General features: G+C 37.0%; 10 protein-coding genes and 1 long non-coding RNA gene across 38 annotated transcripts; 8 read left to right on the forward strand and 3 right to left on the reverse strand.

Moving 5' to 3' along the window:
* Positions 1-340: 340 nt before the first annotated feature.
* Positions 341-27,598, forward strand: arhgap22a (Rho GTPase activating protein 22a). Of its 2 annotated transcripts, XM_079636078.1 has the most exons (10): positions 341-487; positions 5,858-6,045; positions 9,446-9,533; positions 20,064-20,192; positions 21,613-21,820; positions 22,614-22,746; positions 23,794-23,867; positions 23,993-24,114; positions 24,187-25,078; positions 26,193-27,598. In XM_079636078.1, exons 1-10 carry the CDS (start codon positions 451-453, stop codon positions 26,413-26,415), a joined length of 2,094 nt encoding a protein of 697 aa, XP_079492204.1. In that variant the 5' UTR covers positions 341-450; the 3' UTR covers positions 26,416-27,598. The 2 variants fall into 2 exon arrangements, with proteins under 2 accessions (XP_079492204.1, XP_079492205.1); XM_079636079.1 differs by lacking the exons at positions 341-487; positions 5,858-6,045; positions 9,446-9,533 and adding exons at positions 13,864-13,981; positions 14,137-14,255.
* A 1,042-nt stretch (positions 27,599-28,640) lies between these two features.
* mapk8a (mitogen-activated protein kinase 8a) lies at positions 28,641-43,099 on the reverse strand. Of its 14 annotated transcripts, none has more exons than XM_079636093.1 (12): positions 42,999-43,091; positions 41,090-41,258; positions 40,867-40,996; positions 40,704-40,762; positions 40,400-40,538; positions 38,807-38,972; positions 36,800-36,871; positions 36,391-36,573; positions 35,931-36,055; positions 33,953-34,016; positions 33,049-33,126; positions 28,641-32,302 (listed from the first exon to the last, which is right to left on the reverse strand). In XM_079636093.1, exons 2-12 carry the CDS (start codon positions 41,209-41,211, stop codon positions 32,232-32,234), a joined length of 1,209 nt encoding a protein of 402 aa, XP_079492219.1. In that variant the 5' UTR covers positions 41,212-41,258; positions 42,999-43,091; the 3' UTR covers positions 28,641-32,231. The 14 variants fall into 14 exon arrangements, with proteins under 14 accessions (XP_079492219.1, XP_079492208.1, XP_079492218.1 ...); XM_079636082.1 differs by lacking the exon at positions 36,800-36,871 and adding an exon at positions 38,347-38,418; XM_079636092.1 differs by having other exon boundaries at positions 42,860-43,091.
* Positions 43,100-44,314: 1,215 nt separating this feature from the next.
* ptpn20 (protein tyrosine phosphatase non-receptor type 20) lies at positions 44,315-79,434 on the forward strand. Of its 4 annotated transcripts, none has more exons than XR_013800348.1 (48): positions 44,315-44,366; positions 44,889-45,026; positions 47,814-47,961; positions 48,058-48,218; positions 49,556-49,621; positions 49,804-49,983; positions 50,090-50,165; positions 51,946-52,035; positions 52,615-52,690; positions 52,772-52,916; positions 53,031-53,102; positions 53,256-53,430; positions 53,541-53,676; positions 54,142-54,280; positions 54,367-54,519; positions 54,683-54,868; positions 55,026-55,185; positions 55,500-55,743; positions 55,839-55,939; positions 56,108-56,185; positions 56,278-56,385; positions 56,466-56,582; positions 57,435-57,634; positions 57,740-57,841; positions 57,927-58,020; positions 58,711-58,796; positions 59,717-59,906; positions 60,766-60,971; positions 62,610-62,705; positions 62,790-63,232; positions 64,146-64,461; positions 65,270-65,440; positions 65,593-65,767; positions 65,908-66,118; positions 66,380-66,417; positions 67,165-67,251; positions 67,791-67,855; positions 68,793-68,954; positions 69,046-69,220; positions 70,240-70,325; positions 70,645-70,718; positions 71,143-71,392; positions 71,575-71,720; positions 71,982-72,072; positions 76,306-76,640; positions 76,904-77,119; positions 77,656-77,718; positions 78,009-79,434. XR_013800348.1 is itself a non-coding variant. In XM_079636390.1 (48 exons), exons 3-48 carry the CDS (start codon positions 47,838-47,840, stop codon positions 78,123-78,125), a joined length of 6,681 nt encoding a protein of 2,226 aa, XP_079492516.1. In that variant the 5' UTR covers positions 44,315-44,366; positions 44,889-45,026; positions 47,814-47,837; the 3' UTR covers positions 78,126-79,434. The 4 variants fall into 4 exon arrangements, 3 of the variants coding, with proteins under 3 accessions (XP_079492516.1, XP_079492518.1, XP_079492517.1); XM_079636390.1 differs by having other exon boundaries at positions 71,244-71,392; XM_079636392.1 differs by lacking the exon at positions 44,889-45,026 and having other exon boundaries at positions 44,337-44,366; positions 71,244-71,392.
* Positions 60,828-68,737, reverse strand: LOC307011075. The gene is made up of 3 exons (XR_013800349.1): positions 68,602-68,737; positions 67,142-67,549; positions 60,828-60,964 (listed from the first exon to the last, which is right to left on the reverse strand). It is a non-coding gene; the product is annotated as an uncharacterized lncRNA (long non-coding RNA).
* A 4,963-nt stretch (positions 79,435-84,397) lies between the features above and the next one.
* Positions 84,398-87,122, reverse strand: LOC307010680 (ladderlectin-like). 2 transcript variants are annotated; one of them, XM_079635565.1, is made up of 6 exons: positions 86,943-87,122; positions 86,733-86,800; positions 86,436-86,530; positions 84,990-85,115; positions 84,759-84,870; positions 84,398-84,619 (listed from the first exon to the last, which is right to left on the reverse strand). In XM_079635565.1, the coding sequence occupies exons 2-6, from the start codon at positions 86,791-86,793 to the stop codon at positions 84,525-84,527; spliced, it is 489 nt and encodes a 162-aa protein (XP_079491691.1). In that variant the 5' UTR covers positions 86,794-86,800; positions 86,943-87,122; the 3' UTR covers positions 84,398-84,524. The 2 variants fall into 2 exon arrangements, with proteins under 2 accessions (XP_079491691.1, XP_079491690.1); XM_079635564.1 differs by lacking the exons at positions 86,733-86,800; positions 86,943-87,122 and having other exon boundaries at positions 84,402-84,619; positions 86,436-86,689.
* Positions 87,123-87,222: 100 nt separating this feature from the next.
* Positions 87,223-93,775, forward strand: LOC307010578 (uncharacterized protein; the record flags this gene model as incomplete). The annotated part of the gene is made up of 18 exons (XM_079635366.1): positions 87,223-87,439; positions 87,714-87,885; positions 88,306-89,895; positions 89,967-90,106; positions 90,199-90,403; positions 90,586-90,690; positions 90,775-90,968; positions 91,049-91,190; positions 91,500-91,937; positions 92,084-92,176; positions 92,329-92,418; positions 92,524-92,603; positions 92,692-92,808; positions 92,926-92,973; positions 93,062-93,145; positions 93,233-93,298; positions 93,388-93,448; positions 93,768-93,775. The coding sequence occupies exons 1-18, from the start codon at positions 87,398-87,400 to the stop codon at positions 93,773-93,775; spliced, it is 3,675 nt and encodes a 1,224-aa protein (XP_079491492.1). The 5' UTR covers positions 87,223-87,397.
* Positions 93,381-95,065, forward strand: LOC307010655 (structural maintenance of chromosomes protein 5-like). 2 transcript variants are annotated; one of them, XM_079635531.1, is made up of 6 exons: positions 93,381-93,819; positions 93,930-93,983; positions 94,091-94,135; positions 94,224-94,288; positions 94,360-94,423; positions 94,614-95,065. In XM_079635531.1, the coding sequence occupies exons 2-6, from the start codon at positions 93,975-93,977 to the stop codon at positions 94,893-94,895; spliced, it is 465 nt and encodes a 154-aa protein (XP_079491657.1). In that variant the 5' UTR covers positions 93,381-93,819; positions 93,930-93,974; the 3' UTR covers positions 94,896-95,065. The 2 variants fall into 2 exon arrangements, with proteins under 2 accessions (XP_079491657.1, XP_079491658.1); XM_079635532.1 differs by lacking the exon at positions 94,224-94,288.
* Positions 95,066-105,344: 10,279 nt separating this feature from the next.
* Positions 105,345-110,292, forward strand: LOC307010853 (serine/threonine-protein kinase pim-2-like). Of its 3 annotated transcripts, XM_079635918.1 has the most exons (11): positions 105,345-105,936; positions 106,190-106,414; positions 106,614-106,691; positions 106,831-107,133; positions 107,396-107,581; positions 107,767-107,861; positions 108,007-108,057; positions 108,276-108,657; positions 108,759-108,938; positions 109,701-109,846; positions 110,139-110,292. In XM_079635918.1, the coding sequence occupies exons 1-10, from the start codon at positions 105,906-105,908 to the stop codon at positions 109,838-109,840; spliced, it is 1,671 nt and encodes a 556-aa protein (XP_079492044.1). In that variant the 5' UTR covers positions 105,345-105,905; the 3' UTR covers positions 109,841-109,846; positions 110,139-110,292. The 3 variants fall into 3 exon arrangements, with proteins under 3 accessions (XP_079492044.1, XP_079492046.1, XP_079492045.1); XM_079635920.1 differs by lacking the exon at positions 109,701-109,846; XM_079635919.1 differs by lacking the exon at positions 106,614-106,691 and having other exon boundaries at positions 105,346-105,936.
* A 4,780-nt stretch (positions 110,293-115,072) lies between these two features.
* Positions 115,073-122,469, forward strand: LOC307010422 (uncharacterized protein). 3 transcript variants are annotated; one of them, XM_079635067.1, is made up of 11 exons: positions 115,078-115,668; positions 115,922-116,152; positions 116,352-116,429; positions 116,569-116,871; positions 117,134-117,319; positions 117,505-117,599; positions 117,745-117,795; positions 118,014-118,395; positions 118,497-118,676; positions 119,444-119,589; positions 119,882-122,469. In XM_079635067.1, exons 1-10 carry the CDS (start codon positions 115,638-115,640, stop codon positions 119,581-119,583), a joined length of 1,677 nt encoding a protein of 558 aa, XP_079491193.1. In that variant the 5' UTR covers positions 115,078-115,637; the 3' UTR covers positions 119,584-119,589; positions 119,882-122,469. The 3 variants fall into 3 exon arrangements, with proteins under 3 accessions (XP_079491195.1, XP_079491194.1, XP_079491193.1); XM_079635069.1 differs by lacking the exons at positions 119,444-119,589; positions 119,882-122,469 and adding an exon at positions 119,366-119,429 and having other exon boundaries at positions 115,073-115,668; XM_079635068.1 differs by lacking the exon at positions 119,444-119,589 and having other exon boundaries at positions 115,075-115,668.
* A 1,397-nt stretch (positions 122,470-123,866) lies between these two features.
* On the forward strand, positions 123,867-132,520 carry LOC307010019 (uncharacterized protein). Of its 2 annotated transcripts, XM_079634338.1 has the most exons (11): positions 123,867-125,262; positions 125,515-125,739; positions 125,939-126,016; positions 126,156-126,458; positions 126,721-126,906; positions 127,092-127,186; positions 127,332-127,382; positions 127,601-127,982; positions 128,084-128,263; positions 129,493-129,638; positions 129,932-132,520. In XM_079634338.1, exons 1-10 carry the CDS (start codon positions 125,232-125,234, stop codon positions 129,630-129,632), a joined length of 1,671 nt encoding a protein of 556 aa, XP_079490464.1. In that variant the 5' UTR covers positions 123,867-125,231; the 3' UTR covers positions 129,633-129,638; positions 129,932-132,520. The 2 variants fall into 2 exon arrangements, with proteins under 2 accessions (XP_079490464.1, XP_079490465.1); XM_079634339.1 differs by lacking the exon at positions 129,493-129,638 and having other exon boundaries at positions 123,871-125,262.
* Positions 132,521-134,268: 1,748 nt separating this feature from the next.
* LOC307011023 (uncharacterized protein) lies at positions 134,269-139,706 on the forward strand. 4 transcript variants are annotated; one of them, XM_079636264.1, is made up of 11 exons: positions 134,286-135,346; positions 135,600-135,824; positions 136,024-136,101; positions 136,240-136,542; positions 136,805-136,990; positions 137,176-137,270; positions 137,416-137,466; positions 137,685-138,066; positions 138,168-138,347; positions 139,115-139,260; positions 139,553-139,706. In XM_079636264.1, the coding sequence occupies exons 1-10, from the start codon at positions 135,316-135,318 to the stop codon at positions 139,252-139,254; spliced, it is 1,671 nt and encodes a 556-aa protein (XP_079492390.1). In that variant the 5' UTR covers positions 134,286-135,315; the 3' UTR covers positions 139,255-139,260; positions 139,553-139,706. The 4 variants fall into 4 exon arrangements, with proteins under 4 accessions (XP_079492393.1, XP_079492392.1, XP_079492391.1 ...); XM_079636267.1 differs by lacking the exons at positions 139,115-139,260; positions 139,553-139,706 and adding an exon at positions 139,037-139,100 and having other exon boundaries at positions 134,269-135,346; XM_079636266.1 differs by lacking the exon at positions 139,115-139,260 and having other exon boundaries at positions 134,273-135,346.
* Positions 139,707-141,444: the final 1,738 nt, after the last annotated feature.

Genomic DNA, 141,444 nt, shown 5'->3' on the forward strand with positions numbered 1-141,444 from the left:
GCATTAGCAGTCGTCATTTCCTTAGATGTGTCTGCCGATCTACCAACTTTCTTGTGATTTTACACTTCTCAGCTTATGGAAATTTCCCCTTTAGAATGCAGCTAAGCACAGACTACTCTAGAGTCCATTGGATGGCAAATGTGAAAATACTGACCTCATAGTGTTTGTGTTAGAGAGACGGATAACTGAGTAATTTTCTCCTGAGAAGCACTCTTTTTGATAATGTGAAGACATTGTTCTATAAGTTGTGGATTTATTCGATTTGCATTTAGTTCTGACTTGGCAAAATCATTCTCCTCCCCTCAGTTCCTTTAAGGGAACTGTGAGTCTCTTGGTAGACATCACATTGGTGAACTTTAAACTTGCAAATAACTGCAATTCTCCTTTTACTTGCTCAGATGTTTGAGGCGGTTAGTTTCAATACATGAAGATGCTAAATTGTAAGCCCTGATGTACAATTCACCAAGGAGACGATGGAGATTTTTGGGTAATTAGTCGTCTTTAATATTATTGTTTGACTGAAAGTGATTTGTGTAGTAATTTTCATTTGATTGCAACATCTCTTATAAGTTATGACTAACAGTATGAATGTCAAACTATTTGATAAAGGCTTGAGAGCTGAAACATTTGAGTAAAATAAAATGACAAAAGATTTAAAATTGAGTGCGAATCACAGACCTCGTTTAACTAAATTATTTGTAACAGTCATAACATTTATATGACCAAGGACTATGTATGTAGTATATTGTGCTTAATTTAATGCTTTATTGTTAATAAGTAATTAGAAGCTTTATCTATTACTATGAGCCTTTTAGCAAAAACTTTTTAAATGATTCTCAGATCTTCTGGCATATGGTCACCATAGTTTTGCAGTCAAAACATTGTTGCTGTTGCAATTGTTGTGAAATGTTAAATATGTATAAAGGGATGTTGTACTGTTACTGAGAATTAAAAAAAATCTGTTTTATAGATTCATTATCAATGCAACTACTATATGTTAATAATACTGTTCAGGCAAAATGAAGGATGAATACCAATTTAAAGAACAAGCTAAAAATGACTTACTCACCCAATCCTATAAGCTATTATTTTTTTGTAATCTTTCAAATTAACACATTTTAAAGAATATTTATATGCAGCTCCAATGCCGGTTCACAATGACCTCATCCAAAAATGTAAATAGCTCGTATGAATTCTGCAGTATATGCCAAGTCATATTTTATTTTGTTTGTTTTGTACCAAAATTTCATTCTGTCCCTCACAATAATCTATTATATCACTTCAGAAGACTTGGAATATAGCACACGCATCATAACAGGTAGACTACTTTTATTGTATACTTTTAGGTTGTTTTTGTCCTTTTTGGAGGCTTGTTGTGTATAAATATCTGTGTGAAACTTCAAAAATCAATTTTTGTGCTCCACAGAAGAAAAAAGCAACAACAACAACATCATATGGGTCGTAACTAGAGTATATGACAGAATTTCTGGCAGAAATATCCCTATTACACTTTTTTGTTGTTGTTGTTTGGAAGTCATTTGAAATGAGGAAAAGCTAGAAAATCAAAAGGCGAATGTAAAGTGAAGGAGAGAAATCGAGTACATACAGTAATACTCACAAGCACATGCACATACATTCACCGGATTAAAGAGCCAATTAGGAGGGAGGGAGGGGGGAGATGGCAGAAGCCCTTCTGTTTCTGCTTCACTGAATTATTGAGTGTAATCATCCAGGCCTTTAATGGCTGGTCCGGAGTGGAATTAATTTGGGTGGTGTGGGATAAATAATGCATTATGGGTAAGGGTGGATCTGAGCGTGTGCAAGAGGTCTCTCTCCTCCAGCTGCCTCTGCATGATTAGGGTGGGAGGGGCCGGGAAGCGTGCCGCTCAGTGCAGTGGGCCAGTGGGACATGAGAGAGAGAGAGAGGAAGGGAGGAGGGAGGAAGACAGATGCTGTCCAGAGCAGGCGGATGAGGTGCAACAGGGCGAGGCTCAGGAGGAGAGAGTAGAGTGCGGATCCCAACATGTGGATGGAGGACAGTGTTGCTCCGCTATGAACACCATGTTAAGCCCCAAGATTAGACAGTCCAGGAGAGGTAAGACTGATATGATCTGCCTTTAATTCTCAGCATCACTGTCATGCGTTCCCACCCTCTTAAAGCTGCGCTCACTACCGGCTCGTAGTCCGCTGATCTCACAGTGATGTGCTGTTGAGGATAGTATATCTCTGAGGCTCCATGGCAGTGATCCAACACTCTGGGCGGTTGCTTGGTAACATCTTTCAGCTTGATTAGTGGTTAATGAATGTAAGTGGTCTCTGGCTTTGTGTCACACTCCTTAACCAGGAAGTCATGATTCGGATCTTGACATATGCTAATGCTGATGTTTTATATTGTGATTTTGTTTGACTTTTTCGTACATGATGGTGCAGAAAACTCAAGAGGGAGTGTGATCATTATATTTCCATGTCATTTTCTATACATGATGAACTCATGTTCTATTCTTGGTCTATGATGAATTGTAGTCTCAACACTCAAGGGACTTAGGTGCAATAAATCATAACGGCTGAATGTCAAACTGTTTCACCTGCATGAGAAAAAAGCTTGCTGACAATAGCCTGTAGCCTGCTGTACTGTTAGGGGATACTTAAACTAAATGTCATATACCGTGTAAACAGTAGCTTGTAGGTTTATTGATCAGATGGCACTTCACAAAGTTCAATATATTAACATTGTTAGTTCATGAGACCTAATGCATTAACCAATGAACTGTACTTTTTGCTGTTTTTTTATGATCTAGGTTCAATTTTATTTCCACATCTATTAATGCATTTTAACATTTCCTGTATACATTAACAATAGTATTATGAGCATGAAATAACAATTGACAAGTATATTTACAAATTAAACTACATTGTTAAATAACTTTGATATTTTATTATACTAAATTGAGCCTTATAGTGCAGTATTGAACAGTTATATGCACAAAACAGGTGTGACATCATTTTTAAAAGTTGAATGTATAATAATTGCCTTTTTTTTTCCTGATTATTTCTCCTCCTGAATGGAGAATAGTCTTGTCTGCTTCAGCAGTTGTGCAGGAGGCTATTTGTAGATTGATTTCTGCCCTGCTGTGCAACATAAAGCAAACAGGAGCATTTGAAGCGCGCTGTCTGTCTGCTGGGCTCTGCATTTGTCATCTTGCATATGGATTGTGTCACTTTTGATGAGGGTGTTGGGTTTGCCGTGTTTTAAGCAGCGACAGCATATATCCCAGCGCAGGGACTCCGCCAGGTTTCATTTCCCGACTGGTGTGTCATTCTGAGTGTCAGAAAATTAAGTGGAACAATTGCCTTTTAATTGTGTGTGCGTGTGGGTGTGTGTGTAATATTTACACAATATAGTAACGTTCAGACTCTTTAAGACATTACAAATGCAAAGGTGAAGTCATACAGTGCATCTTTTTTTAGGAACTTGTATTAGGCATATTTTTATAAGTCCTGCTATAATCCTCAAAACAATTATAACAGAGCTGGATTCAAGTCCGTGGTGGAACTAAGGTATAATCCAAACCATAAGAGCTACACAAGATTCATTATTATTCTGTTCCTCATGCCATACTCAAGGTGTCCTCATAAAACATGTCTTGTACCAAACTCTTTATTACGAGGCTATTTTAAGCAGCCTGATCATTTCAGGCATAGATTAATCGTTGATATTAATTCTTAATCATTCTCAAAGTCTTCATATTTAGTACCAGAGCCCTGAAAGGATATTTAAAGAACAGGCACACAAAAGAAAGGCTCTTTTGTCATTCCAAAAAAAAAAAAAAAATTAAATATGCATGGGACTGGTCAGACATCCAGTATTTTTAGACTTTGAACATGTCACAGGAGCAGAAAATCCGACAAATGGAGGAAAACTCTGATGCTGACCCCTCTTCCCGGTCGGCAGCCTGCATATTATTGAGAGTTGGCCACTGGGTTTATGGGTAATAAGGAGAAACATCATTCTGTGTCCCTAGAGAATGTTGTTTAAAAGGTTGGATCATTTTGGGGGCATTTCTCCCACCCTCTTCCTTCCATTTGTGCTCTCTCACTCTTTCACTCTCCATGAGGCTATGAGGTGTACATTTACACTGATGAGGCTTCCATTACTTACAGTGATTGAATCAGACTGGCAGCGTTTGCAGCTCTTCATTCAGATGGGGAGGCAGAGGAGCAGAATGTGCTGGTCATTCCTGTTGTACAGTACCTTCTTTACACTCTGTAAAGAAAGAAAGAAAGAACGTGTTGTAGTTTAAGGAAGTAAAATTATAACGTGATTATTTACATCATGGCAAGAAAATAGTATTTAACAGGAGGAAAAAAGTAATTGCTGTTAACGTTTATATTAAAATATAATTGTTATCAATTTGTATATATTTTTTTTCCATATTGTTTTTTATACATTTAAAAAAAATCACAGAATTCATGATATCCATTGCTAATACTAAACATGTCTGGCTGCGTCTGAAATCACATACTCTCTTGAGTAGGTACTTATTTTGAATAAGTTATTAGTTCACGACTAGTATGTTCTATAGTATGAATGTAATCTGGACCTATTACATTCGCCATGTCATTATCATGTGACCTATAGCATCAGTTATGTCACTTCACTGTCATTCACAAATCCTCTCCCGTGGCCTCATGGGATAGTAAAGTGTTCATCATATGCACACTTCAGAATCTCGTCGGAAGTAGTATGTCCTTTTTGCCTACTCTTTTATGAGTACTGTGAATCTGGACATTCTTCTTTTGTCACATACTGTTTTTTGCCTACTATCTAGTAGGGAAGTATGTGATTTTTCGGATGCAGTCTTTGTGTTGATGTTTGTCCACCAAAAATAACATCACTTCCTAGATGATGTCATTGAAAAATTGGCTTGTGTTAGTTAAAGGGAGGTTCCAAAGGGACTAACATGATGAAAAATTGATTGCCAATTATATAATATTTATTTGTATAATATAATATTTCCAATGCAATCATTTTTTTAATTCAGTTGACAAAAGGACTAAATATAATTTAAATATATTTTTTCTTAATATAATTCCAGTTTTTTTTTTTTATAATTTGCATTAAAATGACAATAAATTGGCATTAAAATCAAAGAAATTACATTATTCACACAGATATATAATTACAATTCAAACGTTTAACTGCGAAAATGTGATTTAAATAAATATATTTTTTTAATGTTATCCAATAAATGATTAAATACTCTGAGCACATGAAAATGCACTGCATAATAGGAATGACCCAACCACTGTGGGCCACTGATAAAGGCTAGAAAAAAATCAATCATGACTTAGCAAATAAGAGCAGTGGGACAAGACAGAAAGAGGGAGATCCAGAGTGATCCTGAGCACGGCTGTACAAAGGAAGCTTGGGAGTGCGCTCTCATGTTTACTGCTATCCTGCTGCTCTCAGCACACCGGAAAGAAAGGATTGATTTTTCCCTTCCGGCCCACTAGCTGCTTGTGTCACTGGGCATGCCTCTCAAAAAAAAAAAACCATCTGATCTGCTTTGCTGTGGTTTGTAGTTGTCTCTGGTCAACATAAGAGGAATTTAAATTCATGAATAAGCCCAAAATCGTTTTTGCATCACTGAGGAACCTGTCATAAAGCATACATGATACATCTTGTTTCCAGCTGTGGTGGGAAATTTCTGGCATTGCCGAACACATCTAAGCATTTTTATGAGCATTCTGTGCATATGCTTGTCCAAACTAGTGGAGGCAAATTCACTTGGCTTAGATTGAGCAGAATGGGAATGTAATTGTGACCTATAATCTATGTATGTGTTTGCGTTTCCAGCTAGGTCTAAGAGCATGGTCATGGGGGAGCTCTCCAGGCCGTCGTCCCCCAGCCTCCAAGAGAGGGCGCTGAAGGCAGGCTGGCTGAAGAAACAGCGCAGCATCATGAAGAACTGGCAGCTGCGCTGGTTTGTGCTCCGGACTGATCAGCTCTACTTCTACAAGGATGAGGAGGAAACCAAACCACAGGTACAGTGGGAGGAGGACAGGCCAACCTGAGAACTGAGAATAAGGAGAAATGTTTTGTTATTATATCATTTATCTGAAATAAAAGGTTGTCTTTTCCCCCCCAGCCAAATTAATCAAAATAAAACCTGACCCTGTTGTGTCTAAACAGTGTGAAAGTTAATGTTCCAAAAATAGATTTAAAAAAAAAAGAAGAGACCTTGAACTCTTATTTCATATCTGATCAATAACCCTACCTCTAAAAAATCAATATGTTATTCCTCTTACTGATTTAAGCATTGATTGTGAGATAAATAATGACTTCACTATTTTCAAGTTCAACCCCTCGACCCGCAATACACACCATCTACGGGATATTGGACTGTATTTTTTCAGAAAGTGATCCTAAAAATTTTACACTCTTAAAATGTATGCAATTCAATGCATTAGATATGTGAAGTGCTTTAATATACAGTGGCTCAAAAATTATTGGTTTATGAATTATATATACTATTAGTCCAGGCGTTTTAGGAAAAAAGGGTGAACAAATTGCAACAGAATCAAACTCAACTGATTTTGTATCCTCCATATGTCCTGAGTAAGGAAAAAAAAGCCCCGAAGAATCCCATTAGGGGAAAGTTCTGAAAAAGACCCAAATATATCCTATTCATACGCCTATTCATTATTTTTCTCACATGAATAGGGTAAAAAATGTAACCTTTAGATATCACCATGAAAATTACTGAGTTGATTACTTATATCAAGACACAAAAAAATGTATTACAAGTTTTTTTTAATTGTTTGTTAACATGGACAAACGGTGCATAATCTAATTACAGATGTGCTAATTTGCATAAATACCACAACAGATCTAAACATTGGGTACAGCGTTTTTAAAACATTCGGAGATTCAGTCAGTCATTAATTCAAGGTCCACTCAACTGTCAACTCTCAACTGTCACTAAGCTGTCCCTCAGGTAAGAAACATTTCCTTTTGTTTTTCCTACATGGATTATTCATTAATATACATTAATAAAACATACCTGGTGATCAACTACAATTTATTGGGAACATCTGGATGTGTGTTGAGCTGTTGTACGACTATTTTTGGTGAAACGATGTCAAGTTTAGGATTAGCGAATAGTTTCATTAGATAGCTAACACGGCTAGCAGCAACAGTCCCACGGACCCAGCCCCAAACCCCATCTCTGCAATAATAATTAATAAAGGCTGTTTTAAACTTCTTCCTGCCTCTATGTATTTATGCTCATGGGTAGCCTAAATGGGTTCCATTCAGACCTTAACATTTAGTCTTTTATTGTTATATGTCAACAAGATTCAACAAGACATTTTCTCCTGACTATACCCAATGTTTAGATCTGTTGTGGTATTTATGCAAATTAGCACATCTGTAATTAGATTATGCACCGTTTGTCCATGTTAACAAACAATTAAAAAAAACTTGTAATACATTTTTTGTTTGTCTTGATATAAGTAATCAACTCGGTAATTTTTATGGTGATATCTAAAGGTTACATTTTTTACCCTATTCATGTGAGAAAAATAATGAATAGGCATATGAATAGGATATATTTGGGTCTTTTTCGGAACTTTCCCCTAATGGGATTCTTCTGGGCTTTTTTTTCCTTACTCAGGACATATTGAGGATACAAAATCAGTTGAGTTTGATTCTGTTGCAATTTGTTTACGGTTGACCCCCATTTTGGCTTAAAACGCTGGCTTAATTTTTTTTTGAAAATTGTATGAAAGAATTGTATAGGCCCACTATACAATACATTAAACTAATCAAAGGTGATAGTAAAAGCATTTTTAAATATCTATTAAAAATACTGTTCTTTTTGAACTTTCTGTTCATCAAAAGTCAGATTCCACAAAAATATAAATATTTAAACTGTGATGGTAATAAGAAATGTTTCTTGAGCACCATGATTTCTGAAGGATCGTGTGACACTGGAGTAATGATGCTTGAAATTCAGCTTTGCCATCACAGGAATCAATTACATTATAAAATATATTAGAATGGCAAACATTTTTTTTTACATTGTAATAATATTTCACAATATTACCGTATTTTTTGATCCAATAAATTCAGACTTGATTCTGAATTTATTGGAATTTGAAAGAGACGTCTTTCAAAAACATTACAAAACTTTTGAACCTTGTAATGTAGGCCTATACATTATATGTTTTTTATTAAATATGCAAGACACTATGCAAGAATTTGCACAAAATATAAATATTTTGTAACCGAAAAGGATATTTTAAACAACAGCTAAATAAATGTGTCCTTTTCAACTCCCCTAAAATCCCCTTTTTTCCTCGTTGCTGCTTGTGTATTTTTTGTTTAAAATTATGAAAGAGTTAATGCAAAATAGTTGATATATATTTTGTTTATGAGTTGTACGAATGATATTTGATTTTAGTTTTATTCCGAAAAATAATCACAAAAAAATAAGTAAAAACGAAAAACTTAGAAAAATACGAAACTAAATATCACATATACACTAGGGATTCATTCTCCCTGTCAGCGAGGCTTTAGAAACAAAGCTCTGTCCTCCACTGTCTCCATTACAGCCAGATGACATCAGCATGCTGTTAGCCTGACAACCTCATTTGAAAACAGCATGCCCTCCTGCTTGGCTGTAGTGTAAGTCAAAGCATTTAGCGGATACAGAGCAGCTGACCTATGACCCCTAATGCAGCATGACTTTACTCTGGCTCGTCCATCCTTCGATTCGTGTTATTCTCCTCTGGAGCCCATAAACTCCCTGTAATGCTCCTGCTCTCTTTCTCTACCCCCCCTCCCCCCGACCCCACCCCATCTCCATCAGCTAAATTCAATCTCCGCTGCAGAAATGTGCGCAGCTTGCATTTGAGCGTGTAACCCTATAAGCATTTACCCTTATAAATGAATGCATACCCTCTGAAATTTCATTTAACTGTATCTGAATGGCAGAGAGGAATTTCAGAGCGATGTGAGCTTATGTTAATGCAGTGAAGGATGGAGGATGAGCCAAAGGAGGCTGGTGCATAATTTATTATTTGACTGTCGTTGTGTCTAATTATGCATGACTCAGCATCACTGATTATTACGGTGTAAAATTGGGCCATGCACACAACAGAGAACTCAAATCACACAATGCCTTATCTGCCCTGAAGTTTAACCCCCCATAGGTTCTTATTAGCACCACAAATCAATAATCAAATTACAATAGACTAATGGAACACTGATCCCCAGTTATCAGCGCAGAGAAATTGTTCATTATGCTAATGCTTTAAAAGATAAAACCGCTTAAAATGTTGAACAGTTAAACCGGGTGACTTGGACACACACTGTGCTAAAGACGTGCCTTTCGGCGCTCTTTTCACTGTATAGTCATCTTTTCGGTCTCTTTCCCTCCAGGGATGTATCCCGTTGCAGGGCAGTCAAGTCAACGAGCTGACAGCCAATCCTGACGAACCTGGCCGGCATCTTTTTGAAATAGTTCCAGGTAAGAGATCATGAAATATTCCTGAATCTTCTGTGGTCTGATTTAAAAACCATTGAAATGGTTTGTGGCATCAGGGCATAGTCTATACTCGCTTGCAGTTTACTCTCGGTCCTACTTGTCACTCAAGGAGGAATATAATGGCACAGCAAGAAAACAAACAAGGCACTGTGCTCACAGGCTTGCATATTGTTACTGATGAGATACAGCTTCCTCATTACCAGAGGTAATCACTAGAGGGCATGAGGTGTCCTCTGAGGATTCATGAAGGACATTTGTGAAGACAAATCCATTCATTTGCAAAAATGCTGACCACCTACTGTGTGGTTCAAAAGTCTGAGGCCGCTTTGAAAATCTGTTTTGTTTTCTTTACACCTTAAAATAAAAAATAAAATTGAAAAATGTATGACGCTGAAAAGGAAAAAAAAAATCTAAATCTTAAAAAAATGTACGATTATTTCTGGGTCATACATTTAGGACATTGCAGCCTGAGTGTTAGGTGGACATAAGGTGGACATACTGAATATTGTAAAATTATGAAATCTGAATGATTTTTTTTTATTCAACTTTTGACTCAAGTTTTTATGCTAATAATGTAATGTATTAACACATTTTCTAGTAGATTAGAAAATAATAATAAAAATGAAACCTTTTAGATAACACTTTACGATAAGGTTACATTTGTTAACATTAGTTATACTACATTAGTCCCTCCATTGACAGTCTATGCAACTACCACTTTGACGATCTCTTTAGGAACTTTTTGAAGTGTCAAATTGGTAGTTGCATAGACTGTCAATGGAGGGACAAAAATATCTCAGAATTTATTAAAAAAATCTTCATTTGTGTTCTGAAGATGAACGAAAGTCTTACGTGTTTGGAACGACATGAGGGTGAGTAATTAAAAAGTCTTACTGGTTTGTCTGTTTAGTTGTCATTTAACTTGTTTGCCACACATTATCCAACAGTTATTCACTTTTGGAATGTCACATATGAGCAATAATATATGATAAGCCTGAATTCCTAATTCAAAGCAAACAATCTGTTGTGTCACATGGGTCACGACTCGCGCTACAGATGCAGCAGGATGTTCCCGTGGGACAGACTCTGCTGAAGTGTCTATTGTTTACGTGTACTCTGGGAACTTCTGCATATCATATCATTCTGCACACCCTGACCCAGCATCTCATAAGCAAAGGACGTGACCTTAGTAAACCTTGAATTCGGTATGGAGTGTCATAGGCTAACTTGAGCTGTTGCAGGCAGTCCCCTCAAATGGGGGGCATTCCTTGATTTAAAATAAAGAAATTTGCATGTGTGGTCCACAGTGGAGATTCATGCTTTTACTGCATTCACTGACACATGCGTGACACAGCTGCTTGTTGTCATGGGGCTCCACTTATCCGTGGCCCTAACAGTCGCCTTATTCATACCCTTCTGTAGACACTTCTTTTTTTAACGTGATGTTAGGTAACTTTTGATGCTAATTTTAATGATATTTTTGCAGAAATCCTGAATGAAAAATCTGTTTGCATTATGCAACTCATCTGCTAGGGTCAAGTTTATATAGCTTTGGAGATGGTAATGTTGTTGTATTTTTGCCTCTTATTGGGATATTTTATTTAGGTGCCTAGCAACAGGCGGACTGTCTCTCGTCTTTGTCGTAAAATGACCGATGAGAGAATTCTTTCATTTACAAGAAGTAAATATCACAAGCTGTTGCTACAGCAATCAAACCTGAACGTAAAAGTTCAACCTATACCAACATGTGACTTGGCATTCAGGACCAAGGTGTCTGTGTTCATTTCTGAGACTCTAAGCGCTTAGTCATAATTAACTTTAATACTTTAATGTGATGCTGAAGCAAAATCTAAGCATGAACAAGTACATGATGGAATGAAAGCAGGTAAAAAGGTAAAACAAATTTTTTAAAGAATAAAACATATTATACACCACCGTTCAAAAGCTTTGAAGTCAGTTTTTCATTAAAGGGCACCTATTATGACATTTAAAATGTTCCTAATGTTGTTGTGGGAGTCCCCAACAACAGTTTTACATGCATGCAATGACAAAAAACACTTTTGTTTTCGTATAATATGCATTTATTTTTACCTGATTTGCTCACCGACTCCCAAATGAATCGTTCAACGACTCGTTTTTCAAACCCCTCCTCTGCGCGACGCTAATCTGCGTTGATTGGTCAGATGACCCAGCAGTGTTTACAGAGATAATACTTATTTTTAACACGGAGTGCAATGATGCTTTTATCAATTAAATTGTATTATAATAATGATTATAGTCCACTGCTTTATAGTTTGTAGTAAAAAACGAAAAATAAGATAAAGAATTTAATGTTATGTTAGCGAGCATAGCCCAGAGTTCATATTGTAAAAGCACAATCAGTCTTTGTTTGCGTTAGCCCGATGGATGCATAAACATAACGTTTTTACAAAAAAAAAAAAAATGCAGTTACGTTACTACGAGGTATTATTCTATTCTTTAGACAACTCCGAAAACAACGACAAACACTTCACATATCTCAATACAATTGTCATTGAAGACCTAGAAGCTAAACGGTGCTTACACAACAAACAAAATAATTATTAAGCATGCTACATAAAATATAAAAGCAAAAATTATTAATAACACTTACAGGTTGTGATACGGAGGAGGAAGCTGATGCAAATACACTTGGAACTGAACCTTCCTTCAATATCAGCCGGCTCGCGAATCCAAGTTTGATTGCATATTTAAAAAGCAATCTCTTCAAAATGACGCGAACAAAGCACAAGGCTCGGACTATATTTCTGTGGTATAGTGAATTGTAGCCACTTAGTCTTCAAATGCTCCTCCTTGGGCAGATGAAAAAAGTTTGCTTTTGAGCTGCACTTCAGAACACAGCGTCTCGTCGCCATGATATTTTCCCCTGGCCTTGGAGCGCAATAAGTGGGCGTATCGTATTCAAATAACTTGACAAGTTGACGTCATCTAGTCAGAGAAAAAGCTTCGGTCTTCTAACGATTCATAAAAATGACTCAGAGTCGACTCTCACTTTTGAAAGACAATAACTTTATATACGGTGCACTTTCATATTTCAAACTTTGCAGGATGTTTTTGTTCACTTAGATCTATGTTACACACTACATGAAAGGTAAATTTCAAAATTCCATAATAGGTGCCCTTTAAGGATTCATTAAATTGACAGTAATTCAATAGTGACAGTGAAGACATTTATAATGTTACAAAAGGTAGTAATGATGCTGAAAATTCAGCTTTGCCATCACAGGAATAAATTGCATTTTAAAATATAATAAATATAAACAGTTATGTTTTTACTGTTAACTGATTAACTGTTTTTATAGGTTTTCACAATACTTAAGTGAAACATAAACTCTCATGCTTAATCACACTTTCGGTGTAAAAATAAATCTGATTAGTCATTGATTATTTGGCATGAAGAGACACAAAAACCCTGTGTCTTGGTGGTCTTGCATTTCAGATAATTGAAATTGAGATTAAAAGTGAATAAAGGCTAAAATCCCCTGAGAGTCTATGCACACGTCTTAGGAGTTCGAGAAAGAATAGCTCTTAAAAAGGCCAAACAAAAGGCAAGTCTTAGCGTCTTCTGCTGAGAATGAAGCATGCATTAGTTGTTGAGATTCAACATGGCCTCCATTTTATATCTTTTATTGCATTCTGTAGTTCATTTCTTACATCTTGACTATTATTGTCACCCCTATAATCCTTTTGCTAGGTGGACACTGAGCTTCTCCGTATAATGGTGTTTTGTTATGTACAGCAAACTAAACCCGCTTTCCATAAGTCCTGGTCTTTTTAAATCAGTCACTCAAACAATGGCTCTATTTATGCCTGCTCTCGACACAAAAGCACGACTGCAGACTGGAGTAGGAAGGTCTGATCCGAGCATGTCCTTACAGCTGACAGAAGCATCACGCTCTGTCTGTGAAGATTGCAGTTTGGTACATTAAAAGCTCAGATCTAAAGCCTTCTGGCAATGTGCAATAAAAGCATCTGTGTAACACACAAAGCCCCTTGTGGTCTCTGAAATGTCTTCAAAGAGGGGAAGTTTTAATTAATAAGCCGTTAGATTTAATAGGGGAAAAGATCCAGGCAACATGCAGAGATATGTGCGTCAGGCTTACAGAAATGTTCAACCGCCCCCCTATGTGAAGTCATATCAACCCCCAACCACACACACACACACACACACACAGATTGATTAGCCAGGTCTGTTTGTGTTTGGGGGGGATGTTTGGCAAAGATGAGCACTGTGGTGGCTCTGCTTATGAGGGTGAGCGAGGGCGAGTCTGACAGACCGGGGGGGCGGGGAAGAAAAAGGTTGGGAAAAAGAAGAGAGAGCACAACTTATTTTTTTGAATGAATGAATGAAGCAGACGAAGGACTTGTTTTTCGGGTTTCTGGTGGTGATGGTACTGTGGGGTTCTTTGCGCTCTCTCTTTCACTCCTATTCTCTCTATCTAACTCTGTCCCATGCACAGTTTTCCGCTCTCCTCTCTCTCTCTCTCTCTCTCTCTCTCAATCGCATGCACCCGGCACACACCTATGTTGCGTATTTACCTTCCAGGAAGGCCAGAGATGTAACTAACATGGCACAGCTGTAGCGCTGCCCTCTTTGGCACCCGTGTGCCAACATGGGACTCGGTTGCCGCAAGCTGCAGGAGCACCGATCTGTTCACGCTAAGGGTAAGGACACACTTTCCTCATAAAGAAGGCAACTCATATGGATCGATTTGTGAGATTTACCGTGGTGGAAGGACAGTACGGCGTTTATAGCAGGAAAGGAATTTATGGGCGATGTGAGTTTTGTTCTTGAACCTGTAAATCATCTATGTTGGATCCAGCTGCGGCTTGTAAGGACTGTAACATCTGGAGTGTCATATGCATGAAAAAGATCCAGGAAGCTGTGGCTTTGTGAGTTGTGTATTTTTGGAACCGGCTGTGAGGAGTGGAGCGGCTGCTGGTGAGGTAGTCTTGCATGAATGTGAGGGCCTGTAATTTTGCCCGAGCAATGCTGAAAGGTGTTCGTCTGCTCTCTGAGCTGAAACTGACACTTTAACCCTTTCCTTGCTCATTTCGATTCACATTTCATATGAAGTTAGTTCAATGATTGTGATGTACCAATACGGCGGTTTCTATTTGTACTATTTGCAGGTGTTTAAGTTTTACAGATGGGTTCCAGGAGGCACTAGTAAATGCTTTGATTTTGCTTTGTTAAACCAAATGAGAAAATATGACTTTAAAAGTAGCCTAAATATTGGGGCTTTCAGAAGATTAACATTATTTTAGCATTAAATGTAATTTATTCATGTGTTGGCAAAGCTGAATTTTCAGCATAATTTCTCCAGTCTTCAGTGTCACATGATCCATCAGACATCATTCTAATAGGCTGATTTGCTGCTCAAGAAACATATCTTATTATTATCCATGTTGAAAACGCAAACACTTTAGTTTAGGGTCCAATTCTCACTATTAACTAGTTGCTTATTAGCATGCAAATTACTAGGATATTGGCTGTTTATTAGTACTTATAAAGTGCATATCAACGCCATATTCTACATCTACATTCCTTAATACTCAATACCTAAACTAAACTACCTCACTAACTATTAATAAGCAGTAATTAGGAGTTTGTTGTGGCAAAAGTGTGAATGTGAAAATAGTTGTGCTGCTTAATATTTCTGTGGGAACCATGATAAATGTTTTTTTTTTTTTTTCAGGATTCTTTAATTAATAGAAAGTTCAAAAGAACAGCATGTAATTGAAATAGAAATCAAATGAATGCTGTAGAATCACATTAATAATGTCTTTACAGTCACATTTGACCAATTTAATCAATGCATCCCTGCTGAATAGTAATAAGTATTCAAATCGTATTAATTGTGTACAGTTTATGAACGTGCTCTGTACTTGTTTCACTCTTATCTCGCACATATTATTTCACTCTATTTACTGTCATTGTCCAATTTTAATATCTCAGCCATTCAAACCAATATCTAACTATGTGCAGTTATAAAACGTAACAGATTCTATATTTCTCACAGTGCTGTGAATCTGTCATGTAGACATAACCATCCCTCTTCTTAAGTTCATAATAAACCTACAAAGTAAAAACACACAGGAAGAACTAATGGCTGTCAGAATGTAAGGAAGCCATTGTGGGTCAACTGATTTTATGACATGGGGGCCCATCAGGAAAGCAGAGACTTCACTAATCAGAACCAGAAACAACGGCCCCACAGAGAGAGCTAAACCAACAACACTGATAAGAGCTTCCAAATGGCAGATGTTTGGAGTGTGTTGGTTTTGCTGGTTTCTCTACATAAAGAATTCAAACACAATTGTGTTAGCGATATGCTAGGTTGTTCAAATAAAGTATTACTGAGAAAATATTTCTGTCTGAACTTAATTGCATATCTGCCCTGAATGTTACAGATTCTCTCTCTCTATATCTCTCTGTGTGTGTGCGCGCGCGTTTGTTTGTGTGTGTGTGGAAAGAACTTCAGGTAACACTAGAAAATGAACGTTTGTCAAGACAGACTTTAAATGTTGGCTTGAAAAATTCTTGGTTGGAGGTGTAAAACAGTTTGAAGGTTAAATCTTGTGTAGTTTGAATTAGGTTTGAAAAAAAAATGTTTTAAAGGGATGTAACCTTGTGCTTGCAAAGGTGTTTTGAATGGTTGCTAGACTGGGGTGCGTTTCCTAAAAGCAACGATTTTCGCAAGTTCCGTCGTTACCAACAGAGACCAATGGAACTTGTGACCAGTTGGCTAAGAATGGTAGATAGATGGATAGATGGAAAGATAGATAGATGGATGGTTGGGGATAGATCTTCAAGATCTTCAAGATCTCAAAGATCTTCATCTGACAGCCTCAGGCCTGTCGTGCTGGATGTTGTCCCAGTCGACTGCTGGCCAAACCACACACTGCGCCTCGGGCTTCTCTCTGCCTGATTCATCCCTCTCTGATACATGAGAGAGGAAGACACACTGCAGCCACCTAGAAGCTTACTGAGCTTTTATAGCGGGATTTCATGGGTGTTTTTAGATGATACTCCAAAGCATTTGTTACAATAATAAAAATAAAAAACAATGCATTTTTTGTGCTCAAAGACCACTAAAACTAATTAATATTATATGTAGGAAATATTTTAAAGGGGTATTTTAAACACTAACCACATCCATGTAATGCATATCAGATAAACTATTACATACAAAAGTTTGTAAATAAACAATACAATTATACAGAAGGCATCAAGGCTATTCAAGATTTATATAAATTCCAGATTTGTGTGTGTGTATTAATATATAAATATATTGTATATATTAATTATATAACTTTTAATCAGTATTATAGCATTGAAATGTTTTTGAAATTGCTGGGACTGAATGAATTTGAGTGAATTATAAGTGAACTGCATCAGGCTCACTCACTTTGCAAGGCCGAAGTCAAGGTCAGAAATAATCAGTCTGCATTCACAACATAATTCTGAATTCCCAGGATTTTGGATGGCCTTGCTGTCCCTTATCTGCTACCCAAAGCTGGGCTAAACTGCTCACATCCATGAGTGTGCATATCCCAAGCAATGATTTCACTATATGACATTTAGCATATTTCTATGGTTAGGTCATGGATATGGACTATTTATAAAATGAAGGACTGAACAGTGATGTGCATTCTACTGGTGAGAACCAAAAAATGTCATGCCTATTTTACATGATGCATTGTTCAAGATAAAACATGTACTTGGGGAATTTCATCACTTGGAGTGTTTTTGTACTGGAGTGAGACACATTTTCTTCATTAATGTCCCATTAGCACTATTACACATATCAGGACATAATAATAAAAACAATAATTCTTGTTTTTTTTATGTGCAACATAAAAGGCAAGACATTGTTTATACATACCAAATTAGTAAAAACAGAACAAAAAAAACACCTCTTAGGTAAATGCTTAAAGGGGTCATATCATACTTTTTCAAAATTGTCCAACATATAATATTCATTATAATGTGTACAGGACACCATAGTTCTTTTTTTTTCTTTCTTTTTTTGTAGTGTATATGTAAATATATATATATATATATATTATATACAGACATGCATACATATACAAAATTAAAATTAAATTAACAGCTAAATAAGGTCATGTACTTATCAGCACAATCTTCCAAAATTATTGTAATTAATTCAAATTAGAAATTCCCATGTTCAAAAAGGAGTAGGAAGAAGTTCATAACAAACTTTTCCGGTCCTACCCCCTTTCTCTATTTTTATCCTTTAGTTAAATACAAAAAAATGTATGCTTCTCTTATACACACATCTTAACATACACCGTATATCTACTGTTCACATAAACCCATGCATTCACATAGATACAGATGCATACATACAAGCATATGCACACATTCACATTTTTTTCACACTTTCTTTTTTCATTTTTCTTTTTTTCTTTCATTTCCATCTATCTTCTTCATTTCCATCTATCTATAGCAAATAAAATAATAACACCTCTATACTAGACTTAATATGTAGAGCAAGGAACCTGTATACAATACTGTCACCTCATATGTGAGGATAGCAAAATAAAGTAAACTGTGACATATTATACCCAAACATTCTTCATTGAACCAGTAAAATGTATAACAATTTGGGACCAAAAATTATTCAGATACTTTGACCTGACCATGGTTTTTCCTTTAGTGTTTTTTCTTTAATTGCTAATGCGACCATTTTACACCACAGAATGAACAAAATTTAAACAAAATTAAGCATTGCTTGGTAATTGTTTTACCTAAATTGGTATTATCTAACTGTGTACTTAAAATTTAACAGCTGACAGTTATTCAACCTAATGGCCAAAACCATGAAATAACTGATTTGGTTAAGTTATTGTCATATTTTATTACCATTTTCTATAGCGTGATTATGTGAGTGAGAAATGTTGAAGGTGTCTGAATACATTTTTGTGCGTGTGTTTTCTGTATCTGTCAAGTTCAGTTTGCAAATTACACATTATCACCAATGCAAATGTGGCAATATTAGAAAAATCAACAAGTCAAAAGACCCATTTCTAAACAGAAGGTCCCAATGGTATTGACCGCTTGTGTTCTCTGAAGAGGTCACTTTTACTTATCCACAAAGTCAGGCCTTTGATTATTGCCATTACATGTGAGATACAGGCAGTGGAACTGCATCTTCCAAGGACACAAACACAGAGGCAATGCATCATCCACTCCCTGTCTTTCAGACATGTAGATCAGAGACAGTCAGCCACTCCTCAGGGAGTCCTACAGTGTGTGTGCTGTCTGACACAGACACTAGCTTATACTGCAGTCTGCAGTCAGGCTCAGACAGATAATGGAACCATCCATCCACAAAAACTAGGTTAGACTAGGAACAGAATTTATGCTGAGGATATTTTGGGAGGTGGAGAGGGAGGGCTGTTTGAGGAAGAAAATGAAAATAAGTCTTAATGCTAAGAATTTAACAAGGCATGATGTGCTTTTGACAAGCATTCAAAAGCAAATCAACTTAATATTGAACTAGTTCATTTGAATAGAACACTAACAGAATGATTAAGAAATCGGTTCAAATGATAGCTTCTCCAAATGTCATGCACGTTTCAGTTCATCGGATGTCCGCTTTTTAAGAATGATATGCCACTTTTCTTCTGTGCTCAGGCTAATGTCTGGTATGAAGGATGATGTCATATAGGGAAATCACTATTTTAGCCATGTGAGATTTCTCCATGACTTTAGTGCCATCTAGTGGTTAGTTAACTTCAAAATATTGTAAAGGGAATGTGTACATATTCCTGTGATGGCAAGACTGAATTTTCAGCATCATTACTCCAGTCTTCAGTGCCACATGATCCTTTAGAAATCATTGTAATATGCTGATTTGATGCCCAAGAAACAATTCTTATTATCAATGTTTAAAACAGTTGCGCTGCCTAATATATTTTGTGGTAACCATGATGCATTTTTTTTTCAGGATTCTTAGATGTAATAATCAGAGGAATAGCATTTATTTGAAAAATAAATCTTTTGTAACATTACAAAAGTCTTACTGTCACGTTTGCATCCTTCCTACTGTCAGACTGTACACTTGCTGAATAAAAGTATTAATTTATGAATTATTAAATTAATATTTTTTCTGCACCATCATTCATCCTAGAACACGGATGTTTGAGTCATAATTATTTTTTAACCAATTACATTTTTAACATAATAGCTGTTCAGTCCACTTCCATGAATTATATTATGCAACAGAATTAGCAATATGTGGTTTTAATGATATCCCCACATATAATTATGAAGAAAACAAAATAATGTACCTACAAATAGCATTTGCAATGACATAAATGAATAGAATTATTCACGTTTTGGAATGTATCTGTCATTTGAAGTGTCAAGGGACTCTGACAGACTGAATGCCATCAGTGTCAATCGAAGGATTTATTTGTTTTTTCCCCTTTCTGTCTCCATAGGCTGTACAGGAGAGAAGGACAGATCGGCTCTCAGCCATGAGGCTTTCCTGCTCATGGCAAACTCCCAGAATGACATGGAGGATTGGGTCAAAGCCATCAGACGTGTCATCTGGGCTCCCTTTGGAGGAGGTAACATATACCTGAACATCATAAATGCATAAGACCAATCACTAAGCATTCGTTTCTCTCTTATGAGGCAACATAATCTGCTGATTTCAAGAAAACGATAAAACTAAACTAGCAAGCTGATCTATATCTGGCACGGCTGATACACAAGCTCACTAAAATAACAACAGCATTAGCAGTCTCTGAATCTTTAGGTATTGTATTACAGGTCTTTAATACCATGGATTATTTAGGGGTGTTTGAATAATGGCAAGCATTTTAATATTATTTTAATGGTATTACATGTCCCCCACAGACAGCCTTTGTTATCACAGGACCCAGACAGATTGTAGTTCTAAATATTGCAGACAATATTTGAGGCAAGACAGCGTGGAGTAAACGACCTTGTTTTTAAAATAAACATAACAGCTTCAAAATTTGTGTTTTAGATATGGGTGTGTAATTTATGTTTTATAGAACAAAGCGTCAAAGTATTGACAAGTTATGTTTATCGCAGACCTTATTTTACTCATAAATTGAAAAACCCCATTATAAAATCCCATTGTAAAATCCAGAGGGAACCACTGGCGTCTTCTGGGCTTTGACGTCACGGCTGCAGAACTAAAAATCATTTTCATAAATTAAAATAAATCCCAAATCAAATCAAATATAAATATTAGATCAAAAACTTAAACTTAAAAACGTAAAAAGAAAATATTTCCTTCGCAACTGAAACAAAATAAGTGTAAATTGAAGTACTACAATTATTGAAACATAAATAAATTATAAAGCTAAAAAGATATAAAAAAACGAATAAAATTGACAAAAGCATTATAAAACTAATCATATAAAATACCTAGGCTAGTAATATTGCAACATGAAATAAGGTGGCGTGATACCAAAAGAAAAGTCCCAGTGCTGTTGGACTATTTATCAGCACTTGTGGAACATTGTGATCACAACAACTGTCATATTTAAACCGTCCTAAACAGTATGTTTATAAAACACATTGTGTGAATCTGGGCATAAATGGGTTAAGCAATATGATCCCTCTCTGTGTAATCTCTCACGCTCACCCCACATTCTCTCCACGCTCTGTGAGGCTGGATTATCATTACAATGAAAGGGGACAAAAACAGGTGTGACGGCTACACACACACACACACACACACGCACACACATTCACATGCATCACTGTTCACTTGTGCCTGAAGTGGGGACATGCAATGTGTCTCATGCCTGAAGTTAAAACCTTGTCATGTCTGTTCGATCATCATGGCTTGTGTGTGCGTGCAGAAGATTGTAATATACGTGGCAGAACTTTACTGCAAGGTAGGATAGGATACTGTATAGATTTTGGAGATTTACTGGGATTTTGATTTCTTACATTTTGATAATGTCATGGTTGCAATGTCCAAATTTTTTACTGTTTGTATTACTGTAGGTATCTTTGGCCAGCGACTGGAGGACACGGTACAATATGAGAGGAAGTTTGGACCCCGGCTAGCCCCTCTCCTGGTGGAGCAGTGTGTGGATTTCATACGGGAACAGGGTCTGAAAGAGGAGGGTCTCTTTAGGATGCCAGGACAAGCCAACCTGGTCAAAGAACTCCAGGATGCTTTTGACTGTGGTGATAAGCCTCTGTTTGACAGGCAAGATGAGCTCAAAACATCTCTACAACAAATAAAACACTTATATTTCCATTTAGGCATATAGCAGAGAATTTTATTAAAACGACTTAATGAAGAAAAGCACAAGCAATTTATGAAACGGGGCAACAATATTTGCAGTACATAATGCCAAGTTTTAAATATGAGCTATAAGTAGTACACAAGCTGTATAATTCAAATGCAGAAAAGTAGCTTTCTTTACAATAAACTGCTTTTTAGAATGCATTTGGACTGACTTGGATATCAGAAACATCCCACAGTGTCATAAGAGCATTAAGAATGGAAGTTGTGATCAGCTTTCCTTCCCTATTGTGGCATATATCTGCAAAAAAGGGCTTCTCGGACAAGAGAAAATGACGGCGGGACTTGATTTTGTCCATTGGGAATTTATTGGATCTTTGGATTGCTGTGATCTCATTTGAGTGACAGGTTGCCTCACGCCAGTAAAAACAACCTCATCAGACAAGAAAACAGATGTCGATGCAAGTTATTTTGATTAAAATTACGAGGGCACATGAATAAAAAAAAAATTAGTATGTGCTCTGATGAATCATTTATAATAATAAATCACTTCTATAATGTCATGGCAACTTTAAAAGATTATGCTTCCCTCTACCAGTTTAAACCAGCATTAGTTTCTACAGTATATAGGCTGGCTTGTGCTGGTTATAGGTGCTTTTCAGGGTGCTGGACCAGTTTAACCATACTTGCCTAGTCAAGAAAACTAAACTGATGTATCTGTGTATCCCGCTGACCTGTGTGTGACCTCTTGCAGTAACACTGACGTTCACACCGTGGCGTCCCTCCTGAAGCTCTACCTCAGGGAGTTGCCCGAGCCTGTGATCCCCTTTAACAAATATGAGGACTTTCTCACCTGTGCACAGCTTCTGCTAAAAGATGATGAAGTGGTGAGTCTGATATACATCAGTATTTCAGTTGGATGAAGTTGAATTAAATAATGATTGCCCTTGTAAAAACTAAAAATTAGTAAACTTTTAAAAGAGTACTTGTTATGGAAATAATATAATTTAGTATGAACTGAATATGATGTGTCCGGACACTTAATTGCATGTTATTTACCATTTTTTGAAACTGTATCATATTTTAAATTTATGTTAAATCAATTAGTTGAACTTGAGCCTTTTTTTGACCCACTTAAGTAGGACTTAAGGACATCTTTATCCACTGGTTTTCACAGATAAAATGCATATTTGAGCTGTTTTAGCTGAAAGCAAATTGCACTGACATATCTTTAAATATGCCAGTGCCATTGTTTTGCTACTTAAATGTCCTCATAATTAAACTAATACTGGCTTAATATATAAACCCTGTCTGTGATATCAGGCCTATATGTAATTTCACAATTCTGTTGTCTTTGAAAATAGGGTTTAAGTGCACTGCCGAATGTTCTGACAAGCATTTATGGTAAACTAAAATATACTTTAATGTAATTTCTATTCAAACTTGTATGTCATGTATTTTTAAATATATTTGGAATTACACGTTTGTAATGATGAATTAGCATTTTAGTATGTTTAAAATATATTAACTTTCAATGTAATATTAACACACTACAGTAAATACTCTAAGCAAGTACTTTACATGAGTTTTAGTATGTTAGTCATCACATCAAAATAAGTTTACCTCTTTAAATTATGACAAAAGATTATCAAAATATGTTCAACTTTTAATTATGATTACATAGTGCATTTTTTAAAAGTGTACTTAAGTGTGTTAAGAAAATAGTCATTAAAGTGTACTCTATGCACACTTAAGTGGCCTCTTATCTCATTCATATTATATTGTCTTTAAAATACACTTTTACGATTTGAAGTGCACATTCAAAACTATTTCACATCTTTTTAAAATGGGTGATTTCATCGAAAAGCTCACTGCATGTTGTTCTTGTTTCCTGGATTTCTAATGTATCATGTTCCCATGTGTGTCTCCTAAAGGGACTAGATGAGCTTGTGAAGCAGGTGTACACTCTTCCTCAGGCCAATTATAATCTGTTAAAGTACATTTGCAAGTAAGTGAATACATAGCATTCCATCAGCTTTCTTGTACACGTCAATGTTTTTGAAATGATTGCTTTACTCATTTGAATAGATGATGAATGAATATCTGTTGTCTATACTGCATGTCTTCACGTAGATTCTTAGATGAGGTGCAGTCACACTCAATTGAGAACAAGATGAGCGTCCAGAACCTTGCAACAGTATTTGGACCAAATATCCTTCGGCCTAAAGTAGAGGACGCCGTTTCAATGATGGAAGGTAAGTATTTGCAGACATTGTAATATTGACAGCTAGAAACCGATATCTGAGTCATTTTAAATCATTTTTTAGGAACCTCCCAGGTTCAGCACCTGATGACTGTGTTGATCAGTGAACATGAGCGTCTTTATGTGGGGACTGAGGGAGATATGTCTTCTGAGCAGACCGGAAGTTGTCTTCGGGGTCAGCGCAGCATGGCGGAGTGGATCTCCGATGAGGAGATGCTGAACTGCTCATCACTGAGCGAGGCGTCCAGAGTTGCAGAGAGTGCGTGCGACAGTGCCACGTCTTTAGACATCAGTACAGGTGCCCCTAACACTGCCAAAATGACACCTCAGGGAAAAGCTGGTGTGACGGTCAGCCCTAGCAAGCAGATGAAATCCCTCCCCTCCTGGAAATACTCCTTCAAGAGTGGAGGGGTACGCGCTCAGCCCGCGAAAATAGGGGGCTCGTCCGTTGACGTGTCCACCTTGCCCAGTACTGGCAACTGGTTGATGAACGGGCTTTCTTCTCTCCGCAGCCATCGGCGCACTTCTTCAGGAGAGCGCATGGGAAAGGATTCAGCCCTGTCGCACCGTCTGTCCACTTACGACAACGTGACCTCATCCAGTCTCAGCGTACCCAGTGTCGCGAGCACGCCCTGGTCCACGTCCTCTTGCGAGATTTTAGTGGCCGACTCCGTAGCGAGTGACCCTTCTGGGCTGAACTCTGTGAAGGTGGAGTGGTCAGTTGGAGGGTCTGTCCAAGGGCAAAGTGAGGACAGGAGTTCAGAGGTCACGGAGAGCAGCGAAGCACTGGAAATGTGCGTGAGCAGTGCAGGCTGCAGTGAGAATGGAAATGTTGGAGATGTGGTGAACGCCACGGGATATTCAGACACTTGCACGACAGCATTTAACAGCCTGGTAACAGAGCTCAAAGATGAGTTGAAGAAACAGAAGGTCAACTATGAATCACGAATACGAAGGTATGTTCCACATCACACTGATGATTAATGTTTACTTCAACTAATTAAATGAAGCTCAATAAGTGAGCAGTATGAACTCTCTCATCGTTCCTTTAATGTTAGAATCTTTTCAAAGCTGAAGTGTGTAAGTTGAGATGTTGTTTGCGAGGGGGAGGGGAAAGTCAATGGTTTTGATTAATAATGACAAGGGCACATACATTTTTAAAAACTAAGGATGTCATTGAATTGTCATAAAGAATTGCCAATTTTGATTTCATGGTGGCTTTAAAATTCTTTCTCCTAGCCCAGTTTTAGAGGCAGATTTACGAAACGGGGCAAATTAGCGTGAGAGCGCAATTCCAAAACAGCGGCGTTGGGAGTGGAAAGTGTGATCGACTGAGGACGTGCAAATTAAAGAACACAGACGCAGGCAGATCATTTCCGTAATGACCAATGCAATCTACCAGGTAGCATCTGGTTTAAGACGTGCTTTTTCTATAGAAAATTTCCTATAGGCAAAAAATATTGGCGCAAACGCTAGTACATTGACGAGCGCAAACCTTATAAATCACCCTGCGTGATTAATTTAAATACTCTCCTCCCATAAATTTTGCACCTGAAAGGGAAACTCCTACAAATGCATATGCAATAAGGTCAACCGCAAAAATAACTGTCCACGCCTTTTCAGCGTTCATTTTTCAGTGCGTGTCTTTAGTAAATCCTGACAGTAGTTTTTTAACGGCAAAAGAGGGTTTGCGCTGGTGCAAGCTGTTAGTAAATCTGTCCCTATTATGAGAAAGCCATTTTGTTCGTTGATTTCCCCCGAGAAAGAGTAAATAATTTGGATTTTTTTGAGAAATCCTACCAGCCCAACACAGCAACAATGGCTCAACCAATGGTGTAAGTTTGGGGCTGGGTTTCAGAAACCTGCTTGACAACAATTATAATTTTTGCATTTTCATGTGCAGAAAGTACACACTTCACCTTTATGTTTAAATTAATTCTTTTGACAATAAATAGTAATTTATTAAGTGAATTATAATACATTTTGTGTTTCCTTTGAATTTTCTACAATATCACATGGTGTATTTGGCATTACTTTTAAAATGTAATTGATGTAATTCATTCTTCTAAGGCTAGAGGAATCAAGCATCATGCTCCGTAGCCAAATGGAGAGACTAGAGGAGGAGTTTGACCAGGAGAAGAAAAAGTATCGCATGTTGGAAATCAAACTCCGCAACTCTGAACGGGCCCGCGAGGACGCAGAGATCCGCAACCGTTTGCTCCAGAACGAAATGGAGGAGTTCTTCTCCACCTTGGGAGATCTTACGTTGGGAACACGGACAAGCAAAATTTGACTTGCGTTTTGACAGTCCTCCTGATTTATCACTGAGAGACTGTGTGTTTGTTGTAGATAGAATTTTGAAATCTCTCTGCTCATGCATCATGAGTATTCAGAGGTCATTTTGTGCTGTTTTGTAACGGCGACTTGATCGTGTAGCAGTTTTACTTTTATCTCTGCTCTTCAGTCTTACATTTTAAAGGGATAGTTCACACAAACATACAAATTCTCTGATTTATTTCCCCTCATGTTGTTCTAAATGCATATGCTGTTTTTTCTTTTCTTCTGCCGAGCACAAAAATAATTTTTGAGAAATCTTAAAAAATGTTGCTCTATTTTGTGTGGTGAACAAACCAAATTGTGCATCTTGTTCTTAACGTCAAACTTGCCATCTGCTGTTTGTAAATAAAATAAAAATTTTGGGTGAACTATTCCTTTAAGGTGAAGCTCAATTGTTAGCAGTCATCACTAGCATAACCTGCACAGATTATACCAAAGCATGACTTTTCAGACCAGACTGTTCCCTCACAAAGGCAGGTCATGTTAATGCATGGTGTGAAAGAAGTCCTGATAAACCTTGATGTTTTGATGAAATTATCACACAATCATTTTTCATACAAAGTCTACTTAGTTTAAAACCAGTAAAACCATTAACAGGTTGCTTCCTATCACACTTTGCCTCACACTACCAGACATGAACAAGTCTTTGCTCATTTAGATCAACTGTCAGACTTCAAACACAAACTCTTTTCAGCAAATCCCTTTATTGTAAGTAAAATGCACTATAGAATAAAAGATTAGATGAGGTGACACCATCCAAACTGTACAAGTGTTGAATTGTACAACTTGTCAAAAGTTATTAAAATCTTTTAAATCAACTATATCAAAAGATTGCTGCAGGATTGCCAAGGCTAGTATTTATTTAAGCTTATTAATGTACCTAGAGCTGTTTCTCAGGTGTTGTTTTTCAAAACACTCAAAGAATGAGTGTCTTTATGTAAAATAGATGATGGAACTAAGGCTGACATATACTTGAATGTGTTAGTTTTTTTTTTTTTTTTAAGTATGAACATGTTCTTGTGGTTGTTTTTCTGTTTATTGATTCTTGAATGCAGAATGTGCCAAAGTAGAGGTCTTCAAAAAAATGGGTATTTCATTTCAAATGAAGACTGGCTAGTCTTCGTAATAAATTGCCGTTGTCATTAAAACTGTGCAATGTTGTGACTTTATAATGCATCAAGGAAGATCAGAAGTTGGATAATGATGAGTAATATAACAACTCATTATCAAATCCTATAATGATAACAGTGCTATGCAAAAAAATATTTTTGTTTTCTATCAAATGCTTTAAAGAATTCAGACCATCAAGGACAACTTGAAGGGATAGTTTGCACAAAAATTAACATTTTGTCAGCATCTACTCACCCTCAAGTTGTTCCAAACCTGTATTAGTTTCTTTCTTCTGCTGAACCCAAAATCATTTATTTTAAAGAAGGTCGGAAACCAAACAGTTGATGGACCCCATTGACCTCCATAATATGGAAAAAAAATAGCAGTCAATGGTCTATCAACTCAACTGTTTGGTTTCTGACCTTCTTTTCAGCAGAAGAAAGAAATGAATACAGGTTTGGAACAACTTGAGGGTAAGTAAATGATGACAGAATAAAAACATTTGGGTGAATTATCCCTTCAAAGGGGATAGTTTGTTCAAAAATGTAAATTCTATTATTAACCCTCATGCCTTTCCAAACCCAGAAGTCATTCAGCTTCACAAATGAAGTTTCTTTTTGCAACCAGAGAGGTTTCTGCCCTCCACTGAAAGTCCATTCCAACAAAAAATATTTATGCTTTAAAAAGTTTTATCTTACCATAGTTGATGTGCTATATCATATGTTGATCAATGTTTATATATGAGAATAAAAGCCTAAACAAATCTGTTCATCAAAGCGATAGCAATCTCTTCAGAAGACATGGATTAAAGCACTTGAATTATATGAAAATTTCCTTTACAATGTATGGAATGAACTTTCAGTAGAGGGACAGAAATATCTTGGGACTCTTAAAAATATCTTTGTGTTTTGAAGATGAACAAAATCGTCTGGAACGCCATGAGGGTACATAAATGATGACCAAATTTACCTTTTTGGGTTAACTAACCCTTTAAAGTGTTTGGCCCTTACAAGATTTAAGTATAACTTCTTAGACATCAATGAGGACACACAAAAAAAGACGCAAGCAAACTCATTTTTCAATGGTTTATTTCCATTTTTCCAGTTGTTATGATGTTAACAGTTGAAGTTCAGTGCATTCAAATGAGGTGGTAATCTGCTAACCCTAATATAAAACAACTGCATCAGTTTGTGAAGTCTAATAAACCCAGCACCATGATCTTATGGTTCTTCTACAGTGTTCTGGACTTAAAATCAAATGCTAAGCAGGTCATGCAAGATACCGTCCACTGTTGAGATTGGGGATGAGAAACATTTCCTCTCCATTTTAATCATTCTCTTTTATTTTTCTCGAAACAGCAAAATATGGACAGAACCCTTCTAAACATCTTCTGAAATAAATAGAGTCTGAAATAAGATGGTTCGTTGTTCAGCTTTGAGTTACTGCACATAAGCTGAATAAAACAAACAAACAAAAAAAGTCTACAGGTAACAAGGACACACACTCAGTGAATTGTATACACATACATACAATACATTCTCAGATTCACACTTACAAACTATAGACACTTGTACACTCATACTCTTCTGAATAAATAAATAAAATGAAATTAAGTTTACAGTAATACTTGTCAAATGTGAGCTGTATGGTGTCAGTGTGAGGTAGTTCAGACTCGACCTTCAAACGGCTCTTGTGTTTTCATGCCTAAAACATCACATGTTGAGAAGCTTTTGCTTTTTGCAGTTACAGTAGATTCAGGCTTCCCAGGCAAGTATGTAGGGCTAAATATCATTGACACTATTAAGAGCACTTAAAACAAAAACAATAATATAAAGTAATAGCAAAATATTTAGTTTAGTTTTCTTTTCTTTTTACCCTGTGCACAGGTAAATAAATCCAATGGGCTAAACCCCAGGTCAACAACATTCAGATTCCCACATTTCACTCCAAAACTTCAGGTCTGTTCAACGTTCTCTCTCACGTTCACATTCAAAAGCAAATGTAAAAGAAACCCACTTCCCTGATATATCTTAATCTTATCAAATAATACATGGCACTCCACAGTATTCAATGTCACGAGTTACAATTCATATACGTACAGTAGGTCAATTCAGTATGTCCCGTTCATTTACAGCACATAATGTGCCATTACAGACCTTCCAACATGACGGGGGAAATAAAAAATAATAAAAACAATCTAGAGATAAATTATTTCCAAATTTGCTTCATTTCACTGTTGTACAAAAATAAGTAGCTTAATAACTCTAATGGAATATGCTAGAAATTAACTAGTGTAGACGTTTTTGTAGGTCTTCCAAAATAATAATAAAAATTAAATAATTGGACAACATTTGCTCTACCAACTAAAAAGTCACAAAACAAACCTTGTTAAGGGTTGGAAAAATATTAGAGAAAACCTGCAAAATCTAATATTGATATAATCCCAGCTACAGTCGTGGTCAGAATTATTGGCACCCTCTGTAAATATGATCAAAGATGGCTGTAAAAATAAATCTGCATTGTTAATACTTTTGATCTTTCATTTAAAAAAAAAAAAAAAATCACAAAAATCTAACCTTTCATTGAAGTAAAATTAATACAATTAATAAATGTGGAGGGAAAAATCACATTATGAAATAAATATTTTTCTCCAACACACATTGGCCACAATTATCAGTACCATTAGAAATTCTTATGAGTAATATATATCTTAAGTATATTCCTTCATATTTACAATTTTGTAGCACACCATGGTGACTAGGAACATGCCTTCCTGTTCCACAGGATTATAAATATGAGGAAACACCAGCCAAATTCCCTTAATCATCCACCACAATGAGTAAAACCAAAGAATATAGCTTCACAAAATAGAAAGTGGCTGTAAGAAAATAGCTAAAGAGTTAAATATTCCCATTTCCACCATCAAAAATTAAAACGTTTCAATCAACAGGAAATGTTACGAATCTGCCTGGAAGAGGACTATGTTGTCTATATATTGTCTTAATGCGCAGTGAGGATAGTTTGAGGATAGTGGCCAAAAATTCTCCAAGAATCACAGCTGGAGAAAATAGTTAAGTCTAGGGGTCAGCATATTGTTGTCAGACACTGTTTGAACTTCAAAGGGGACAGGCGTCTATGGTCAGATGAAACTAAAAAAAGAACTTCATGGCAGCAAACCCACCAGATGGGTTTGGTGCAACCAGGGATAAAAAGTACCCCATGCCCAAGGTTAAATATACTGCTGGATCTTTGAAATTGTGGGCATATTTTTTGCTGTCCTGGTCCGGGAACATCTTGTTCAGATACATGGCATCATGGATTCTACCAAATTAAAACCGATAAAAAAATCAAAGCCTAACGGCCTCTGCTAGAAATCTTATAATGGGCCGTGGTTGGATCTTCTATCAGGACATTGATCCAAAACAAACGTAAAAATCAACACAAAATTGTGTCACTGAGCACAAAATGAAGCTTCTGCCATGACCATCCCAGTGCCCTGACCTGAACCCTACAGAAAACGAGTGGGCTGAACTGAAGAGCAGCATCAACATGGATCTGGGAATCTGAAGGATCTGGAGAGATTTTGTATGGAGAAATGGTCTGTGATCTCTTGTCATGTGTTCTCCATTATAGGGTAAGGCTCTAGAGCTGTTATCTTGGCAAAATGAGGTTGCAAAAAGTATGGAATAGAAAGGTGCCATTAATTGTGGTCCCACATTTTCAATTGTTTTATTTCAATGAAAGGTTAAATTTTTGTAAATTTTCTGAATAAAAGGTCGAAAGGATTAACAATGCAGATTTATTTTCACAGGCTTCTTATTTTATATTTACCAAGGGTGCCAATAATTCTGACCAGGACGGTATTGAAGTGCATTGCTTGTTCTATATGCAGATTTTGAAGGGGTAAAATGAATTTAAATAATTAAAAAATAAAAAGGTGCTGAAATCCCAGGTAACTAGGACTAGAACAAGAACACCAGAGACATATGGACAAGCACGACACGTATCACAGTCTACCAGGAAATTAACCAGCAGCAAAAGTATTCATGAAAAACAGATCAGCCTGACAAAATAACTCAATGTACATATAAAAATATTTTTTCGATGTTGTGAGTTATTATATCTAAATGAAACTGTACAAAATTTAAATAAAATGTGCTGTGCACAAAGATGGAAAACATGACCCAGAAAAAGCCACCTCAGGCAAGCAGTCAAAAATGTACTTAAATAACTATGTTGATATCAATGTGCAACATTGTTATGTCCATTTTAAAATACTAATATTGACAATCTAAAGATTTTCATATCCCAGGTGACTAAGAAAATTATACATTGACCAGGGAAAAAACAAAAAGACTCAAAATAAATGAATTTGAGAAAATATATTCACAATTCAATCTTTACAGATTACCTTCCAAAATCACTCTACGACAACATGACAAAATACTCTAAATGTAGCTTATAAAAGAAGAGTTTTGTTAAGGAGTTCACTATCATTGGCTAAACCTGTTAGGGCTGTCGCTAAAAAGATAAAATTGTATAGTCATTTACAGCATCTACAGCAGAACTCAAAAAAGCCATACCCGACCCGAAATAATGTATTAGACTGGCCTAAATCTGATACCATGCCACACACAGAGAATCTCCAGGGGAAGGTGATAGTCATCTGCAGCAGCTCAGGGGTCCCGCAGAGGCCTCCAGGCTGCTGTCCGTGTCCGAGGCCACGGTGGGCTCTGTGGACATGGAGGAGACGTCATTAATAGAGGAGGAGGAGGAGGGCTGGGGTGAGCCGTTGATCACTGCTGCACCTGTGCTATGTGAAACATAACAGTCAGTTAGATTACCTGCACATACACCGGAAAATAGAATAATAGTTGTTTCAACTTAAAAAGCAAGTGTTCGGGCTGCCTTAACATTTTTAGGTTTAGTCAACTTGAAATGTGAAGTTGTACTTGTGACAACTTGGATATTTGAGTTGAGTAAACCTAAAATTTGAACACTTACTTTTTTTAAGTTGAAAACTATTTTTTGTACGGTGTAATGTGTGATTATATGCAGATGGGGGCAGATGCAGGGCCAGACAATAAGGACTGCCTGATCTCTGAGGGCAGCGTGAAAGATGTCTGGGACAGTTGACAGAATTGTCTATGTCGTCACAAAAGTTTATCATTTGCACGTTCTTTTTTTTTTGTAAGTCTTGCCAATTTAATCATGCAAGTCATTGTGATTGAAATGTAGATTAGTTAGGCTAGAAATTGGAATCGAGAATTGCACATTGCACATTGTAACTAGCATTTTGGTGTCATGGGTCAAAATCATTGAAACCAATAACAATTTTATTTTATTTATAAAGAATTTGTGGTGGGGCCAGTGAAAATTTAAACCACAGGCTTGACCGGGACATTAGAAAGAATCCTTAGCATTAAGCTCTGAGATCAAAATAAGCAAGTGGTTCTGCATTAGACAAAGAGAAACTAACCTAGAGGGGAGGGCTGACCTCGAATGACACCATTCTTCACCCGTTCTTCCCAATCCATCACTTCTTTATAGATCAGCTCTGATGAAGCACAAAAAACAAAGAAAGAAAAATTAGAAAGAATGAACAAAAGAGTGAGGCTACTCTTTTTGAAGTACTTAATACACACTTTTTTCCAACTTCAGTGAAGCCATTTAAGGGAATGAAACTTTATAAATAAGTTTCTCAAGCATAAGAACCATAAGGATTTCAGTTGGGTTCACTTAAAGAGATACATTAATCAAACTAGAAAATAATCCTAACTAATTAACATTAAATGACATACTTGGAAGGGAAATGCGCAGGGATTGAAATAAAAGTGAATTGTTTGTTTGACTGATGAATCGTTTACTGTATCGTATAACCCTCCAAATGAACTGATTCACTAAACTGCATCAGACTTTGCAACACATTTAGGAACTTGTAAGGGATTTTTGTACTGTCACACTACATAGCTTCACGGTCACGAAAAACTAGCTTCACTTTGAAAATTTGGAATAGTTACGCTGTCTTGAAAAGAGCTGAGCTATTGTCAAGTAGCTAAAAGAAACAATCCAACTAAAAAAATTTTTTTTTCTAGTCCCCAAATCTGGATAGATGAACGAAGTCATGGAAACTGGCAAGGTTTATATTCAACAGCACATGCTCCTCTCCATGAGTTGAAATATGAAATATCAATCTTTCTAATTTAAGCAACTGCCGTCAGACATTTAAACACGCAGAGGAGCTTATTAACACTATTCAATCAGGTGACCGCTACAGACAAGATTTCGACCGCGTGTGCAAATGATGTTTGTTCTAAACCTCTGGCACTTTCCTTTGCATCGGATTTCACTCAGTGAACTTTAAAGTTAGAAAAACAAACCACCTTTCCACTCATCCACTGTGTGTTCCCTCTCATCGAGCTGTTTGTCTATGATCTGAGGAGGTGGCTGAAAAGAGAAAGATAAGCATACATAATTATACTGGTGAGATAAACAATTAATGTGTTAAAAAAATAGGCACAAACTCTATGTTTCTGTTGTGAGAACTATTAGATACACTACTTATTTCATAAGTTTGGGGTCAGTAAGATGTTTTGTTTTTGAAAGAAATTCATATTTTAATGTGCAAGAGTTTCTTGAGCACGAAAGCAACATTTTAGAATGATTTCTGGAGGAACACGTGACACTGAAGACTGGAGTAATGATGACTGCTGAAAATTCATATATAAATATTATTTTGAAATTGTAATAATATTTTTCACAATATTGCTATTTTACTAGGGATGCACCGATGGATTGTTTTGGCCGATTGTTAAACAACTATTAGCAGATTCCGATACCGATATAACTTATTGTTATTAAAATAGATTACTTTTTTGATCATGTTTTAAATTGGCAAAGTTTAAAATCGCAAGCATTAATGTATACTAGCTAGTTTATTGCTGCATCATCAAATCATCTTCATTAAACATGGATTGGATCTATTTAACATTCAACAGGCCAACATAAATACATAAATAAAACAGAACAAAGATACATATGAAATAAACAGTGCTTTTCAGGTAGGTCTGTTTCACAGTGGATGCGTAAACAGGCTAGGGCGTATTTTTTACGGTGACCATGTTCAGTTTATTAGAGCATTCACACTGCACACCGAGGCAGCGCGTAGCAGGAGCAGAGCAGAAGCGGCAGTCCCGTAATCGCTTCGAACAGTCTAATTATATATATATATACAGCATGTTATATGCATATGTGTGTGGGACAGTAGGAGGAGAACACAGTCTCATCGCAGCAGAGTATGCTGTCCATCTTAAATCAAAGCACGTGACAGACAGTGGTTGGAGGAGAACACCTGAAAAACATGCCAGAAATGTACGATACTCTGTATTTGAAGTATTCAAGTACCAATCCGCGGTTCAGCTGCGAGCGACAAACGCTGCCAGTGTGAAAGCACAATGCGTGCTGCTCCCGCTCTGAATTCGCACAGCTTCTGCGTTGCCTCCGCTCTGCTTGCGCATCCAGTGTGAAACAGGAGTGACAGAAGTTTTCAGGTGCAGAAATTAAATAATCAAATGTTAGATAACACTGCTGTATAAATTAAAGGTTATTTAATCCTTATTAAAGTTACAACAGTTATTTAGTCAAGAGCAGTGAGCGATTTTTTTTAGTTTGATTAATATTAAAACAAAGACAAAGGAATATTAGGCTGCGGTCACTTTAAGAGCTGCACAGATCCAATATACTGATTTACACATGTTTTATTTCTCAACTGTTTATGTTCACTTAAGCCATAACCGGCTGCATTTACTAGTATACTTACCAAGATGGGCATTTTGATATAATTTTGTCCGTTCAAGCGCAAAAAGCGAAAGAGAAATCAATTCTGGCGACGGGGCAGTCCGTATTGTTGAGCCCTGCTATATTTTGTAGAGATTTAATTTTGTTCAAAATTAAAACTATTTTACCCAAAGAAAAATGTTGGATACATCGGTGCATCTCTAGTTTATATTAAATGTGCATATTAAATATACACATCTAATTTTTAAAAACACATCAAGTATCTGTAACATTTTTTTTAAATAACAACAAACCTACATTTGGTCCCCAAATTAGACACCGATTTATTCTGACACAGTTGTAATTTCTTTTTTAAATAGCTTTTTTTAAATGTAATTTGTAAAATTACACAAAAAAACAAACACAAAAAACAAAATTACAACCCTTCGTTTGACTATTTGGGGGGTTCAACGCTAATTATGTAGATTATTCAAAAGTGCAAGGACTTGAAATCACAATGAGTTTGCATGTGTACTTAACAGCAATGGATTGGTACTTGGTGTGTGTGAATGCGCATAAGCTCACCGCTTCCACTTCAGCTGGGTCGTACCACACATTAATGTAGGGGTGCTGAAGAGCTTCATCCACAGAAATCCGTTTAGATGCATCTATTACCAGCATTTTAGACAGCAGGTCCCGTGCCTGGCTCGCTGCATAAATCACAACCAGTACAAAGAGAAAGAGTTAATGGTGTTTCTGGGGTTCTCAAGTGGCTTGACATGCCATCTCAAAAACACAGCAGATTATTCAGGCCACTTCACTGTGAATACACTGGAAATTATTAGAATTGCAAAATAGGTTGTTTTTGTTCTGCAAATATATCAGTTGAGAGTGATGGATTTAATATTTAATTTCCGAGGCATTTAAATACTACACTTGCACAATACCAACATTTTGACATTCCCATTTGCAAACAGCAATTGCTCTGCCCGATTTTCTGCCCAAAAGAAAAATGTCACCCATTTAAACCTTTAGGCAGATGTACCTTTCAGTTTGTTGTGTTCTGAATCAGCAGGGAACAGTACGTCGGGAAACAGCTTCTCAAAGCTGTATCCGGTGTACCGTGGCCTGTTCTCCACATAGGTCCGCACAGACTGGTTGAGTTTCATCAGGAACTCCTGGGATGGTGTTCCCAGCTGCTCGATGACTTTGTTCCACTGATCAATATCTTCAGGCATTAGAAGGTTAAGAAAAGATAAATAGGCCAATACAATATCTAAAACGATCTTCTTTCCACAAATCTTTAACTTTGCACCAATTCATTTCGAAGGCTTACGCTAAATCTATTTAGTCCTAAAAGCCATAGTGTACCATGGAAAAACAATGCATTGTGTGTAACAGAGAGAAGGGATGACCATGGAATGGATGACACACGATAAGACATGTAAGGATACGATCTGAACCCGGAAACAACACACTACCTCTGACCATTTCAGCCATGATACAGCCAACAGACCACACATCCACTGAAAAATGAAATGAAAGTGAAATTAGCATGCAACACAGAGCTAAAAAAGACAAATAAAATGAAATCAGATGTCAAGAAAAGTGATGTGCGTCATGCAGGAACTGTCATGTCTAGCAGGGATAGTCAGTGAGGATGGAGCACAGACGTAACACAGAATGATCATCGCAAAACTATAAATAAACTGGAAACAAGCCTTATAAAGCATCACAGGCCTGGCAATTTTCATTCATATTGTGACTCATCAGCTGATTATGATGGAGAAAATAAAACATTGGGCAATATTACAGATTTAGACTTAACATGACCATACACATATTACAGAATATTATTTCCAGAGAACACACCAAAATCCTGACGTAGGCATTTTGGGATGACACTATGTGTTCTCAAAACACCATCATAACTCACTACCATTTAAAAGTTTGGAGTCTGTACGATTTTTTGTTTGTTTGTTGGAAAAGTCTTTTGATTAAATTATTTGATTAAAAAAATACAGTAAAATCAGTAATATTGTTAAATATTATTACAATTTCAAATAACAGTTTTCTATTTTAATATACTTAAAAATATTATTTATTCCTGTAATGACAAAGTTGAATTTTCAGCAGTCATTACTCCAGTCTTCAGTCACATGATCCTTCAGAAATCACTCTAATATGCAGATTTAGTGCTGAAAAAACATTATTACCAGTGGTGATTTCATATTTTTCTGGAAACTGATGCATTTTTCAGGATTTTTTTTGATGAATAGAACATTTGATCGAAAATCTTTTGTAATATTATAAAATGTGTAATGTCTTTTGATCAATTTAAATATTTCTTTTTCTAAATAGAAGTATATTTCTTCTTCTTTTTCAGAAAAAAAAGCAGCTTACTGACCCCAAGCTTGTGAACAGTAGTGAACACCATAGAGTGCAAAACCTTAAAATCTAATAAGCTCATAAATGCAACTGACCCCAGTGTGTTCAGGGGTCATTTATAATATGAAACTAAAACAATGTCAGACCTTTATCACAAGAGCAGAACACAACAGCTAGAATGCCTGAATGTTTATTTTTAAATTTACCATGACACTAAAACCAATAAGAGACAACCAGTAAATTAAAAAGCAGGTGGCAATCTAAAAAAAAAAAACTAATCCTTCAATATAGTGGTGTTCACTAAAGGTAAAGCCAAAATTAGCCAGTAAGCCAACTGAAAAGTCAAAACCGCACTTCATAGAAATAAATATTTAAAATGCAAAAGAAAGAGCTATGACCAACCCAAGTTTGATGAACACAGCATGCATAACAAAGAACACAATATAGAACCTTCATACACATTTATGCCAAATGAGTGGGGGACTATACAGTATATCTAGCTCAATATATACCGCATGACTCTTCTTTGTGAGAATAATACAGATTCTCAAAATGACAACAGACAATCTAAGCGTCAATTATGCATTTTTGTAATTTTGTGGCTCAAGGATACAGTCCCTCCCAGGAAAAAGGATTTTGTGACGGACCATTTCTGCCAAAATGCAGCCCACAGACCAAATGTCCACTAAGCGCGTGCAGCAGAGGAAAAGAGAGAAAACGGTTAAGCAGGAAGTCAGGGGGTGTTAGTATTTTTGTACGTTGCATAAGAGCTTGTTTTATTCATTAGAGTTTGGGTAAGAATTGAATGAGCACACCAAGCCATTGTCTACTCATCACACACTAAACAGGCTTCACATTTGATCAAAGACAGAACAAAAAAGAACGAATTCCCAACTAATTACAGCCTTGTAACACATTTTGGTGCTGAAACCACAAAGCTATTAGTGCAAGGAAAGCATCAGAGAGGCCTATAAAAGCGTGAATTGAAACCTGCAACACGAGGATGATATTGGTAGTTAAGCATGCATAGGATGTGCCAACTAGGCATTCTGTAGCCTGTCAGCAACACTGACCATTGGCTTGATATCCCATTCCCAGGATGACTTCAGGGGCTCTGTAGTAACGCGTCACCACATATGGTGTCATCAGCAGACCCGTAGCTGCTGTCCTGGCCAGACCGAAATCCAGGATCTTCAGAGTACAGTCTGACTTTACCACGATGTTGCTGGGTTTTAGATCCTAAAGAATAACAGGACAGAATATTAGTTGGATATTTTGCCTTCTCATTTATAGCATTTGTTTGCTTAAAAATCTATAAAGTATATTGGGGTTTCAAAAGTCTGAGACGACATAGAAAATCAACAACACCACAAAATCTTAGGATTTTGAAAAATGTAATAATACATTTTTGGGATTGTTAAGATTTTTTTTAAATATATCTCTTATGCTCACCAATGCTGCATTTTTTGAAATAAAAAAATACAGTAAAAACAATGTTGTAAAATATTATGGCAATTTGTAATATATTGTATTTTAATATAGTTCAAAATGTAATTTATTTCTGTGATGGCAAAGCTAAATTTTCAGCATCATTACTCCAGTCTTCAGTGTCACATGATCCTTCAGAAATCATTCTAATACGCTGATTTGGTGCTCAAGAAACATTTCTTATTATTACAATCAATGTTGAAAATAGCTGCTTAATATTTTTCTGGAAATTGTGATGATAAAAAAAATGTCAGGATTCTTTGTTAAATAGAAAGTTTAGAAGTACCATATGTTTCGATATGTTTCTATTCTATGTTCCACTCAAAATGTTATGCTGAGAATATATTGTATTTGTAATATACAAAAAAACAGAAGCAGACTTTTGGATCAGTGACGTTAATAGGTGCATATAAATGTTTAAAATCAAAGAATAATTGTAAATAAAATGCGCTTTGGAAAGGGTTTTATATGTCAGCTACAGTATTGAGTTTTTTTAGAATTCACTTGGTCCTGTCTAACTGAAACTCAACCAGCAATACACATATATTTCCAGGGGCTAAAGTGAATTAAAACTAATGTTCTGTACTCCATTTTCAACAAACAAATCTTTCCACATCATTAACCTTGAAAAAGACTTTCCTTCAATGTTCCTTCGTTTTCTCATCACCTAATCGATGTGTCAGATTGAAACCGTTTTTATTCATTTAATGCTTGATTATCCATGGTTGCAAATGAAATTAGCATCTTTAATGTTCAAAAGTCGCTGTTTATAAGACATGACCTTGTGCAGTGAGACAAGATTTATTGTATTACATCCATATAAACGTCGTCTCCGGTCATATCTGTGCAAAAGCAGTACGGCGTATAAGACAGAGGTAAAGTCAAGGTGAAACAGGACTACAGGACAGCGATGTTTACTGAGGATCACTTGATCGCTTCCCTCCTGTCGCCTCTCAACACGTCCCTGCCTCAACAGCGCAATGCAGTCCACAGCAGCAGCTGCAGTCAGGCAGTCAGGCAGGCAGAGGTCTGGCTTTTTGTAATCAGCCCAGGGGATGAAACCCCTCCCCCTCCCTCACCTTAACTGATTATTAAGCTTTTCGCCGTCACTGCAACCTTGGCTGCGTACGGCAGTCTTTTTGTTTAGGCGGACAGGCTTTAGGCTAAAGAGCACCGACCCTGTGGATGATCCCTGCGGAGTGGAGGTGTTTTATTCCACACAGCGTCTGGTACAGAAGATAGGACAGCCGCTCGTGGTCCAGCTCCATCTGAATGACTTGGCAGAGGTTGGCATCCATCAGCTCCATTACGAGGTAACTGTCGTTGGGGAAGGGGCGGGAAGGGGAGGGACAAAAAAAGAGGGTGTGATGGGGAGAGCAGAGAAGAAGGGGAGGGGTGTGTGTGCGGATGTGAGAGAGCATTAGCGGGGTATCAGCTGGGGTCTGGCGTCTTTAACTGTATGAATGCACAATGTATACTCACACATCTTGGAATTCTTCTAATGTTTTTTGGGGTGTAAAAACATTTAAGAGCCCTATTATCTGGGAACGAAAAAGACAAGCATATCTATTAGCCCTGCTGGATGCTGGATAAATGTTTCTCTTTGCATGCATCACGCATCCATTTTGAAGTATTGATGACTTACATTTTTATGGTTGACACACTTCATGAGCACCAGCTCTCTGTATGCGCGTTTGGCATGAGTCTGATTCTGAAAAGGCCGGCTGAGTTTCTTTATAGCCACGTTTCGCTCAAGGTTGTGGTCATACGCTGAGCTAAAAGAGAAAAGCATGCATAAAACAGATGAAAAGATGTGGCGACTGTGTAACGTCCTTGATTTGAGGAGGAATTTGAGCTCTAGAACGTACCAGACTATTCCCTGAGCACCCGAGCCAATGGGTCTTAGATTCTGATAGCGTTTCAACACCGTGAACGTCGAATCACCCACATCTACGCTGTGGAACTCTTTTTCTCGCTTATTTTTGTTCATGATGAAGTCGATGTCCTAGCATCCGAACGAGGCGGACTTTTACAAACCTAGACCACAAAAACAAAGCAAAATGCACTATAGATTGCAATTGTTGTGATATCCCTAGCATCGTAACATCATTCTGCACTATCTTTTGTCCTGGCATAGCAGAATAAACTGAAAGGACAGCACAGAGTGGTCTCGAGCCTCTTTTTGGCTCTGGGCTTTATCTCTCTGCCATCAAAAAGAAAATAACTAGAGCATACAGCTGTTAGAAATATACACACACACATAAAAAGGGACTCGCACGCCACCACTATCCTAATAGCTCTTAACCTGAGTTTAAATAGCAGGACTAACAGAATGACCCAGATCCACAGAAAAATGCTCCCACATTTTTTGTTTTGTTTCCGCAAGTGGCATAATATCAGGGATATTTTTTGTCTGACATGTCAGACTGAGTACATTAAAAGTGACAGTTCACTGTGATGAAAGGAAGTAGCACTGAATAGATTTGATTCAAGAAAACCCTAGAGTCTGTGGTTGTAACGTTGTATAAACAAGCAAGTAAAAAAGAAAAGAAAAAAAGAAATAATTTTTTTTTAAATATTACAGGCCCATGTTTAATTGTACGTTTAAAAAATAAATTGGTGCTTATGATTGAATATTAACCCATGCTTGCATTGTATAATCTGACATGCACCCAAACAAACCAGTTAACATAATTTCTCATTTTAATCAGATCGTAATAAAGGCTTAGAATTCCAGGCTAATAGCACGCTCACAGCTACTCAACACAACATTCACAAAGAGAATGATTTCAAACCACAAGTATTATTATGCATCACAATAGAAATATCGATAGAAAGAAATAGAAATGGCCTTCAATTCATGGAATTCCTTCAACTCTAATGTGATATCATATCACATTCATTTATTAGAAAACAAATATTCAGGACAGCCTTCCTGGTGAAAAGTAAAAACAAAGCAAGTGACCATTGGCTAGAAAAATAAACACTTTATAGAGATATTATATCAAGTTATCTAGAAATTTCAACAATATGGCAAATTCTGATTAAGATACAAACTTTAATCATGTGGTCCTGCCACCAAACTTTAGGGGTCATTTTTTTGTTTTTGTTTCATTAATAATAATGAAAATTTTACTCATCAAACACGCAGATATAATGGTCCAACTCTGGCAAGAATGAATCAGCCTGTTTCCAATTCATTTAAAATTGACGTCTAAATGTTTATAATTCAGGATACATGTAGTCATGACAGCACAGGCCTGTAAGTTATGTATAAAATAAAATAAGTATATATATTTTTTAACTTGGAGAGTGATCAGTATAAATGCAAAATCATATGTAATTCAATCTACATTCAAATGTTACGTTGTTGATTAAATTATATCTAGAATACACACTATATGGTTACAGTGGGTGGGTGGCAAAGCGAGCAGCTTGACAAATAGCATTGTAAGCGATCTCACGTAACCAGGCTCATTTATTAGTCGCTACGTTTAAAAGCCTCATCATTCAAAACAGCGACATTGTCGTATTACACTTTCAAAGGAAGGAAAATCAGCTGTGATGTGTCCAGGCACCCTCCCCCACTGCGAAACAATACCACGTAGTATTAAAACCACCTTAAAACGCTCACTTACCTGCTACGATTGAAATATAAACACTTCCTGTATCCTAAATGCGACTAAATATTCGGGCTCTTCAGAAATGATGTGGTGAAGTCTCTATTGATTATTAATAGCGCTTATTCGGCTGCTGGTTTCGATAACATGACCTCACCGTATTGAAAGCGCTTTCTTCCACTGGCAGCAGGCCTCGCGTGCACTGCGGACGACATGCGCTCTACGTCACCAAACCCCCACGCGCTTCCGTGCCATCACGCAGGTCTATTCATAGATACATCTTTCTTTCTTTCTTTCTTTCTTTCTTTCTTTCTTTCTTTCTTTCTTTCTTTCTTTCTTTCTTTCTTTCTTTCTTTCTTTCTTAATCTACAGTCAAAGTCTAAAGACAATCTAGTAGCCTATCTAATTCGAATCATCCACAGTTACTAAATAATAATAATAATCTAAATTTTGTTATGCTTTAATTAGTTGTCATAAACTGTCGAGCAATTTTCTATACATTTCTATTAGATTGTTTTTTTTAATTTATGAATTGTGGAGGTGAGTTTTGAATTTTACTAACAAAGGGAAATGTAAAAGGCTATATCATTGATCAACCAGTTCTCTAAAATAGCTCAGAGGTGCATCTCATGAAGCTTTATTTGGCAAGCATAGAGAGAGCACAACAGTGTTACACATTCGACAATGGAAAAACAAAAAGGAAAGAACCAGGGTCAACAGCCAGGAAGAATGACCTTACAATGGCAGTCGAATATAAAAGTATACAGTCGAATATTGGGAGAACAACAGTGTCCTCAATTATTTAAACATTTGTAGGCAGCACAGGTATGTCAGACAATGTTCACTATACTGTAATAGAGTATACTCAATGTAATGCTGTATAGTCCACTTGCATTTTGCAATAGAGTAAATATTCTTTATAGACACATAATGTCACTCAAACACACATACAATGTGTATATAGCCTGCCCTACTACATTATTGTATACTAGAGTAATGTGTAAATTGATACTGAAATATATACATTTTTAATCACTGTCATACTAGTTAATTAGCCATGTTTACACTTGAATATAATGACAGAGTAGCCAACACTCTTATATTGACAACACTAAGCATTCTTGTGTGTAAACAATGACACAAGGACTTGTCATTCTGAGATGGCACTGATATGTTCATTGACATAAATACTTACCTTTGAGAGATGAACAAAGGATTTTGAGCAAGGTACAGGCTTAGCAATACATCGTGTGGTTCGTACGAATTGTTTTGATGCACTTACTGATTAGCAAATCTTAAGGATGATAAAAAAAATAATAATAATAGGCTACCAAAGCGACGGAGAGAAACTGAGTGCAATAATCATACATCTCTTCAATGTTTATTGCGTGAAAATGTATATCTGTTTCACACAAAAAAGGGACTGTCCACAGTTGTGGCGCCTAATAAAGTTTTTTCAAAATGTAGTGAGTTTGTTTATCAAGGAGACAACAGAGGCAGAGGAGCTTGATGAAATATATGACAGGTAAACACCACTTATATGCATTTTTATTGTAAGTTCCAGTCAAGATGTAAATGTAAGCAATAAGTGTGCAAATATTTAATTGTGTGTATTTAGGATACACATGCTAGCGTTAGCAAGATACAATAGTATTTTATTAAAAGCCATTTTATACCAACAATTTTAAAAATGTAATTTGTAGCCTACTACAGAATGTTATTTAAAAAGAATGACGTGGTGAAAAATAATCATTATTATTCTGTGAATTCATTGTAATGGGGGGAATAAAGGACATCAGTGGAAATGCTACATAATCAAATAGGCCTAAAAGGTTGAGTAAAAAAATGCTCCTGCTGACTCCTTCATCCTCTTCTGTCACTGCTCATCTAATCCAATTGAGCTCTTAGCTGTAGTCTAAGAATAGTTGTTCAATTTGCAAAAAGTTTCGAAGACCCACAGACATCCGTTTCTTCTTAGTGATTAGACGTGAGTAGCCTAGTTTATCAGTAGCTAAATGCATTTTTGTATGGTTGTCCAATACTGCAGTATGCTGGAGCAGAGGCTGGGTCACATGTGGTAACAGAAGGTAAAGGAAACATGTAGTGATCCACTGGATTAAAGTGTGTGCACTGGGACTAAAGGCATCAGAGGGAGATCAGGACCTAATACACTGAATGCTAGAAGGTAAAAATCTGTTAATATTCCTAAAATGAAAGATCACACTTAGTAGGTTTAATCAGTGTGATTTAAAAAGTTGTATGTTAGATTAACAACATATTCTGTTTGTAATTGATTAATGCTGCTTCCATGACATGGTTGTGCTGAGCTGTAATGTATAGCCTATCTAAGACTTTTTATTTAGCCAGGGAAGGCCTTGAACCTCTCGATCAGTGAGTAGTGAGTATACACAATGCAAAAAGAAGGATAAAGAAAATTCACTCTTACTTTCCTTATATAACGGTCAAGTTCATTTATTTAACCACTGGTCCCGTCAGTCAGTATGTGGCTCAAAGACTATGTTGTTTATTGGTATATCCTCAAATTTGATATTGCAGTGAAAATTGTGTCTTGTCCATAAGAATTTAAAAATTAAAACCTGCTAAGAGATAATAATGGAACAACGTAAAATGAAAAAACTTTGCGACTCATGCTGATGTAATTATATTATAAACTTGACAGATGATTTTATTATAAAATGTAGTTTGATCATCTTCTCAGTTGTTTAAAATATTAAATTATCAAGAAGTTATCAAAGTTTGATGAAATGTTGTTAAATTTACCCAATAAAAGATGATACATTTTTACATGATTTGTTACATTTAATTAACCCATAGCAGATTTTGACTCATATAATTGCTATGTTTATTTAAGTTTATTTAAGTTTATTTAAGCATGTGTATGCTTAAACTAAGACAAAATTAAGCATTCTATTTCTGAAAGGCCACAAAAAGAAACGCAAGGCTTCCTGTAATGTTCAGACATACACATCTGCAGGTCCTGCTTAACCTTCTTTGGAGTTCAAGCTCATTATAGCAGGGGTAGGCTATGTTTTGTTTGTGTGTGTGTGTCTAACCTAAATTTGTAGTTCTGTCTTATCTGACTTGTTGAGGCAGTGAACAACACCAGGTTAATAATAAATGGGTAAATAGCCAATTTTTCGATTATTGCATGTAGTATGTTTTAGTGAGTTTTTTATTGTTTTATCTTTTTTAACAAAGGTGTTGAGTCAGCCTGTTAACAGAGGTTATGTAATTAAATAGATTGTGTAATGTCTGTATTGGCTCCTAGACCCGATCTAGTTCAACAACAACAACAACAGACTGAACATAAGGTTTTAAAAATATACTACAATCATTAATTTTTGCCTCTTATTTAAATTTATTTTATATATTTAAATGTATTATAGAAATAAAAATTTAAATAGTTTCATTTTTCAAATAGTTCTTCAAATTACTTGCCGTATACACAATACATTGCTAAATATATCTGTGAGACATCTGTGAGAATTCTGCCGCAGTAATTACAGGAATATCATTATTTATTAGAGCTTCCATTAATTTGACAGTGTAACATTTTACCTGGACCTTTACCTGGAGTAAAAGTGGTTGCAAAAAAAAAAAGTCATTATATGCTTACAGCCTTGATGGCTGATGTTGGTGACATTTCTTGGCACATTTACTTTAGCAGTCACCTGGCTAGGCTATTGTCCAGGTCCTGGCATCTTCTTATGGACATCTTCTTATGTCCCACTTCTCGTGCCAGATTACTGTAATCCTTAACTTTTCTTTCTTTTCAGTGCATTGGCTTGTGGTAACCTTAATCACAGTTTTCTATTAACAACATTGAAAATAGTGTGACGTGATTAAGAGTGAAAAAGTATATGCAATGTGAAAATGTGTAGTAGAGGATTAGATTTTGTTCATTTGGGAAGTTAATTGACTATTGCTAGCACTTCTCATGCTTCATAGATGAATTGCTAGTTAAATTCCTTATTTGTAAATGATTCTGGATAATTTGCTAAACTAATAAATGATTGTATCATTGCTTGAAAAAAGTATGGAGACATCAGCTGAGAGACATGATTGCGATTATTATTTTAAATAATGAATTATGCTTAATAACATCAGGACTGTGCTTAGAAAGTCAGTACTGTCTTTTTTTTTCATGATACATCAGCAAAATGAAACACCTAAAGACCAGCTAAATTAATGAAAAAGTCACTATACTATTGGTTTATTAAATTATCTTCCTCATATACCAAAAAGATAGTGAGGTTAATTTCATTGGTGCTCTAGCAAGCTATTTAGATGTTTGTACTTCTGAACACAAAATTAAAAAGTTGTATATACTAACTGGGTCATTCTTTTGAGAAGTGCATATTATTGATTAGTTTTAGGGATGTTGCCATGGCAATGGCATGCACTTGATATGAAATGTCTCCCCCTGCCTTCTGTCTTGTGTAGTTACAGTGAGACACACTGGATCAATGAAAAGACCTCAGGAAACTCTGTATTGTTTAGTATTGTAGCAGGTGAAAAAAAATATAGAAGTAGATGTGAATTATAATTACAGTATATAAACAGGTATTTCATATAGGGGGGAAAATGGCTAAAATCTTTAAGCATAACTTGTGTAAAGGATTTAAAATCTGTATGTTTGTAGCTTGCTGTTCTCCAAAAAGGATCTGAAAAGATGTCCAACCTACAGTGATTATGCAAAACAATTGGCACATTGTCGCCTAAGCTTGTTCTTTTGATAGTTGGAATGAAGTCAGCAAAAGATAAAAATAGATCATTGTTGACAGATTTACACATCACATATTATAAATATGTATATTACACAATATTGTTATGAAACATTGGTGATGAGAGCAGAGTCCCTGCTGATCACTTTGTTTAGGCTCCATCCTCTTCTTTCAACAGATTTCTCCCCTCCTCCATCAGCCATTTAGCTTGTGTCTCTCCTTCTCAGGTATCTGTCTCGCGACTCTGCAGGATGAGCAGCACATTTGTGACCCTCGCAGAGGTGCTGGAAGCCAGAGGAGGACCGCTGGAAGAGGACGAGGTTTGGTCCCTCCTGCTAGGCTCGGCTGAATCACTCGTAGACCTGTCTTACAAAGGTAAAATGTTGACCTTGCAGTTAGTGATTTTTTTTTTCCTGCTGGTAAAGAGTGCAGTCCATGCAAAATTAAATGAATGTGGGTCTGTTTTTCTAGGTCACAATATCTGCAACATTATAACTCCTGCATCACTGCTCTTGTCTGCGACTGGGACACTGGCGTTCAAGAACTGTGCGATGACAGATGAGGTTTGTGCCTTCACAGCCCCAGAGATGCTGCAAGGCCGTGCCATTTCCACCAAACTAGCCATGGAGAAGGTCAGTTTCATTCAGCGACATCAGTAGGTTGTTGAACTGCTAAATCTGATTTCAACCCTCTACGGACACACTGGCAATATAAATTGCATTGGCTTGTACATAACATTTACTAGCTAATATACATTTCAAATCAAATCAGCTTCTCATCACAAAATGACAGATTTTTTACGGATGTATATTAATATACACTGATGCTCTGTTCACGCCTTCTTAAATGAGCTCTTTCCTGTCAGGTCGTGGGAAGGCGCCCTAAAGCCACCATAGGACATGACACGCAGTGAAAATGTATCTGCTAAACTTACTCTTGTATATGAATATGAATGACTTTGGCTTAATTCAATCACTCACAAGTGGAATGTTGCACTTAATTTATTAGCCAATAGGTAACGACAGACATTATTTATTTAGTCACAACTCTCAGTTTCTTTTAGATCTCACTCGTGTGAGGGACACCCATCCTGAAATGCAAAAGGCATCTATCTTTTATAAACACCCAATGTATACACTCGGAAAAGAATTAATATTATAAATCTAAAATTAGTTTATCTTAAATTACATTATTATTATTTTTCCTCACTATAGTAATGTACTGTTAAATGTATTGTTTATCTTTTGTTTATTTTATTTTATCTTATTTATTTACAGTACTGTACAAAAGTCTTAGGCATGTTAGTATTTTCACCCCAAAAAATGGTTTTAAGCCAGTTATTTATAGTGTGTCAGTATGAAATAACAGTTTACATTTCAAACATTCCTTTTGCCATTAACTGTAATAATCCAGTGAGATCTTTGTATGCACAAGGAGTCTAACAACAGCCGGTATGATCCACACGGAGATCTGATCTCACCATCATCAAGTCGGCCTGCGATTACATGAAGAAACAGGAAGAAACCTGGAAATGGAATGTTTGGAAATGGAAACTGATATTTCCTATTTCCTACTGACACGCTACAGTAAAAGATATAAATAACTGGCTTAAAAGCTTTTTCGTATGTGTGAAAATACTAAAGCGCCCCTAGACTTTTGCACAATAATGAATATGAATCAACATTTTTATTTATTTATTTTAATCTATTTGATTTTTTACTTATTTATTTTAATCTTGTTATTTATTTATCGTTACATTTTACAGTTTTTCTTTAGACTTTTCCACAGACCCCCTTGCGATGCCCCTGGGGGTCCCCGGATCCCAGTTTGGAAATCCTGACCTAGCGTGAAATTTAGTCGAAATGTAGAGGGTTGGATTTATTTTACAAAAGTGCTCTTTTTTTATTGTTGTACTTAAGTTTAATGCTCACAGAAGGTATACTGACGATTTGGGTGTCGTTTCTTCCAGATAATCGTGTATTCTCTTGGTATGACTCTGTATTGGTCAGTTGATTATCATCTCCCTCAAAACCAGGTCAGTTTCACAGAAATCCGAGTAAGAAATAAGAAAGTAAAGACTGTATAAGAGATTATAAGTAACCATATAAGAATAAGAATGAACAAATACCATTGAAGAATAAGCTAGCTACATTAAACTTTCATCACCTTTACTTTCCATCTGAAAATATTGTGGAAATGTGTTTTCTTTTTGTTTAGCCCATTCAGCTAAGTGACTCTCTGAATTGCCTTCTCCTGAGCATGTGTGAGGACATGGCCCATCGACGAGCCAACCTGAACTCCATCTTGGAGCTGTGTGAATCGCACCACAAAGCGTCTCTCTTGCCTCCTCCTAACAAAGTCATCAAACAGCTGGTAGAGGATGTCTTCCAAGACTCTGTGAGTAAAAAAATAAAATAAAATAAAAATTGATACCTGAAAACCTTCTCAGTTGATCAATTTATAAAATTGGTAGCCAAGGAGTTCATGAGATCTTCATTTCCAGGTGGATCGAGCTGCTTTAACTGAAAATGTTGTGCAGTTGAGTGGGAAAAGTCAGATGATCAGAGAAAAACTTCATGGTAAGAATAACCTGTTGTCCTCTTATAGTTGTGTAAATACTGTAAAAAATGTAGTCAAATAAGCAGAGGTGGAAAGTCCAGGTTCAGAAAGTAAAAGTCCTCCTCAGTATTTTGTTCCAATCACCTGGATCTGCTAATTAGCACAGTTTTTCAGCCAGGAGATAGAACTAATTAGTGAAATCAGCTGACTGAGTTCATGGGTGGAATAAACATATGGCAGGACTTTTACTTTCTGACCCCTGGACTTTCCACCTCTGCAAATAAGTAATAGTAATTTTAATAATAATAACGGATTGTATTTTGTAATATTTAGGGGCCAAGCACCAAAGGTGCGCAGGCAACTATTGTATCCGTTAGTGTTGTTGTTGTTCTTCTTCTTCTTCAGCTCTTGAAGTCTATAGCAGCCCATAGAACGTATGGTAAAAAGTTGTGAAATTTGGCACACATATAGAAGACAGTCCAAGCATTAACCATATCAATTTTGGAGTCTCTAACTCAATCCCTCTAGTGCCACCAACTGTCCAAATTTTTACTTACATTTATGCTAATAACTTTTGAACCGTAAGGGCTAGAAACACAATTATTTTTGTTACTGAAAAATTTCCGCCATTTTGAATTTTCCACAAAAGTGTCATCGGCACCACCAATTTTGATAAATTTTGCCTATTGTATTGAAACTGTTCTTGATAGATTCCTTGGATCATGCGAAAAACTAGGTTTTAAAAAAAAATCTAAATGGTGGACAGGAAGTTTAGCTGGCTATGACAAAATTGGAATCTATGTTGCTCCGATTTTCACACAAATGTAATCAAGTTATCCTCAGACCTTGCTGACAAACTCTAAAAAATCTCACCAAACACTGACAACACCATATCAATTTGGTGTCAGTGCCACCTACTGGTCAAAAGTAATAATAAGCAATTATGTCACATTACAAGTGATTGTATTGATGGTCTCAACACCATTTTGCTTAAAACCATCTCCAAATGTCTTTACTTATTTTTCAGTTGGTCTGATGCTTGCTCCCTTGATTTATAGCCCATCATTCTGCCTCTGTGGTGATTGGCCCCTTACTTTTGATACATATTCAAATGAGTTTATGTAGCAGGTATTTATAGACTGTGGTGGACGAAGTACACAAATCAAGGACACAAGTAAAAGTACAGATACCCTATTAAAATATTACTCCTGTAAAAGGAATGTAATGAAGTAAAAGTAAAACTTTCCCAAAATAAAAATACTCTAGTAAAGTACAGATACTTGAAAATGTATTTAAGTACAGTAACAAAGTAGAAATACTTTTACACCACTGTTTATAGAAGTTTTATCGTGTCATGTTACAATCTTTGCACGTCAGATCCTTTGCATAACAGGTCTAAGTGGGTGTTGATGCCACACATTTCACTTAAAACCTGTCCTTAACAAACCTTTTCATTGGTTAATCCAGACATAGTTGGATTATAATGTTTATCCTAAAAATTAAACCAGTTAAACCCTGCAGGTTTGACGAACGTGCGTAAGAAAGCACCATTGCACCAATAAAATAGTGTCCACAATTGGATTAACAGTTTAACCTAAACCTGAACATGGGATTACAAAAGGTTGTAATCAGGCTCAAAGCATTGATGCTTCAATGCAAACCTATAAGCATAGTGCTCATATGCTTGGCGGCTTTCCAAAGCTCTTACTTGTGCAACCATGTGCAGTATAAACTGCCGTGTGTATACAATGAGTGCACAGTGTACATTGTGACGGTAGTGATCATGTCTCTGTTGAGCAGGTAAGCGTGGACCATATCCTGGTTATTCAGAGGCGAATGGAGCTACAGGAGAGACTCGCAGACTTTCTCTGGACTCTGAGCTAAAGCAAGGTGAGCTCATACACTACTTTTCAAAAGCTTGTTTTCGGTAAGATTTTTTTATGTTTTTTTATATGTCTTTATACTCACCAGTGCTACATTTATTTGATCAAAAGTATAGCAATATTGTTACAATTTAAAATAACTGTTTTCTACTTTTTATATATTTTAAAATATTTGTATTCCTGTGATGGCAAAGCTGAATTTTCAGCATCATTACTTCAGTCTTCAGTGTCACATGATCCTTCAGAAATCCTTCTAATATGCTGATTTAGTGCTAAAGAAACATTTCTTATTATTTATCTAAAAAAATTGGTAACATTATGAATGTCTTTACTGTCACTTTCAATCAATTTAATGCATTCTTGCTTAAATATATTGATTTCTTACTGACCCCCAATTTTTTAACATCAATTTGTCAGATATTTAGATGTTTATTAAAACTACTGTTGCTGTTGAAAATTGCATGTCAGTTTGTTAAATTGTGTATCTTGTATTTTTATTTTATTTTAATTTTTTTGCCGAGCATTTAGTCATACAGTAGCCTACTTATTTTTAGTATTCAGCCTAGCTGATGTCTTTTTTTTTCAGAAATTTCCCATCAACAGAAAACCTGGTCTCTCAGAAGTAGACCTAGTCAGACCGCATCCAATCAGGGCTCAAACAGGTTGGTAGTCTTGTTTTGCACTTTAAAATGAGCTATTAGTGCTGGTTAATGTCAGTCTTCTTTGATACTTTGGTATCCCAGATCTCCACTGGGGCTTCACCACAGACGAAGCACAAGTTGTTGGCTGTCCCGGAGTACATGCCTCAACAAGAGTGAAGCCCGACCTTCTAGTCCCTGTATTACTTTTAGTGAGTCTGCAGGCAGCCTCTCCCAAAGGAAAGCTAAGGTAATGCACTTAACTATAATATACGTACATGTATGTGCTGTACTATAATATGAATGCTGCATCTTATGCTAATTTAATAGTTGATAATTTTCTGTTTCCATGTTTTAATTGTAGAGTCTTGGACCTGAATTTACCAGGATGATTGATGAACCTCAAATAGTTTTAGAGCTGCCAGGATCTTTAGTGGTAAACTCTGTTTCCGTATTTTTGGATACATGTATAATGAACTTAATTTTTAAGTGTTCAGGACTTTTGTTCAGTTTTACTGCATTCTAAGGTTGCAGAGTTTGTTTCTCTGTATATTTATTGTCTTCTCCCTTTCTCTTTCGATCGATACAGTCAAAGAAAGGCAAGTCAGGCTTGTCTCAAAGGGAAGTTAACGTGATCATGCCAAATGAACAGTGTGTGGCAGTGAAATGTGACATCAAGTCCCGCGGGAGAGATGTATTCGACATGGTTGTGGCACACGCTAATCTTGTGGAACACTTTTACTTTGGCCTTGCTTTCATTGACGGTAATGCTGTCTTGTGTGTGTCGTTAATGACTGAAAGAGAATCATGTCCGTATATTATCCACACTTTGAGCTGTCTTGCAAAAGTGAATAATTAAATTTTTCTCATTTAGATGGTGAATATTTCTTTTTGGACCCTGAGACAAAAATCTCAAAGGTTGCCCCAGATTACTGGAAGAAAGTGGCTTCTGCAACATTTACCCTTTTTCTCCGTGTCAAATTTTTCCCTGATGACATCTCCTACATATTGTATATCTTTTTTTACTGTTTACATATACAGTACATCATATTTAGATGGTCTGTTTAAAGACCCCTTGATAACAGGCTTTTATCTATGTCTGTTAGGTTTGGAGTCACCCGTGTTGTAGTGTACTCCACAAATAAACTTTATACACTACCTTTTAAAAGTTTGGGGTCATTGAGATTTTGTTGTTGTTGAAAGAAATGTATACTTTTTAATTTAGCAAGGATGCATTAAATTGCAATTGAATCAAATGCAGCCTTGGTGAGCAGAAGAGACTTCTTTCAAAATATTTACAAAAATCTTACTGACCTCTAATTTTTTAACACATTTAAAGAAGTCTTTCAGGAAAGAAAACTGCAGTTCTCAAGTCATGGGGCCTTTAATGACCATTATTCCTAATTGTTTGCAATGAAGTCTTCTCCTTTTTATTCTAATGCTCACTGTTTGTTTTTGTCTTTTCATTTTAAAAGGCATAGACTTACACGACACCAATACTATCTCCAGCTGAGGCGGGATGTTCTGGAGGACAGAGTATACTGTAATGAGGAGACTGCATTGTTTCTTGCTGCTCTCGCACTGCAGGCTGAGTTTGGAGATTATATGCCTGAAGTGAGTCAGATCTTAATGAGCATTTTAATTTTCAACTGACCTAACTAGACAGTATTTTGAGAAATCAATCAAATCATCTTTTTCAGGTTTATGGGAAGAACTATTTCCAGACAGAACAGTACATCTCTAAGAGAGTCACAGAGAAAGTGGCCTTGCCCTGTTTAAGAGAGGAGTTGCCAAGGTTACATGCCAATAATGCCCAGATGCTTCCAGAGGAGGCTGAGATGGAGTTCTTAAAGGTTCTTTCTTTTGGCCTTCAGTCTAAAACGACTCTTCTAAAGCTTATAAAACTTAACAATAAAACAAATGAACTCTCAGATCAATATCATTTTACTTTTCTTCCAATATTTGGATGTTGGATTGTAGTTTTCAATACCACATGTGTCTTTCATACCTTTATAGATTGCACAGCAGCTTCCAGAGTACGGTGTGCTGCTTCACAGAGTAGCCCGTGAAAGGAAACCTATTATTGGAGAGCTGGTTTTGGGAATTTGTGCCAAAGGTATTCTGGTATATGAAGTCAAGAACAACTCTCGGATGTTAAGCCGCATATTTCATTGGACAGAGACAGATAGTCTGTCAACAAGTGTGAGTTTACGGCTGTTATTTGTGTGGCTTATATTGCTTGTTTAGCTCTTTTTTTTTTGTAACTTAATTTAGTCCAGTAACATGCTATTTCAAGTTAAAACACCTACACGATGTTTTGTGTGAAGGTTTTAATCACGTTCTGTTATTCCTGCCATAGAGACGAAAATTTACCATTGAGTGCAGCCCGAGTGGGAAGAAGCACTCTTTTGTGACGGAGAGCTCAAAGATCGCACAGTACCTCCTGAACCTCTGCTCAGCCCAGCACAAGTTTCACAGTGAGATGACCTCTCGTCAGCTGACCTACTGTTTAGCCTCAGGTGTGTAGAATCATTTGTGTATACAGTGTCATTTGAAGAGTCTGACACCACTAGCGAAAATGCTGCTATTTTGCATTCTTTTCATACAAATAGAATTTTAATACACTTTTATCATTACAAATTATGTTTATCTTTTCCAAAGAGCATGTTATGCTTCAATGTAATCAGATTTTAGTTTTTTTGTTTAAAGTTGTTTTATCTTTTTGCATAAAGAAATAAAGTTACAACCGTTTGTTAGTTTTTTAGGATCATAAATAACCTGAATTTATTGGACTTGACAGGTAGTTAATTGTTTCTCTTATCTCTCATTCTAGATGACAACGTAGCAAAATATACATCAATATGTCGTGCTCGACACGATCAGATAAAGAGGCTGTCTTGCTCGGAGATCGTGCTCAATAATATTGGTTTGAATGTGTTACCAAATGACTCCATTAGCAAGTCTTGCGATGACCTGTCAGCTAAAATCGGAGTTCGGATTCAACAACAGAACGAAGTAAATTACATTCCTGAACCAAGAGCTCCAAGTGAACTGAAAGACCAGAACCAAAGCAGCAGGTGTGTCCATGGATCTGCTCTGCACATCATTCAAATCCTAATGCAAAACCAAATATGTATTGAAGGCCTATTGTGTTGACCTTTCCTCCTTGCAGCCCACCAGACGCTTTCAGTCCTCCAATCTATCGCATCATGTCCAATGTCTCTTTGCAAAAGCAGGACTCAGAGGTTCATTCCACCACCTCGTCTATAAGAGGTTAACAGTGAAACTCTAAAGTTCTTCATGACTAATATCATCTAATGGGAACTGATTATAAACATTTCGACTTAATAACACCCTAAACATTAAAAACAACAGTTATTCTCAACCTAACATGATATGAGAAATGGGTATTTCAACTAAATATATATATTTTTTTCTCAGTGGACACACCAACAAGAACAACCCCAGAGAGAGAAATGATCTGTGTTACGTTAAAGAAGGATCCCAAACTTGGCTTCGGTGAGTAAAAATGAGCAAGCATCTTTTGTATAACATGAAGCGCTTGCTGTAAACCTGCTCCAAAACACTGATGTATCACTGTTGTTCCAAAGGTTTTGTAATAGTCGGGGAGGACAACACAGGGAAGTTAGATCTTGGAATTTTCATTGCATCCATCGTTCCGGACGGGCCAGCTGATAAGGACGGCAGAATCAGACCAGGTAAAGTCCTGACCCTCTTCCCTTATTTATGCCAAAAGAAACAATGAAAGAAGCTGATAGTCTTTTTCTTTTCTGTTTAGGTGGTCGGCTGATCTCTCTGAATAAAATCAGTCTAGAGGGGGTGACGTTTAATATAGCTGCTGCCATACTGCAGAACAGCCCGGACGAAGTGGAGCTCATAGTGTCCCAACCCAAACGTACGTCTTCATAACATGAGATTCTATATCTATCTTTATACTATTTCACTAAAGGTGAAGTGCGTAATTTTTCAATATGAAAAAATATATTCTCTTATGCCAGCTTAACTCTTTCCCCGCCATTGACGGAATTGTCCGGGTTTCCGTGTTGTCACTGTTATGCGGTAGGGGGCGCTATTACACATCTTCTGAAAGAGTACTGAATCTCCTGATTAAAACACATGCAAAGAAGATGCAGAAACAAGCGATATCATATGTAATTATATGCATATGTAAAATAACGTGATCACCAACATTAAACAGCATATATCCCAAAACTGCCTAATGTTACTGAATAAAATGTCGACCCAGGACAAGGTATAGGACTGTGCAAGCATTAGGGGTGTTGATGGTCCCGATCAACTCCATCTATGTTTTGATCATCTTCCTGAATCCCATCCAGACGTAGTCTTTGACAAAAACACACTTTCAAAATGTTGCTTTTTTTATTAAGCTTACCCACATTCAAGTGTAAATAAAAAAAAAGAATGCATGTAGCTAGAATAAAGCGTTTATTATAATTTTTTTATGTTCTTTCTTTTGATATATTGCATGTTCAGATATTCACACAAATAAATATCCTGGGGGCCAGGAAAATTGTGTAAAAAATTATCAAAAATGCTGACTGTGGCTGACAACTTTTTTAAAAGTAATTAATATGCTGAGACAACTATTAGTAAGCCATTACTGTATATTTTTATTTTTCAATTACATTTGATGAAATACATTTCTCACTTTACCTTTAAAAGGAAGAAAACTGACAAAGTTAACCACTGTCTGGTCAAACGTTTTCATTTTTTTGTTTATGTTTAGAGGATCTTCGAGACAGTAAGTCTTCACTGGCTGCAAGTAATTTAGGGATGATGCTGGAAAAAGGATTTGGCTCCCAAAGCACCCTGAGTGCAGAGTACAGGCCTGTGATGGAGGAGCTGGAAGAGACTCTCTCCAACATCATGGCTCCTAAAATGGGCAAAATGCTGCACATACCTGTGGTGCGGATTCTGGATATTCAGGTGTGATTTATAGTGATGCAGCTTGTCCACTTTATCAAAAAAACATCTGACACGAAACAATACCGATTTTAACCAAATTACTTTTTATTTGTTCATCCTATGCAGGATGGGATGTCTAATAATTCTTCTAGCTTCAGCTTGAAGCCAGGTGAAGAAATCTACATGGAGCTCAGAAAGATCAACGGCAGCTTGGGAATCAGTGTTGCTGTGAGTTTTTACTCTGTGTGGCATTCATTTCAATTCTTGAATCTTAAAACATGGATGATGATACTATTATTTAATGATTTTTTAGGGGGGAATCAACACTAATGTACATCATGGAGGAATTTACATCAAAAGTGTGATGCCAGGAGGAGCGGCAGATCAAGATGGAAGAATACAGATAGGTTAATATCCATCATTACCAAAGATAAAACATTATAAATATCCTGAATGACTCTTTTGTTAAAATAATGTTTTAAATATCTCATTTTTGTAAGATGAAGGTCGGTATGATTATAGAAGTCTCTTGTGCTCCCCAAGGCTGCATTTATTAGATGAAAAATACAGTAAAACAGTAATATTGCAAATATATTTTAATATATGTATGTATAGATATATCCTTTGATGGCAAAGCTGAATTTTCAGCAGCCATTAGTCCAGTCTTCAGTGTCCCATGATCCTTAAGAAATCATTCTAATATGCTGATTTGGTCCTTAAAAAACATTTCTTATTATTATCAATGTTGAAAACAGTTGTGCTGCTTCATATTTTTTAGGGATTTTTTTATGAATAGATATCTAAAAAGAACATCATGCATTTAAACAGAAATCATTTGTAACATTATAAATGTTTTAATTTATAAATATACAGTTTTTAATTAATGCATTTACTGACACTTTTTATCGGTAGTGGTATATGTGTTCCAGTTTTTTAGTGTATTCTATGCATATTTGTCATATTTGTCATCCTTGACGATGTACAAAAATGACTCAGATGTTCCTAACATGCTAATGAGCATGAACATGCAAGTCCTTACTGGTTGTGATGCATGATTGGTGTTGACAGCTCAATGATGTGTTGTGTGTGTGTGACAGGTGACAGGCTGTTAGAGGTGGACGGCTGTAACCTGCGTTCCGTCACACACAGGCAGGCAGTGGAGTGCCTAAAGAGAACGGGAGAGGTACTGACATGTTTGCTTAACTTCTGAGCGGTACAATCACAATCGTTTATGTAGTTAGCTGTTGCATATGATTGAGCCTACAGTATAAGTCTAGTGCTCATGATTCGGAAGTGATGTAAGACCGTTTTTACTGAGAGTATATGATGGTATTTATTATTATTTTGAATTAGCTTTTATTTTGATAATTTTTTTTAAATAATTGTGTGATTTTGTCATTTTAATAGTTTTTGTTTTTTTCTGTAAATTTCTGTTTAGCTTCAATTTATTTGAATTTCAGTGTTAGTAATTTTAGAACTTATTTGTTTTTTTAATTTAAGTTTTTCAATTTAAGTTTTTCATCTAATATTTATTTTATTTTTTCAGCTTTAATTAACATGCCATGTGAGTCAGTTCAGTTTATTGTAGCAAAGCACTTGCATTTTTTCAAACTGTTAAAGAGCAGTCACTTTCGTTTAATCTTAGCCGTTATATTGAGAAGTAACAGCCGTAGATGTGAACTCTAGCACAAGGACGAGACAGAGGTCACAATATGTCTGAAGGGCCTTTGGCCCTTTCTTCAGCATGTCAGTTGCTTTAGGACAATAGCACCAGCAACCCTTGTGTCTTAAGGGTTCTCAGACTGCACAAAAGAGAGATCTAAAGTGACACATGGTTGTGAAAGCATATGTGTTGGTCTTTATTTTTGTCTGGGCTAATATGATTTTCTGGGGTATGACGCTGAGCTGTGTGTCGTCATACTGACCCACTATAACACTTAAGCTGACCACTCTTCAGCCACATGCACTGGTTAGGTAACAGGTCTTGTGCTAAGCAAACTGATGACATGGGCATGTTCACCGTAGGCGTGCAGCTGATGGGTCAACCATTGTCTTTAACTGTAAAATAACAAGACATGTTGCTTTAATGAGTGTTATTTTAAGGTGGTGAGCCTGGTTCTTGAACGAGAGCCTCCGGTGGTGTTGGACACTTTCAGTTCTTCATCCAGGTTGGACAGACAGAAATCTCCTTCACATCTCAGTGTTCAGAGCGCACCCACCCCCCTGAGGAGAGATGTGACCATGGAAACACCCTTGTCTGTCAGGGCCAAGGACTTCAGATTTGTGTCAGATGGTGAGATGGGGATCAGAGAGGGGGAGAGAACACTGCAAAACATTTCAACTGAATCTGACAGCGACCCTGTGCTAGCTGCCAGACCCAAAGACCCAGCCAAATTTAGATCTTGTCCAGGGGAACATTGGTTACTTTTTTTGGACTGGCATATGTTTTTCATCAAGCCTTAATGTTAGAGTCACCTTTATATGGAGAATTTAGTTTCTTTTCAAGGAACAACACCCAAAAAAATAAAAATAATTTTAATTAGGAGTTTACTGAGGCTAAAGTTGTAGCTAATAGTTAATAGTGATAATTGGACTCTAATCTAAAGTGTGATCAAATTTCTTTCTTCTGTGGGACACAAAAGGGGAATTTTTGAAGAGTACCTTGAACACTATTTATAACGAATTTTTATAAAAGTAAATAAGTTCTGGGGCTGTCAAACTTTAAAAAGATGCAAAAGCACCATAAATGTAGTCAGTTTGACTACGTTTTGAATCTTCTGATGTCACATCACAAAATTACTAAAGCTTAAACTAAATTTGAATTGAAACTGAAAATATAAAAATAAAAGCAAATTCTAATTACCGATATTATTATATACTATAATACTGTAAAAATAATACTAAAATAACAATGCATTGTGTGACAGTCCTCATTTATTTTCATTATATTAAAGAGTGGCAAGCATATACTGTAATTCTCACAGAGGAAAGTAAGTCATATGTGTTTGGAACCTCATGAGTGTGTAAAATAATTACAGAAATTTTCATTTTGGATGAACTCTCCCTTAAACTGTTCACTGGTTTTTGTGTGTGTGAGTCTGAACCCAATATTAATGACAAATTGAGAGATTTCCGCTCTTTCTTTGTTGCAGATAACATCCGGGAGGTAACGCTTCGGAAGAGCCTCAGTGGCCTGGGGTTCAGCTTCCTCGTGTCTGAGCTGGGTCCTGATGAGGGCAGCATGGTGCATATTAAGAGCATTTCTTCTGGTCTGCCTGCAGGGGACTGTGGGCTTTTGAAGGAGGGAGACATAATCCTGGCTGTCAATGGAGAACCCGTTAGAGGCTTATCCTATGAGGTAAAGGATGCATTATTTATATCCAGCATTCCAAGACACATCAAAGCACTGTGAGAGACATTTAGCTCTTAAAGATTTCGGATCATATTTATGTATCTATAATGTATAACTGTAGCATAATAAAAGTCGGATTCATGACCAGAGCCGGACAGTAACGGAGTACATTTACTTGAGTACAGTACTTAAGTACAATTTTGAGGGATCTGTACTTTACTCGAGTATAATTTTTGGGGAGTACTCATGACTTTACTCAAGTACATTTGAGAGTCAAATATTGTACTCAGTACTCACGATTATGGATATAAATGTAGTGGAGTAAAGAGTACCCGTTACTTTGATTGGGACAGCCTATCAGCAATCACCTTTCAGGTTCAGGTTCAGAGGTGTGTCAGAACATTGCTATATTGCCTTCTTTGCTGGTTTAGGTTTATTGATTTGATTGATGAAAAAACAGAGAAACTCACATGTACACACATTTGTTAGCTGAATTTTCTTTTCTGATATTACACATTAATGTAAGCTGAGCATTTTCTTTGATGTTCTTGAGTATGCGGTGTGTTTAACACAGTCAGGTTCAAATGTGGGTGCAAAAAATCCATTAAAACTCTAGCAGAGGTTTGCCAGAGCATTGCCATTGTGGGCAAGTGTGAAATGTTAAATAAAGCAACATGGTGAAAATGATGAAAATGACTTGATTTTACTTTCAATTCCTTTTACATTATCCAAAGTATTAACAAAAAATTTTCATAACTCCATGTAGGACGTTTCTGTACAGAAATGTAAGCACTGTGGCAGTAGTAATGCAATATTTAGAAAATGTACTCTTGATACTCAAGTACTTTCAAAAACAAGTACTTCAGTACTTTTACTTGAGTAGACATCTGACTGTAGTACTTTTACTTGTACTTGAGTAAAATTTAGCAGGGGGTATCTGTACTTTTACTCAAGTAATGAAGCTGTGTACTCTGTCCGCCTCTGTTCATGACAACATAATGTGTATGTGTGGCCAAGAAACACAATTAGTTTCTAAAACTTGTCACATGTAACAGTTCAGCCTTTAATCCACCTTTATTCAGCTTTATTCAGTTTAATACAAAATACTGAACAACTGTGATACATTAATGCATCAAGAGGTTAATCAATCCTTTTCTAAATAAATAAAAATGAATAAGGATGGATTAAATTACTTAAAAGTGACATTACAAACATTTCTAATGTTACACAAGATTTATATTTCAATCAAATGCTGTTCTTTTGAACTTTCTAATCATCAAAATATCCTTTAAAAAATAAACAATATTAAGCAACACAATGGTTTTCAACAATGATAATAATAAGAAATGTTTATTGAACAGCAAATCAGCATATTTGAATGATTTCTGAAGGATCATGTGACACTGAAGACTGGAGTAAGGATGCTAAAAATTCAGCTTTGCCATCACAGGAATAAATTACATTTTAGAAAACGGTTATTTTAAAATGTAATAATATTTAACAATATTACTGTTTTTACTGTATTTTCGATCAAAAAAATGCAGCCTTGATGATCATAAGAAACTTCTCTCAAAAAAATAAAAAACATTCTTCCCAACCCCAAACTTTTTATGTCTTTTTATGTATGTCTTTCTATCACCGCAGGAAGTTCAGCATCTCCTCCAAAAATCTCCATCTGAGATCAGACTGTCAATCTACAGACCCTCACAGGAGGAACACAGAGATATTGACACCTCTCTGGTAACATCCTATTTCTACACACATTGTTGTGAACAACTCTAAATTTGACATGTTAATTTTCAAACTCAAATCCTTTTTTGACAGGGTGCTGACACATTTCCAGCCCGTGCACTGAGATCCAGGTCTCTAGACATGCAGGGGAGGTCTTTTACCCCAGACTTCAGTGAACTCCTCAAGAGGCGGGCAATAGAGATGAGTCTAAAGAAAGAAGTTGCCCCTGAGCAAACCCAGGAGATCCCCTTGACCCAACAGAGGCAAGACAGTGAGATGGTGGATAGGACTATATCAACCCCTCCACCCCTACCTTCACGTCCATCCTCAAGTGAAGCTAGAGAATTAAAACCTCATGCCATAGTGAGGGAGGAGCATGAGATCAAAACTCCACCCCCAACACCAAGAACTGTTAAAGTGACAACAGCCAACACAGCACCAACTCCAGCAGCCCCTGAGACTGCATTTACAGCCCATCAGCAAGAGTCAAAAGATGATGTCGTCTTAAAAAGCAACCATGTCTCAGCTTGTACCAGGTAAACGCCTGTTTATTTCTATGTGATACGATGTATAAAATTATCAATATGATGCTAATATTAAATATAAATGTGTTGAATCAAATTTTCTTTTTTAGAATTAAGAGCTTGAGAGCGTTTAAAGAGTACGTTTAAAAAAAGTCTCTTCTGCTCATCAAGTCTGCGTTTATTTGATCAAAAATACAGTCAAAACTGTAATTTTGCTAAATGTTATTACAATTCAAAGTAACCATTGTTTATTTTAATATACATAAAATGTAAATTATTCCTGTGATGGCCAAGCTGATTTTTTTCAGTTTCACATGATCCTTCAGAAATCATTGTAATATGCTAATTTAGTGCTTAAGAAACATTTCTTATTATTATCAATGTTAAAAACTGCTGTGCTGCTTAATATTTTTGTGGAAACAATGAGATATTTTTTGATCAATAGAAAAAGAACAGCATTTATTTGAAATAGATGTAAATTGTAATATTATAAATATCTTTACTGTCACTTTTTGTCAATTAAATGCATCCTTGTTGGATTAAAGTATAAAGTATACAAAATCATAATTCATTCAACTACGCTGGGGATGTGACCAGATGGGACTTGATATGTTTCCAGTGAAATTCTATTTTTTATGTCAACACTGAACACAACAATGCTACACATTGCAACATAATGTTTAATATGCAGCTTTATGGAGTGGGCTTTTTGACCAATGAGGTCAATGGGTGGGGCTACCTAGTACAAATAAATAAAAATCAACAAAATGCTGTGTCAACTGTCACATGTGGTTTACAGTTGCGACAAAACTGGGGATGTTTCTTCATTGCTTAATTCAAGACAATGTTCATGAAAAGCTAAAATATGACCTAAATATTTTGCCACAAACAAACATTAACTTCCTGTTACGGTATCTGTTCACAGTCACACAACTGAAGGTGTGGAAGAGAGCATGACAAGTTTCACAGCTAATGGGCTGACTGTTATAGCTGATGAAGAATATTTGACCATCACCACCATGGCACCCTCTCCCCCAACCAGAAGCACCAGTGCTTTCTCCAGTGAACCGCCCGCTCCACCAGCACTTTCTCTAGCATTGCTAAGCACACCTCCATCCTACCAGCAAGCAACTCAAGCAGCCTCCCCAGCAGAACCTCCTGCCCAGCTCAGCGCCCCCTCAGTCAGCAACAACAACGGCTGGGATGATGATGAAGATGATGATGACGAAGATCCCAGAAGGGTGAAGTCTGATTGCATTTGCCTATTCATAGTTTTCAGTCACATGGCTGGCGCTGAGACTTGGAGGGCAAAACATCAATAGAACTGCAGCACAGGCCTGTCAATTTACCATGAATATTTAGATCACCTCTCAAAAAAGGGAAACATATAAGTATGTCAACAAAATGTAAACAAAGTTTTGGGCACTTGTGACTCATTTGCAGCACTTGCTGCAGTATTTCAATCACTAAAAACAGCGAGACATTCTCAAGTGCTTGATGTGAAAAACACTTAATCTGTCTTAATGTATTTAAACAGTGATATCAAAAGATCAAATTCAGTATACTCCTTATTTATGATACATACTATATACAGATGAACCCAGAATATATGGTAAGGTACCGTATATAAATATATATATATATGTATTTATTGAATATAAGATATATATTGAAATTGGTCTATTAATATCACTGTTGTTTTGCCCTCCAATTTGGCATTCCTATCCGGGTGTCATTGTCACATGAAAACTGTGAATTGACGAACTCCATAGATCGGCAGTGCTGGTTAATGCTCCAAAACTCTGGAATTCTATTTATATTTAATTTATTCAAATCCTCAGACATTTTTGGAATAGTTTTTTCTTTTTTATATTTACTTCCTATATATTTACTTTACTTTTTTATGTTTTTTTATATTTTGTATTTATAAAATAAAGCACTACAGTATATAAAATAAAGTTTTTTATTATCATTATCATCATCATCATTATAATGTAATGCTGGTCTAGCTGGTGGAGTAGCCTTCTCATATGTTCTGTCTTGTTTTAGGACGTGATGAAGGAGTTTGAACTGACTGTCTCTCTGACCAAATCGTGGTGTGGCAGCTTTGGTTTTACAATAACCAGGAGTAAACTGGACAATTGCTATTATGTCCAGGATGTCCTGGATAATCCGGCCAAAGCAGATGGCAGACTGAGGGCAGGAGACAGACTTGTCATGGTACAGCTTTTCTCACAATTAGAAACACAATCACAGTTGTGACTATCTCTTTCTGAAGATTTGATTTGATTGTCAGTGGTGCACAATTGCAACTTACAATGAACCGTTCCAGCTCCTGTGTTAAGACTGAATTGGCATTATCAATTTGTTAGGTGAACGGTCACAATGTGACCAACGTGGCAGATGACGTGGCAATTGGCATCCTCAGGTGCTCATCCAAAAGACTGCACATGGTGCTGGGGAGAGCTGTGCAAAATCTACTGCCTCCACCACCTCCTGACACCCTCCAGGACATTGTCATACCCAAGACTCCATCTGGACAACTGGGTGAGGAAATACTTGATAGTAGGGGAAACTAGGGTAACATCATATCATAAAATCATAAAAGTGATAGTTTTAGTAACAGTAACCTTCTGACTTTTTGTATTCAATTCAAAATGATGATACTTTTGCATTTGTCTGTGCAGGTATTAAGCTAACAGGGGGCATTGGAAGCAAGTGGCAGGGAATTTATGTCCAGGAGGTGGTGCCAAGCTCCCCTGCTAGTGAAGAGGGCAGCATCCAGCCCAATGACAAGATTGTTTACATATGTGGGAAGTGCACCCTGGGAATGACACTGGAGGATGCGGTTAAAGTGTGTGAAAGCGCCCCACGCAAAGTCAGATTCAAAGCCATGAGGTGAGATTGATTAAGTAAAAACATTAATTATATGAAGTGTACACTGTAAAAAAATATATCATCAATAAGTTGACAACATATATGCAACTTTTTTATAAGCTATACAAGATTCAACTAATTTTTTTTAAGTTAGTTTAATGTAATTTAAGTTGAAATGACTTAAACATCCATGTTGATTGTTCTTAAAAATTTAAGGCAGCAACTTTTTTTGTGTACGTTTCTTCATTTTTTTAATTAAATGTTTTTTTCTCTTTGTTTCAGAGATGATCAACCAGTGATACCAATGGATAAATGGAATGGTACATTTGAGCTGATCTTCTTGAATTATAGCAATAATTGTTGGAATCATAATCTATGCAGAATATGAGGATATAATTAAGTTGAATGTTTATTTCTTCACTTTGAGAGTGTGTTTGTTGGTATTATTTAGTCATATATGGAGTTACATAGAGACTTTAACCTTCCCATGGGCGAAGTAACTGCTCTGGCTGTCAGTGGGGTGTGCTTTCTTTCGCTCTGGGCGTGTGAAGGCTCCGGCTGGGCTGCAGAGGGCAGTCATGATCGACGTGTTTCAGTCTAGTCTGAAGTGACAGATATGAGGTGGAGAGCTGCTCCAGTGGAGGTCCAGAGCAGCCCAGGCCTTCACTGCACGCTTCACTGGACACTGCCACATTTTGAGCGAAGTGTCAACTCTTATTAGAGTGCTTTACACTGTGTCAGCCCTGAATAACATTTGATTCACTTAATTTCTATGTCATTTTGAACTTTCACTCTATTATCATTTATTGATATGGGCACCAGAATTAATACAAAAAGTATTAGATTAAAAGCTATTCATACTATGTTATAAACAAAAAAATTAACAAATAACTAGATTTTCTCAAGAAAATGTTATTAGTGCTTAACTGATGCTAGGTTGTTGTTGTAAAATATGATGTAGATTTTCTCACAAATGTAATATGAAGCAAACTCTGATTTCTGGAGTAGCATATTTAAAACAAAAAACATCCGTTTATCCCTTACCTTATCCCTTTTCTCTTCTTCAGGTATGTTTGAATGGAAGAAGGAGAAAAAAGCCAGCCCTCGCCTCGAAGAGTTTGTGTCACCTGACGTGGAGGCAGCTGCTACGGATGGTAAAGCCTTTGGTTTCCCGTGTCTCTGTTGTCTGGGAGTTGTGGCATTAGATCTGTGCTGACAGACATGGCATGTCTTGCTCAGAGGGCAGCGGGGGCAGGATTAATTATTAGCGAGGGACATGGCCTCCTCTGGCCGATCAAAGTGCGCTTTCTTGTGTCTGACGAATAAAGGCCAGCTGATCTGGTGGGCATCCGGGTTGCTAGGAGACCGCTAGCCAGGAGGTCCGAAAGAGCTTGAAAAGGCTAGCACAGTTTACCTACCGTAGCACAGAGCGGGTCATCGACGCATCTCCCCCTGAAATGGCAGCAGAGGAGGGGGACGTTTGTGAGTTTGGGAATTGGTTGAAATCGCTGTGCACTTGGTTTCCTCACTTGGGTTGATTTTGTCTTTATTTCTGATTAACTCTGATTAACTTTGCCATTTGTTTAATGAGTTTGATGTGCCATTCAGTGTGAATTATCCTGCTCAGTTAAAGAAATGTATCTAAAACTTCTTACATTTTTCTGACACAAAATCTCTCTTGTTTCTGGTACAGTTAAACCTGTCGCTGACAGTGGCGTGCAATTCAGGAAGAGGCTGTCCGTCACATCGGAGCAGGAGGTAATTTTCCCTCTGCCTTGTTTTAGGCTGATGACATAGGCTGTAACATGACTCTTGCTTTGTCATCTCTCTATGTCATTCAACTCTAAATATCTTTGTAATCATCATCATCAGGTAGATATATAGTTCATCATTAATAATATTACAATATTCAAGCATCAATCATTTAAACCTTTCCTAGAAAATGGTTGTACATGTAGATGCTTGTTCAGGCAAGACTTGCACGTCTGGACCTGTCTAAGTACTTTACTTCATATAGCAAATGATACAATTCTTCATATAGCATTCTTCATATAGCAAAAGGTGATATTTAATAATTTACTATACACAACACAGTAAATATGTCAGCAATTGTGAACACAGTAAATGCTTCGACACATTAAATGCCTCTATTGCTTATGTGAATACAGCATACAATGTAATAATAGGAATAAATTACATTTTAAAAGGTATTAAAATAGAAAAAATAATATAATCATATGACAATATTACCATTTTTGATCAAATAAATCCAACCCTCTTTCAAAAACATTAAAAATCGTTTTAATTCGACTCCAATCTTTTGATCGAAAGTGTAGATGTACTGAACGTTGATCCATTTGATCTAAGCAAATGGCTCAATTTCATTACTTGAAAAACGACAGTGTGGACAGTAATGATTGGATTTAAAAAGCCAGGTTGGATTTGTGTGCCATGTTGAAGGGATATTTCACCCAAAAATTTAAATTATGCCATCATTTACTCACCCTCAAGTTGTTCCAAAACTGTATGAATTTCTTTATTCTGTTGAAAACAAAAGAAGATATTTTGAAAAATGTTGGTAACCAGACAGTTGACGGTAGCCATTGACTTCCATGGTAGGGGGAAAACAATACTATGGAAGTCAATGGTTACCGTCAACTGTCTGGTTCACCCTTGTTCCTCTCTTTTTCTGTAGAGCTGTATCCTCCAGGTAGAGTTCACCAAGCCTGAGAGAAGTGGGCTGGGCTTTGCTCTGGTGGGCGGGGTCAATGGGAGCACACTGAGAGTGAAGGATATTTGCTGTGGGGGTGCGGCCGAGCAGGATGGTCGTCTAAGAGTGGGTGACATCCTTTTGGAGGTATGAGCAAATCATTCCCTCATTGATTTTTTTATTTTTTTTCATTGATAAACTGTGTAGGAGGTGTACCACATCTGTGTATGTTTTGCAGGTGAATGGTATCATTGTTTCAGGACTGAGCCACGGTAAAGTTGTGGATATTTTGCGGAAGGCAGAGGGCACGGTTCAGTTAACCATATGTAGGGACATCCTGCCAATGATAACCTGCTCTGGTTCATGCTCCCCTGCTGAGGCCTCTCAGGAATTCAGCACATTCAATTCTGCAGGTCAGCAAGCCTGATACACAAGCCCCGCTCTGTCTGTACTGTACTTGGTCATCTATTATGTCTGACTGGCAGTTTGAATTTTGTCACCAGGTCCTTTTTTGACAATTTTAACTAAATGTTGAGTATATAATCATGTAAAATATCAGTACGATTAAAAAAAAGAAAAGAAAATAATACTTTTATTCTCCAAGGATGCATTAAATTGATGAAAAGTGACAGTAAAGACATTTATAATGTTACAAAAGATAACTTATTTATATATCATCTGTTCATTATAGTTCCCTTAAGCATCACAACTGTTTTCAACATAATAATAAGAAATGTTTTCAACATAATAATAAGACATGTTTTGTTGAGCAGCAAATCGTCATACTAAAAAGACTTCTGAAGGATCATGTGACACTAAAGGCTGAAGTAATGATGCTGAAAATTCAGCTTTACCATCACAGGAATAAATTACATTTTAATATATATGAACCTAGAAAACCGTTATGTAAATTGTACTTATATTTCACACGATTACTGTTTACTGTATTTTTGACCAAAACAAATGCAGCTTTAGTGAGCATAAAATACTTATTTCAAAAACATAAAAAAAGAAATCTTAATAGCCACACATTTTGGAATGGTTTTGAATCTCATTTGTCATCATTAAATTATATTATATATATCATAGAGTGTCAATTTAACTTACTTTACAGTGTATTCATTTACTGTGGTTAAATTTGACGTGATACATTAATTCATAATAATTAAAATATTAATTATGATTAATTTGACTACTGGTATCATGTTATTTATTCTGTTAGATTTTTTTTATTACTTTTTAATCACAATTCTGACAGCTTATATATTTTATTGGCCTTATATTTGCCACCCTTTCTAGATATCTGTATATCAACACTGCCTGTTGAACAGATATATTGTTGTTTAACGACTAGCACTGACACTTGTTAGAAACCGAGATATTCTTTCTAATGTTTTAATGGTCTCCTCCTGCTGTAATGCTTCATTTGCAGATATTAGAGCACAAACAGAAGCACATCCAGATCATGTATCTTTCCAGACCTCAGATTGTCCTGGACTTAGAGGGGAATGTGAGCAGGTATAACAACTTTTTTTCCCATTTACTGTCAAGTAAATATAGAAGTGTGTAAGTAAATACTGAGATGATGACTTTTTCCAGTAAACTGAAAGTCCATCCCAGAACAGATTAGAAGACAAAAACCTAATCTAATAAATGACAAGTTCCAGCACCTATCAAGGTTCGCCATAAAATTAATTAGCACCGCCTCCAATTTCTCTCAGAGGAAAACACTGAAACTCAGATGACAGCAAGGGTGGCCCGGACTGAGTTAACTCATCACCTGTCTCCTCTTTCTCTCTTTCTCTTTCTCCTTTTTCTTTCTATCTCTTGCCTGTAGGAAAGTCGAAACTGTACACCTACCTGTCAGAGGTGTTGTCCGTCTCTGGGAGTTACTGACATGCTTCAAGAAAGGTGAGTGTCACTGAATTCCTGTATTTTTTTCTAATTTTCTCATATTTTTGTTGATGCAGCTGCTATATCACATGTGCCACTAAGAGTGCTGAGTTTTGTACAGAATGAGACCTGAAATTTTGAATTATCTGAAACTTCGTAAAAACCATCCGCAAAAACTGTTCGTCTATTTACCCGTAAATGTGCAACGTGTTATGACTCAACATAAACCGGATCACAAGGACTGAATTTCATTGCAGTTTTTGTTTTGTTTGTTTGTTTTTTAACATAGCTCTCAAATGGAATCACCACAGGGAGGCACTAAAGAGTCATTAATAAAATACAGGCCCAATAATCACAGCTTTGGCTTCTAGTTAGGCTGGCCTACAAGCCACACTTGTTATAGTACGCAGCACTTGCAATTAGCAGCTTTTTTACATTTTAGGTGGAAAAATCGCAGGAAAATCAGCCTTGCATGATAACAGGCCCCGGAACGTAGCAATGTGGTCAAGGTCTCTGCTCATTCCTGCCCCGTACCCCCTTCAGGACAGACCCCCAGAAGCAGCATCTAGAAAAATCTGCCATGAAAGCAGAGCATTGCGAGTCAGACGACTGGAGCAGTGATGAGGAAGAGGATGGTGATGATGATGACAATGCTTCTCAGCCATCGCCTGCAGAGGCTATTCCTCAAACGGGTAAATCTTCATATTTATTCACCATCTTAGTAATTCTACTCAATTTTAGTATGACATAATATTTATGTTTTCATAAATAATTTTACGAAAATACAGTTTCAGACTATAAATAGTTGGGAAATACTGAGATCTGATTGGCTTGTGTAGATCCAAGCATCTAAAAGTAACTTTATTACATTAAGGTCGACCAATCGTGTCAGAAGAGGAGCTTGCCAGTCTTGCAGTCATATCCCCTTCTAAGAATGGGCAGTACTCTGGCTCCAGGGTCAAAGCCCTCATCCAAGCCCTTGAACAGTTGGAAAAGCAAGATCTGATCAAAGAGTTTATGGTAAGTTCCTGTTGTTTACATCAAGACAAACAACTATATCTTCACAGGACTAAATATTGTTGATTGATACAAGCAGAAACATCCAATCACATTTGTTTTATTGTAATATTTTTCATATAAATCTGTTTGTTTCTCTATTTTTTTATACTAATATAATGTCTAAAACATTTTTTTCTATTTTACCACAAGTTTAAATTTAAAGGATGATTAATTAAAGTGTGTAAATGAGAGAACTTATATGGCTCTTTTTTCTTTTACCAGGCTTTAGAGCATTTGAAACCCTCAGACAACTGCCTGGTTGGAAAAGCACCCGAAAACCGGGAGAAGAACAGATACAGGGATATCCTGCCCTGTAAGTTCCTCTGTTTCTCCCATAATCCTCCACAAACCCTCCTTAGTTAGGACTTTTATTGCCGTTTTACAGTTTGTGAGCCTCACTTCTCATAAAAGAAGTTTTTGGGGGTACATTTTCACACCACTCTGAAACCACATGGACCACACACTGTACAAAATTGCCAGGAAACTGTGCACTAACAGTAATTCCTTACGATAAAAAGCTGTATACCGTTTTTACAGTTAAATCAATGCAGGCTTGGTCACTTTTGATGGTAAAAATCACTGTAAATAAAATAATAACCATGTTGTCCACTATGAACTCAAGAGTATACTGTTTTACAATAGTAGTTTATTACACATAAATTGTCACATATCTTGTGTTTGAATATGTTTTTGTTTTATTACATAATTATTATTATTATTAGTATTCATTTATAATTACAATTAATTATTACAGTAATAAATGGTTCAGCTTTTTCAATAAATTCACAAAAAAATACTGTAAATATACTCAGAGCAAAGAACATATGTTTAAATGTAGACAACATCGAATGTGGGGAGAGGAATGACCCCTGTATACATTTACCTGTAAACAGTGGAACACATGACACGCCAATTAAGTGAAATGTAACCAATCCCTGGTTATTTACTCCCGGGTGTCCTACCAATGCGATATTAGATTACATTGCCGGGGTAGACGTCCGTTCGACTCAGTATTTCACACTCTATCCGCCACCTTTTTGCGGCTTTCCGGACCTCCTCACCCATGTGGTGCCGTTTTCACACTGCGGCCACGCTTATCCTGTTTGTACGGATTCAGTTTTTGCTGGTGTGAAGTGCAAGGAGGTCAGAGGCTGCGTGAGACGTTGTTTGCCCTTAGTTTTAAACATAACAGAACGCTGCAAACGTAAAGTCAAACAGGAGATGTGTGACTCATAGATCTGCTTTCACTGTTAATGAGAAACATCCATTCGTGTGCAGTGTCAGAACGAGTATGCAGAGAATGGGCTGTAGTTGTATTGAAGAGAGCAGGTCTCTGTACAGAATAGGCACAATAAGGCGCTTCATGTGCTGGCAGGGGGCAGACTGGCCCTAGCCTGGCCCGGAGTGTTTGTTTATTATCACGGCAGCTCACTGGGCTTCTGTTCCCCGAATAAAGCGCCCAGGATTGAAAAGTGTGAGGCCCCTGGGACTTAAACCACTGTTATTGCTGGAGGCAGTTCAAGGGCCGCAACCTTCTCCAGGAAGCCTGATGCCACCCATTGTGGAGGCCGCTCCACACGAATTTACCTACTTCCAGTGACATACGCTTCCCCTTACATATGCCCCCCTTGTTCATCTCTTTCCCTCTCAGTTTCACTTTTCAGGCCCTTTCCTTTTCCGAGCTGTTGAACATGTTTTTGCAAGCAGTTGTAACTCCGCTTGTAGAGAGTTACAACAGCAATCTCTTCAGAATCTTAACAGGCTACTAACAAATAGGACCTACCTAAACTATTTTTTTAATATATTGTTGTAACAGAAACTTTGAGCACAATTACTTGCTTTTTTATATATATATATACTGTAAAAATAGTAATATTGTGAAATATTATAATTTAAAATAACAGATTTATGGCTATTATTTGAAACTGCTATGGCATGCAACAGGGAAGATGCATCGACTAACTGCATTGTTTTAACATTGTTTCGTTTTTACCTAAAACCTATCCCATTCAGACGGTAATACACAAATATGGACATGTCCACATTCAATGGGTTTAAACAGCTCACCCTTTTACAGCAGATTTAGCTTTCAAACAAGTGACAGTCATGACATAAATATGATTTTTATGTACAATATTAAATCCTAAAATTAGTAACTTATTTTGGGATTAGTATTTTGTATAAAGCACAAATAAACACAAAAAATGTTGACCACTGTGCTGTACAAAAAAAACAACAACAAAAAACACACATTAATAAAAGGCAATAAATCACTAGGTTTGAGTTAATAGAGACCAAAGTTATAATGAATGAAATGCAAGGGTAAAAAGATAAGACTGTAACTTTGATTTAAATTCATGTACAGACAATGCAGATCTCACAGATAAAGGAAGACTATTCCATATCCTAGGACCGGACACTGAAAACGCACGGTCACCTCGCAACTTCAATCTTGATCTTGGATATGACTGTGTAATACTGTCTGAGGATCGCAAGCATCTTGCTGACTTAAAAACAAACAACAACATTTTAAATTCAACTCACACTGGCAACCAATTAAGAGGAACTAAAATCAGAGTAATGTTGTTCTCGTTTACGGACCCCAGGTAAAAACGTGGTTGCGGCATTTCGGACCATCTGAAGCTATAATATGGAGGATTGGGGTAATCCAATATACAGTGAATTACAATAGTCCAAGCGAGATAAAACAAAAGCATGTGTGACTGTTTTAAAAGATAGAAAAGTTATAACTTTGGACAGAAGTTTAAGATGGAAAAAAACATGACTTTACTACCGAATTTATATGTAGGTCAAACTTAAGAAATGAATCAAAAAGAACTCCCAAATTTTTCGCAGTGGGTTTGACATAAGAATTTAAATAACCACAATTAATTTGGTTTTGCTTTTCCCACAGAGGGCCCAAAAACAATTATTCAGTCTTACTCTCATTTACATGTTACATTGGAGTGCAAAACTCCAATCAGATTTTACAGTTTATGTCAAGTTTAGGCTTACAACCAGGGCTTCTACACCATTCTTATTCACCTATAAATTATGGGTTATTTGGTTATGGGTAGGGATAAGGCTAGGAATACATTTTCAGACAGGAATGTTGTTCCAGGATCAACAAAATATGTTGATCCAGGAACATGTCTTACAAGCTCTAAGGATCTCCCATTCTTAGCTCATTTTTAGTCAGACTTGTGAATTGTTAACCGGTGATTTGAATCAATCAATTCAAAAAAAAAATTCAACTTGTCAATTCAGTTTTTGAATCGGGAACAGATGCAATCAGATCGGTCCAACTCATGAATGAATCATTCAGTGTAATTCGCAAACAGATTTAACAGGTTAATTGAAAATAACGAATTGGACGCGGCTGTCGCGTCTTGGATCGGGTGACCATTTCTTCAGTTCAAAATAATGAGACACAACATGTTTTTATGAAATGCAGTTGGATACTATGCGTTGGAATGAAGTAAAGTAAAAGTAAAAATACTCAGATAAAATACTGATACTGTTTAATTAAATGCATAGTTTCTGAATAAAAGTACTAATTTCTTTCAATAATAATAAAAAAATCTTACTGACCACAATATTTTGAATAGTGTAGTGTATATATCGTCAGCTTTTCTTAGTAAAAAAAAAGAACAAAAAAAAAATTGTATCAAATTATATTTAATCTGTATGAAGCGTTCAATTAACGTATTGATTGATAAAGTAATGTCATTATTTTAACTTGAATAAACAGAAAATCAAGCAAAATGGGACTTATAGTTTAAACAAAAATCAGTATTCATCTCACTGATTCAATTTCCGAGAATAAATGAGTCTATTTTAAAGTAAAGTCTCAAGTGTGCTGCATTGACCAACAAGCCACCATGAGAATACTCTAGTCTAGAACATTCTTCTCACCCTGCTCTCCCGTGCTCACTCCTTTTGGCTTTCCAGCCGCCATGACCTTGAGAGCTTGTTTCATTTATTTGGAGCTATTTTCTGTACCTGGGCACAATTTGTTCCTTCTCCTCTATGGGGAAACCAACAACACTGCATTCCTGGTTTGTAGATTAATAACACTGTTGGCTACCAGAGCCAACAACAGCAATCACCTCATTACAGGAATGCTGAGGCCCCGTATAAATCTCCAACCTGCGTTTCAAATAAAAATTTGTTTGTGGTTTGGGAAACATACATTTGATAGTAAATGCACAAGAGTTTTGTTTGTTTGCTGGATTTTGACTGAATCTTAAAACAGAAAAATTGTATACTGTACCTTCTGGTTTTCATAATAAGCACTAGATGGTTTAGTTGCCCGGTGGGAATTGAGCCGTCATAGAAAGTTTAACTGTTGTTTTCTTATCTTATATTATTGCCAAATAACATGCATGCCTGTTCAAGCTCAAATGTGCTAAGATTTTGGGGACGAGGCAAATACATATCATTACAGCAGAAGTAATTGCTTGGTTTTTCAAATGTGAATTTGCGTATTAAAATGAATTAATCGCAATCTACAATCCCTGTTTCTCTCTACTGTTTGAACAATCAGATGATAAGACGCGTGTTCCTGTCGGAGAGAACGAGGGCTACATCAATGCCAGCTACATTTGTATGAAGGTGGGCACAGAGGAGCTCTTCTACATCTGCGCTCAGGGCCCTTTGCCTGGCACTCAGGATAACTTCTGGCAGATGGTGTGGGAGAACAAGTCTGATGTTATCGCCATGATGACCCAGGAGGTGGAACGTGGCCGGGTAAAATGCCACAAGTACTGGCCCGAAAAACTCGATGTTCCCAAAGAAACCAGCCGTTACCAGCTCTTCCTGGATAACTACCAGATGCTTGGCTATTTCCACATTAAGGTCATCAAGATGGTGGAAAAAGAGGTTAGGAGCATGTACCTGATGGAAATATTGCATCTCATCCAAAAATATTTTTTCTTATTGTAACCTTTTCTGTGTAATATGCCTTCAACATACTTAAAGCAAGATAAATGTATGTGAGATCCAAAATTGTATAAGGTATTAAGAAGAATAAAATGTATACTTGGCAACAAAAAGAAACGTCATTTCATTTTCAACTGCTTTTTTCCAGCAAAAACGTGTAAATATTTTTATGCAACTCATTATTGACCTGTGTACCTTTCCAGAGTGGAGGCGTTCACTTTGTGAAGCATTTAAAGTTCACCACATGGCCAGACCATGGCACTCCTCACTCCTCCGAGCAGCTGGTGTGCTTCATTCGCTACATGAGGGCTATACACTCTAAAGGGCCGATCACAGTCCACTGCAGTGCAGGCATTGGCCGAGCTGGAGTCCTCATCTGCACTGATGTCATCCTCAGTCTCATTGAGAAAGACCTAAGTGTAGGTATTTTACACCATTATAGCATTAACACTAAGCTTAAAACAATACAGTAGATCATCTAAATATGAAAATTATCATTCATTTAAATGCAAATAATGCCAGAATTCTATGGAAGATTTTTTCCACACATGGAATAAAAAAAAAAAAGTAATTGCGTCTTTTTATCTCACAATTCTGACTTTTTTTCTTCTCAATTGTGAGTTTATATCTCACAATTTGGACTTAATAACTCGCAATTATTTTGAGAAATAAGGTAATAATTGCTAGATGTAGATATAAACTCGCAATTGTTAAATTTTTCTCACAATCGCAGGTTTACTCGGAATTCTGTCTTTTTTCCCTCCGAATTTTGAAATATAAACTTTGAAATGCGAGAAAAATATCAGAATTGTGAGAGAAACTAGAAATAAATAAAAAAAGCAATTCAAAGTAAGTCAGAATGTGTCATATTTAGCTGCCATCCCCCCAATATAAATTGCGAGTACTGTAAATGTAACATGAATTATGACTATGTACTTCTGTTTTGCTCCCGTAGATTAATGTGAGTGACATAGTAAAGGAAATGAGACTCCAGCGGCACGGGATGATTCAGACCAAGGTGAGTAAATCAGGACATTCAGTAAGAATGTTTCCTTCAGGTGAATATATAATGCTCTAGGGCACATGGCCCCTTAGCCAATGAAAAAAAAACTGTCAATCATGAGTTGGTCTTAGATGGCTTTAATTTATTTAATCAGCTTCTATTGAGCATCAAAATGGGGTTGGGAAGAATATAATACTTATCTTCTGTGTTTATTCTGTGTGCATTACCCTTCTTCTGAGTGTATAGTATACGGAAGTTGAATAAACTTACTGGAGAGGTTTTACCATTCTTCTCTCTGATTTCAGGAACAATACCTCTTTTGTTACAAAGTCTGGCTGGAGGTGTTACAAAGCATCTCACTTCTTCATGGTCACCACTGGCAAACCGAAACCTCTTCATTAACGCATCCTTACAGTCCTTAAAATCTTACAAGTGTCTCAGAAAGGCAACAATATATGTGTCTTGGAGTGGCAGACATGGTGGTGTGTTGATCGTGTGTGTCTGATATAGTGCGGCCACTAGTTCTATTAATCGAATATTGAATATATCATAGGAAATATGGTAGATATTTCCATTAACTGTGCAAAGTCCTTGTGTGATCTGATATATATTTTTGTACCATTTTGGCTTAAAAACACTGATTTCATAGCCTTTCTGGACTCCTAGTCATTTTGCCTTGAACATGTTTTAGTTTCTTTAATATGAAAGTTATGCACAATAATTATTAATTCAGTTCAATTAATTGAATTAATCAATTCATTAATTATTTAATTCACTTATTTTTCACATTTTAAAGAATTTACTATTCAGCCTCAAATCATTATACAAAAATGTATGTTTTGAATACTGATCCAAACTGAAGTATGTCACATTTTCTTACAGAATTGCATTGTTTTGATTTGTCAGTATTGCAGTGTCTGATTTTAGTAGCCGCGAGAGTGGTCATCTTCATTCAAAATGATTTTTACACTCTCAGAAGAACCAGCTGCTGGACAGATACTTTTAGCAAAGTGCCTTTTGATTTCTCTACATGTGGGCAGTTTACCGCTCATCTTTCTTTATCTGCACTCTTCTAAAATAAAAATCTGTTTTCCCTCTTACTTGACATTAGGTCAGAGAAGGAGGAATTAACCCAAAGAAATAGGACTGATTCTAAGAGATTACAAACCACAGCCTTCTGGTATAGCTTCTGAGGGTCTGCCAGCAGGCATAATCGCTTGGAAACCAGTATTTGACTTTGGACAGCAGAGCAAGTATCTGCTTACACTTGTAATGGAGAAAGAACGCTTGCAGTAAACCATCGTAAGACATCAGACTCATAATATTAAGCAACAAATGTGTGAATGGGTTGGAAATGGCAATGGACCAATATTCTGTGATACTGTAGTACTTCTCACTGTTGAGCTTGATGCAAAGCAACAGCACAATAATTTGCAGCACACAAATGTCTTAAACTGAGTTTATTATAGACTATGAGCACATCAGAGCTTTTAAAAGGGGTAAACCGCATTTGATCTATAGTCGTATATTTATTTGCATTAATTTTCCACAGGCTTTGTGAAACATGATCAAACTACTATATTACTGTATTTCACTATAAATTATTAATCTTGTACTTTGATGGAAAGCTCAATTATGAGCTATAGTTATATGTATCAGAAATGTAGGCCTATTACTCTTACTGTACCCATTTTTACAAATAAAAACATATCATTGTATTTCATGTGTTTCAAAATAATGAATTACTCTTATGAACTGATTTTTTTTAGTGAATACAACACATAGAGTTTACAACTAACTGTGACTTGAATCACTGTCCTTACTGGGGTTTCTATTTTATAGAATTTTATATCGCTAATATTCATAATTCACCGCCAATTCAATAACAAAGATCTACAACACTGATCCTAGCACACTGAATCATGTGTATTATTTCAGCACAGCTCAGAAGCCTTTCTTCCTGCACTTGATCTGTACACATCCTGAGGTTTCCAGTTGTCATTGCGGCCACACTGTGGATGATGAATTTCAGGAGAAACAAAAACAGAATCTTTACAGCCAATGCCATGGCACACGGGGCAGAGTGTTCCCACTCTGCTTTTACTGCAGAGTAAACACCACCTCGGCTCTCACATGGGCTCTTGTGACAGCATGGAAAGCCTTTTGACCTTGTGGAAGAGGAGGAAAGCCTTCAAAGCCAAACATTTGAGTGAAAACACGATTGGCGAGTTCTTCTGTTCCAGGCCTTGTTGATATTGTGAATTATAGCAGCCGTTGCTTGAGTTGTCTTCAACTTTTTGTAAAGTGCTAAACCACAATTGAATGATAATTTCACATCATGAGGGATGTTCCCTATTATCATTCACTTAACAATCACTATTTGTTGAGAAGCTCAACAAATGAAACACTCTTTCCCTTGCTGGTGTGATTTTAGGCATGTTTTGCAATAATAAGAACCCATCTGGATTTCATTATTGCTTCTGTTTTCTTCAACGTGTTCTCCAAATGTTTTCAATTAGTCAAGACCAACAACGCCACTGTTGCCTCATAGTAAACATAATGTGTTGGTGGAATGGAATCCCTGACATTAATTGTAATGTTTTGTAATTGTTGGCAATCCTATCATCATCTTTATTTACATCCATTTACAAAGTGACAATTAAATAGCGCTATTCAATGAAAATACATTTTTTGACAACATCAACGCGCTGACATAAAGCAATTGCTTTAGCAAGGCCTGATTTAGTGCACTTGCAGAAGGAAACTGGCAGAGGATGTGGTTCTGACATATTCCAATCATTGATCATGCAACTGAAACCACATGTGCGGATATTTGAACATACTTTAGGAATTAATATAAGACCCAACCAAGCTCATCTTTCAGTTTTATAACACTTCCAGAGCCACTGCTTTTGTCACTGAGCTGAAAAGTTCAAGAAGACAGCACTGGAGTGGGTGTATTGTCGTGGTAAAGTCATTTGGAACCGTGTATTTGGAGAGAGCCAGTGATTTATAAGAGTGTGGAAATGATCTCACAGCCACCTTGTAAATCCACCAACTCTTGGGTTCACAGTGCAGTGCAGACATAATTCTTTTGGTAACAAATGTAAAAATAGCATACAATGTAATACAGCACTACCAAGTCAACGTCCTCAGTTCCACAGAATTACATTGTTAGGCTACTGTTGCTAATAAAAATAGATTCTTCAGTTGAACTATAAATTAAAGCACCAAACCAGCTCATCATTCAGAAACAAAACACTTCAGACACTTCAAAAACACTCATTGCGCCTAATTCTTAAAAAAAAAAAAGGTCCTATAATGTCCCCAGAGTGTGTATGTGAAGTTTTAGCTAAAAATAACCCACAGATATTTTTATAGCATGTTCAAATTTTCACTTTTTGAGGGTGAGCAAAAACACCCTGTTTTTGAGTGTGTCGCTTTAAATGCAAATGAGCTGCTGCTCGCAGCACAGAGGGCGGAGCCTCAAGAGCTCATGTGTTAGCAGTTCCGATTACCTCACACAGACACCACTGAAAATTTCAGAAACTGTTTAGCCTTTTATGTTCAAATCGGAGTTGGACAAAGATGGAGAGACGCAAGAAGTGACAACGTAGAATTCAACAGAACATTTCCAAATTAGTTGATGAATTTATGTAGCTGATGTGGAGTTAACTATCTTCTAGTCATTCATTAGCATATTCTGATAATCTATAAATTGAGTTCCAGGGTTTATGCAAATAGGGTTTGTGATGTCACTAACCCGTGAAGAAGCTCATTGTAGTCCCTACCAGCCATTTAGTCTTTAAAAAGCGATTTCTGTAAAATAAAATATATCCCTTTGCTTTGAACGTTGAGCTTTGTGCTTTGCAGATGTTGTTTATGCTCAAACTGAAACATTACTAAAGTTAAAAAAGTGAAATCATAATCAACCACCCCTTTAATAATTTTGTTTGCAGAAAAAAATAATCCGCTTTCTTTTCTGAGAGCATTCAGAAAGATCTTCGTCTACGCCCTAGTTTTCGGATTTTTAATTGGCCAGCTGTGCATACGGCTATGCAGATTGCTTTTTGTATATCATTTTACTTCATTTAAATAATTAATAGCCTTATTTTGTAGAGTTTCTTACTGTTCATTTCGCTTCAAAAAATTAAGCTAAACTAAAACAGGCCTACTTGTTTCTAATGCAGACGGGAGAATGTAGTTTTGACGTATGTGTGGTTTCGATCAGTTCAAAATTTGGCCTTAAAATCAAAATACATTTTAGTGCAAACTTACTGATGAGTAAATAGGCTATGGTGACATATAATGTAAATAGCATGGTACTTTGTTATACGTTATCACTGTAATTATGCTAAAGGAATAAGTGTACATTTATACAAATAATTTTTAGTTCATGTGCTAATATGGTCAGTTCTGTTTGCAATTAGATGTCTCACCCACAAAAGCAGTGAATCTGCAGTGAATTATGGAGAGCAAAGGATCAGTTCATAAAAAGGAGCCAATGGATCTTTGAGAGCAACCAGAGACTCGTGCAGACAGAAGATGTCTTGTGTACATACAGCTGGAGCTTCACTTATGGACTTCTTTATAGTCACAAAAAGGAAATGATGGGAAAAGCAGAAGACTACGGATGGTTAGAAGAACAGGGCAGGTGTTGACTAGCATGCTGGTGGGTAAGTAATAGTGTTCCACCTGTGCTGTATCCCCCATGTAGTCATGTATCTGATTAACAGCAGGAAGGGCTCGCTTCCAATGTGGCCTGTAAAATATGACCAGGTTTCTTGAGCGCTACAAGATGAAGTATAGATTATAGCTTAAAAAAATATTAAGTAAGGAAATTGCACATGGTACAGCACATTTAAAAGTATTTAAGTGCCAAAAAATTGGCCTACGAGTTATTTTTGGAAAGTAAATCTGATTGAACTTTACGTGCACTGACAATTCAGCTCCTGTCCCGTGGAAAGTGAAGTGAACTATCAGGGAATCGAAAGGTCTGTGGATTCAGTTTGCAATAAGTCGAAAGTAAGATTGCTGAAAAAGAGCGTGCTGGGATCTGCCCATCTGGGCCGACGTAGTACAGCTGGTGCTTGTGTGTTTGTTTTTTACATTGTCCTTTACACTTCCCTGGCTTCTCTTTAGCGACTGCGTAGTGTCACAGACAGAACAACCATTCATTACAGGCCTGAACAAGACTTAGTGGTGGGCTTTCCCTTACAAAAGTAGGGAAGTAAGTAAGTATATTTTTTCATTGGTTTAAACAACCATGATGTATTGTTCTCCTTTAAAATGTTTGAATTTAAAACTCTGATTTCGTGTTTTTATGTGTATAAATTATGTGTGAGTATTCCAAACTCTCTGACAGTGTAATCTCTACATGGGTTCATTCTTTTTAATAAAACTTATGTAATTAAAGTAAAAATGATTGATAAACACGTCTTTGGTATGTAATTAAATAAGAACTTTGAGTGTCTTGTTCATTATATTAATTTTCTTATAAAAGCAACAGAACTTAAATTACATAGTTTATTAGCAACACCGTGCACAAGCGTGAATCCCGCGATATCCGCCTTTGATCTCGTAGGTGTCTAATCCACTATGAAAAGAGAGAACGGACCAGCTTGCCTGCACTTTTTTCACTCCTCCCCTCACTGCAGCCGCCTACTCTCACTTACATTTCAGGCGAGGCAAGGCGCATCTCAAACAAGCCTATTGACTTCAGAAATCCACCGGAAATAGTAGACCATCCGGGGACTTCTAGCATAGGCCTACTATTTTCAACATGCTATGGGACACACTTATTTTAATCTCACAAACTGTTTAGGATGGATAGTCTGGACATTGAGACGCAGGGGTAGCATCCATTTCCATTGTGACTCGGTTGATAATGTCTGGTGTGTTAACAAATGAACATACTGAGGTTGTTTACTCCCGAATGCGTTTTTGGAACCAGCATGGACAGCATTGTCTACAGCGGTTTAGAATCAGAACTAACAATGCACCAGACTAGTAATGAATCATTATTGATCCAATCGGTCAAACAGGTTCAGAAAACAGTCTGAAACTGTTCGTGATTCACTTTGATTTGTTCAGACAGTTTATGCAATCACCGATTCGCTTGCTGAGGTTTCTCACACCAAACTAATGGGATATTTTATAAGACAGAAAACAAGGTCTGGATGAAATCCAAAGTTGCTTCCAATCCATTGTAGGAAACATGTAACCTATTCTAGTGTTTGTCAATGGTGAAGCAACAGTATGCTTACTTTAACCCCTTCCCTGATGAAATCATTAAAGGGATAATTCATTTCAAAATGAAAATTCTGTCATATATTCACCCTCAAGTTGTTTCAAAGCTGTATGAATTTCTTTCTGCTGAACAAAGATATTTTGAAGAATGTCAGTAACCAAACAGTTAACTAGTCCCATTGACTTCCATAGTAGAAAATAAATATGGAAGTCAATGGGACCAGTTAACGGTTTGGTTACTGACATTCTTCAAAATATCTTCCTTTGTGTTCAGCAGAAGAAAGAACTTAATACAGGTTTGAAACAACTTGAGAGCGAGTATATGACTTTCATTCATTTTGAAGTGAACCATCCCTTTAAAATGCCATTAACCATATCCTCAAACCTTGCCATACAATATGCTTACATTTTTAACACACATTAATTTGATGGTCCACAACGCACATGATTTTCTTCAATGCATTTATTAATTTGAGGTGGGTTTCAGAGAAGAAAAAATTCTGATTAAAATTCAGAAGAGATTTGATTTCAGAATAACATTTTTGTAAAGATAGAAAAAGTAAATAGTACAATCAAACTGGAGCAGGATGACCGAATAGGATCTTGTCCAAAACACAAACATAGTTCTTTGTGCTTGTACAGGGCGCATCGTTCCAGCAATGGTTAGCTGTAGGGTGGAATTAAATAAGTTATTCGATCATTACAGTTGTATTAAAATAAAAATATTCAAATTAAGGCACTTTGTGAAATCATTTCATGTTACCGTCCGTATGACATGAAATTATAATTGAAAACGGTGCACTCACAGGTCCAGTTGATCTCCAAACAGTTCTCAGGACCACCGTAATTGTTAGGTTCTTCAAAGCACCAGTTGTTATAGTCAAACACAGTTCCATCACTCCACAACCACTCTCCATCCTAATAAGTGAAGAGAATGAATAGTGTTTTAAGGAAGAAGCTAACTAAGTTCAGCTTTTAAGACAAACCATCTTCATTAGAAACGTTGCCTTTTCTGTTTAAAGCACAATTTAACTTACTTGTACAGCATCATAAGCACCAATCCAAGATATTGTGGAAGAAGAAGGCATCAGATCCAGTAGGAATTCGTGTTGAAATAAATGATGCACAGATGCGAGATTTGCACCAAGACTTAGACAGTTTTTCTGAAGAGAGATTGTGTGTCAATACAAAATCTAATCTTTAGCAGAAAGTATAAGCAACTTTTTAAGCAACATTTAAGTAATTTTCAAACAGTGTGCTCTGAATTATTTGCTCAGAATCGGTCTTCTCTTTTATACATTTGCAGAAAAGAAAGTTTCTAAAAAATAAAAATAAAAACTCACCATTCCATATTAAAGGGGTGGTATAATGCCCCTTTTAACAATATGTCAAATACGTATGTTGACCCCAGAGTGTGTATGTGAAGTTTTAGCACAAAATATCCTACAGATCATTTACAGCATGTTAAAATTTCCCCTTTTTGAGGGTCAGTAAAACCAAGTTGTGTGTTGCAAATACAAATGAGCTGCTGCTCCTGGTACAGAGGGCAGAGCTTCAAGGGCTCATGTGTTAACAGCTCAGAATACCTCACACAGACAAGCACTAAAATATCAAAAACTGTTCTGTCTTGTTTAAATTGGAGTCGGACAATGACGGAGAGACTCAAGAAGTGACGACATGTAGAATGCAACAGGACGTCTCTGAATGGTTAGTTGATGAATTTATGTTGAGGAGTGGAGTTAACTATCTTCAATTAGCATATTCTGTCATGATAATCTATAAAATCGCTCATGTGGGGAACTGTTGTGAAATGTCTACAGAGTGAAATGCAACTGCATTTGTGTTTCTTACAGTATTGCATGTGAAAAGACGGATGCGACAGCTTGAGCCGACTCACAAATGTGCTACAACTTCCTCTTCTCATCATGGACTGTGTTGGGTTTGTGTCAATTTTAGAGGAATGTCGTGTAGACCCTACCAGCCATTTGTAGTAGTCAAAGAACAATTTCATTAAAAGCAAATATCTTCATTTTCTTTGAACATTGTAACTTTGCAGACGTTTATTCTCAAAAAGCAACATTACACACTAACTAAAGTTAGAAAAGTGAAATTATAAAAATGTGCCTTTGGTCGAGGTTGTATTTGGTATTAAGTTAACTACTTATCCGGGTACTCGCCTGTAAGCTTGTCATTCTACCTATTAGTTTAAATTGGCTAATGCTTACCAAATTAAACCTGTGTAAAACGTATGTATTGTGAGATTTGGTGCTTATGTGCCTTGCCATTTAATTAAGGGTTTAAGTTTGTGGTCCGTGGTTTTAAAGGTTTTTCACCTACTGCAATTAATTGAGAAAAGGCAACTTAAGTCTCATTCTTGTGAGTGGGACCCAGTGTTCAATTCAGAAGTAAGGAACCCCTTCAAGAGTGGGACCCGTGCAGCTTAAAACACTTGACAATACACCTTGTTGTAACTAATACATTACCTCTGCTGTGATCCAGTTAACTGACTGAGAGAAGTACTTGAAGCACCGGGGTCCAAAATATGTCCATCCATAGGGGCATTCTTCAACAAAATCAACTATGCATCCAGTACATAAGGTTACAGGGCTTTTGTAATATTTCACAGCATAGATTATGGTTATCATTTTATGCAAGTTATTTTATGTTTGTGTGATTATGTATAGCCTACTTTAAAACTGTAAATCCTTCATTAATCATGCAAATATTAGTAAATAGAATCTTATACACTAAATGTTAAATGTCATTAAATGTTTTGTTACCGTCTGCATTCCCCATGGAGAAGATAACGAAAAGCAGCAGTAGATTTCTCAGCATTGCCATAATGAACCTAAAAAAAATGTTTTATAAGCAGGTAAAGTTAAATGTCTGCACTCATATGCTGCACGCTGTGGATTTTCAATGTTTTTGAAAGACAAAGGACACGATACTTCAAAAATGTTATTCAGTAGGTTTCTCTTCCAGAAACTCACCTTGCTTTTCAGATTGTTGCCTTTAGAATCTCAGAGAGAGTTTTTGTGAAGTTCCAGAAAGAGCTCAGCTTTTAAAGCATACTAGACCTGTGGGCCTCATTTATCAATCTAACGTAAACGAGCGCAGAAATAATCTTACGACAGGGTTCACGTGTGATTCATGAAACATTCGGATGCATCAATCCCATCGGCATCGGACGTTGATAAATGAGCGGCGGCTGAAACGAATCGTCATTTAATTATCACGCCCCTAAAAATTCGAGATAGGTCTGACTGCAGAACCGCAGAACCATGACGTCATGACAGTGTGAGGATGACAGCGCCAGCCTGACAGTCTGAGGCCGGAAGTGGGCGGGGTAGAAGTCTGATGCCGGAAGTGTACGGAGTTTATGTTTAGACATGTGTTACTATGGGTTTAGAGACCAGTCTATGGTTACACAGTAAATTGTTGAAATATGGCGGAGCACACTGTAAAAAAAGAAAAAGAGGAGAAAGAGGTAGGTTCTTTGATGGATGCAACAAACTTAACGTTATAACGTTACGCTTAACTATACTAAACGGCTCTGTACTGAACTGTTTTTTAAACGAAGTATTTTGAAACGAAGTATTTTGTATTATAAGATAATCTTTAACAATAACACAGTATCACTTTGTTGGATTATATATTGATGGTTTGTGATTTAATTTGTTAAACTGGCGTGGCATTTTACAATATTTGTTACATTTTATGACCATGAAAATTGCATTAATTGTATTTTATTTCACCTATAGAAGCACATAACGATTCAGAGAGGGTCAGCGGTACCACATCTGAACCAATGCACAACATGTTGCACAAATTATCACTGCCCATTTTGTGATGCCAGTATCTTCAAACCAACAAGACTGGACAAATTGACCAATCATATGAAAGTCCACGTAAAAAAGGCTGTTGTTCATGGAGGTATGAACATATTGAGTTATTTTTTAATATACAGTGGCAATAGATATTATTTTACATTTATGCACTTTTATCCAAAGCGATTTGCATTACATTTTAAGGTACACATATTTAATAGTATTCCCTTTGGAATTAGTTAGATGTAGATGGTATTCTGCATGATTTAGGCATCAAATATTATTTATTAGCGAGACAGAGAGAGAGAATATTAATATTGTCTTCATTAACGTCTAAAGTTTGCACACTGAAACTTGAGCTAAAAAAACCCAAAGAATTATATATTTGTGTATTTGTATTTTGTTATAGTAATATTTCATGTATATAAATGCATCCCATTAAACATTTAAACCATCAGGGGTAGGTTTGAGTTACACTTTGAAGCACAGGAACTAATTGTTTCCTTTTTTTCCTGTTATATTTCAGATTTCACATTTCACAGATGTGGTTTGGGCTGCAGACAATCTCTGCATTTCCACTGTCTCTATTGTACAGCCACAATTCTGAGGAGAGATGTTTTTCTTAATCATTTAGAATTATGTAAAGAGAAGCCACTGTCCACTAATACTAGTGATACATTTACTGTCCCAGAGGTTGTGACCATACCACCTACTACTGGGACACCATCAGCCTCCAGCAATGTTTGTAACATGCCACCTACTACTGGGACACCATCAGCCTCCAGCAATGTTTGTAACATGCCACCTACTACTGGGACACCATCAGCCTCCAGCAATGTTTGTAACATGCCACCTACTACTGGGACACCATCAGCCTCCAGCAATGTTTGTAACATGCCACCTACTACTGGGACACCATCAGCCTCCAGCAATGTTTGTAACATGCCACCTACTACTGGGACACCATCAGCCTCCAGCAATGTTTGTAACATGCCACCTACTACTGGGACACCATCAGCCTCCAGCAATGTTTGTAACATGCCACCTACTACTGGGACACCATCAGCCTCCAACACAGCATTTAATATGCCAGGCACGGTTCGCGCACGGCCTGTTATTAAACAGAAATGCCCAATCTGCAATAACATCATGAATAAAAAAAATATAAAAAAACATATTGACCGTAAACACACAAAAAATCCAATTCAGGACATTAATGCCAGATTTCACCTTGCAAGCCAATGTGTGGACAAATCAAATGGAATTTACACAGTGCGTAAAGTTGCAGTTGGTCAGAGTAGTCCTCTTCATGTCCAATTCAAAACATGGGGAGAACAACAAAAAGTCTGCTGCGAATCAACCGAATGCCAAGTAAACATGGAAGTAGCACAGAGGAGTGGTATGTTATCCTACCAGTGCATGCATGTCAGATCTGTAAGTTTCTGCACATCCTCAGCTGAAGAAGTCTCTCTAAAGGAAGATGTTTTAACAGAAATGGTGAAAGCAAAATGGTTTGGTGACGAGAAGAAAAACATATGCCTTGCTCGTCAGCAGCTTGCCGTTTCTAGCAGTGTACCACTGTCTGTAGAAACCTCAACTGGCAGCCCTCAAACTAAAAAGTTCATCTCAGTTTTTGAGCCAAATGTGTCCTATTATAGCCGGTTGGGGCGTGTCATTGTTGTTTACAACACCAAATTAAACACATGGCACTGCCCCTGTTCCAAAGTGCGCCGTTCGTGTCCACATAAATACATTGCGAAATGGCATCTATTTCAAACAGACCGTGAGCTTTTTCGTACTGTCTTCAGCAGAGAAGAATCCCCACCCCAAAAGGCTCATTCGCGTTCAGAGGAGAGCAACGTCACAGAAGACCATCCATTGTATCCTCCACATGATCTGGAACTGAAACAAATGGTACAGTACATTCTACAGAACAAGATGATACCTGCTGTCCTACCAGACAATATACGTGCACCATCACTAGGCCAAGACTACCCAAAACATCTTTGTCCAGAAGAAACTGTGTGTCATAGATGCCCAGGTGTTGTCCCCCTTAGTGACCCTATTTTAATTACAAAGAGAGCTAAAATACTCTCCAACTGGTGCATTGTTGAAGGTAGGATGGTGTTATAAATATGCATATGTGCAATGAAATCACTCTGATGTAATACTTTGTTTGAATGATAGAAGTATCAACCTACTGTAAGCAGTGCCCACTGTGTGGAATGTTTTATCGCTACCAAGAGTGGAAAGACCAACTCCACAACTTTAACGACCACATTATCCTTGACATACACTTATGCCTTACCTTAAGAAACCTTCTACAGGTAACTTTCAATTTATCAATGTTCAGTAAGTACAGCATCTTTCAATTTATTCCAGTTTTTACATATATTTTTTTAATATATTTTTTTCTCAGGCCCATACTGCTGTGAGTAGAGCAGTCGAGTTTTTGCAAGATTTGACAGGTCTGAAGTATCCACCAGCAGACACAGTGCTTCATGCATACTTGCACTTTGAGGCCCTTTCTGATCATGAGTACAATTTTTCCTGCATTACTTGTGGTGATCATCCCCCTGTGGTGATCATGGATTTACACAAAAAAGGTGTTTTCCATTTATCAGGTATGACTATTGTGAACCTCTACTTGCTAATTGTGTTTACATTAACATTTATGTAGTTGTCAAATACTTTTATCCAAAGCAACTTAACTTAATTAACATTTTATGTTCATTGTAAAAAAAAATTCTTAATTGTTTTTCTTAGTGTGACCTTATCTTAATCCACAAATGTTTTCACTCTTTAGTAAGTGACATCCAGGGTCCTGCTGAGAATTATGATGGGGAGGTCAACCTGGAAAAGTTTTGGGAGGCCATGTCCTGTGATATGATTGGTCGTGGATTTGTTGCAAGTATGAACACAGTGCTTTATACACTATTGGGAAGCATGTTAAAATGCAACATAATACAATGTGTTTTTTTTGTGTGTTTTTTAGGTGGTAGACACAATCCATGTGCGGTATCACCAACATACCATTTTTGGGCTCCATGGATAGGGAAGGCCACACGGCGTTCAGACTCTGTACTAAACACAGAGTTTGACAAGATTCATGTTTCGAAGTCTGTATCTGAAATTTCTGAAATTACGGTTACAGAAGACAGACTCAGAGAAGAACTGTACAAACAAAAGGTAGGGTTTGTTAGTCAAAAACACCCGACTGTGTTGTGTTTTTAATATTACCTTTTTAACAAGACTATATACTTTGTTAGGTTGGGGTCATTCGGAAGTTGTGTAAAGAGTGTGGCTTGGACTCCAATGGATCCCGTAGTGATCTTCTACTGAGGTTGTCGAATGAAATGAAATCCAGACAAATGTACGACAAAATCTTTGACAAAATCTGGGGGGCCTCTGGTAAGTTTAAGTTGACTTGCACATCATATTTTCAATTGCAAAACAAACAAACTAATTTTACACTTTTATTTACTCATTGGATGTGATGAATATATTGTTTTTTAGGAGGCTGGGCAGTGATTATGTGCCCATGTGGGATTGTTTATAGTATTAAATGCAATATCCGAGCTGAGAGCCCTCGAGACTTTGCAGACTTACTATTATCCTGGAAGCATATGCCAAATGTCATAATTTATGACTTTGCACGGGGTCTTGCAACTCACTTGAATTTAAGGTCATCAGAAACGATTCCTATCTCTCCATTTGAAGGTCGCTTGGCAGAACCCACTCAATCCAACATTGAATTGGCCAAATGTGGACAGCTTAAAGTGTCGCTACCTTGGCTGAACACTAAGAAGACAGAGCCAGACCTTAATGGTCACCCAGTGACGGGTTCATCGGATCACTATGTGCTGTATGATCGGTTTCATGAAGCCAATACAAAAGACAGCAAAGATGTGTTAAGGAAGCTCACTCTAGTACCTCAATTGGCTGGCAAAGTGAACAGCCAGGTTGCAGAGCAACTCTTTGCAAAGATGAAAAAAAACAACTACTTTTTGAACATGTCTTTGCCATCGACCCATCTCTTTCAAATGAGGAACATAATTCATCACTATAATGAAAAGAAAAACAACAAATTGCTGGAAAGATTAAAGAAGACATTTGGGGGAATGATGGTGAAAAATGTGTACGGACAAGCTGTGTTTGGTAAATTATCTTTTTTATATATTAACTTTCTAATATTTGTAGATAGACATTAAAATATCCTATGTTATAATATTTTAATGGTCCACTAACCACTGAGGAATTGAGTTCAGTACAGTTCAATTTAATATCTGTTAAAATCTCTTCAGCAGGTAATCCTTGTTTCTCTCATGAGGAAGCTGGTGGGATTGATGTTGTGATGGAGGACAATGCTCTGGCTGCTTCAATGGTTACAACTGGTGGTGAGTGTTTTCATTCAGGAGTTAAATGGTGGTAAAACATTTTTTAAACTCTGTGATGTATTTTTATTGTATGTATAAATTATTTCCAAAATGTCTTCCCTGCATCAGAAATGGTTTGGGATATTAAACACTTGTTAAAATCTCTTAAACAGGTAATCCTTGTTTCTCCCATGAGGAAGCTGGTGGGATTGATGTTGTGATGGAGGACAATGCTCTGGCTGCTTCAATGGTTGCAACTGGTGGTGAGTGTTTTCATTCAGGAGTTAAATGGTGGTAAATCATTTTTGAAACTCTGTGGTGTATTTTTGTGTGTATAATTAATTTCCAAAATGTCTTCCCTGCATCAGGAATGGTTTGTGACATTAAAAACCTGTCTCCCAGTAGAAGTTGTTGGGGTTTCCAGCCAAGTGATCGGCAGTTATCAATGGTAATATCGTTTGTTTTATCACACTTTTAATGACACGTTTTGTACACTGAATGTAATTTTGGTCTCTTTATCTTAATCTGTGGTAAAGCTTAACCAGATTTTGAGTAAAAATGACAGAGATGAGACAATTGCTCAAGTTGGAAGCATTAAACTGCAGCGAAAAGATTTTCTGACCTTGGGCCTTAATGCAGCGCTTGAGGCAACAGTAAGTTGAGAAACAATTATTTCAAAAATAGAAAAATTTACCATGTAGCTATTTTTTTTTTTTTTAGTAATTAACTACTGTTATTGGGTAACTAATATATAATATATTTAAAAACAGATTGCAAACAGCTGTCTTGATGTGATCGTCATGGCGGCTAAGGAAAAGGTATTTTTGCCTACCGCTGTATAACTCATGATCACCTGGAGATGTAATTGTGTTTTGTAATGAATGTGCAATTGAATGCTATGCCTAGGGAACAGATGTGTTTGCAGCAAATTCCTATGTTGTAGTTACCTGGCTTCCACCACTTGATTTGGACCCATTTTTATCGTTTCCAGTAAGTCCATCAAGTTGTATTTTATCTAAAACTGGAACAGTTAGAAATGCAGTTACAACAAATGAATGAATCTTATGTTCCCCCAAGGATAACATAGGATCCAAGGATTACATTCTGCTCCCTGCTTGGGTGCCAGGACACTGGATGCTATGTGTATGTTATTCCCTTCATTTTTGGGTGAACTAACTCTTTAAGATTAAAGTGATATTAGGATTCAATATACTAACAACTGTATTTCACAGGTTCTGAAGCCTAAAAACCAGGCTATGTATTTTTTTGATTCAATTCACCCCTACGGGATTGGTGACGTAAAATATGTGACTGTCTTCAGGTTGCACTTACATATATAAATAATATGTTCAGAGTTCGCAGTTCAAGGTTTGCTGTTCGAAGTTCGCTGTTCCAAAGTTTGAATTGATGTTCACTTCTGTTTGTTCTTCTGTGCATGATGTTCATTTGCATGATGATCTGCTTGCTATTTTAATATTATCAATTTGAAATGTTGTTTTTGCAATTCACTCAGGGGTCTTTTTTTTTTGCTTATGAATGAATAGACTTGGCTCTTTTGTCCAATTTTTATGGTTATAATATATTTAAACATTTCTGTTTGATTTTGTTGCAGTAAATTGACAAACAGAATCGCTCCAGGACCATGGAAGCTGATCAAGAACAAGGTTAGTTTTATTAGGCTTTCAAAAAACATAAGCTACTTATATAGATTGCGTGTTTTTATGTTTGTCACATCCTTTCCATGAATAACTTAATGATAATTGCATTGTTTTAGAATGTTCCACAACAGTTGACTGGCTCTGTGGACTGTGGGATCTTCATGCTGATGGTGAGAAACAAGGGAAACTTGGAAAAAAAAGTTAGAGAAATCATAAGAATGAAAACATGAAATGGTTGCCTGAACTTGACATATTTTCTTTTTTCTTTTTTTTTCAGTATGCTCTGCACATGGTCTTTGAGGCACCCTTTGATTTTACAGCTGTAAGGCTTTGTTAAAAATATATTTTTAACTAGATATATAATATAATCTATTAAATTGATCTATTAACACTTCCCCTCCTTATGCAAGTTGGATTTTCCTCTTATTCGAAAATGGTGGTGCCTTATTCTCATGGAGAATTTTGCCATCGAAAGGTAACTCTTTTGCTCTCTCAAGTTTTTCTCTGTCTATAAATTTACTTGTCTAAAAAATGTATTTGTCACAGGAGACATGTTGCCGTTGATGTGCAGGAGCCACCTAAATCACAAGATACTGAAATCAGTGACAAGGTATGTTTTTATTGTCTCAAACGGGCACATGAAAGAGCATAATTTCAAAACATTTATTTACATGCATCCTGATTAAACTACAATGTATTGTTGAGGACGCTTCCATTCCCCCCAGGGACAACAGATGTCTTCTCTTGTGAGAATAATTCGTAATAATTATTTGATTTTTATGTACTCTTCTCTCGTGAAGGAACCACAGATAGTCAAAGACCTCAGGACCGCAGTTGGATGGGTGCGGAACAACTGCCACTCCTTCAGAGGTTTTGTGCAAGAGCCATTGTATCTGAACCTAGAGAAGGAAGACCAGGAAGAGGCCCTTCTTAAACTTGATAAGGTGGAAAAGGATGATCTGGAACTGGCTAAAGAACCTTTCATGTTTCGGTTCCAGTTTCAACAGGACATGGAAGTTTTTCTTGCCAAATGCCGTGACGAATGGCACCTCAGGATAAACTCCATGTGTATGGAGTTTTAATTAATTAATTTTTCTCTTGAGAATAATTGTTTGTTAATTGTGTGCCTGTATATCTTTTTATAAGATTTATTTTATTTGGTTTGATTTTGTTTTATATAATTTATTTAGTTTGATTTTGTATTTTTATTTAATTAGAAAAATGTTGTGACGAATGGCACCTCAGCATAAACTCCATGTGTATTGTATGGAGTTTTAATTTATTTATTTTTCTCTTGAAAATTATTGTTTGTTAATGTGTGCCTGTATACCTTTTTATAAGATTTATTTTATTTGGTTTGATTTTGTTTTATATAATTTATTTATTTAGTTTGAGTTTGTATTTTTATTTAATTAGAAAACAGGTAGTGTGTGATTTATTTGTATATTTCAGAGGAAAAAACTCGTTTTATTGAAATTAATATTTTTTGTGTTTTCAGCATGGTTTTCAGTCCATCATATTATTGTGAATTGTAATTTTCAATTGAATAAAATGTTCAAACTCTTAAGTTTTGTTTTCATTGTAGTATTTATTTTATGTTTTAAGGTTTATTTAACGTATCATATTGTTAATCAATCTTAAATATATATTTTCAATTAAATAGTTTAAAACAAAGGCTTTATAATAACGTTTCCTAAACGCGGAAGTAGCGTAATGCCTTGGCGCGCCCACTTCCGGCCTCAGACTGTCAGGCTGGCGCTGTCATCCTCACACTGTCATGACGTCATGGTTCTGCGGTTCTGCAGCCGGTTATTATTGGAGAGAATTCACGGTTTAGAATCCGCCCCTAGAGTTTGCGACGGCAAATTCCAAACGGAAGTGAGCATCACTATGCCATACTCCCTTCGAAGGGCAGAGCCCTTGATGTGGGGACTTTGGAGTGCGTGCCATTATCCAAGAGGTCCTCGCTGCAGCCTGTAGCACGATGACGTAGCTGGATGGTCCAATACGTAGTGGACTCTGTTACGCGCATGCGCGGTGGTGTGTTTTGGTGACGGAAACAATCACACGTGCTTTGATCTTCCAAGAAGAATAAAGTTAATAAAATAAATGGTCACTTGAGTATGCAAGCTCTTTTCCGCCACAGAATAAAACATTTAAAAATATAATTGAGACTTTTTTATCTCACAATTGCGAGTTTACATTTAGCATACTGACTTTATTTCTCAGAATTGTGAGATATAAAGTCAGAATTGCGTGAAATAAAGTCTCAATTGCGTGTTATAAAGTCAGAATTGCGAGATATAAAGTCAGAATTGGGTGTTATAAAGTCAGAATTCTGACTTTTTTTCTCGCAATTCTGAATTTAAAACACATAATTGCGAGTTTATATCTCCCAATTCTGACATATTTTCTCAGAATTGTGTATATAAACTCGCAATTGCGAGTTATAAAGTCAAATAAATATTATTCAAAAATATTATTATTTTTTACCTCAGTAGGCTAGTTTAATATCTCACATCTCACAATTCTGACTTACACGCAATTGCGACTTTATATCATGCCATTCTGACTATCTCCCAATTGAGTATTATAAAGTCAGAATAGCGAGATATAAACATGCAATTCTGAGAAAAAAAGTCTGAATTTCAAGCTATATTTCTCGCAATTGCGAGTTTATATCTCATAATTATGACTTAATAACACGCAATTGCGACTTTATATTACGCAATTCTGACTTAATAACACACAATTGCGACTTTATATCACGCAATTCTTAGATAAAAAGTCAGAATAGTGAGATAAAAATCGCAATTACCTTTTTTATTTCTCACTCCGTGGCGAAAACATGTCTTGCAGACACTGAACAGCAAGAACCTTATGTACAGATCACTGGAAAAACGAATAGCCATTAAAGAAGGAACTCTTACCAGGCAAAATATCATTAAGCACTTTTTTTTGACATCTGACAAGATTTATTTTCTTGATGCTGTTATTATTTTTGCATTTTCCCTTGGATGTTTACTGGTATTGTAAGATGTTTACAGACCTTATTGTATTGTACCTTTAAAATTACAGAGACAATTAGATTATTGACTCATTTTTGCTTCCACTCAACAGCAAATATGACCTGAATAAAATAAAATGGCTAATAATAACAACCCCGCAATATCCCCGCAACATTTAATTATGACAGGTTTATACTGGGTTGATAATGAAAATTAAAAAGGCTTTATTTTAAAATGTTCTATATACACGCATTAAAAAAAAATACTTGCAGTGAGGACATGCTATTAATCTATCAAATGTATGTTCAAAATCATGTGATTGAAATGTTGTAAAATTAACTATTTTGTAGAGAGAAACTCGGATAACTTAGCATCCCATTTATGTAATTACTTATTCATCAACAATTACTTACTATTAAACTGTACTACTACTACTACACGGGTTAGATTAGAACATCATCTCAATACAATATTGAGCAAACATGTCACCTTTACCAGCGCAGGCGAATTATAACCATAGATATAGTACGATTATAACCCAGAGATCGTTACTGCGCATGCGTCACCAAAACACACCTCCATCCACTACGTATTGGACCATCCAACTACGTCATCGTGCTACAGGCTGCAGCGAGGGGTGTCTCCCATTATGTAGCTGTTTGGAACGCACTTGGAAGGGAGCGATTTCCTCATTATCTTCACCTGGGATGTTCTCATGACGCAGCACGCTGTCCATCAGCTGTTCTTACTACAGAAATTTCTTATTATTGCTGTATAACTGTTGCAACTGTTGGGTGGTAAAATGTCCTTTTCACAAGATGTAAAATAAATATCTGATGTCCCCAGTGTGTGTGTGTGTGTGTGTGTGTGTGTGTGTGTGTGTGTGTGTGTGTGAAGTTTTAGCACAAAATACCCCACAGATATTTTTATATAGCATGTTAAAGTTAAGTCACTTTTTTTCCCTTTAAATGCCTTTAAATGCAAATGAGCTGCTGCAGAGGGCGGGGTTTCAAGAGCTCACGTGTATTAGCAGCTGTGATTACCTCACACAGACAGACACACTCAAATGACAGAAAATGTTCTGCCTTTAATGTTAAAACGGAGTCAGACAAAGATGGAGAGACTCAAGAAGAAGTGACAACAGGTAGAATGCAACAGGACATCTCTGAATGGTTGATGGATATATGTTGCTAATGTGGAGTTAACTATCTTCAAATAGCATACTCTGTCATGGTAATCTATAAATCGCTCGTATAGGAACTGTTGTGAGATGCACACAGAGTGACTTTATATCGCATGTGAAAAGATGGATGCTAAAGTTTGAGCTGACTCACAAATGTACTCTTATACAACAACTTTTACTCTTCTCAACATGGACTGCATGTTCCCGGGGGCGGGGTTTATGTACATTTTAGGGTTGGTGATGTCACTAACCCGGGAGGAATGTCTTGTAGTCCTAGTATCTAGTAAGATATCGGGCAATGACAATTAGCTCCCATGCATAACCTTAAAGTTTCTGCTTAATGCTCCTGATGCCTTACTATCTTTGCTCTACACACTTTCCTTACATCTTTTTAACGATAACCGCTAGGTGTTATAGGCTATGTTAGGTGTCTAGGCTATGTAAGGAATTGTTCACAGTTAATGTTAATCATTTGCTATGTTATGGGGTTTGGCTACCTCATCTTTTATAATTTTTTTACCGTTAACAATGTTTTCTTTCCATTACTGTCCTTGTTGGTTACATTTGTCCTTTTTTGAGGATAGACATATTTTACAATGGGTTTTCTCCTTCTCTCTAATTGAATTATTGCTTGCTATTCAATGTTCCCTAGCATTTCGTTATGTTCTTTTAATACAAGAGGGGTTACGTAATGTTCTAAAACGGAAGGCTATTTTTCTGTATGAAAAAGGGCTAAATTCAGATTTTTGTTTTTTTCAAGAATCCCATGCTAGTCCAGATGATACAAAATTTTGGAAATCTCAGTGGGGCGATGAAGTTTATTTTTCCTTTGGGTCGACCCACTCTGCAGGGGTTATCATTCTGAAACACAAATTCCGAGGTAAAATTATTGAAGTGATACCTGACCATGACGGTCATTTTCTGTCTCTTGTGGTGTGTTTAGATGACACTCTCTTCCTACTGATAAATATATATGGCTTTTACTCCTATAAAAAGAATCTTTTTCTATTTAATATAATAGAGGCTCAAATAAAAATCCATTTGTTGTAAATATCCCAATATACATGTAATTTTAGGTGGTGACCTGAACGAAACTTTATGTGACACTTTTGATCGTCATCCCCCTAAATCTTCTCACAAAGCTTCTCATCTGTCTGCATTTGTGTCACGCCTTGGGCTTCTGGATATTTGGGGCCTCATTTATAAACGTTGCGTACGCACAAAAGAAGGCGTACGCCACTCCCTACGCAATAATTGGTATTTATAAAAAGCAAACTTCACGGGAAAATGTGCGGTCCTTCACGCAAGCTCTGACCCAGGCGTACGCACAAAAACGGGTGAAATGAGAAATGGCGACACCGTCGGCAGATGGAAGAAACACGTGAAAGTGTGTGAAACTGTAGACCGTTGTGTAAAAGAAATGGGAATAGGCCTACTGCTGCCTCTCATAAATAACATGAAGACTTCACAATTCCTACAATTAACAGCCTACACGAACACCCGTTTGATCTATCTGTAGTGTAAAACAAACAAAATCAAACGAAATTACAACAGAAATGCAAATGAACACATATTTGCAAAAAGAAAAGTGAAATATGTTCTGCAATAATATTGGCATTTTATGCAATTCATCCTCATAAATAATATGGTAAACACAACTAAATAATGTACAAAACTGATATTCTCGTCAATGTGTCCGTCTGGCGGAGCAGATAGATGCAATTATAGACAGATAGATAGAGAGATAGAGAGATAGATAGCTAGATAGATAGATAGATAGATAGATAGATAGATAGATAGATAGATAGATAGATAGATAGATAGATAGATAGATAGATAGATAGATAGATAGATAGATAGATAGATGTAGACTATTAATTGTCCACTGGGGAAAGTTGTTTTCATAGTAAAAAAAAATTCATCAGCTACGGAATCATAGTAGCCTATTCATGCATATGCCTTTAGTTTGTTTTATTTTTGATAAAATAACGTATGACGTAGGCCTATGTCTCAACCATTCAGAAAGCTGCAAAAAATGACATTTGCACTGAACTATTTCCCATTTCCACGTAGATTATAACCGACATCTGTAGCTTGTCAGATGCAATTAAATGGATGGAAATAAAATGCCCCATCACAATGCGTAATGACGCACAATGGCTGATGTTGTCCGACCATTTCTTTTTTGTTTCGGCCACGGTCCGAGGTTGTGAGGCTACAGCATTTACGGGTCTGCAACCTTTTGCCACTCAAGTGCCTTTTTGGCATTAGTAATGCCCACACTGTTCCCTCAAAACAACATTTTATCCTCTTTTCCACCTCGCCAACGATAACTTCTACTTCACATTGAGTGAAGTTACTTTTTTTTGTATTTCCTCTCTGTGTTTGCCATGATTTCGCAATCGATGAATATTAACTTGTGGGCGTTTCACGGACTATTTATGGGCAACTAGGGGCGTGACATGAAGCCGCAAAAGCTGCGCTACATTTAGAATTGATTGTGATTTATTAAGGGAAAACTGCGTAGGATGTGCGTGCGCACGGTTTTATAAATCAGAATATTTCTGTGCGTACGCACGTCCTATGTTTCATCCGTACGCCACTTCTGACGCAAATCCTACGCAAAGTTTTATAAATGAGGCCCCTGGAGAGTAAAGAATCCTAATTCCTTTCAATTCACTTGGTCCAATAATTTAGGGTCTCTCAAATCTAGAATAGACTATTGGTTAATCTCATACTCAGTTTCACAATATGTATCTAGAACTGATATTTTACCATCTCCCTTATATCTGATCATAACTGCATCCTGCTTAGTTTAAACGAAACTAGTCATATCCCGCGTTACTCAAATTCATACTGGAAGCTTAACTCCTCTCTGCTTGAAGATACGGTATTAGTTGAAGATATTAACAACAAAATTAATCTTTACTTTAAGAAAGCTCAGATGGAAAGAAAATTCAGCACAAACTGGGAACTTCTCAAATTTGAAATTCAAACAACCTTTAGAAAAGCTGGTGGTAAAAAGGCTAATTTGAGGAAATCATTTGAAGCTGACATAATCAAGGAAATTATTAATTTATCTAATATTCCTTATGAGAACTTAACTGAGAATCAAAAAGCTAATATGACGGATCTTCAACATAAGCTAGATAATTTGTATATGCAAAAAGCAAAAGGTGCCTTTATTCGCTCTAGAAGAAGATGGCTTGAGGAAGGGGAAAAGAATACTGCCTATTTTTTTAAGCTAGAAAAGCAACGTTCTCAATACAATTCTATTAACAAACTAGCTTCAAATGGTGCTATTTTAACAAGCCACAAAGAAATCTCCCATGTCTGCAGGGAATTTTATGAAAACTTATATCGGTCAAAATTTTCTCAGTTGAATCTGGATAACTTCTTTGACTCACTGAACTTAAGCAGTTTATCTACTATTTCGGAAGTTGATAAATCATTGTGTGAATCTCCTATCCAGCCAAAAGATATTGCAGAGGCAATTGACCGGTTAAAGCTAAATAAATCCCCTGGCAATGATGGCTTAACTGCAGAGTTTTTTAAGAAATTTGCAAAAGTCATCATACCTTTTCTACATAATGTCTACACAGAATGTCTCCACAACGGTGCTCTCCCCCATCCATGACACAAAGTGTTATATCACTACTTCCAAAACCTCAAAAAGATCATTTATATATAGAGAACTGGCGACCTATAAGTCTCCTAAATATTGATTACAAAATCCTGGCCTCTGTACTGGCTAAAAGACTAAAGGGCGTCCTGGATTGTATTATAGATGAATGTCAGTCGGGCTTCATTCCAGCAAGACTAATTTCCAACAACATTAGACTAGTTCTCGATCTAATAGACTATTCACATTTATTGGCAGATGACAGTTTCTTACTATTTCTTGATTTTTACAAAGCCTTCGACACTATTGAACATCCATTTCTTTTCAGAGCCTTAAGGGTCTTTGGATTTGGGCAGAATTTTATTAATTCCATTCAGACTATTTATAAACACAATAATGCCTCAATCAAATTACAACATGGTACAACAAAAAGATTCAACATAGAGAGAGGTATCCGCCAAGGCTGTCCCATCTCACCCTTTCTTTTCCTTCTTCCGATGCAGCTTCTAGCCACTCACCTTAATTCCTGCAATATTGAAGGAATTTCTATTGCTGAACACTCATTATTAATTAGTCAACTAGCAGATGACTCTACCTTATTTCTAAAAAACAAGGATCAAGTTCCCATAGCTCTGAACAGCATTAGTTCCTTCTCAGATGCCTCAGGCCTTAAGCTTAATATAAATAAATGTGAACTTTTTTCCTTAGGTTCCTCAACTTATGATACATTATACAATATCCCTGTAAAAGCAGAGCTAAAGTATTTGGGCATAACGGTATGCAGAGATAAAAAAAGAAGAACGTCAGTAAATTTTGACCCCCTGATAATTAATATTAAAAGAAAATTAAATTCTTGGTTACAGAGGGACCTTTCAATCTCTGGTTTTTGCTGTCTAAAACTGAAGCATTATCCCGCGTTAGATGTTCCTCTGGAGGTGTGCAAGAGATTAGACAAATTAATTGTCAACTTTGTGTGGAAATCTAGGTCTCACTTAATTAAAAAAAGTGTAATGTTAAATGATCACACATCTGGGGGTTTTAATCTTATTGATTTCTCTCTACTTAGCAACTCTTTTAAAATCAAGTGGATTAAATCATTCCTTAAAAACCCACTTCTATCTGGAACTGTATTCCTAACTTCCTGTTAAAGCCTGTAGGAGGGCTTGAATTCCTTATACATTGCAATTATAATATCTCCAAGCTCCCTTTGAAGTTGGCAAACTTTCACAAACAGATGTTATCCTGTTCTCTTATGTACAGTCACAATTTTTCACCACACACTTATTTTATTTGGAATAATAAGGATATTACATATAAGAACAAAACATTATTCTACCATTCTTGGATTGATAAAAATATCCTTTTAGTGTCACAGCTTTTTGATGAAAGATGTAATTTATTGTCTTATAGAGACTTTATGGATGCATTTTCTTTTCCGATCCCTCCAAAAGAATATGCAATCATTTTTGATGCTATTCCCTCTGGTATTAGAATGCTACTTAAATCCAGTCCTAAAGGTCCTTCTTGTTCTCCTCCATCATTAGACTCCTCCAACCTCTATATAGATAACTGTCTCCTTATAAGTAATGAATTCACCAACAAGAAAATCAGATCAATCCTTCTGAAACCTTGTGCTTCTGTTCCCCCTTGTATCAGTTTTTGGAATAATAAATTCGAAAATATCGATTGGAAAAGATTTTGGTCTCTAAAAAAAGAGTTCTTGATTACCAACAAAGTTGTTGAGGTTTCCCTCAAGATTGTTCATAAATGTTACCCTTGTAACTATCGTCTGTCTAAATTTCATATGGGTATCAAAGAGGAATGCTCTTTTTGTTTGTGTTACCCTGAAACTATTGATCATATTTTTTGGGAGTGCTTGTATACAAGGATCTTCTGGCTTGATTTTTCGATCTATGTGAATAAATACATCTCCGAAGATTTTTCTTTAACTTTAAAAAAAGTTTATTTTGGGGTCCCCAAAGTCCAAAGTGATATTTCTAATAGAGAATTTGTTATTAATCTGCTTCTTTTCCTAGCAAAGTTTTTTATCCACAAATGTAAGTTTATCGATATCTTTCTTAAGGACTTTAACCAATATTTGCTATCTCTTGAACACTCAACAAGACCTTTGGCTATAAATACACGGCTACAATGTGCCAAGTTTAAGCTATTGAATTCCTCGTAACCTCTTGTTTGTATTGTCATTTATGTATTTTTTGCAAGTACTTGTACTTAATATGTTATCTCTTTCTACAATGTTTGCCTGTATGTGTACTAGTACTGAAATCTATAATAAAAAAATAAATAAAATAAAAAAGTCCCTATAGCCGTTTGTTGTAGTCCTTTTCTTTAAAAGCAAATATCTTCCTTTGATTTGCAGTTTGAGTGTTGTAACTTTGCAGATGTTGTTTATGCTCAAACAGCAACATTTCACACTAGCCTAATTAAAGTTAGAAAATTGAAATCATATTCAACCACCCCTTTAAAATATGGTGTGTGTGTGCGTGTGTGCGTGCGTGCGTGCATGTCTGTGTGTGTGTGAGAGAGAGAGAGCCTGCTTAATGGAGTTAACATGGAAAAACTACTATGCTTTAGTGGAGATTACTGTTGGAAACTAACACTTTTAAAATGAAAGTGAGCCAATGAGTTCTATTCAGAGGTGCTTTTGCACTCATGTTTAGACATTATAAAACACTCACTATTATAACACTATTATAATCACATTTTGTCAAAGTTTATCACTTAATTTGCACTGAGCTCTCAGGTTTGACAATTCTGCCACATGATGATTAATGTGAAACCAGAAAATGGTGTTTTACTTAGATTTGCAGTAAGCATTTCTTAACCTATCATTTATTTCAAATATCTATATCTACAACCAAATGTGTGCATGTGTGTGTGTCCAAGCGATTGCCACAGAAACACAGCAATTATTTTATCAGTTTTAACACTGAAGCTGTGCGTCAGATGTTTCCCATCTTCACGGACCTTGTCATAAAACTCGTTTAAATGATCATGCTGCTTTTTGTTTTGAGTTTAGTGATGAGTCGTTCATGAATCCATTCATTGCGTCTGTCACGTGACAAATGAACGAAAGACTCGGAAGGTAAAGTAATTATTTATGTTCCCTGTAAACGATTTTTGACTGCATTATAATGATTTAATAATTCAGAATATGATCAAGATTGCGTAAGTGGATGTGTTCGGGGAATTTGCCAGTTAATAGTATAACATTTAAAGCCCCTTAAATGAACGAAATGACTCGGAAAAAAGATTTGTTCATTTTGATGAACGAGATCGACCAAGAGAGCCAGGAGACACTGGTGGCTGGTGTTGCCAGATTGGGTGTTTTCTCCGCTACATATTAAGGCCGTTTACGGGGTGTTTTAGCCGGATTTTGCCTGGAAGGCTCTATAGAAATCTGGCACCCCATTGAACGAAGTTAAACGGAGAGAGCGTGCCGTTCACCGACACCAGAATGAACGAGTTCACAGTAACGTTCATCAGGCAGTAAAACAGTACGTTCAGTTCACGTTCGCCCAAAATATGAACGAGATGATGAACTATCGTTTCCCATTTTGTGACTGGTTTTGGGAATTGTGTGGAGAAAAAGGTGACATAGTTTTGAAAACGTGTCAAAACAAATAACTGTTCAAAAATAATACATCTCATATGTATTATTAAAGAAAACGTAAAAATTAGGTTTGTAAGTTAACTATTCAATAAATGTGTTCAGTTTCGATGTGAGCTCACGTGCTGTGCTCATGCACGTGCGTGCGTGCATTTGAGTGATTCGAATTTGTGTTGCTATAGCGACCCCTGTTATGAATCCTGACTGCATATGAGTGATTTAAATTTGAGTTTCTATAGCGACGCGTGTGTTATGAATGCTGACTGATACACACTCGAACCGAGCGCTGTTTGTTGGTTGAGAGACGAGGCGAATTGACAAACTTTTGCAGAGTTTCTGTGCGATCGATCTTGAGATTTCAAAACTGTTCGGAGGATTTCTGAGAGGAGACTTTCTAGAAGAACATCGGAGGATATATCCTTTATATTTTATCCTTAAGTTATATTTTTGAAAGTTAATTTTATTTCCGAGGATACTTTTGTTTATTGTTATTTTGTGAGAAGGTGTTTGGAGTTTTTAATTTTTTGTTTTATTTTTAATTTTATTTTTTTGGGGGAGGAGTATTTCTGAGAAGGGTAACGTTAGTGTTTTATTGTATTGTATTTTGTATTGTATTTCTGTATTGTTTTTATTTTAGGTTGAAGGAAGATGTCTCAGGCTCTCATGGGTGAAAGAGGAGGTGAGTGCTTTAGTTTTTCATTTGTTTATGGTATGTTATGGTATGATGTTGTACAATGATTGACTAAATTAATGTGAAGGTAACCCATTTTATAAATTTTACCAGCTAAGTTATCACATGTATTTGATTCCTTGCATTTAAAATAAACTTTTAAATTTGAGTAACGTTAACTATAGTAATAATTAGTAATTGACCGCTGACATTATTGATTATTTTAAACATTTCTAACTATGTGATGTCTGAAATATTCCAGACTCAGGCCGCTCCAGCTCCAGCTCCAGCTCCAGTACATCTGTTTTCTCCCAGGATCCACTGCCAGACCTGACCCAGACACTGATCCAGAAGCTTCCAGGATATTTCACCCCTCAGTCTTCTGAGTTTTCTTTTTCTGTGTCCACAGATCGGACTGACAGCAGGAGGGAGTTGCAGAGCCCAGATGATGGACGTCCGTCCACTTCACCGAAACGCTGTCACAGAGGTCAGGATAGGCTTTTATTGAAGAATTTATGGCTCAGTTAATAAGTAATTTATCATTCAAAAAAGAAAGTTGAAAAAATTAAAATAAATTAACAATTTGATGTGACCAAATTGTAATATTATTAAAAATGTTTCCCCAGACTCTTCACCGGGCATCATGTCCACATCATCTTCTGAGTTTTCTTTTTCTGTGTCCACAGATCGGACTGACAGCAGGAGGGAGTTGCAGAGCCCAGATGATGGACGTCCGTCCACTTCATCGAAACGCTGTCACAGAGGTCAGGATAGGCTTTTATTGAAGAATTTATGGCTCAGTTAATAAGTAATTTATCATTCAAAAAAGAAAGTTGAAAAAATTTAAATAAAGTAACAATTTGATGTGACCAAATTGTAATATTATTAAAAATGTTTCCCCAGACTCTTCACCGGGCATCATGTCCACATCATCTTCGTCCCGCTCTGTGGGAAATGTGAAGAGGTGGTTATGTGGGTTGAAGAGCTTCAGCAGCAAAGGCTCGTACATCGTCCAGAGGAAGCGGAGTGGCGATAGATCGGAAAGCCAATATGAACAGGGCAGTGGCGGCAACAGGAGATTGTCCAGGACCAACAGCTTTGAAGAGTTTATGTGCCCTCCGCTGCCAGGTCAAGTTCCCATCGACCCAACGGAGACTTCAAATGTCCGTATGGAACCACCGCCACCGGTGAACAAGAGCTCGACTGGTGAGACTGAAATAAGGCTGGAGACTGTAAAGTGTACAGATAGAGATGTTGCTAATAATTAGTATAGTTTTTATCATGTTTATGTCCAATCACATTTACTGCTGCTCTGCAAAATTTTGCTGGAATTTTCTTTGGATTTGTAACATTACAGATTAGAATTTAACAGTAAAATGTAAGTTATGTCATTACTGTATATCTTTGCTTAATTTGACGTCATTGATGTTTTTAATACCGGTAAGTCAATTGTTTTTCTTCATTTCAGAAAAACCCAAGAAGAGGAAACGATCTGGTTCTTTGCTCAGAAGGATGTGGAAGGCTGTGAAGTATCCGTTCCTCTGCTGTTTTGCTGTGGATGATGTGGAGCCTTTCGTTCCTCCAGCGGATCTGGATTCTGATCCTGATCCTTCATCACCTGATCCCGATCACTCCGCCGTCAAGCCGAATAACGGTAAATCTGCACAAATTATTTCTCCAACATTGGTTTAAAGAGTATTATCGTATTGTTTTTTAATAAAGATAGACTTGTTTTCAAAAAATTATTTTCTCGACACAACCAGCACTGATATTTTTAATATAAAACCAAGGATCTATCAAGCTCATATATTTCTCATATTTTTCTGATTTGTTTTTTAGGGTCCTTTGAGACTCTCTATAACGTGGGAGAGATGATTGGATCCGGAGGATTCGGAAGAGTGTTCGAGGGAACACGGAAATTGGATGGCAAAAAGGTAAAGCAATCTTGCTGAATTGTATTTTATTTTTCAAGTATTTGGTTTAATACTCAGATGCTCAAATGGTAAATGTTATGTGCAAAGTCAGGCGCTTAAATACTATTACTGTTATTGAATACAGTTTTTTTGTGTGTTTTTGCAGGTTGCCATCAAGCGGATGCGCAAGACTTACAACGATCTTTATCTTGCTATTGTAAGTTGGTCAAAAGCTGAATGTGTATGTGTTGTTTAAGTGCTGATTACTGTAGTCAATACACCTGTGTGAAGCATTCGCTGTAAATATAATAGACAAATAAGCCTGGAAAGGCTCTGATGATCGTATCTACAAAGATAAAAAAAAAAGTATATTTTAAAATTATGTTTTCTTCAGATTTTTACCCAGCTAACCTTCTGTCTACTACTTTTCTCTAGCCTGGGCATCCCAAACCGCTCATTACAGAAGTGGCGCTGCTGCTAAAGATGAGGCAAGAACCCATAAGCCCCTACGTCATACAGCTGTACGATTGGTTTGAACACCCTCGAAAATTCACTCTCATCATGGAGTTCCCTGAACCGTGCGAGAGCTTGCTGGACTTCATCAGTCGTAATCCTCAACTGCATGAAACAACAGCACGGATCATCATGCGACAGGCTGTGCTGGCAGTTCAACACTGCATTGAGCGCGGCGTTTTTCATAGTGATGTTCATGCGCAGAATTTCCTGTTGAGGAAAAACATGTTACAGCTCAAGCTGATAGACTTTGGCAGCGGTCACCTACTTAGTGCTGACGGCTACGAGAGTGACATATACGTTGGTGAGCATTTTTGGAGTGTGAAAACCTGAATGTAGCGACTTACTGATTATTTGATGCTTTAAAAAAAATTGCTCAACAATATGCGAATGTCTTGCTTACAGGAGTACTGGATTACTGCCCACCTGAAGTCCACACTGAACCTCGATTCCACGCCGTCCCAACAAATGTCTGGGCTCTAGGAGTGATGTTGTACGAGATGGTGAACCCATGTCGTCCTTTTCTCAATCCATTGGAAATCACAGAAGCCAAAGTTACATTTCTGAACTCCAACTTATCCAAAGGTGAGTGAATAATATTGATGACATTGATAAACACACACATAAAGGGGAGACTCCGTACACAGAGAGAGTTAAAGGTGAAATACGTAAGATTTATGTTAAAATACATTGTCTTCTCCCAGTTTATTGTTCATCGATTACTATTAGTATGTCATTTATGGGTTTATCTCCCCCAAAAGTGTAAACATTGAGCCTCCCAATATCTTTCCAGCCCAACCTATAGCGTGTGTTTGGGGGCGTGGCTACTGAGGGTGTTTAGCCGCTGTGGGATCATGGGAAAAGATATTCAGCTTTAGTCACAGAAGTGAAAGCCAAAATTCACTGCATTTATACCTTTAAAGATTAAACCGGTCATGAACGCGTCAAAGCGAATGGGGCATTGAGATGCAACACGCTATAAAGGACGCTTCAATAACATACAGCATCATCATGCACCCGTTCAGAAACACAAATGTTCATAAAGACAAATGCAACACAGATCAAATGATTCCTCATATGTAGAACATGCCTTCAGAAGAACCAGTAAGAGCTGCGTTTGTGATGTTTGAGTTGAGGGAAGCGAAAGGGGCGTTTGGTTGTTTGAAAATATGCTATATTTTTGTAATTCTGCTCGGTGCCACAGAAAATACATACTTCACCTTTAAAGAAAGATAAAGAACACTTTACCTTATATTAATCATGTTTCAGATGCTGTTTTCATAGATGCCACCATTCGTGTCACATGGTCATGACTAACCAGCTCTCTCCTTAATAAAATGTGTACAGAATGCTGTGATCTGATTAGCCAGTGCCTAACCCTGGATCCAACTAAACGCCCGACGTTAGAGCAGATGTTACAACATGAATGGATTAGAAATGATCAGGAGAAGTTCAGGAGATGTTCAGGAGATTCACTCGATCAGTGATTTCAGGTGTGAGGAAGTGTAACAGACAGAGTAGGATTATTATCATTTATCTTCAGTTCTGGAGTATTTGTAGTGAGGTTTTCAAATGTGTGTTCATTGTAATGTTCTTGTTATAGTCAAGTCACCTTCATTTATATAGCGCTTTATACAACACAGATTGTTTCAGAGCGGCTTCACAGTAATAAACAGGAAAATAACAGAATCAGTGATGCAATTGCAAGAATTCAGTTCTGTTGTAAATCAGCTCTAAAAAAACATCCATGAGTTCACATGTTCATATAATCTTTGTGTTGGATAGGAAATAACACACTTGCTGTCGTTGGTCGAGGGCTTGAGCTCGAGACGTGACCCGAAGCCTGAAGTCCAACCCCAACCTGACAGGAACTCAAGCCGCCACACCAGAGATCTCAGAGCCGTCCACGTCTGAGCAAGAACATGAGAGACTGCAAGACTGGAAACAAGTCATCAAGTCATCACTGTTCCTCAGTTTTCAGCATTTGATTGCTTGGTTTTGACTATTTCTGTTCCTGCTTCTACAATCATTGCTACAGTCTACAAACCACCTAAGACTAAGTCACATGCAGTTTTTATGTCAAAATTTGCTGACTTTCTGTCAATATTGACCCTGAAGTTCCACAGAGTTCATATTGTCGGGGATTTCAACATTCATGTGGACCTTTTATCGCTACTTGACTGTTTTAATTTCTTGCAATTGGTAACTGGCCCGACTCACTGCAAAGGCCATCCTCTGAATCTTGTGATTATAAATGACTCATTTGTATCGCAGTTTTCATCTGTTGACCTCGGACTGTCCGATCAATCAGCTTTCTTCTTTAATTGGGAACTACATTATTTTTGTGCACCTACCATTCGAACTGTAACATTTCGGAAGTGGAAATCTATTGATCAGACAGTTTTTTCCAATTCTGTTGTTTCCACTTTAAGTAATCTGCACTTTACATCTTTGGAGGAGAAAGTCTCACAGTTAAATAACGCTCTTGCTGCTAATCTAGACTCTTTTGCTCCTCTGAGGTCACACAAGGTTACTTTTGCTCGCTCTGCTCCATGATGGTATAACGACAATTTGCGCACTAAGAAGTAGGGCTGCACAATTTATCATATTTTAATTTGCGATAACGATGTCTGCCTCTCTCGATTCATTTTAAATAATCGTCACAATATTTGCCCGCTCATTACTTTTCCTGAAAATGCTTTTTTTATTTGACATTTGTGTTATCTTGCATTGATAACAAGTCCCCACTAGCACTGATGATTGTGGTTGCCAGATGTAAATAGCTTAAATTCCCCAAACAGAGCTTTTCTCTTACATTTTCTGCCCAGTGTTTTACTTAATCTGTGCAATCTGGCAATCCTTGCACGCTCGCTCTACACTGCACTCTAAAAAGCACTGATGATCTGAAAACGAACATGCGCTGGAGTTTAGCGATTTCCCAGCGATATTCTGCTTACATGAAATTGTCATACAGCCGGTCTGTTTCTTCACAAGCCACTTGTGCTGTTTGTGTGACTAAATCTGCCAATCAAACCTCCACCTTATTGTTTGGGATTATGTTTGCAGAATTAAATGAACAATAAAAAAAAAGAATGTTTCCCTGGACGACTTTAATAATTATCGTCCTATCTCGAATCTTACATTTCTGGCTAAAATACTTGGGCGTATTGTTGACTCTCATTTGTGTAACTATCTCACGATTAATAACCTTTTTGAACCCCTTCAGTCGGGTTTTTGTAAATTTCACAGTACCGAGACGGCTTTGGTTAAAGTCACACGCAATGATCTATTGATGGCTTCTGACTCTGACGCAACATCCATTCTCATTCTTCTTGCTCTAAGAGCCGCTTTTGATAGTGTTGATCTCAGTCTATTACTCACACGTCTTGAAACAGTGGCTGGTGTGTCGGGACAGTTTTTAAGTGGTTTAGATCCTCTTTAACTGACCGTTCGCAGTACATTTTAGTGGGTGGCCATAGGTCTGAGATTAGCTCTGTTTTCACTGGTGTTCCTCAGGGGTCAGCCTTGGGCCCTTTACTTTTTAATATTTATCTGTCACCATTGATCATTTCTAGTGATCGCTCGGCCTCAATTATCGTTTGTATGCTGACGATACGCAGATTTATATACATTCTAAACCAGATGAGCGCCCTGACGCTGATCTTATGAGATAAAAACGTGGATGAGTAATAATTTCCTGTGTCTGAACATTGTTAAAACTGAAGTTATGCTCATTGGTTCCCGTCATCAAATTTCCAAAGCTGGTTCTCTGTCTGACTTTTGATAGCTCTGTTTTGGAAACCCAGAGCAAAGTGAGGAACCTTGGAGTTATTTTCAATGCTAATCTTTCATTTGATTATTTTGTTCAGAGTACAGTTTAAACTTCTTTTTCCATCTCAGAAACATTGCAAGATTGTGTCCTATGTTACATTTTCCTGTAGCAGAAAAGCTGATAAAAAATAAACTGTTACGTCCTTTTAGCCGGAGTTTCTAAAGCCACACTAAACAAGCTCCAATATGTACAAAATCCGGCCGCAAGGATCTTAACTGGGTCCAGGAGATGCGATCATATTACTCCACTTTAGAAATCCTTGCATTGGCTCCCAGTATTTTAAGATTATGATGCTCACATATAAAGCACCGTATTATTTAACAGAACTGTTACATCCCTATAATCCTAATCGCAGATCCTCACAATCGAACTTGCTGGTTGTTCCTCAAACACACTTAAGAACTGTGGGTGACACTTTCTGAGGCTTTCTCTTCCAATGCTCCAGATCTTTGAATTTCTCTTGAACTCCAGACATATGCCATTTTTAAAGGTCAACTCAAGACATATTGTTTTAAACTTGCATTTTGCTTGTTGATGTTTATTTAATTATTTTGTTGATTTTTGTTTTGTTGATGTTTATTTTGTTCTTTATTTATTCAATTGTATTGCTTATTGTGTGCAATGCTTTGAGAAACTGCTTTTAAAGGTGCTTTATAAAATAAAGTTTATTATTATTATCACAGCCTCATTTGCTTTGTTTTAAAAGTAATTTTTGCTTTGTTTTTAAATCAAGACAAGTCATCTTTATTTATATATGCTTTATATATGACCAATCTGTATATGACCTGTACAGTATTCAGGCAAAGGCCTATTTTGTGCTTCCTGAAATAAAACTGTTTAAAATCTCAATCTACATTGCTGCAGACTTCAGTGCATTGATTGTAGAGCCTGTCTAAAACATAACACTACAATAAATGAGACTAGAACATTTTGAAAATAATAATAATATAATTTGTTGCCTCCCCTTTGGTTATTTAGGTTAAAGAAGCTATTATTGTTTTATTAAGCTGAAAGTATACTTTGTTCTTTTACACGCACAGCCTTGCAAAGTATACTTCTTTTGACTCGTACCCGACCCTCATGGCCCATTGTGAGTAACATGTCTATATATAGTGTGAACAAAGTCATTTTGAAGAAACATGCCAGGTTTCATGAATTTCTGAAGCTCGGAGGCCTCACAGTAAATTCTAAACTAGTATCAATCATTTGAACTGAGGATGAAGGCAGTAATAGTAGGCTACTACCGCAGGATAAGAAATCTGTTTAATCTAATCTTTACCATTATCCAGCATTGGCTGATAAACAAATGCTCCAAATCCTTATTATAATTGTTTTAAACAATTATGGTGCACTGGTAATATAGATTTTTACAAAGAAATAAATGAAATGCTTATAGACCATTAAACAATATTTCACAATCACATATCCCAATTACATTGAAAAAATATTTGTCTTTGTGTATGTGTGTGTGTGTGTGTGTGTGTGTGTGTGTGTGTGTGTGTGTGTGTGTGTGTGTGTGTGAGAGAGAGAGCCTGCTTAATGGAGTTAACATGGAAAAACTACTTTGCTTTAGTGGAGATTACTGTTGGAAACTAACACTTTTAAAATGAAAGTGAGCCAATGAGTTCTATTCAGAGGTGCTTTTGCACTCATGTTTAGACATTATAAAACACTCACTATTATAACACTATTATAATCACATTTTGTCAAAGTTTATCACTTAATTTGCACTGAGCTCTCAGGTTTGACAATTCTGCCACATGATGATTAATAAGAAACCAGAAAATGGTATTTTACTTAGATTTGCAGTAAGCATTTCTTAACCTATCATTTATTTCAAATATCTATATCTACAACAAAATGTGTGTGCATGTGTGTGTGCCCAAGCGATTGCCACAGCCCATTTATAGAAACACAGCAATTATTTTATCAGTTTTAACACTGAAGCTGTGCGTCAGATGTTTCCCATCCTCACGGACCTTGTCATAAAACTCGTTTAAATGATCATGCTGCTTTTTGTTTTGAGTTTAGTGATGAGTCGTTCATGAATCCATTCATTGCGTCTGTCACGTGACAAATGAACGAAAGACTCGGAAGGTAAAGTAATTATTTATGTTCCCTGTAAACGATTTTTGACTGCATTATAATGATTTAATAATTCAGAATATGATCAAGATTGCGTAAGTGGATGTGTTCGGGGAATTTGCCAGTTAATAGTATAACATTTAAAGCCCCTTAAATGAACGAAATGACTCGGAAAAAAGATTTGTTCATTTTGATGAACGAGATCGACCAAGAGAGCCAGGAGACACTGGTGGCTGGTGTTGCCAGATTGGGTGTTTTCCCCGCTACATATTAAGGCCGTTTACGGGGTGTTTTAGCCGGATTTTGCCTGGAAGGCTCTATAGAAATCTGGCACCCCATTGAACGAAGTTAAACGGAGAGAGCGTGCCGTTCACCGACACCAGAATGAACGAGTTCACAGTAACGTTCATCAGGCAGTAATACAGTACGTTCAGTTCACGTTCGCCCAAAATATGAACAGTTCATGAACTATCGTTCAATGAAGGCGTTCAGGCACAACACTGGTATTGAGATATAAGCCTATGCAAGACCAAAGAGCTTTACATTTAGAACAACAGTGTTTATGGTATTATATTCAAAAATGTACTATTATGAAATAAGTGTCCTGACACGTGTTTATGGCATTTTGAATGCAGTGTTACATTTTGTAGGAGATGTGGGGCATTTCCCATTTTGTGACTGGTTTTGGGAATTGTGTGGAGAAAAAGGTGACAGTTTTGAAAACGTGTCAAAACAAATAACTGTTTAAAAATAATACATCTCATATGTATTATTAAAGAAAACGTAAAAATTAAGTTTGTAACTATTCAATAAATGTGTTCAGTTTCGATGTGAGCTCACGTGCTGTGCTCATAGCACGTGCGTGCGTGCATTTGAGTGATTCGAATTTGTGTTGCTATAGCGACCCCTGTTATGAATCCTGACTGCATTTGAGTGATTTAAATTTTAGTTTCTATAGCGACGCGTGTGTTATGAATGCTGACTGATACACACTCGAACCGAGCGCTGTTTGTTGGTTGAGAGACGAGGCGAATTGACAAACTTTTGCAGAGTTTCTGTGCGATCGATCTTGAGATTTCAAAACTGTTCGGAGGATTTCTGAGAGGAGACTTTCTAGAAGAACATCGGAGGATATATCCTTTATATTTTATCCTTAAGTTATATTTTTGAAAGTTAATTTTATTTCCGAGGATACTTTTGTTTATTGTTATTTTGTGAGAAGGTGTTTGGAGTTTTTAATTTTTTGTTTTATTTTTAATTTTATTTTTTTGGGGGAGGAGTATTTCTGAGAAGGGTAACGTTAGTGTTTTATTGTATTGTATTTTGTATTGTATTTCTGTATTGTTTTTATTTTAGGTTGAAGGAAGATGTCTCAGGCTCTCATGGGTGAAAGAGGAGGTGAGTGCTTTAGTTTTTCATTTGTTTATGGTATGTTATGGTATGATGTTGTACAATGATTGACTAAATTAATGTGAAGGTAACCCATTTTATAAATTTTACCAGCTAAGTTATCACATGTATTTGATTCCTTGCATTTAAAATAAACTTTTAAATTTGAGTAACGTTAACTATAGTAATAATTAGTAATTGACCGCTGACATTATTGATTATTTTAAACATTTCTAACTATGTGATGTCTGAAATATTCCAGACTCAGGCCGCTCCAGCTCCAGCTCCAGCTCCAGCTCCAGTACATCTGTTTTCTCCCAGGATCCACTGCCAGACCTGACCCAGACACTGATCCAGAAGCTTCCAGGATATTTCACCCCTCAGTCTTCTGAGTTTTCTTTTTCTGTGTCCACAGATCGGACTGACAGCAGGAGGGAGTTGCAGAGCCCAGATGATGGACGTCCGTCCACTTCACCGAAACGCCGTCACAGAGGTCAGGATAGGCTTTTATTGAAGAATTTATGGCTCAGTTAATAAGTAATTTATCATTCAAAAAAGAAAGTTGAAAAAATTAAAATAAATTAACAATTTGATGTGACCAAATTGTAATATTATTAAAAATGTTTCCCCAGACTCTTCACCGGGCATCATGTCCACATCATCTTCTGAGTTTTCTTTTTCTGTGTCCACAGATCGGACTGACAGCAGGAGGGAGTTGCAGAGCCCAGATGATGGACGTCCGTCCACTTCATCGAAACGCTGTCACAGAGGTCAGGATAGGCTTTTATTGAAGAATTTATGGCTCAGTTAATAAGTAATTTATCATTCAAAAAAGAAAGTTGAAAAAATTTAAATAAAGTAACAATTTGATGTGACCAAATTGTAATATTATTAAAAATGTTTCCCCAGACTCTTCACCGGGCATCATGTCCACATCATCTTCGTCCCGCTCTGTGGGAAATGTGAAGAGGTGGTTATGTGGGTTGAAGAGCTTCAGCAGCAAAGGCTCGTACATCGTCCAGAGGAAGCGGAGTGGCGATAGATCGGAAAGCCAATATGAACAGGGCAGTGGCGGCAACAGGAGATTGTCCAGGACCAACAGCTTTGAAGAGTTTATGTGCCCTCCGCTGCCAGGTCAAGTTCCCATCGACCCAACGGAGACTTCAAATGTCCGTATGGAACCACCGCCACCGGTGAACAAGAGCTCGACTGGTGAGACTGAAATAAGGCTGGAGACTGTAAAGTGTACAGATAGAGATGTTGCTAATAATTAGTATAGTTTTTATCATGTTTATGTCCAATCACATTTACTGCTGCTCTGCAAAATTTTGCTGGAATTTTCTTTGGATTTGTAACATAACAGATTAGAATTTAACAGTAAAATGTAAGTTATGTCATTACTGTATATCTTTGCTTAATTTGACGTCATTGATGTTTTTAATACCGGTAAGTCAATTGTTTTTCTTCATTTCAGAAAAACCCAAGAAGAGGAAACGATCTGGTTCTTTGCTCAGAAGGATGTGGAAGGCTGTGAAGTATCCGTTCCTCTGCTGTTTTGCTGTGGATGATGTGGAGCCTTTCGTTCCTCCAGCGGATCTGGATTCTGATCCTGATCCTTCATCACCTGATCCCGATCACTCCGCCGTCAAGCCGAATAACGGTAAATCTGCACAAATTATTTCTCCAACATTGGTTTAAAGAGTATTATCGTATTGTTTTTTAATAAAGATAGACTTGTTTTCAAAAAATTATTTTCTCGACACAACCAGCACTGATATTTTTAATATAAAACCAAGGATCTATCAAGCTCATATATTTCTCATATTTTTCTGATTTGTTTTTTAGGGTCCTTTGAGACTCTCTATAACGTGGGAGAGATGATTGGATCCGGAGGATTCGGAAGAGTGTTCGAGGGAACACGGAAATTGGATGGCAAAAAGGTAAAGCAATCTTGCTGAATTGTATTTTATTTTTCAAGTATTTGGTTTAATACTCAGATGCTCAAATGGTAAATGTTATGTGCAAAGTCAGGCGCTTAAATACTGTTACTGTTATTGAATACAGTTTTTTTGTGTGTTTTTGCAGGTTGCCATCAAGCGGATGCGCAAGACTTACAACGATCTTTATCTTGCTATTGTAAGTTGGTCAAAAGCTGAATGTGTATGTGTTGTTTAAGTGCTGATTACTGTAGTCAATACACCTGTGTGAAGCATTCGCTGTAAATATAATAGACAAATAAGCCTGGAAAGGCTCTGATGATCGTATCTACAAAGATTTTTAAAAAAGTATATTTTAAAATGATGTTTTCTTCAGATTTTTACCCAGCTAACCTTCTGTCTACTACTTTTCTCTAGCCTGGGCATCCCAAACCGCTCATTACAGAAGTGGCGCTGCTGCTAAAGATGAGGCAAGAACCCATAAGCCCCTATGTCATACAGCTGTACGATTGGTTTGAACACCCTCGAAAATTCACTCTCATCATGGAGTTCCCTGAACCGTGCGAGAGCTTGCTGGACTTCATCAGTCGTAATCCTCAACTGCATGAAACAACAGCACGGATCATCATGCGACAGGCTGTGCTGGCAGTTCAACACTGCATTGAGCGCGGCGTTTTTCATAGTGATGTTCATGCGCAGAATTTCCTGTTGAGGAAAAACATGTTACAGCTCAAGCTGATAGACTTTGGCAGCGGTCACCTACTTAGTGCTGACGGCTACGAGAGTGACATATACGTTGGTGAGCATTTTTGGAGTGTGAAAACCTGAATGTAGCGACTTACTGATTATTTGATGCTTTAAAAAAAATTGCTCAACAATCTGCGAATGTCTTACTTACAGGAGTACTGGATTACTGCCCACCTGAAGTCCACACTGAACCTCGATTCCACGCCGTCCCAACAAATGTCTGGGCTCTAGGAGTGATGTTGTACGAGATGGTGAACCCATGTCGTCCTTTTCTCAATACATTGGAAATCACAGAAGCCAAAGTTACATTTCTGAACTCCAACTTATCCAAAGGTGAGTGAATAATATTGATGACATTGATAAACACACACATAAAGGGGAGACTCCGTACACAGAGAGAGTTAAAGGTGAAATACGTAAGATTTATGTTAAAATACATTCTCTTCTCCCAGTTTATTGTTCATCGATTACTATTAGTATGTCATTTATGGGTTTATCTCCCCCAAAAGTGTAAACATTGAGCCTCCCAATGTCTTTCCAGCCCAACCTATAGCGTGTGTTTGGGGGCGTGGCTACTGAGGGTGTTTAGCCGCTGTGGGATCATGGGAAAAGATATTCAGCTTTAGTCACAGAAGTGAAAGCCAAAATTCACTGCATTTATACCTTTAAAGATTAAACCGGTCATGAACGCGTCAAAGCGAATGGGGCATTGAGATGCAACACGCTATAAAGGACGCTTCAATAACATACAGCATCATCATGCACCCGTTCAGAAACACAAATGTTCATAAAGACAAATGCAACACAGATCAAATGATTCCTCATAGAACATGCCTTCAGAAGAACCAGTAAGAGCTGCGTTTGTGATGTTTGAGTTGAGGGAGGCGCGACAAGCGAAAGGGGCGTTTGGTTGTTTGAAAATATGCTATATTTTTGTAATTCTGCTCGGTGCCACAGAAAATACATACTTCACCTTTAAAGAAAGATAAAGAACAGTTTACCTTATATTAATCATGTTTCAGATGCTGTTTTCATAGATGCCACCATTCGTGTCACATGGTCATGACTAACCAGCTCTCTCCTTAATAAAATGTGTACAGAATGCAGTGATCTGATTAGCCAGTGCCTAACCCTGGATCCAACTAAACGCCCGACGTTAGAGCAGATGTTACAACATGAATGGATTAGAAATGATCAGGAGAAGATCAGGAGATGTTCAGGAGATTCACTCGATCAGTGATTTCAGGTGTGAGGAAGTGTAACAGACAGAGTAGGATTATTATCATTTATCTTCAGTTCTGGAGTATTTGTAGTGAGGTTTTCAAATGTGTGTTCATTGTAATGTTCTTGTTATAGTCAAGTCACCTTCATTTATATAGCGCTTTATACAACACAGATTGTTTCAGAGCGGCTTCACAGTAATAAACAGGAAAATAACAGAATCAGTGATGCAATTGCAAGAATTCAGTTCTGTTGTAAATCAGCTCTAAAAAAACATCCATGAGTTCACATGTTCATATAATCTTTGTGTTGGATAGGAAATAACACACTTGCTGTCGTTGGTCGAGGGCTTGAGCTCGAGACGTGACCCGAAGCCTGAAGTCCAACCCCAACCTGACAGGAACTCAAGCCGCCACACCAGAGATCTCAGAGCCGTCCACGTCTGAGCAAGAACATGAGAGACTGCAAGACTGGAAACAAGTCATCAAGTCATCACTGTTCCTCAGTTTTCAGCATTTGATTGCTTGGTTTTGACTATTTCTGTTCCTGCTTCTACAATCATTGCTACAGTCTACAAACCACCTAAGACTAAGTCACATGCAGTTTTTATGTCAAAATTTGCTGACTTTCTGTCAATATTGACCCTGAAGTTCCACAGAGTTCATATTGTCGGGGATTTCAACATTCATGTGGACCTTTTATCGCTACTTGACTGTTTTAATTTCTTGCAATTGGTAACTGGCCCGACTCACTGCAAAGGCCATTCTCTGAATCTTGTGATTATAAATGACTCATTTGTATCGCAGTTTTCATCTGTTGACCTCGGACTGTCCGATCAATCACCTTTCTTCTTTAATTGGGAACTACATTATTTTTGTGCGCCTGCCATTCGAACTGTAACATTTCGGAAGTGGAAATCTATTGATCAGACAGTTTTTTCCAATTCTGTTGTTTCCACTGTAAGTAATCTGCACTTTACATCTTTGGAGGAGAAAGTCTCACAGTTAAATAACGCTCTTGCTGCTAATCTAGACTCTTTTGCTCCTCTGAGGTCACGCAAGGTTACTTTTTCTCTCTCTGCTCCATGATGGTATAACGACAATTTGCGCACTAAGAAGTAGGGCTGCACAATTTATCGTATTTTAATTTGCGATAACGATATCTACCTCTCTCGATTCATTTTAAATAATCGTCACGATATTTGCCCGCTCATGACTTTTCCTGAAAATGCTTTTTTTATTTGACATTTGTGTTATCTTGCATTGATAACAAGTCCCCACTAGCATTGATGATTGTGGTTGCCAGATGTAAATAGCTTAAATTCCCCAAACAGAGCTTTTCTCTTACATTTTCTGCCCAGTGTTTTACTTAATCTGTGCAATCTGGCAATCCTTGCACGCTCGCTCTACACTGCGCTCTAAAAAGCACTGATGATCTGAAAACGAACATGCGCTGGAGTTTAGCGATTTCCCAGCGATATTCTGCTTACATGAAATTGTCATACAGCCGGTCTGTTTCTTCACAAGCCACTTGTGCTGTTTGTGTGACTAAATCTGCCAATCAAACCTCCACCTTATTGTTTGGGATTATGTTTGCAGAATTAAATGAACAATAAAAAAAAAGAATGTTTCCCTGGACGACTTTAATAATTATCGTCCTATCTCGAATCTTACATTTCTGGCTAAAATACTTGGGCGTATTGTTGACTCTCATTTGTGTAACTATCTCACGATTAATAACCTTTTTGAACCCCTTCAGTCGGGTTTTTGTAAATTTCACAGTACCGAGACGGCTTTGGTTAAAGTCACCAATGATCTATTGATGGCTTCTGACTCTGACGCAACATCCATTCTCATTCTTCTTGCTCTAAGAGCCGCTTTTGATAGTGTTGATCTCAGTCTATTACTCACACGTCTTGAAACAGTGGCTGGTGTGTCGGGACAGTTTTTAAGTGGTTTAGATCCTCTTTAACTGACCGTTCGCAGTTCATTTCAGTGGGTGGCCATAGGTCTGAGATTAGCTCTGTTTTCACTGGTGTTCCTTAGGGGTCAGCCTTGGGCCCTTTACTTTTTAATATTTATCTGTCACCATTGATCATTTCTAGAGATCGCTCGGCCTCAATTATCGTTTGTATGCTGACGATACGCAGATTTATATACATTCTAAACCAGATGAGCGCCCTGACGCTGATCTTATGAGATAAAAACGTGGATGAGTAATAATTTCCTGTGTCTGAACATTGCAAGTTATGCTCATTGGTTCCCGTCATCAAATTTCCAAAGCTGGTTCTCTGTCTGACTTTTGATAGCTCTGTTTTGGAAACCCAGAGCAAAGTGAGGAACCTTGCAGTTATTTTCAATGCTAATCTTTCATTTGATTATTTTGTTCAGAGTACAGTTTAAACTTCTTTTTCCGTCTCAGAAACATTGCAAGATTGTGTCCTATGTTACATTTTCCTGTAGCAGAAAAGCTGATAAAAATAAACTGTTACGTCCTTTTAGCCGGAGTTTCTAAAGCCACACTAAACAAGCTCCAATATGTACAAAATTCGCTATAATCCCTATAATCCTAATCGCAGATCCTCACAATCGAACTTACTGGTTGTTCCTAAAACACACTTAAGAACTGTGGGTGACACTTTCTGAGGCTTTCTCTTCCAATGCTCCAGATCTTTGAATTTCTCTTGAACTCCAGACATATGCCATTTTTAAAGGTCAACTCAAGACATATTGTTTTAAACTTGCATTTTGCTTGTTGATGTTTATTTAATTATTTTGTTGATTTTTGTTTTGTTGATGTTTATTTTGTTCTTTATATTTCAATTGTATTGCTTATTGTCTGCAATGCTTTGAGAAGCTGCTTTTAAAGGTGCTTTATAAAATAAAGTTTATTATTATTATTATTATCACAGCCTCATTTGCTTTGTTTTAAAAGTAATTTTTGCTTTGTTTTTAAATCAAGACAAGTCATCTTTATTTATATATGCTTTATATATGACCAATCTGTATATGACCTGTACAGTATTCAGGCAAAGGCCTATTTTGTGCTTCCTGAAATAAAACTGTTTAAAATCTCAATCTACATTGCTGCAGACTTCAGTGCATTGATTGTAGAGCCTGTCTAAAACATAACACTACAATAAATGAGACTAGAACATTTTGAAAATAATAATAATATAATTTGTTGCCTCCCCTTTGGTTATTTAGGTTAAAGAAGCTATTATTGTTTTATTAAGCTGAAAGTATACTTTGTTCTTTTACACGCACAGCCTTGCAAAGTATACTTCTTTTGACTCGTACCCGACCCTCATGGCCCATTGTGAGTAACATGTCTATATATAGTGTGAACAAAGTCATTTTGAAGAAACATGCCAGGTTTCATGAATTTCTGAAGCTCGGAGGCCTCACAGTAAATTCTAAACTAGTATCAATCATTTGAACTGAGGATGAAGGCAGTAATAGTAGGCTACTACCGCAGGATAAGAAATCTGTTTAATCTAATCTTTACCATTATCCAGCATTGGCTGATAAACAAATGCTCCAAATCCTTATTATAATTGTTTTAAACAATTATGGTGCACTGGTAATATAGATTTTTACAAAGAAATAAATGAAATGCTTATAGACCATTAAACAATATTTCACAATCACATATCCCAATTACATTGAAAAAATATTTGTCTTTGTGTATGTGTGTGTGTGTGTGTGTGTGTGTGTGTGTGTGTGTGTGTGTGTGTGAGAGAGAGCCTGCTTAATGGAGTTAACATGGAAAAACTACTTTGCTTTAGTGGAGATTACTGTTGGAAACTAACACTTTTAAAATGAAAGTGAGCCAATGAGTTCTATTCAGAGGTGCTTTTGCACTCATGTTTAGACATTATAAAACACTCACTATTATAACACTATTATAATCACATTTTGTCAAAGTTTATCACTTAATTTGCACTGAGCTCTCAGGTTTGACAATTCTGCCACATGATGATTAATAAGAAACCAGAAAATGGTATTTTACTTAGATTTGCAGTAAGCATTTCTTAACCTATCATTTATTTCAAATATCTATATCTACAACAAAATGTGTGTGCATGTGTGTGTGCCCAAGCGATTGCCACAGCCCATTTATAGAAACACAGCAATTATTTTATCAGTTTTAACACTGAAGCTGTGCGTCAGATGTTTCCCATCCTCACGGACCTTGTCATAAAACTCGTTTAAATGATCATGCTGCTTTTTGTTTTGAGTTTAGTGATGAGTCGTTCATGAATCCATTCATTGCGTCTGTCACGTGACAAATGAACGAAAGACTCGGAAGGTAAAGTAATTATTTATGTTCCCTGTAAACGATTTTTGACTGCATTATAATGATTTAATAATTCAGAATATGATCAAGATTGCGTAAGTGGATGTGTTCGGGGAATTTGCCAGTTAATAGTATAACATTTAAAGCCCCTTAAATGAACGAAATGACTCGGAAAAAAGATTTGTTCATTTTGATGAACGAGATCGACCAAGAGAGCCAGGAGACACTGGTGGCTGGTGTTGCCAGATTGGGTGTTTTCCCCGCTACATATTAAGGCCGTTTACGGGGTGTTTTAGCCGGATTTTGCCTGGAAGGCTCTATAGAAATCTGGCACCCCATTGAACGAAGTTAAACGGAGAGAGCGTGCCGTTCACCGACACCAGAATGAACGAGTTCACAGTAACGTTCATCAGGCAGTAATACAGTACGTTCAGTTCACGTTCGCCCAAAATATGAACGAGTTCATGAACTATCGTTCAATGAAGGCGTTCAGGCACAACACTGGTATTGAGATATAAGCCTATGCAAGACCAAAGAGCTTTACATTTAGAACAACAGTGTTTATGGTATTATATTCAAAAATGTACTATTATGAAATAAGTGTCCTGACACGTGTTTATGGCATTTTGAATGCAGTGTTACATTTTGTAGGAGATGTGGGGCATTTCCCATTTTGTGACTGGTTTTGGGAATTGTGTGGAGAAAAAGGTGACAGTTTTGAAAACGTGTCAAAACAAATAACTGTTCAAAAATAATACATCTCATATGTATTATTAAAGAAAACGTAAAAATTAAGTTTGTAACTATTCAATAAATGTGTTCAGTTTCGATGTGAGCTCACGTGCTGTGCTCATAGCACGTGCGTGCGTGCATTTGAGTGATTCGAATTTGTGTTGCTATAGCGACCCCTGTTATGAATCCTGACTGCATTTGAGTGATTTAAATTTTAGTTTCTATAGCGACGCGTGTGTTATGAATGCTGACTGATACACACTCGAACCGAGCGCTGTTTGTTGGTTGAGAGACGAGGCGAATTGACAAACTTTTGCAGAGTTTCTGTGCGATCGATCTTGAGATTTCAAAACTGTTCGGAGGATTTCTGAGAGGAGACTTTCTAGAAGAACATCGGAGGATATATCCTTTATATTTTATCCTTAAGTTATATTTTTGAAAGTTAATTTTATTTCCGAGGATACTTTTGTTTATTGTTATTTCGTGAGAAGGTGTTTGGAGTTTTTAATTTTTTGTTTTATTTTTAATTTTATTTTTTTGGGGGAGGAGTATTTCTGAGAAGGGTAACGTTAGTGTTTTATTGTATTGTATTTTGTATTGTATTTCTGTATTGTTTTTATTTTAGGTTGAAGGAAGATGTCTCAGGCTCTCATGGGTGAAAGAGGAGGTGAGTGCTTTAGTTTTTCATTTGTTTATGGTATGTTATGGTATGATGTTGTACAATGATTGACTAAATTAATGTGAAGGTAACCCATTTTATAAATTTTACCAGCTAAGTTATCACATGTATTTGATTCCTTGCATTTAAAATAAACTTTTAAATTTGAGTAACGTTAACTATATAATAATTAGTAATTGACCGCTGACATTATTGATTATTTTAAACATTTCTAACTATGTGATGTCTGAAATATTCCAGACTCAGGCCGCTCCAGCTCCAGCTCCAGCTCCAGTACATCTGTTTTCTCCCAGGATCCACTGCCAGACCTGACCCAGACACTGATCCAGAAGCTTCCAGGATATTTCACCCCTCAGTCTTCTGAGTTTTCTTTTTCTGTGTCCACAGATCGGACTGACAGTAGGAGGGAGTTGCAGAGCCCAGATGATGGACGTCCGTCCACTTCACCGAAACGCCGTCACAGAGGTCAGGATAGGCTTTTATTGAAGAATTTATGGCTCAGTTAATAAGTAATTTATCATTCAAAAAAGAAAGTTGAAAAAATTAAAATAAATTAACAATTTGATGTGACCAAATTGTAATATTATTAAAAATGTTTCCCCAGACTCTTCACCGGGCATCATGTCCACATCATCTTCTGAGTTTTCTTTTTCTGTGTCCACAGATCGGACTGACAGCAGGAGGGAGTTGCAGAGCCCAGATGATGGACGTCCGTCCACTTCACCGAAACGCTGTCACAGAGGTCAGGATAGGCTTTTATTGAAGAATTTATGGCTCAGTTAATAAGTAATTTATCATTCAAAAAAGAAAGTTGAAAAAATTTAAATAAAGTAACAATTTGATGTGACCAAATTGTAATATTATTAAAAATGTTTCCCCAGACTCTTCACCGGGCATCATGTCCACATCATCTTCGTCCCGCTCTGTGGGAAATGTGAAGAGGTGGTTATGTGGGTTGAAGAGCTTCAGCAGCAAAGGCTCGTACATCGTCCAGAGGAAGCGGAGTGGCGATAGATCGGAAAGCCAATATGAACAGGGCAGTGGCGGCAACAGGAGATTGTCCAGGACCAACAGCTTTGAAGAGTTTATGTGCCCTCCGCTGCCAGGTCAAGTTCCCATCGACCCAACGGAGACTTCAAATGTCCGTATGGAACCACCGCCACCGGTGAACAAGAGCTCGACTGGTGAGACTGAAATAAGGCTGGAGACTGTAAAGTGTACAGATAGAGATGTTGCTAATAATTAGTATAGTTTTTATCATGTTTATGTCCAATCACATTTACTGCTGCTCTGCAAAATTTTGCTGGAATTTTCTTTGGATTTGTAACATAACAGATTAGAATTTAACAGTAAAATGTAAGTTATGTCATTACTGTATATCTTTGCTTAATTTGACGTCATTGATGTTTTTAATACCGGTAAGTCAATTGTTTTTCTTCATTTCAGAAAAACCCAAGAAGAGGAAACGATCTGGTTCTTTGCTCAGAAGGATGTGGAAGGCTGTGAAGTATCCGTTCCTCTGCTGTTTTGCTGTGGATGATGTGGAGCCTTTCGTTCCTCCAGCGGATCTGGATTCTGATCCTGATCCTTCATCACCTGATCCCGATCACTCCGCCGTCAAGCCGAATAACGGTAAATCTGCACAAATTATTTCTCCAACATTGGTTTAAAGAGTATTATCGTATTGTTTTTTAATAAAGATAGACTTGTTTTCAAAAAATTATTTTCTCGACACAACCAGCACTGATATTTTTAATATAAAACCAAGGATCTAGCAAGCTCATATATTTCTCATATTTTTCTGATTTGTTTTTTAGGGTCCTTTGAGACTCTCTATAACGTGGGAGAGATGATTGGATCCGGAGGATTCGGAAGAGTGTTCGAGGGAACACGGAAATTGGATGGCAAAAAGGTAAAGCAATCTTGCTGAATTGTATTTTATTTTTCAAGTATTTGGTTTAATACTCAGATGCTCAAATGGTAAATGTTATGTGCAAAGTCAGGCGCTTAAATACTATTACTGTTATTGAATACAGTTTTTTTGTGTGTTTTTGCAGGTTGCCATCAAGCGGATGCGCAAGACTTACAACGATCTTTATCTTGCTATTGTAAGTTGGTCAAAAGCTGAATGTGTATGTGTTGTTTAAGTGCTGATTACTGTAGTCAATACACCTGTGTGAAGCATTCGCTGTAAATATAATAGACAAATAAGCCTGGAAAGGCTCTGATGATCGTATCTACAAAGATTTAAAAAAAAGTATATTTTAAAATGATGTTTTCTTCAGATTTTTACCCAGCTAACCTTCTGTCTACTACTTTTCTCTAGCCTGGGCATCCCAAACCGCTCATTACAGAAGTGGCGCTGCTGCTAAAGATGAGGCAAGAACCCATAAGCCCCTATGTCATACAGCTGTACGATTGGTTTGAACACCCTCGAAAATTCACTCTCATCATGGAGTTCCCTGAACCGTGCGAGAGCTTGCTGGACTTCATCAGTCGTAATCCTCAACTGCATGAAACAACAGCACGGATCATCATGCGACAGGCTGTGCTGGCAGTTCAACACTGCATTGAGCGCGGCGTTTTTCATAGTGATGTTCATGCGCAGAATTTCCTGTTGAGGAAAAACATGTTACAGCTCAAGCTGATAGACTTTGGCAGCGGTCACCTACTTAGTGCTGACGGCTACGAGAGTGACATATACGTTGGTGAGCATTTTTGGAGTGTGAAAACCTGAATGTAGCGACTTACTGATTATTTGATGCTTTAAAAAAAATTGCTCAACAATGTGCGAATGTCTTACTTACAGGAGTACTGGATTACTGCCCACCTGAAGTCCACACTGAACCTCGATTCCACGCCGTCCCAACAAATGTCTGGGCTCTAGGAGTGATGTTGTACGAGATGGTGAACCCATGTCGTCCTTTTCTCAATACATTGGAAATCACAGAAGCCAAAGTTACATTTCTGAACTCCAACTTATCCAAAGGTGAGTGAATAATATTGATGACATTGATAAACACACACATAAAGGGGAGACTCCGTACACAGAGAGAGTTAAAGGTGAAATACGTAAGATTTATGTTAAAATACATTCTCTTCTCCCAGTTTATTGTTCATCGATTACTATTAGTATGTCATTTATGGGTTTATCTCCCCCAAAAGTGTAAACATTGAGCCTCCCAATGTCTTTCCAGCCCAACCTATAGCGTGTGTTTGGGGGCGTGGCTACTGAGGGTGTTTAGCCGCTGTGGGATCATGGGAAAAGATATTCAGCTTTAGTCACAGAAGTGAAAGCCAAAATTCACTGCATTTATACCTTTAAAGATTAAACCGGTCATGAACGCGTCAAAGCGAATGGGGCATTGAGATGCAACACGCTATAAAGGACGCTTCAATAACATACAGCATCATCATGCACCCGTTCAGAAACACAAATGTTCATAAAGACAAATGCAACACAGATCAAATGATTCCTCATATGTAGAACATGCCTTCAGAAGAACCAGTAAGAGCTGCGTTTGTGATGTTTGAGTTGAGGGAGGCGCGACAAGCGAAAGGGGCGTTTGGTTGTTTGAAAATATGCTATATTTTTGTAATTCTGCTCGGTGCCACAGAAAATACATACTTCACCTTTAAAGAAAGATAAAGAACAGTTTACCTTATATTAATCATGTTTCAGATGCTGTTTTCATAGATGCCACCATTCGTGTCACATGGTCATGACTAGGGGTGTAACGATACCTTCATTTCACGATTCGATATATATCACGATACTGAACTCACGATACGGTATTATTGCGATACTCCCAAGATATATGATAAAAGGTTAACAAAAAATTTACTGTTGATTAAAATGCTAACTTTGATATTACATTGTGGGTTTAAATGAACAGGTTTGGACTTGGTGCTTGTAATTCAAGGATAATGGTGACACCAGAATAAAAATATTCATGATTCTGAAGCTGACCATTGCATTATTATACATTATAATTAACATTATATAGTAGTTTAATGTAGTACTGACACTAAAACTCTGAAAACATGATTTTTTTCTTATACAGTAATTTCTATTTTGGGTGAACTCTCCACGATACATATTGTCACTATCCACGATACATATTGTTGCATTTTTGTATTGCGATATATTGTGGCACGATATATTGTTACACCCCTAGTCATGACTAACCAGCTCTCTCCTTAATAAAATGTGTACAGAATGCAGTGATCTGATTAGCCAGTGCCTAACCCTGGATCCAACTAAACGCCCGACGTTAGAGCAGATGTTACAACATGAATGGATTAGAAATGATCAGGAGAAGTTCAGGAGATGTTCAGGAGATTCACTCGATCAGTGATTTCAGGTGTGAGGAAGTGTAACAGACAGAGTAGGATTATTATCATTTATCTTCAGTTCTGGAGTATTTGTAGTGAGGTTTTCAAATGTGTGTTCATTGTAATGTTCTTGTTATAGTCAAGTCACCTTCATTTATATAGCGCTTTATACAATACAGATTGTTTCAGAGCGGCTTCACAGTAATAAACAGGAAAATAACAGAATCAGTGATGCAATTGCAAGAATTCAGTTCTGTTGTAAATCAGCTCTAGAAAAAACATCCATGAGTTCACATGTTCATATAATCTTTGTGTTGGATAGGAAACAACACACTTGCTGTCGTTGGTCGAGGGCTTGAGCTCGAGACGTGACCCGAAGCCTGAAGTCCAACCCCAACCTGACAGGAACTCAAGCCGCCACACCAGAGATCTCAGAGCCGTCCACGTCTGAGCAAGAACATGAGAGACTGCAAGACTGGAAACAAGTCATCAAGTCATCACTGTTCCTCAGTTTTCAGCATTTGAATGCTTGGTTTTGACTATTTCTGTTCCTGCTTCTACAATCATTGCTACAGTCTACAAACCACCTAAGACTAAGTCACATGCAGTTTTTATGTCAAAATTTGCTGACTTTCTGTCAATATTGACCCTGAAGTTCCACAGAGTTCATATTGTCGGGGATTTCAACATTCATGTGGACTTTTTATCGCTACTTGACTGTTTTAATTTCTTGCAATTGGTAACTGGCCCGACTCACTGCAAAGGCCATTCTCTGAATCTTGTGATTATAAATGACTCATTTGTATCGCAGTTTTCATCTGTTGACCTCGGACTGTCCGATCAATCACCTTTCTTCTTTAATTGGGAACTACATTATTTTTGTGCACCTACCATTCGAACTGTAACATTTCGGAAGTGGAAATCTATTGATCAGACAGTTTTTTCCAATTCTGTTGTTTCCACTTTAAGTAATCTGCACTTTACATCTTTGGAGGAGAAAGTCTCACAGTTAAATAACGCTCTTGCTGCTAATCTAGACTCTTTTGCTCCTCTGAGGTCACGCAAGGTTACTTTTTCTCTCTCTGCTCCATGATGGTATAACGACGATTTGCGCACTAAGAAGTAGGGCTGCACAATTTATCGTATTTTAATTTGCGATAACGATGTCTGCCTCTCTCGATTCATTTTAAATAATCGTCACGATATTTGCCCGCTCATGACTTTTCCTGAAAATGCTTTTTTTATTTGACATTTGTGTTATCTTGCATTGATAACAAGTCCCCACTAGCATTGATGATTGTGGTTGCCAGATGTAAATAGCTTAAATTCCCCAAACAGAGCTTTTCTCTTACATTTTCTGCCCAGTGTTTTACTTAATCTGTGCAATCTGGCAATCCTTGCACGCTCGCTCTACACTGCGCTCTAAAAAGCACTGATGATCTGAAAACGAACATGCGCTGGAGTTTAGCGATTTCCCAGCGATATTCTGCTTACATGAAATTGTCATACAGCCGGTCTGTTTCTTCACAAGCCACTTGTGCTGTTTGTGTGACTAAATCTGCCAATCAAACCTCCACCTTATTGTTTGGGATTATGTTTGCAGAATTAAATGAACAATAAAAAAAAAGAATGTTTCCCTGGACGACTTTAATAATTATCGTCCTATCTCGAATCTTACATTTCTGGCTAAAATACTTGGGCGTATTGTTGACTCTCATTTGTGTAACTATCTCACGATTAATAACCTTTTTGAACCCCTTCAGTCGGGTTTTTGTAAATTTCACAGTACCGAGACGGCTTTGGTTAAAGTCACCAATGATCTATTGATGGCTTCTGACTCTGACGCAACATCCATTCTCATTCTTCTTGTTCTAAGAGCCGCTTTTGATAGTGTTGATCTCAGTCTATTACTCACACGTCTTGAAACAGTGGCTGGTGTGTCGGGACAGTTTTTAAGTGGTTTAGATCCTCTTTAACTGACCGTTCGCAGTTCATTTCAGTGGGTGGCCATAGGTCTGAGATTAGCTCTGTTTTCACTGGTGTTCCTTAGGGGTCAGCCTTGGGCCCTTTACTTTTTAATATTTATCTGTCACCATTGATCATTTCTAGAGATCGCTCGGCCTCAATTATCGTTTCTATGCTGACGATACGCAGATTTATATACATTCTAAACCAGATGAGCGCCCTGACGCTGATCTTATGAGATAAAAACGTGGATGAGTAATAATTTCCTGTGTCTGAACATTGCAAGTTATGCTCATTGGTTCCCGTCATCAAATTTCCAAAGCTGGTTCTCTGTCTGACTTTTGATAGCTCTGTTTTGGAAACCCAGAGCAAAGTGAGGAACCTTGCAGTTATTTTCAATGCTAATCTTTCATTTGATTATTTTGTTCAGAGTACAGTTTAAACTTCTTTTTCCATCTCAGAAACATTGCAAGATTGTGTCCTATGTTACATTTTCCTGTAGCAGAAAAGCTGATAAAAATAAACTGTTACGTCCTTTTAGCCGGAGTTTCTAAAGCCACACTAAACAAGCTCCAATATGTACAAAATTCGCTATAATCCCTATAATCCTAATCGCAGATCCTCACAATCGAACTTACTGGTTGTTCCTAAAACACACTTAAGAACTGTGGGTGACACTTTCTGAGGCTTTCTCTTCCAATGCTCCAGATCTTTGAATTTCTCTTGAACTCCAGACATATGCCATTTTTAAAGGTCAACTCAAGACATATTGTTTTAAACTTGCATTTTGCTTGTTGATGTTTATTTAATTATTTTGTTGATTTTTGTTTTGTTGATGTTTATTTTGTTCTTTATTTATTCAATTGTATTGCTTATTGTCTGCAATGCTTTGAGAAGCTGCTTTTAAAGGTGCTTTATAAAATAAAGTGTATTATTATTATTATTATCACAGCCTCATTTGCTTTGTTTTAAAAGTAATTTTTGCTTTTTTTTTTAAATCAAGACAAGTCATCTTTATTTATATATGCTTTATATATGACCAATCTGTATATGACCTGTACAGTATTCAGGCAAAGGCCTATTCTGTGCTTCCTGAAATAAAACTGTTTAAAATCTCAATCTACATGGCTGCAGACTTCAGTGCATTGATTGTAGAGCCTGTCTAAAACATAACACTACAATAAATGAGACTAGAACATTTTGAAAATAATAATAATATAATTTGTTGCCTCCCCTTTGGTTATTTAGGTTAAAGAAGCTATTATTGTTTTATTAAGCTGAAAGTATACTTTGTTCTTTTACACGCACAGCCTTGCAAAGTATACTTCTTTTGACTCGTACCCGACCCTCATGGCCCATTGTGAGTAACATGTCTATATATAGTGTGAACAAAGTCATTTTGAAGAAACATGCCAGGTTTCATGAATTTCTGAAGCTCGGAGGCCTCACAGTAAATTCTAAACTAGTATCAATCATTTGAACTGAGGATGAAGGCAGTAATAGTAGGCTACTACCGCAGGATAAGAAATCTGTTTAATCTAATCTTTACCATTATCCAGCATTGGCTGATAAACAAATGCTCCAAATCCTTATTATAATTGTTTTAAACAATTATGGTGCACTGGTAATATAGATTTTTACAAAGAAATAAATGAAATGCTTATAGACCATTAAACAATATTTCACAATCACATATCCCAATTACATTGAAAAAATATTTGTCTTTGTGTGTGTGTGTGTGTGTGTGTGTGTGTGTGTGTGTGTGTGTGTGTGTGTGTGTGTGTGTGTGTGTGTGTGTGTGTGTGTGTGTGTGTGTGAGAGAGAGAGCCTGCTTAATGGAGTTAACATGGAAAAACTACTTTGCTTTAGTGGAGATTACTGTTGGAAACTAACACTTTTAAAATGAAAGTGAGCCAATGAGTTCTATTCAGAGGTGCTTTTGCACTCATGTTTAGACATTATAAAACACTCACTATTATAACACTATTATAATCACATTTTGTCAAAGTTTATCACTTAATTTGCACTGAGCTCTCAGGTTTGACAATTCTGCCACATGATGATTAATAAGAAACCAGAAAATGGTATTTTACTTAGATTTGCAGTAAGCATTTCTTAACCTATCATTTATTTCAAATATCTATATCTACAACAAAATGTGTGTGCATGTGTGTGTGCCCAAGCGATTGCCACAGCCCATTTATAGAAACACAGCAATTATTTTATCAGTTTTAACACTGAAGCTGTGCGTCAGATGTTTCCCATCCTCACGGACCTTGTCATAAAACTCGTTTAAATGCTGCTTTTTGTTTTGAGTTTAGTGATGAGTCGTTCATGAATCCATTCATTGCGTCTGTCACGTGACAAATGAACGAAAGACTCGGAAGGTAAAGTAATTATTTATGTTTCCTGTAAACGATTTTTGACTGCATTATAATGATTTAATAATTCAGAATATGATCAAGATTGCGTAAGTGGATGTGTTCGGGGAATTTGCCAGTTAATAGTATAACATTTAAAGCCCCTTAAATGAACGAAATGACTCGGAAAAAAGATTTGTTCATTTTGATGAACGAGATCGACCGAGAGAGCCAGGAGACACTGGTGGCTGGTGTTGCCAGATTGGGTGTTTTCCCCGCTACATATTAAGGCCGTTTACGGGGTGTTTTAGCCGGATTTTGCCTGGAAGGCTCTATAGAAATCTGGCACCCCATTGAACGAAGTTAAACGGAGAGAGCGTGCCGTTCACCGACACCAGAATGAACGAGTTCACAGTAACGTTCATCAGGCAGTAATACAGTACGTTCAGTTCACGTTCGCCCAAAATATGAACGAGTTCATGAACTATTGTTCAATGAAGGCGTTCAGGCACAACACTGGTATTGAGATAAGCCTATGCAAGACCAAAGAGCTTTACATTTAGAACAACAGTGTTTATGGTATTATATTCAAAAATGTACTATTATGAAATAAGTGTCCTGACACGTGTTTATGGCATTTTGAATGCAGTGTTACATTTTGTAGGAGATGTGGGGCATTTCCCATTTTGTGACTGGTTTTGGGAATTGTGTGGAGAAAAAGGTGACAGTTTTGAAAACGTGTCAAAACAAATAACTGTTCAAAAATAATACATCTCATATGTATTATTAAAGAAAACGTAAAAATTAAGTTTGTAACTATTCAATAAATGTGTTCAGTTTCGATGTGAGCTCACGTGCTGTGCTCATAGCACGTGCGTGCGTGCATTTGAGTGATTCGAATTTGTGTTGCTATAGCGACCCCTGTTATGAATCCTGACTGCATTTGAGTGATTTAAATTTTAGTTTCTATAGCGACGCGTGTGTTATGAATGCTGACTGATACACACTCGAACCGAGCGCTGTTTGTTGGTTGAGAGACGAGGCGAATTGACAAACTTTTGCAGAGTTTCTGTGCGATCGATCTTGAGATTTCAAAACTGTTCGGAGGATTTCTGAGAGGAGACTTTCTAGAAGAACATCGGAGGATATATCCTTTATATTTTATCCTTAAGTTATATTTTTGAAAGTTAATTTTATTTCCGAGGATACTTTTGTTTATTGTTATTTTGTGAGAAGGTGTTTGGAGTTTTTAATTTTTTGTTTTATTTTTAATTTTATTTTTTGGGGGGAGGAGTATTTCTGAGAAGGGTAACGTTAGTGTTTTATTGTATTGTATTTTGTATTGTATTTCTGTATTGTTTTTATTTTAGGTTGAAGGAAGATGTCTCAGGCTCTCATGGGTGAAAGAGGAGGTGAGTGCTTTAGTTTTTCATTTGTTTATGGTATGTTATGGTATGATGTTGTACAATGATTGACTAAATTAATGTGAAGGTAACCCATTTTATAAATTTTACCAGCTAAGTTATCACATGTATTTGATTCCTTGCATTTAAAATAAACTTTTAAATTTGAGTAACGTTAACTATAGTAATAATTAGTAATTGACCGCTGACATTATTGATTATTTTAAACATTTCTAACTATGTGATGTCTGAAATATTCCAGACTCAGGCCGCTCCAGCTCCAGCTCCAGCTCCAGTACATCTGTTTTCTCCCAGGATCCACTGCCAGACCTGACCCAGACACTGATCCAGAAGCTTCCAGGATATTTCACCCCTCAGTCTTCTGAGTTTTCTTTTTCTGTGTCCACAGATCGGACTGACAGCAGGAGGGAGTTGCAGAGCCCAGATGATGGACGTCCGTCCACTTCACCGAAACGCCGTCACAGAGGTCAGGATAGGCTTTTATTGATGAATTTATGGCTCAGTTAATAAGTAATTTATCATTCAAAAAAGAAAGTTGAAAAAATTAAAATAAATTAACAATTTGATGTGACCAAATTGTAATATTATTAAAAATGTTTCCCCAGACTCTTCACCGGGCATCATGTCCACATCATCTTCTGAGTTTTCTTTTTCTGTGTCCACAGATCGGACTGACAGCAGGAGGGAGTTGCAGAGCCCAGATGATGGACGTCCGTCCACTTCACCGAAACGCTGTCACAGAGGTCAGGATAGGCTTTTATTGAAGAATTTATGGCTCAGTTAATAAGTAATTTATCATTCAAAAAGAAAGTTGAAAAAATTTAAATAAAGTAACAATTTGATGTGACCAAATTGTAATATTATTAAAAATGTTTCCCCAGACTCTTCACCGGGCATCATGTCCACATCATCTTCGTCCCGCTCTGTGGGAAATGTGAAGAGGTGGTTATGTGGGTTGAAGAGCTTCAGCAGCAAAGGCTCGTACATCGTCCAGAGGAAGCGGAGTGGCGATAGATCGGAAAGCCAATATGAACAGGGCAGTGGCGGCAACAGGAGATTGTCCAGGACCAACAGCTTTGAAGAGTTTATGTGCCCTCCGCTGCCAGGTCAAGTTCCCATCGACCCAACGGAGACTTCAAATGTCCGTATGGAACCACCGCCACCGGTGAACAAGAGCTCGACTGGTGAGACTGAAATAAGGCTGGAGACTGTAAAGTGTACAGATAGAGATGTTGCTAATAATTAGTATAGTTTTTATCATGTTTATGTCCAATCACATTTACTGCTGCTCTGCAAAATTTTGCTGGAATTTTCTTTGGATTTGTAACATAACAGATTAGAATTTAACAGTAAAATGTAAGTTATGTCATTACTGTATATCTTTGCTTAATTTGACGTCATTGATGTTTTTAATACCGGTAAGTCAATTGTTTTTCTTCATTTCAGAAAAACCCAAGAAGAGGAAACGATCTGGTTCTTTGCTCAGAAGGATGTGGAAGGCTGTGAAGTATCCGTTCCTCTGCTGTTTTGCTGTGGATGATGTGGAGCCTTTCGTTCCTCCAGCGGATCTGGATTCTGATCCTGATCCTTCATCACCTGATCCCGATCACTCCGCCGTCAAGCCGAATAACGGTAAATCTGCACAAATTATTTCTCCAACATTGGTTTAAAGAGTATTATCGTATTGTTTTTTAATAAAGATAGACTTGTTTTCAAAAAATTATTTTCTCGACACAACCAGCACTGATATTTTTAATATAAAACCAAGGATCTAGCAAGCTCATATATTTCTCATATTTTTCTGATTTGTTTTTTAGGGTCCTTTGAGACTCTCTATAACGTGGGAGAGATGATTGGATCCGGAGGATTCGGAAGAGTGTTCGAGGGAACACGGAAATTGGATGGCAAAAAGGTAAAGCAATCTTGCTGAATTGTATTTTATTTTTCAAGTATTTGGTTTAATACTCAGATGCTCAAATGGTAAATGTTATGTGCAAAGTCAGGCGCTTAAATACTGTTACTGTTATTGAATACAGTTTTTTTGTGTGTTTTTGCAGGTTGCCATCAAGCGGATGCGCAAGACTTACAACGATCTTTATCTTGCTATTGTAAGTTGGTCAAAAGCTGAATGTGTATGTGTTGTTTAAGTGCTGATTACTGTAGTCAATACACCTGTGTGAAGCATTCGCTGTAAATATAATAGACAAATAAGCCTGGAAAGGCTCTGATGATCGTATCTACAAAGATTTTTAAAAAAGTATATTTTAAAATGATGTTTTCTTCAGATTTTTACCCAGCTAACCTTCTGTCTACTACTTTTCTCTAGCCTGGGCATCCCAAACCGCTCATTACAGAAGTGGCGCTGCTGCTAAAGATGAGGCAAGAACCCATAAGCCCCTATGTCATACAGCTGTACGATTGGTTTGAACACCCTCGAAAATTCACTCTCATCATGGAGTTCCCTGAACCGTGCGAGAGCTTGCTGGACTTCATCAGTCGTAATCCTCAACTGCATGAAACAACAGCACGGATCATCATGCGACAGGCTGTGCTGGCAGTTCAACACTGCATTGAGCGCGGCGTTTTTCATAGTGATGTTCATGCGCAGAATTTCCTGTTGAGGAAAAACATGTTACAGCTCAAGCTGATAGACTTTGGCAGCGGTCACCTACTTAGTGCTGACGGCTACGAGAGTGACATATACGTTGGTGAGCATTTTTGGAGTGTGAAAACCTGAATGTAGCGACTTACTGATTATTTGATGCTTTAAAAAAAATTGCTCAACAATGTGCGAATGTCTTACTTACAGGAGTACTGGATTACTGCCCACCTGAAGTCCACACTGAACCTCGATTCCACGCCGTCCCAACAAATGTCTGGGCTCTAGGAGTGATGTTGTACGAGATGGTGAACCCATGTCGTCCTTTTCTCAATACATTGGAAATCACAGAAGCCAAAGTTACATTTCTGAACTCCAACTTATCCAAAGGTGAGTGAATAATATTGATGACATTGATAAACACACACATAAAGGGGAGACTCCGTACACAGAGAGAGTTAAAGGTGAAATACGTAAGATTTATGTTAAAATACATTCTCTTCTCCCAGTTTATTGTTCATCGATTACTATTAGTATGTCATTTATGGGTTTATCTCCCCCAAAAGTGTAAACATTGAGCCTCCCAATGTCTTTCCAGCCCAACCTATAGCGTGTGTTTGGGGGCGTGGCTACTGAGGGTGTTTAGCCGCTGTGGGATCATGGGAAAAGATATTCAGCTTTAGTCACAGAAGTGAAAGCCAAAATTCACTGCATTTATACCTTTAAAGATTAAACCGGTCATGAACGCGTCAAAGCGAATGGGGCATTGAGATGCAACACGCTATAAAGGACGCTTCAATAACATACAGCATCATCATGCACCCGTTCAGAAACACAAATGTTCATAAAGACAAATGCAACACAGATCAAATGATTCCTCATAGAACATGCCTTCAGAAAAACCAGTAAGAGCTGCGTTTGTGATGTTTGAGTTGAGGGAGGCGCGACAAGCGAAAGGGGCGTTTGGTTGTTTGAAAATATGCTATATTTTTGTAATTCTGCTCGGTGCCACAGAAAATACATACTTCACCTTTAAAGAAAGATAAAGAACAGTTTACCTTATATTAATCATGTTTCAGATGCTGTTTTCATAGATGCCACCATTCGTGTCACATGGTCATGACTAACCAGCTCTCTCCTTAATAAAATGTGTACAGAATGCAGTGATCTGATTAGCCAGTGCCTAACCCTGGATCCAACTAAACGCCCGACGTTAGAGCAGATGTTACAACATGAATGGATTAGAAATGATCAGGAGAAGATCAGGAGATGTTCAGGAGATTCACTCGATCAGTGATTTCAGGTGTGAGGAAGTGTAACAGACAGAGTAGGATTATTATCATTTATCTTCAGTTCTGGAGTATTTGTAGTGAGGTTTTCAAATGTGTGTTCATTGTAATGTTCTTGTTATAGTCAAGTCACCTTCATTTATATAGCGCTTTATACAACACAGATTGTTTCAGAGCGGCTTCACAGTAATAAACAGGAAAATAACAGAATCAGTGATGCAATTGCAAGAATTCAGTTCTGTTGTAAATCAGCTCTAAAAAAACATCCATGAGTTCACATGTTCATATAATCTTTGTGTTGGATAGGAAATAACACACTTGCTGTCGTTGGTCGAGGGCTTGAGCTCGAGACGTGACCCGAAGCCTGAAGTCCAACCCCAACCTGACAGGAACTCAAGCCGCCACACCAGAGATCTCAGAGCCGTCCACGTCTGAGCAAGAACATGAGAGACTGCAAGACTGGAAACAAGTCATCAAGTCATCACTGTTCCTCAGTTTTCAGCATTTGATTGCTTGGTTTTGACTATTTCTGTTCCTGCTTCTACAATCATTGCTACAGTCTACAAACCACCTAAGACTAAGTCACATGCAGTTTTTATGTCAAAATTTGCTGACTTTCTGTCAATATTGACCCTGAAGTTCCACAGAGTTCATATTGTCGGGGATTTCAACATTCATGTGGACCTTTTATCGCTACTTGACTGTTTTAATTTCTTGCAATTGGTAACTGGCCCGACTCACTGCAAAGGCCATTCTCTGAATCTTGTGATTATAAATGACTCATTTGTATCGCAGTTTTCATCCGTTGACCTCGGACTGTCCGATCAATCAGCTTTCTTCTTTAATTGGGAACTACATTATTTTTGTGCACCTACCATTCGAACTGTAACATTTCGGAAGTGGAAATCTATTGATCAGACAGTTTTTTCCAATTCTGTTGTTTCCACTGTAAGTAATCTGCACTTTACATCTTTGGAGGAGAAAGTCTCACAGTTAAATAACGCTCTTGCTGCTAATCTAGACTCTTTTGCTCCTCTGAGGTCACGCAAGGTTACTTTTGCTCGCTCTGCTCCATGATGGTATAACGACAATTTGCGCACTAAGAAGTAGGGCTGCACAATTTATCATATTTTAATTTGCGATAACGATGTCTGCCTCTCTCGATTCATTTTAAATAATCGTCACAATATTTGCCCGCTCATTACTTTTCCTGAAAATGCTTTTTTTATTTGACATTTGTGTTATCTTGCATTGATAACAAGTCCCCACTAGCACTGATGATTGTGGTTGCCAGATGTAAATAGCTTAAATTCCCCAAACAGAGCTTTTCTCTTACATTTTCTGCCCAGTGTTTTACTTAATCTGTGCAATCTGGCAATCCTTGCACGCTCGCTCTACACTGCACTCTAAAAAGCACTGATGATCTGAAAACGAACATGCGCTGGAGTTTAGCGATTTCCCAGCGATATTCTGCTTACATGAAATTGTCATACAGCCGGTCTGTTTCTTCACAAGCCACTTGTGCTGTTTGTGTGACTAAATCTGCCAATCAAACCTCCACCTTATTGTTTGGGATTATGTTTGCAGAATTAAATGAACAATAAAAAAAAAGAATGTTTCCCTGGACGACTTTAATAATTATCGTCCTATCTCGAATCTTACATTTCTGGCTAAAATACTTGGGCGTATTGTTGACTCTCATTTGTGTAACTATCTCACGATTAATAACCTTTTTGAACCCCTTCAGTCGGGTTTTTGTAAATTTCACAGTACCGAGACGGCTTTGGTTAAAGTCACACGCAATGATCTATTGATGGCTTCTGACTCTGACGCAACATCCATTCTCATTCTTCTTGCTCTAAGAGCCGCTTTTGATAGTGTTGATCTCAGTCTATTACTCACACGTCTTGAAACAGTGGCTGGTGTGTCGGGACAGTTTTTAAGTGGTTTAGATCCTCTTTAACTGACCGTTCGCAGTACATTTTAGTGGGTGGCCATAGGTCTGAGATTAGCTCTGTTTTCACTGGTGTTCCTCAGGGGTCAGCCTTGGGCCCTTTACTTTTTAATATTTATCTGTCACCATTGATCATTTCTAGTGATCGCTCGGCCTCAATTATCGTTTGTATGCTGACGATACGCAGATTTATATACATTCTAAACCAGATGAGCGCCCTGACGCTGATCTTATGAGATAAAAA

Source organism: Phoxinus phoxinus (assembly GCF_949152265.1).
Source record: "Phoxinus phoxinus genome assembly, chromosome: 14".
Classification (NCBI taxonomy): Eukaryota; Metazoa; Chordata; class Actinopteri; order Cypriniformes; family Leuciscidae; genus Phoxinus; species Phoxinus phoxinus.

Bases quoted from the DNA above. Each gene is read 5' to 3' on its own strand.
- arhgap22a (XM_079636078.1), top strand. From the start codon at position 451: ATGTACAATTCACCAAGGAGACGATGGAGATTTTTGG. The intron at 20,193-21,612 runs GTAACATATACC...GTATTACTGTAG, and splicing joins CTGGGCTCCCTTTGGAGGAG to GTATCTTTGGCCAGCGACTG. The intron at 25,079-26,192 runs GTATGTTCCACA...CATTCTTCTAAG, and splicing joins TATGAATCACGAATACGAAG to GCTAGAGGAATCAAGCATCA.
- LOC307011023 (XM_079636265.1), top strand. From the start codon at position 135,316: ATGTCTCAGGCTCTCATGGGTGAAAGAGGAG. The intron at 136,543-136,804 runs GTGAGACTGAAA...TCTTCATTTCAG, and splicing joins GGTGAACAAGAGCTCGACTG to AAAAACCCAAGAAGAGGAAA. The intron at 137,271-137,415 runs GTAAAGCAATCT...GTGTTTTTGCAG, and splicing joins GGAAATTGGATGGCAAAAAG to GTTGCCATCAAGCGGATGCG.
- LOC307010019 (XM_079634338.1), top strand. From the start codon at position 125,232: ATGTCTCAGGCTCTCATGGGTGAAAGAGGAG. The intron at 127,383-127,600 runs GTAAGTTGGTCA...ACTTTTCTCTAG, and splicing joins ACGATCTTTATCTTGCTATT to CCTGGGCATCCCAAACCGCT. The intron at 128,264-129,492 runs GTGAGTGAATAA...AAATGTGTACAG, and splicing joins GAACTCCAACTTATCCAAAG to AATGCAGTGATCTGATTAGC.
- LOC307010853 (XM_079635918.1), top strand. From the start codon at position 105,906: ATGTCTCAGGCTCTCATGGGTGAAAGAGGAG. The intron at 105,937-106,189 runs GTGAGTGCTTTA...GAAATATTCCAG, and splicing joins TCTCATGGGTGAAAGAGGAG to ACTCAGGCCGCTCCAGCTCC. The intron at 107,862-108,006 runs GTAAAGCAATCT...GTGTTTTTGCAG, and splicing joins GGAAATTGGATGGCAAAAAG to GTTGCCATCAAGCGGATGCG.
- LOC307010422 (XM_079635067.1), top strand. From the start codon at position 115,638: ATGTCTCAGGCTCTCATGGGTGAAAGAGGAG. The intron at 116,153-116,351 runs GTCAGGATAGGC...CTGTGTCCACAG, and splicing joins ACCGAAACGCCGTCACAGAG to ATCGGACTGACAGCAGGAGG. The intron at 117,796-118,013 runs GTAAGTTGGTCA...ACTTTTCTCTAG, and splicing joins ACGATCTTTATCTTGCTATT to CCTGGGCATCCCAAACCGCT.
- LOC307010655 (XM_079635531.1), top strand. The intron at 94,289-94,359 runs GTAACTCTTTTG...TATTTGTCACAG, and splicing joins GAGAATTTTGCCATCGAAAG to GAGACATGTTGCCGTTGATG. The intron at 94,424-94,613 runs GTATGTTTTTAT...TCTCTCGTGAAG, and splicing joins ATACTGAAATCAGTGACAAG to GAACCACAGATAGTCAAAGA.
- LOC307010680 (XM_079635564.1), bottom strand. From the start codon at position 86,597: ATGATAACCATAATCTATGCTGTGAAATATTACAAAAGCCCTGTAACC. The intron at 85,116-86,435 runs GTAATGTATTAG...ATCTCTCTTCAG, and splicing joins TTAACTGGATCACAGCAGAG to AAAAACTGTCTAAGTCTTGG. The intron at 84,871-84,989 runs GTAAGTTAAATT...TTCACTTATTAG, and splicing joins GTGCTTATGATGCTGTACAA to GATGGAGAGTGGTTGTGGAG.
- ptpn20 (XM_079636390.1), top strand. From the start codon at position 47,838: ATGAGCAGCACATTTGTGACCCTCGCAGAGGTGCTGGAAGCCAGAGGA. The intron at 56,186-56,277 runs GTGAGTAAAAAT...GTTGTTCCAAAG, and splicing joins GGATCCCAAACTTGGCTTCG to GTTTTGTAATAGTCGGGGAG. The intron at 64,462-65,269 runs GTGAAGTCTGAT...GTCTTGTTTTAG, and splicing joins ATGACGAAGATCCCAGAAGG to GACGTGATGAAGGAGTTTGA.
- mapk8a (XM_079636088.1), bottom strand. From the start codon at position 41,211: ATGAACAAAAATAAGCGAGAAAAAGAGTTCCACAGCGTAGATGTGGGT. The intron at 40,763-40,866 runs GTAAGTCATCAA...TTTCGTTCCCAG, and splicing joins AGTGTGTCAACCATAAAAAT to ATAATAGGGCTCTTAAATGT. The intron at 36,056-36,390 runs GTACATCTGCCT...TGATTTATGCAG, and splicing joins AGAACACAACAAACTGAAAG to CGAGCCAGGCACGGGACCTG.